Source organism: Aethalodelphis obliquidens, unplaced genomic scaffold (assembly GCF_003676395.1).
Source record: "Aethalodelphis obliquidens isolate GAN/ISIS:26980383/991018 unplaced genomic scaffold, ASM367639v1 scaffold107, whole genome shotgun sequence".
Lineage (NCBI taxonomy): Eukaryota > Metazoa > Chordata > Mammalia > Artiodactyla > Delphinidae > Aethalodelphis > Aethalodelphis obliquidens.
This window is the reverse complement of record NW_020838051.1, coordinates 2186360-2330538: the sequence shown is the minus strand read 5'-3', so window position 1 is coordinate 2330538 and position 144179 is coordinate 2186360. Positions and strand designations below refer to the sequence as shown.

At 40.5% G+C, this 144179-nt stretch overlaps 3 protein-coding genes, 1 long non-coding RNA gene and 1 pseudogene across 6 annotated transcripts in view; 2 read left to right on the top strand and 3 right to left on the bottom strand.

Annotated features, from left to right (window-relative positions):
- The window catches only part of LOC113614891 (uncharacterized), a 35438-nt gene extending 31547 nt beyond the window's left edge, over positions 1-3891 (bottom strand). Inside the window, exon 1 of the long non-coding RNA XR_003430752.1 lies at positions 3494-3891. This is a non-coding gene — a long non-coding RNA (uncharacterized LOC113614891). The remainder of the gene's footprint in view (positions 1-3493) is intronic.
- A 176-nt stretch (positions 3892-4067) lies between these two features.
- SAT1 (spermidine/spermine N1-acetyltransferase 1) lies at positions 4068-7106 on the top strand. Its single transcript, XM_027096743.1, has 6 exons — positions 4068-4353; positions 4580-4631; positions 4722-4805; positions 6221-6322; positions 6417-6457; positions 6586-7106. Exons 1-6 carry the CDS (start codon positions 4288-4290, stop codon positions 6754-6756), a joined length of 516 nt encoding a protein of 171 aa, XP_026952544.1. The 5' UTR covers positions 4068-4287; the 3' UTR covers positions 6757-7106.
- Positions 7107-39552: 32446 nt separating this feature from the next.
- APOO (apolipoprotein O) lies at positions 39553-97572 on the bottom strand. Of its 3 annotated transcripts, none has more exons than XM_027096703.1 (9): positions 97370-97569; positions 75099-75206; positions 73664-73783; positions 69898-69952; positions 66749-66844; positions 58448-58539; positions 54958-55038; positions 43211-43276; positions 39553-39807 (listed from the first exon to the last, which is right to left on the bottom strand). In XM_027096703.1, the coding sequence occupies exons 1-8, from the start codon at positions 97376-97378 to the stop codon at positions 43241-43243; spliced, it is 597 nt and encodes a 198-aa protein (XP_026952504.1). In that variant the 5' UTR covers positions 97379-97569; the 3' UTR covers positions 39553-39807; positions 43211-43240. The 3 variants fall into 3 exon arrangements, with proteins under 3 accessions (XP_026952504.1, XP_026952505.1, XP_026952506.1); XM_027096704.1 differs by lacking the exon at positions 97370-97569 and adding an exon at positions 93467-93618; XM_027096705.1 differs by lacking the exon at positions 66749-66844 and having other exon boundaries at positions 97370-97572.
- LOC113614859 (peptidyl-prolyl cis-trans isomerase A-like) lies at positions 80319-89385 on the bottom strand (annotated as a pseudogene).
- A 130-nt stretch (positions 97573-97702) lies between the features above and the next one.
- Positions 97703-124781, top strand: CUNHXorf58 (chromosome unknown CXorf58 homolog). The gene is made up of 9 exons (XM_027096702.1): positions 97703-97892; positions 101134-101269; positions 102266-102365; positions 105040-105134; positions 105548-105659; positions 115906-116037; positions 120798-121027; positions 123179-123341; positions 123895-124781. Exons 2-9 carry the CDS (start codon positions 101154-101156, stop codon positions 124069-124071), a joined length of 1125 nt encoding a protein of 374 aa, XP_026952503.1. The 5' UTR covers positions 97703-97892; positions 101134-101153; the 3' UTR covers positions 124072-124781.
- Positions 124782-144179: the final 19398 nt, after the last annotated feature.

Here is a 144179-nt window from a genome sequence, read left to right as displayed (position 1 = left end):
AATCAGAATGGAAGCCAGGTGTAAACAACCTAAATGGCCGTCTGATTTCGGTTAGCCTTTGTTGTGTAACAAAGAACCGTAAATTTTAGTGGCTTAAAACAACAATTCTACTCACTCATGATGCTGTGGGTTGATAACATGGACTGGGATCAGTGAGGGGGTTCTTCTGCTGGTCTTGCCTAAGGTCACTTGTGTGGCTGCAATCATTTGACAGCTCAATTGGGACTGAATGGTCCAAGGTGGCATCGCTTACGCATCTGGCCTCACTTACGCATCTCCTCATGAGGTCTTTCATCCTCAAGGAAGCTAGCTCAAGCTTCTTCATATGGCAGCAGCAATGTTCCAAGAGGGTGTGAACAGAAGCTTTAAGATCTCTTGAGGTCTTGCTTAGGAGTTGTACATCACCACTTTTACTGTGTTCTATTGGTCAAGGCAAGTCACAAGGCCAGTCCAAATTCAAGGAGTGGGGACCTCTTATTTATTTGTGTGTTTGTTTATTCATTTATTTATTTATCTATTTATTCATTTATCTATTTGTTTTTTGGCTGCGTTGGGTCTTCCCTGCTGCGTGCGGGCTTACTCTAGTTGCAGCAAGCGGGGCCTACTCTTCATTGCAGTGCGCGGGCTTCTCATTGTGGTGGCTTCTCTTGTTGCCGAGCACAGGCTCCAGGTGCCTGAGCTTCAGTAGTTGTGGCACACGGGCTCAGTAGTTGTGGCTCAAGGGCTCTAGAGTGCAGGCTCAGTAGTTGTGGTGCACAGGCTTAGTTGCTCCATGGCATGTGGGATCTTCCCGGACCAGGGCTCGAACCCGTGTCCCCTGCACTGGCAGGCAGATTCTTAACCACTGCACCACCAGCGAAGTCCTAGATTCTACCTCTTGACGGGAGGAGCTGCAATGAATTTGTGGTTATTTTAATCCACTACACTGTATATACCAACTGAATATCAGCCCTTTATGTATATGTACATAGAAAAAAAGACTGGAAGGAAATCAACCTACTAATAGGGATTATTTTTATTAACTTTTTGTATTTCTTTTTTTATATATAAATTTATCTATTTATTTATTTTTGGCTGTGTTGGGTCTTCGTTGCTGTACATGGGCTTTCTGTAGTTGCAGTGAGTGGGGGCCACTCTTCGTTGCAGTGTGCAGGCTTCTCACTGTCGTGGCTTCTCTTGCTGCGGAGCACGGGCTCTAGGCGTGCAGGCTTCAGTAGTTGTGGCATGTGGGCTCAGTAGTTGTGGCTCGTGGGCTCTAGAGCTCAGGCTCAGTAGTTGTGGCACACGGGCTTAGTTGCTCCGCAGCATGTGGGATCTTCCCGGGCCAGGGCTCGAACCCGTGTCCCCTGCATTGGCAGGCGGATTCTTAACCACTGCGCCACCAGGGAAGCCCCCTTTTTGTATTTCTGCACTTATATTTTCTTAATCAATATGCATTATTTTTATAAACAGAAAAAAAAAAACTATGACACCTTCCATAATAGTTTAAAAGGGCAAGTTGGACAGTTTCACTTTGGCAGGGAAATCAACAGAATTCCTTCTTTCCTAGCTCTACCACTTCCTGGCTGTTGCAATTTTGTAGCCCTCTGAGCCTCTGGTTTTCTCTGTTGCAAACATTGAGCTAACATTAGCTATTTCACAAGACAGTTGATATTAAAGAAGTCAATGAATGTAAAACACCCACGATGTCCCTTGTCTGTTTCCTTTCCTCCTACTCTCCCCCTACTCAGACCTCTTCAGTTATAGGAATTATATTTCTCACAAAGATTAAATTCTGTTGTAGTAAACTACAAACATATCTGCAAAGTAAACTGTATGCCCTGAGGGCTTGTTTCAAAACTTAGTCCTCCTTTATAACCCCCAAGTACCTAGCATAAGAGTCAATAAATAGTTATTGATTTTGTTGACTCATTAGCCAAATAAAAGTTTTCCAAATGCTAGCGAGTTAACCCCTTTTTATGCAGTTTTAAATTTAAATTCCAGTATCAACAGGGGGTAATGTTGGTCCTCCATGGCATCTATCTATTCCTGACAATATAAAACCTAACTTGATTCATAAAGAAAATTCACATTTCTTAGGGTTCTAAGCTTTTACATGTGCAAAAAACGCAATCACAATGAGCTTTTTTTAGCTGCCTGTTTTTCAGAATGGGCTCTCCTTGTCATAATGACAAAGTGAAGCATAAGAGCATGAAACTTAAACTGGAAAAACAGAATAAATAGAAAAAAATTATAGTGTGTTTTAATGAAACAATCATTATTCTAAAAACCTAAGCAGCCCACATTGAAAACGACCTTGTTTTTGCTTCAAGGAGGCAGCTATTATTAGTGCTTAGTCACCTAGTTCTTACTTAACTGTTAGCGGTAACTCGGTAACAAGCTCTCCTGAGTCCTCCCACAAAACAGAACAAAGCAGAGGCAGGAAGGGCCTATGTATGGTCATCTGTGTGCAGTGGTGTCAGGAAAGACACTACCTGAAGTGGCTTTAGGCAGACAAGAATCAATGCTATTTTTAAAGATCTTTGAGAAACACATTTCATAAATTCTCCCAATGACTCACTACGTATGATATCCCCAGAGGGTGGGAAGGGTAACAGTGGAGCTACTTTTGCTTTCTTTTCTACATACAGGATATTGCGAGCAAAGCAGAGAATCACTTGTTGAATGTCGGGGGAGTCATTTGGTGATAATCCACCCTATAGACTGAAAACACGGCAGGCTCCTTTTATGCTTTCTCTTTGACTCATTCCAGAACCCAGGCAGGGCAGCCAAAGCAGGGCCCTCAGAGGACCTGTCTGGAAAGGTGGTTTGTAAAAAGCCAAAAAAAAAAAAAAAAAAAAACAGAAAAACCCTCTATCTGCAAGAGGCTTGAGTACTTGTCCCATTGGGTATAATCCAGGAAGAGCTATACTCTAATCCAACTGTTCTCAAACATTTTACTCTCAGGACATTTAAAAATAATTGAAAAATCCAAAAAGCTTGCCTTCAAAAATTCTAGAAAACATGAGAACACACAAGCACACATTCCTTTAGTCACCAGAGCAATGATGTCATCACACATCTGTAAACTTGTAATTGGTTCGAAATAAAAAGTTTTAAAGGGGATAGGAGAGAAGCACAGGGAATGAGCAAGGAGGGAATATAACAATTTTCAACAGCAATGCAAGCCAGAAGATAGTCAGATATCATCAATATGCTGAACGAAAAAGAACTTCCAACCTCAAACTCGCTAACAGTGAAATAAATCCTTCAAGAACTTTAAGATGAATTTAAAGACATATCTAGACAAGCAAAACAAAAATTTTACAAGAGCAGACCTTCACTAAATGGAAGTATGAAGGAGTGTACCTCAGGCAGAAGGAAAGTGTTTCCACAAGGAAGGTCAGAAATTTAAGAAAAAATAAGGGGAAAAGTAAGAAAGAAAATATTCTGTTAACTCTAAAAATTACCAGCAGAGGGGGGAAAAAATCATTGAGAAATCGAAGTAGCTTACCTTAGGAAATTCTAGAAAACACAATACAAGCACACATTCCTTTAGTCATGAGAGCGATGACGTCATCACACATCAGTTCTCTGGAAAATTTCAGCGAGAGTTAAGAAAGGGAAACGAAATCCTACCATTACTATGAAACTAGTTTTGAAAGGATCTTCGGACCCACAGGGCCCCTCAGACCACCCTATGAGAGCCACTGCTCTAATCCCCTTATCCCCCTATCGCCCAAAGCCAGGTCTCTCCAAGGAAGAAACAGCAAAGTCACTGGGCCAGGGCCAAAAGGGGAACCCCTCTCTTCCTTTTTGCGAAGGTTACTAGGGCACGCTTAGGCTCCGAGGTCGGGCTTTCGGGAAGGCTCCGCCAGGCGCCGCTAGAGGGCGCCGCTAGAGAGCCGCACCTGGCGCCTCACCGCCCGCGCCCCCGCCCGCGCGGGCCGGGTTCACACGGGCGGCCGGAAGAGAGGGCGGTGCCCGGAAGAGGGGGGGGCGGTCGCGGCCTCATTGGACGAGGCGCCGCGGCCTCATTGGACGAGGCGCCTCATTGGACAAGGTGCCTCCGCCTCACGTCCCGGGGCGGGGCTTCTTCGCGCTAAAAAGCGGAGCCGGGCGGCCGAAACGAGTGGTTGCTGCCTCAGTTAGCTGGTGTTCGTGTTTCGTTCGCCGAGGTTTCGTCGGGTCATGGTGCCATCCTGACTGGGAAGAGGACGCTCCCGGGAGACGAATGAGGAACCACCTCCTCTTACTGTTCAAGTACAGGGGCTTGGTCCGCAAAGGGAAGAAAAGCAAAAGAAGAAAATGGCTAAATTCGTGATCCGCCCGGCCACCGCCGCCGACTGCAGTGACATTCTGCGGCTGATCAAGGTAGCGGGAGGCATGGGCTCTCCCTGCGGCGGGCGGTGGGGTCCTGGTCCCCGGTAGGTCCCCCTCTCTCCGCCTGCCTCCCCCAGCCCCGGCCCGGCCGCGCCGCTCCGGGCGAGACTCAGGGTATGAATCCCCGCCCAGCCCACCCCATTCCCCCGAGCTGGCCGGGCCGGAGTCTCACTTAATTTTCTGCTTCTCTTCTTTTCTCTTGTGTACATCAACCCAGGAATTGGCTAAATACGAATACATGGAAGAGCAAGTAATATTAACTGAAAAAGGTAACGCATCAGTGGCGGGGCGGGGGACGAGCGTCCGGTGCCTGCCACCTTCATCGAGGCCAACACTGTCCCTGCTGCCTCTTCTTGCAGATCTGCTAGAAGATGGTTTTGGAGAGCACCCCTTCTACCACTGCCTGGTCGCAGAAGTGCCCAAGGAGCACATGACTCCAGAAGGTAATCGCCCTCTCCTTCCAGAAGCCGGAGAGACCGAGTGTTCTGGAAGACGTAGTGGCTGCTCTGTAGAAGCACTGACAACACAGGCTGAAGTTACTTACTGAGAAGTTGGCCAGAAATACTAGCCAGCCAGTGTTCAGACTACTGAGAAAAAAAAATAGATTGCTGCACTTAATAATAGGGCGGGTTAGAAGAGCTGTTTAAGTATCAGTGCTGTGGAGACCCGGAAAAGTTAGGTATAAAGTCGTTTGTTGTAATTCAGTTTCATAAATGGTTCTTGTTTGACCCTAACGTAACCGTTTTTGTATTTGTGTTAAATTACATTTTTTTCTTTAATTTGTCCCAATCTTCAGGTTACAGTCTCTAGCTTCGCCATGTACATGGCCCTTCCGTGTACATGGATGGGCGGGGAGGTAACTAAAAGATCCTTTACACAATAAAGTAGATGATCATGATAAATGAGGTAAGGCCCTATTATCACACACTTAAAACACGGTAGATCAGAAGCTCCATTGTACTCACTTCCTGTTTGCAAAGGACTATAAAATGGCTAGAAAGTTTAATTTGAAACCTTTGCCTCCAATTGGAATTACAGACACCCATAAAGAAGGAGTCAGATGCTTTTTTCCTTTTTTCTTTGTTTTTTCTTTGTCGTTGTTTTTTCCTTTCTGGTCCTTGGGCAGAAGACGGAGCTAAAGAGGGAAGTTGTTGGGCAGGGGCGGTGGGGGGTGCTTAAGGTTTTTTCTGAGGTCATTTCCTCATACTAGAAAAAATGAGCAGAAAACATAAGGGATGAGGTACTTTCCAGAGGTATATGGATGTTACATCACACCTGGGTACCTCTACTTCTTCCGGCTTAAACATTGGGGAGAGCAAATGGAAAATGTGTGAATTGGAAGGCAAGTTCTGAAATTAAACGTTGCTCTTTTGGCCTGATGTCCTGACCTTAAGGAAGCAGAGTTTCTAAACTACAAATACTTAACTATTCTGAACTGCCGTGTAAACCTGACTTATTCCCAAGTCAAGATACCAGTATATCAGTAGGATGTGAATAATGTGTGTGTTTAGTTTTAAGACCATAGCACTTTCGTTCTGGCAAGTAATGAAAGCATTCTCACTTCCTGAGTGTGAGATCCAGCAGATTGCAGAGTGGCCAGTCCACAGTTTTAGCCTGGTTTCAGCTAGCTCTAATGTGTGCTTTTTGCAAATACATGTTCTAAGAACAGTGAGATCATCCAACAGTGGCCTGGATTGCACTAGCATAAAAGTCAGGAGACAGTCTGGCCCACTGGCTACTTATTTCTGTAATACATGCATGTATGTTTTTTAAAAACTTATGATAGACTTCTGATTTTGCAGCTACAACTTTGACGGATTGTTTTTCATCCATAACTCATGTGATACTCTTATTACAGGACACAGCATTGTTGGTTTTGCCATGTACTATTTTACCTATGACCCATGGATTGGCAAACTGTTGTATCTTGAGGACTTCTTCGTGATGAGTGATTATAGAGGTATGATTGAGTTCAGGGGGGCTGCTCTAAAGAGAAATCAGGGCTTGAAGTCCTTAAAATGACCTTTTAAATGGTACTTCTCTTTCTTTTTTAGGCTTTGGCATAGGATCAGAAATTCTGAAGAATCTAAGCCAGGTATGTCTTGGTGTTTGGTTTCCAAATTTGTAAGGGTTACTGGATTATTTTAACACCTGAATCAAAATTGGGTCTTGGAAAGCAGGTGAAATGTCACTGAGTTTGTGTTTTCCTCTCCTGCGTAACAGGTTGCGATGAAGTGTCGCTGCAGCAGCATGCACTTCTTGGTAGCAGAGTGGAATGAACCATCTATCAACTTCTACAAAAGAAGAGGTGCTTCTGATCTGTCCAGCGAAGAGGGATGGAGACTCTTCAAGATCGACAAGGAGTACTTGCTAAAAATGGCAGCAGAGGAGTGAGGAGTGCTGGTGTAGACAATGACAGCTTCCATTCTATTTTAGAATAAATTCTCAACTTACCTTGCTTTCTATCTTATTTGTAGTGAAATGATAGAATGAGCACCCATTCCAAAGCTTTATTACCAGTGGCGTTGTTGCATGTTTGAAGTAAGGTCTGTTTAAGATGGCAATCCTTGTATGCACGTTGGAGTCAGACTTCTGTTGAACATCTTTAATGAACAGCAAGGTGGTATGATAATGTCTATGAAAAAAACTCCACTCTTGTGAGTCATTTCAATGTGTACAATGTACACACTGGTACTTAGAGTTTCTGTTTTGATTCTTTTTTAATAAACTACCCTTTGATTTAATTGTTTGGTGTAAGCATTTTTACTGATCCTTTATTTCTTAGACATGTTTCTTGCTGTTGAGTGCAAAGTAAAAATGCCCAAGAAACATGATAACTTGACAGTTTTTTAAAAAGTTTTTTCTTGTTTTTTTGTTTTTTGGGGGGTTTTTTTTGTTTTTTTTTTTGTTTGTTTTTTGCGGTACACGGGCCTCTCACTGTTGTGGCCTCTCCCGTTGCAGAGCACAGGCTCCGGACGCGCAGGCTCAGCAGCCATGGCTCACGGGCCTAGCCGCTCCGTGGCATGTGGGTCTTCCTGGACCAGGGCACGAACCCGTGTCCCCTGCATCGGCAGGCGGACTCTCAACCACTGCGCCACCAGGGAAGCCCCTAAAAAGAGTTTTTAACCCAGTTTAAAGTGTCTTATGGTCAGAAGCTGTGTTGTGCTGGTATTCCCAATGTCTAGAAAGAAGCCAGTTGAATCCCAAAGTTTTATATGTAGCAACATATAAAAATATGACTTTATATTGATGACACTACACTTAATCCAACAGAATTTTCAAGAGCTTAGAAACTAAGGCCCACAATGAAAAAGCCTATTTGTTACACCAGTAAAAGAGGTGGAAATGGGTTCTGAAATACTGGAAATTGGGGGAAAAAACATCTTGCCCACAACAGCCTCATCCCACACACAAATACTATTCTGAAGGGAAAGTAGATCACTTTGCTAGTTAGGCAGGAACAAAAATTCCACATTTTTAAAGAAATTTTGTAAACTAAAAGGCTGGAGTTGGACACAGGTACCAGTCAGGGTAATTAGCATCCTATTTGGAGGGCAAGTTTCTGATAACTGTGTTAACACATGGGTTTCTAAGCCGAGAAACAACAGGAGGGCTTAAAACTGCTGGGGGTTGGGGGAGAAGTAAATAGAAGCTTTCTCCAGGACTGAAAATGAAACTCACAGAGGGCTGAGGAGGAGACAGTTTTAGATAGGTGAACTCCTTTTATTACTCATGACACTGACCTAAATTCCTAAACCCACTAATTCCCACAGTAATGAAAGTGGTAGTTAATAACCACTGTACTGATTTCCAAGATTAATGTTTTCCAAAAGAAATCATCACGTAACTGAGAAGCAGTACTCTGTCTTCTTACTGTGTTCTCCAGGAAAGAAACACGGGACTCCTCACTCAAAGCGCGATTTGTCCTGCATCCCTTGGTTTCAGTGTCTATTGTGGCTTCCTAAATTAGAAGGCAGCCATATAAACAAGCAGGATCCTGTACTGTGTTTAACAGGAGCGCTTTGGGATTTATTGGTAGCTCAGAGAGCATGTCATGAAAATAGACTTAGAGTCTGTTCTCAACCAGGGTCCTGCTAGACTGGCGAGTAACTATAGGAGAGAAACGCTGGCAAGCATAAAAAGGGTTAACTAAACACAAGGAGCTTTGTGGGGAAAGAAGACATTTTGAAAATTGTGTTTTGGAAAGTGGGCCTCCTTGAGGAAAACAACTACATGCTGACTGTGGTTAAATATGTGAATAAATTAGATTAACCAAGTGAGTTACAATGTAACTCTTTGTTTTCTCATACTTAGAGCTTAGCCCTAAAGGCCCAGTGTTGTCACCATGAAAGCTTTTAGGAAGTTTTCGTATCCACTTTAAAAAAGTCCCTTGAGTTTAAAATTTAGAAGCTGAAACACCACAGCATCAGCCTACTGAATGTTCAACGCTGTTACAAAGACACCTCTTTAAAAACTGAACTATAAAAACAAATCCATAAAGCTTGAAATCACCAGGCAAGTAAGAAAACACAATCCGGGGAAATTATATGAAAGGAAATAATAAACAATGATAAACCTGGAAAAGGGGGGCAGGGGGAGTCCAGGTAAGCAACACCTCTGTAAAGATAACTTTGAAATTACTATTTTACTAAAATATTATGCCTGACATAATCATTTGGGAAGAACAGTATTTCAGGCCTAAGAACTTGCCAATTATTACATAAGAATATTTTGGGGTTTTCTCTGTGTAGTTAAAAAAAATAACTTATTTGCTAAGTTTATTAGCTCCCTTAAAGAATAATAAAATCAAAATTTTTGATAGTATTAAAACAGGAAGTAGCTGGCTTTGTCCACACATAGGCTTACAAGACATCCTGCCACCAATCTGATTACAGGGTCAACAGTAGAGGCACCTTCTGTCACGCTCCAAACCAGAGCCCAAGGTCATCAACTGCTTAGATTCCACTGGGCAGCCTTTCTAGGGAAAGAAAGTAGAGTCTTTTTCACAGAAATGCACAAGCAACAATTCAGAAGAAATCTAATGATTTATTAATGTCTTAACACCCACTCTACCGAGTCCCGCTCTACCCAGCAGGGCCTAGAATGATGGCACTTATCTGTGCTCCTTGAGGCGAGTGGCTGCTCAGAGTCTGCAGGTGGCCACGTCCGCTCCCAGGATTCTGTTTGCGAGACCGGCCTCATCTTCGTCTCCTTGCTTCATCATTTCTTCATGTGGATTGTCATCTCAGGGTGACTCTGTGCTTTATTCTCATCCCTTTTCTTTGTGCTGCCGGTCTGGGCTTCAAGCTAGTCAGCTGTCACCCACAGCCCAGACTGACAGGCCCACACCCTTCAATTGAGTCCATCCCACCCCCACCCCTACCATCATTGCCTTTTATGCCTCATCTATCAAAGGCCGCCAAATACCCTTCCTTGCAAAGTTCTCCCAGCACCCTCTTCCCCCAACACCTTTCTTTCTTGTGGCTTGCATCTGCCCAGCAAATGTTTTAGTAGCTTCCAGGTGGTTGTCAACATAATAGTTAATGAGAGCTACCGTTTAGTAAGTACTCACCAGGAACCAGGCATTGTGTTTAGCACTTTGTATAGTTATTATGTCATCTAATTCTCACAAACATCGTGTGAGCTAGATGCTACTATTTGTTTCTTTTTATAATGAGAAACTAACCCTCAGAGCCGTTAAGTTGCCCAAGGCCACACAACTAGGCCTGGGAATCAAACTCCAAACAAAATTTCTCAAACCCCTGGGGGTTCACTGCCATCTTCTCAGAGGACCTCATATTCTCCATAAGAATGACTGAATTAGGTGTTTCTTTTGGATTATACTCTAAAGAAGAAAAAGTACAGTTGTCCCTCAGTATCCGAGGGGGATTCTGGAATTTTTTTTTTTCCGAATATTTTCCATCCACTGTTACTTGAATCCGCGGATATGGAACTCACAGATCAGGCAGGGCCAACTGTATAAGCATTTTCTAGATCATTGAAATCAGTAGTTCTTAGTACGGGCTGCACATTAGAACCACTTAGAAAGATTTTAAGAAATACTAACGCCCCACCCGGAGAGAATCTAATTATATCTTAATGTCCATTCCAAAGTGAAGGCTGGATTGATCGCCACTGATGTAGATAATCACCTTTTAACCGAATCCTAGTCACAACCGCGAGGACAACCATTTCAGTCTGTGTTTACGCTGCTCACCTTGGCACCACATCATTAACAAGCAAAGAACAAGTGAAATCACATCACGCTGCATGAGGGAGAACCTCCTGGAGAGTTTTTAGAGAAAAATGGTGGGAGAATTGTGTCAACCAACTGCATACAGTGCTGAAACCGGAAACAGCCATCAGTACCACGCTCCTTTGCAAGGAGCAACTTCATTTCAGCAAAACATCTTCCCTCACATTAAATCAGTGTTGCCCATTTGAACTTTATTCATTTGGTAGTTTTGTCTGTATTTGACTTGTAAATGTATATGGTTTCACAGTTGTATAGGAGCTATGAACATCAAACGTTCACATCTAGTTGTATGTCTACAGTAAGTAAATATAATAAGAATAATTTCAATCACCACTATGAGAAGTCTTTCCTTTAAAAGGAGTCTGTGTAGGGCTTCCCTAGTGGCGCAGTGGTTGAGAGTCTGCCTGCCGATGCAGGGGACACGGGTTCGTGCCCTGGTCTGGGAAGATCCCACATGCCGTGGAGCGGCTGGGCCCGTGAGCCATGGCCGCTAAGCCTGCACGTCCGGAGCCTGTGCTCCGCAACAGGAGAGGCCACAACAGTGAGAGGCCCGCGTACCGCAAAAAAAAAAAAAAAAAAAAAAAAGGAGTCTGTGTTACTAGAGTTTGAGAAACACTGCTGTGACCATAATGCAATACTGCCTGCTTCTGATTGGTTAGAAAAAGGCCAACGGCATCAGAAGTAAGACTTTACCAATTAAGCCCCAATTTGGACAGATTTAGTCTTGATATTTCAGCAAGAATATTTCATAGATATGTTTTTTTTCCACCAAGAGGCATATAATGTTTGTTTGTCTCTTTGTGATGCAGCCGATGATGTCAATACCTAGGTGCACTGATTCATTAGGAGTTTCAAACTGTGATACTCTATCATTCCTTCTTCATTTCTTAGCTAAAATACTTCTATAAAGAGAACCTTCTCCTATATTGTGTTTCGTTACCATGAAGTAGAGTTCACCCAGCAAAGGCAGGATACATGCTTGATTCTTTTAATTTACTAGGTTTCAAAAGAATGAACTGGCTTCCCCAGCATCTTCCAATTCGGTTCCCCCCCCCCCCCGCAAGTATCTTTATTAACTCGTGGACTTTAAATATTTCCTGTGTCTTAATTGCGTCATTTTTCTGATTGAAACTTGGATTGCTTTAATTGTCCAGTGAGAGCTTCTTCAAGTTGGCTTCAGAATCCTTTGGACATGACTGCAGAAGCCTTTCTTTGTTAGCTTCCTCGCTTTTAAGATGTCCCAGGTTCATCTTGTACATTTCCTACCCCAGACCTGACATCAATGCCTAGGTAACTCCGAGCTTCTGAGATTTCCAGGGAAGCAACATTTACTGGGATCAAGCAGTGTTCATGGCTCTGTTTTGACAATAACATGGGCACAGCCGACTGGTGCCATTCACCTCCAGCTTAGCTCAGGGAGCCTTCCACCAGCTGCGGCCCAGGGCTGTCTTCTTCCACCTCGGGGCTTATGCAGCTTTCTTTCATTCAGTGAATCAATAACAAAAACGACAAAAGTGGTTACAAAACAGCTAAATCCACAATGACAGCGATCCTTGTTTGCAGAGCAACACGGTCTGTCCAGGGGCAGTTTGGGTCTGGTGGAAAGAACGCTCCACTTGGAGTCAAAGAAAACTGAATTGGATCTTGGCACTTCTTCATTTACGGGACTAAAAATAAACTACCTCAGAGTTGCAAGTGAGATTATGAATATGGAAGTGCAGGATGTACATGATTAATATATTCTATATGATATACTTAGAGTAACCCTGCGTTGAGCATCTACTATGTGCTAGATACCATGATTTTATTTCATTAATCTTCATAACAACAGTGGCAGAATATGCCACCCCAAAATATGCCACTTTGGCATTAAGGATTATTTTGAGCTAAAGGCACCCGAAAAACAGCAGATGCAAGAAGAGCATTCTAATCTCCCCTTTTCCTTCTGAAAACAGGAGATAACACTCCCATCTATTTGTTACTTTTCCACAATCGCCCCTTTGTCCAATCTGTTAGAAGAGCATTTACGTTTGCCACCTCTTCGAGTGTCCATTTCCTTATGAGGGCTCCCATGTCACTGTAAAACATATTTGATCAATTTGTGTGCTTTTTCTCCTGTTGATCTGTTTTATATTAATTAAATTCTCAGGCCCAGCCAAAAACCGCAAGAGGGTAAAGGTCAAGTTTTTCCTCCCCCCACATGTTCCTGTGGTGTGCCAGTGAACCAGCTGGGGTTAGGGAGGAGCCTTGATTTGTAGAATTTGCTGATTAACAGCGTGTAAATACTTCCACCAAGGCTGATTTCAAGCTACCAAAGGCTTCAACAACTAGCTTGCAAAATTCCCGAATATTTAACAGTAGGCTCTCCCAAGCCAGTAGGAGCAGGCTTCAGCACACCACTGAATCAGGCCCATTTCAAAGATGAGGAAATGGAGGCTCAGGGAGGTTGAGCAACTTGGATTCACGGCAGGGGGTGTGGGTCCAGGCTGTCAACCCGGTCTGTGCCTCCACAAACGTGTGCTTTCTCTACCACATAGCTGGCCCTTCTCGAAGCAGCTGATCCACACTCTTTGACCTCCTTGACTGTCAACATCCCAGGAGCAGGGACATGTCCCATAATCTTTATATCCTCAGGGCCTCATTCCACGCATGGCACGCAGTAGGCATTCAACAAACATTCATTAAATAAATGGAATCAACCAGCCCCAGTTTTGGGGGGAAACAGAAAGAGAGAATCAACTTTAATTTCATGCTTTACCTGTAACAGGCATCCACTTTGAGAGTCAGAATTTAATTGGGAAAAAAAAAGCATATAATTATAGGGCACTTTCTACATTCCACATGTTATACATGGATTATGTCATTTAATCCTTAAAACAAATCCATCCTTCTGTGTATGAGGCAGGTAGGGTGTAGGGGGTGAAACAACTTGTTCTGTGTTATACAACCGGAAGGCAATGGGGTTGAGCTTTGAACTGGACAGCTGGGCCCCAGACACACCTCACAAAGCACAACTCACTGTCTAATTTAACTGTACACAGTGGCCTTGAGTCATTAATACTGGTGGTGCTTTGGGACTCAGACTTTCTTTGTCACCTGGAAAAGGTCTTGCCTGTGCTTACGTTAGGTGTGGAGGAGCCAGGGGGAAGGTGGGATTGAGACCAACTGCTTCCTGCGGCAACACTTCCCAGCCAGCTCTGCAAGAAAATGCGACTTTTCCGCAGAGGACCAGCTTCAAGGCAAGGCAAGTGGTTCAGGAACCACCCCACTTCACTTTCTCTTCCTCAAATTATATACAAGTTGTTACAAGAAACAAAAATTTGCTCTCCTAAATTTTCCACACGGGCCTCCAAGGAACTGAAAAACAAAAATCATTTTCCAGTTTCTCTGGCTTCAAGCCTGATTCCAGGACATGATCCAACACTAATCACCATCCAAATGCCTGTCAGTGAGATGGTGGCGATGCACTCTGGCATATAGTACTGAGGCAGCCTTGTGCAATGTTGTTACAGCATTATGTTATAATTACACCCCAGCCTTGTTTCCTGCACATCTCGCAGATGCTTATCCACCAGCGGGGTGATAGCTGACAATCACTCTAAACAAGCCTGGACAGAAGAAATAATAGCGGTAACCCTGAGGAACTTCTGAAAGAATATACAGCTAATATTCTAGAACGTTCGGCCAGTTCAGTAGTCTCTTACAGGCAGGTCAAACGTCAGGCAGCATTTCTACCTTTTCCTGTTCTGCTCTGAGCTCTCTCTGTGCTCTCTTGTCTTGTCCAGAATAACATCACTTAACTCCTCTGTATCCTGAAACATGTTGACTTAAAACATGAAACACCGGAGGAAATTCTTACAATCCCTCAGTCCCCACCCCCACCTCCCAGAGGAGCTAAAAGCTTAAGGAGTGGTGTAGCAGGCTGTTTGTTATAACTGCTAAGGGGGCGGGGGAGCTGCCTACCCAACCTCCTACCGCTCCTCCCCTGGGATGGGACAAACAGAATCCTATTGGTCATGGACACTGGGTCCGACCAGATGGAACTCTCTGGAAATGTTCCCACTGAAATCCAGGGAAGTGGGGAGGAGGAAGTTCCAGAGGGAAGAATCTAGGTGGTGGTGTGTGTAGTTTGCATTCCTGTCTGTGTTTTAAGAGGTTTCCAGGCAGGTTTTAATTAACCTCCAGCTGAAACTTGCTAAACAAGTTTTGCAACCCAGGTTGTTGTGTTAGTATTTTTCTGGGTGTATTGTCCTAGGTTTGAATTTCATGAAGTTTATTATTCTTTCTAATTAAAACTCAATGGGAAAAAGCAAAGTGTATGTTTTAAAACCTAGGTATTTCCTGGTAATGGCTTGTAGGAAAGAATGAGATTTGGATTGAGAAACGAAATGAGAATTTATTTACAAGTGATAAGACAAAACTAAAAATATTATTTTTTCCAATGAAAAATACACCATCTTTTGGGTCAAATGCTAATTGTTTAAGACTTCATTTTTAAAACAAACCCTTAGGTTTCATATGCTCCAACACCTAGGGGTGAAACAGAATACTTTCTTTCTAGTTTCCTTCATCAAGGCCTGCATTTCAGAAACTAAAGCACAGCATGATCTTTCTGCAACAATAACCACTGAATAATAATCACTCTGTCCTCAAAGGAGCCACTGAGAAGAGTGGGCTTTGAGGATACTCGACAAGATGCAGGCTGCTGCCGCAGGGGCCTCTGTCCCCAAACCCTAAGAATAATCTTTTGACATGATCTCTGATAAATCACTCTCTACAGTCATTTATATAACCCTCTGCCCCTAGCACAGAGGAGTCTGCTAGTTCAAGTCCTTCAAACTGGGAAATATTTGCCATTTGAAGTATATGAGAACTTTCCAGGTGACTGAGATTTAGGAACTTGCTTTCCAAACCTCAAATTCCATATGTAGGGCTTCCCTGGTGGCGCAGTGGTTGGGGGTCCGCCTGTCGATGCGGGGGGCGCGGGTTCGTGCCTCGGGGCGGCTGGGCCCGTGGGCCATGGCCGCTGGGCTTGCGCGTCCGGAGGCTGTGCTCCGCGCCGCCGTGGTGGGAGGCCCGCGTACCGCAAAAAAAAATAAAAATAAATTAAATAAATAAATAAATAAATATTCCATATGTACTCTTTCTGGAAATAATCTGCCTGACAGTGCCCCTGAGGTAACAAGGTCACGCTCGGTTCCTCTTGACCATCTCCCCTTCCATAATAGTCCTTGCACTTGAATACAAAAAGATGTATCCCTCATCTACCCTGAATCTTAGCAGAGTGTGTTACCTCAAAGTGTAAAAACCTCTGGGCACCAAACCAAGGAATAATTCAGCAATGTACAGCTCCTGAGGAAAGTTCCCTGAGAGTTAAGCCAGAGTCAGGGAGAAAAAATAATTTTTTCTCTACCCTTCTAGGTTCTTGGCTGAGATCTCCCTATAATGAAAGACAGATTAACAGGAGATAAACAAACAGAAGTTTAACAACATGTATGCCTCCTGTATACCCAGGAAAACTAATTCTCCAAAATGGCCCAAGGCACCACCTTCAATACCATCTCTAGCTAAAGACAAAAGAAAGATGTTAGGGGAGAGGAGAGCCAGCTACGGATGGTTACCAGGAAAAGCACAGTAAACAGTAAAGGGTATGGCAGATTTAAGTTGTTGTCTTCACTGATAAGAGCTTCTAGAGACTTAGACATTTTCTTTGTCCTAGTACACAGAGGGAGACACCCTTACAAACGGATATTTCTCTTATAAGTGTAAATGTCTCTTATAAAAGTGTAATTTCTACTCGATTTTCAGAGCTTCTCCTGTGTCTGCTAGTTCTTAAAAATAATCAGCCTAAATTAATCGTCGTGCCAAAGAGGCATGTTTGGGGGGAGGGATATTCTGCTCCCCTTCACCAGCTTCTCAGGTTGCTTAGGAGCACAAACCAAGGTTTACATTTCAAACTCCACAACGAAAGAGGCTCCTGAGCAAGCCAATTCAGACTGTCTCTCTTGGTAGAAATCTAAGTGGTACAATAAAGGAACTACTGGTTAAAGAGTGTCAGCAGTCAGTTGGCTCCGGGCGGGGGGCGGGGGTGGGGGAAACGACATGACCATACATTTCCACGAGATTGCTGGCTCAAGCATTTTATCATGATTGTTTATTACGTCCCAGAAGAGACTGTAAATTCCATTAGACATTTGGGACAGTTTTCTCTCTCAAGATCTGAGAAAGAGATCATTTGGTTAAAAAACAAATTGAGAGGAACCGTAACTTATTTTACCCAGGTGACAAACTGCTTTATCTAAGCATTAGAAGTGGAAGGGAGATAATATTTAACATTTATTTGAATTGAAAAATAAAGTCAGATTTTCTTTAAGGATTTCCATTCCCTTTCACCTAATTAACTCTTACTCTTCCTCAACTCTCCACTTAAATGTCACTTCCTCAGGGAAGCCCTCCCAGACCACCTCCTAGTATACATTCCACTAACACCTCCTTCATTGCAGTCTTCCCATTTGTGACTTGCTGTTTATCTGTGAAATTCTTTAAGATCTGTCTCTCTCATTAGAACAGAAGCTCATAACGGCAAGAATCATGTCAGTTTTAGGTCCACCATTGGTTGGTGAGCAGGGAGACGGTTAATATTTTGCACATTTCTTTAAAAGTTAGTTTGCTTTGGCTGATTGGTTTGACAATGAGGACTGGCTGTGCCATTAGGTGTACAGCAGGCACTTTCCATTAACTGAATGAGCTAAATGAGCTGTGCCGAGATTTCAAAGCAATAAAAATAGATTTAAAGTACGTGCATAATGTACAGTACATCAGAAATCATGTTCTCTGCAACTATTTAACCTATGATTTTACAAATATAAAATGTCAATTCAAAATGTACAAGAGAAAATTTGAAAATTAAATTTTTAAAAGATGAAATATATGGAGAGGTACATAGCTGTTCAAAATTCTTTTGAACAGAAATGCTTGAACGAAACTGAAATAGTACAATCACTGCATGAACACAGGACTCCCACTTCTACTCTTCCTGGGTGGGCGTCAGTCAGCATCTGCTTGAACACATTCCGTGCTGGGGAAGTTACTACCCTACATGCTAGCTCAAAGCACTATTGGAAAGCTCCATTTGTGAAAAAGTTCACCTAGCTTGAAGTCGAAAACTGTCTCTTTGTTGTTTCTATTCACCCAACTGTGGCCTTAACTCTGCCACTGGAGCTGGAATAGCCCCTCACCCACTGAGCAGGCTTTTAACGATTCCAAGATAGACACATCCAATATCCAACCCTTTAAAAATTCTGTATTATATTATTTCTTGGCAGGGCACCATCCTTCTTTGAAGATCTCCATTCCCCTTCACCTAATTTATAGACTCCTACTCTTCCTCAGCAATCAGCTTATTTATTTATTTATTTATTTTTGCGGTACACGGGCCTCTCACTGTTGAGGCCTCTCCCGTTGCGGAGCATAGGCTCCGAACACGCAGGCTCAGCGGCCTTGGCTCACGGGCCAAGCCGCTCCGTGGCATGTGGGATCCTCCCGGACCGGGGCACGAACCCGTGTCCCCTGCATCCGCAGGCGGACTCTCAACCACTGCGCCACCAGGGAAGCCCTCAGCAATCAGCTTAAATGTCACTTCCGGCACCTCCAAGCAATGTGTCCATTTTCTACGCAGGGAAAGGGGGAAGGCAGAGGGTGAAATACACAGCCTGTCCTTAAACAGCTTGTCCTTTTAAAAAAAATTCTGTAGAAAGCCATCTCAAAAAAAAAAAAAAAAGAAAAAAGAAAGCCTTCTCTAATCACTTCCATCTACATTTCATTGGCTGGGACGTGTCACAAGGAAACTCTTAGTGGTAAAGGAGGCTGGGAATTCTAGTATGTTGCTTTCCGGTTACTCTTATAGAAAGCCATGGGTATAAGGTGAGCAAAGTGATAAATCACATATTGGCAAAATTACAAGCTATGGTTTTAGAAGTTATTTGGAAGACTGTAAAGTAAACTAAATAATCAGCTAACAAAGTAGTTATTAAGACAAAACAAACCTTTGACAATGTGTAAAGCTACGCAATTTTCTAGCTGGGTCAAAGCAAAACTATAAACAGTTCACCAAAAAATGTAGATTCGCAAAAAAATAAAAGGTAGTATATATGGCCTGACATTGCTTTGCTCTTAAAATTTTCCAGTGACTTCTCTTTCCACTCCCAACTCCAACCACCCTACCCCAAAGTGTTAAATGGTTGTGACGTTCACGTTTCCTAATCAGCATGTAAGTCAGAAATTCCTAAAATGCATTTTAAATTGTGAATCACACCAGGACATGACTTTGTCTATAAAGCAATTTGATTTTTAAGGCAACTTAATTTTAAAAAGACTTGCACACAAATGTTCAGTTGATTACGATTAAGACCATTTTCTTCTGGTGAATCAGCATGATTTCTTCATCAAATTATGCATTTTGTCTGCTTTGTGGAACATTGGCAGTTTCATTTCCTGTTAAGGAAACAGTATCTTCAAAACTCAGATAAACCTTTGCCTTTACTATTTGAGTACTGGAAATAAACCAGGAAAAATCTCAAATAAGTCTTCATGATTATTTAAAGGTTTAGAAGGGGATTATTTGTTCTGATTGAAAAAAATTATCTTTTCATGTGAGTACTTTATATGGAAGGTCATTTCTGAAGCTTCTGTGGCTGATGCGGTTGGATTCGTACCTAACTTCTTTCTTCTTGTAAAATAGAATCCTGTCATCATCACAATCTATACTCTCCCACCTGGACTCTCAGCAGGAACCCTGGGGTGGCTCCAGGGGTAAGAGCCCCAGTTCTCTCAGTATACATTGCATACAAACATCCTAACAACTTTTTTCAAAGTGTTTCATTATTAGTGTTTTGTTTGAGAAAAAGTCCAAAAGAGGATCTGGTGAAAAGTCTACAGGATAAGGAACATGAGGAGAAAGAGACAGCATTTTAAAATAGAATCACATGATTTGCAAGCAGGGAAAAAGCAAGAAGAAAAAAAAAAAGAGGGGTGGTGAGAAATCATAGAGAAATTGTGCTGAGTGGCAGCGAAGAGAGGCTAGTACCATACTGAACATTTTTTGAAGTGTCTGTATAGGCGTTGGTATGACAGTGACCTTAATGTACCAATAGCATCCTGTAGACAATACAGGGGGGCTACATATAAGGTTGTTTGGTTTCTGTTTTTTTATGGAACGGTCCAGATTTTTAGTTTTCTGTCTAGAAAGCAAAAAAATCAAAAGTGCAAATACCATGGCCTAAAGAGGCTCTAGTTTTCGCCCAGCCCACTCCCCATCTCCCTCCTTCTGTTCATTAGCAGAACCCCCTTTCCACCTACATGGTCCCGGTGTCCTGGTAAGATTATCAGTCAGGATGCCCTGCTCCTTTCGAAGCTCCCATCACCCCAGGACTTGGCTCAGGGCTGGGTGTACCCGGGCTCCACAGCTCCCACTAGTTCACAGGCTAGAGGCTGTAGCCAGGGGCTGTTGGCTGCCACCTTCCTCGCCTTGAGGGAGCACCTGCTGTGAGAGGCCTGTGGGAACCAGAGCCAAGCACTGGGTTTGACATGTTTCTCCTCCCCTTGAACTCTTAGCTCACGCTCCACCGTGAACCACAGCCTCCCCATTTATAGGTTGCCTCATATTCTTGAATCTACCCCGTGAGGGTAGCTCTTCTCCCCACCTAGGTCCTAAATGGCTTGGCAGCAGGCCATGTTGTGTTGGGTTTTTTTCCCCAAGAAACAAGGAAATGTAGTTAAGATCTGTTCAATTATTTTCTTGTGACAGAAAGTATACTAAAACCAGAATGTTTTTCTAATAAGCGAGCACACTAGATGGTTGCTTAAAAAACAGCATTTATGGTACAGAACTTACATTATCTCGTTTAATCTGCACACCTAACCTGTGAGGTGGATGTTCAAGTTTATGACCTTGGAATTTTGAGCTGAATTATAAATTGCAATGAATGCAAGTACCTCTGACTCCAAATTCTGTATAAGAAAACAAACGGCCCATAACGCCTCCTCTTCACGCCCCCCCCACCCCCGGCAACCAACAAGCAAACTTGCACCACCTTGTTATTCCTGGTTATCTCAGGGATAAAGGATGTTCAAAGACAAGGCCTTACAAGCTGAATAAACTGGACAAATTATCCACTTGAATTTCATCAAATACATTTCCCAAGCAACAAAGTAGGTGATTCAGCATAGAAAAAACTAACTGCTCAAGAAGATAACACATTTTCTGAGAGTGCCTTTGGCCAACCTTAATAACTGTCTCCGCAGGAGAGGCCTACATTTGGGGAATGGAGGGAGGGAGGACAAGCCAGTTGTTGGACTGGGACCTTCCAGAACCACAGATGTGACCCTTAACAAGATAGCTGACCTGGGCCTTTCATTTCTTTGACTTTATTTATGCTTTTAATTCCAAAGTTGCAAATAACAGGAAATGAACCACAGTGTTAGCCAGTTAACATCAAAGGTAGAAGGAGACCAGGAGGCCGACTGTGAAAAAGAATTAAAAGGGTAAACATTCCAGTGAGTCACAAGCATTCAAAACTCACTAGAACCACAAGAAGCAAATAGTGTGGGAACGCAGAAGTGGACACCCCAAGGAAGAGCAGACCTGGAGCTCTTTGAAAAGTATAAAGTTCTATACAAATGTGAGAAATAAGACATAAGTCACAGGGAAAATATTCATAAGACAGAAAAATGATTTTTAATGGAAATTAATTTGGAGATATACTGACCTGCACTACGTACACGCTAGCCATTTGTTCTTTCTTGTAGAGAGAATAATCCTTGAAGGATACTTGCTCTTATATTTTTCAGACCATAAATATCACAGATTATATGGTACTTCAACTTTGAAATGAAAGTTTGTGTGCTGTGTTTTAATAAAAATGGTAAATTTACAAATCATGGTGCTGAGAGGAAAGCAGTAGCAATCTGCTTTTTCTCTTTGGCACAGTGGTTCCCAGCCTTGGGGAGTCTTACAAAATACTGATAACTGGGTTCCCCCCCGCTTGCCTGCCAGAGAGAACCTGATGTCATTGGTCTGAGTACAGCCTGGACATCGGACATTTAAAAATCACCCCAGGTGATTCAAATGTGTGGTTAAGGGCAAGAACCACTGTCCTCAAAATTGCTTAGAAAGCAAGGCAGCTGCCCAGAGAAAGAAGGGAATTTCTTTTGAAAAACAAAATTATTTATTTGGCTGCTCTGGGTCTTAGTTGCAGCACGTGGGATCTTAATTGCCGCATGGGCATGCGGGATCTTTAGTTGGGGCACGCGGGATCTAGTTCCCTAACCAGGGATCGACCCGGGGCCCCTGCATTGGGAGCACTGAGTCTTAACCACTGGACCACCAGGGAAGTCTCGGGGAATTTGAGGTAGATGGAATCCATAGTTCTGATTCCATCCCCCTTAGCTTAGCACCCTCCACCACAGGTGTATCCTCAGAGAGTTTCTACTCCAAGAAATCTGGGCATCAAAAAAAACTTTTAGGGAATTCCCTGGGGGTCCAATGGTTAGGACTCCACACTTTCACTGCCGAGGGCGCAGGTTCAAACCCCGGTCAGGGAACTAAGATCCTGCAAGCCGCTCGGTGTGGCCAAATTAAAAAACAAAACAAAAAAACCCCTTTTAATTTTCCCATTCTTTCAGATGTTTGGGAGAAAAGGGTATAAAGGAAAAGTTCCACAGCTGGCATCTGTCATGCTGGGTTTGCTCACCACCACTTAGGCTGAGTTTGAACGCCAAAAATGTTCGAAGTTAGACTGTTTAAGAGATGTGACCTGCATGTGTGTGTGTGTTTTAACGACAATCAGAGAAATCTGGTGTAAAGGTGCATGACATCACACTTATTGCTACCTCCATCTGACCAAAAGCTCAGGTAACTTTAGTCATAAAAATATTTATGTAATGATGCACAAGCGGGAGCTTTAGTTTCTGTCTAGGTTTATTTCACCTAACAATTAAACAGCGCTAGATGAGGGAAAAAGTGATCTGTAACTTCCCTTTGTCTCTGAGAACTCATTCTAGTAAAGTAAAATGAGGTTTAATGAGAGGAGGTAAAAAAATAGTATAAAGAAGTGAAAATCAGATTGAAAATGAAGATACATTTTCAAGTCTGATCTCGAAATGAAACGTTCACTGCTGTGACTTCATTACAATTTCATTTTGATCATTTCAATTTGATATAAATTCTGCTCCACCTTTTTTTCTGTGTCTGCCAAAAACATTGGTATTTCCTTGATGTACACTTCTGAATCTGCAAAGAGATTAAGATTTACATATCTCTGGGTTAAAACTGCAAGAGAAAAACACCATGGAAGTTCCTCAAAAAGTTAAAAATAGAACTACCACATGATCCAGCAATCCCACTTCTGAGTATTTATCTAAAATGGCTGAAAGCAGGTTCAAAGAGATATCTGTACACTCAGGTTCATAGCAACATTATTCACAATAGCCCAGAGGCAGAAGCAACCCAAATGTCCACAGATGTATGAACAGATGAACAAAATGTGGTATATACATACAGTGGAATATTATTTAGCACTAAAAAGGAATCCTGTCACATGCTACAATGTGGATGAACCTCGAGGATATTATGCTAAGTGAAATAAGGGCAGTCACTAAGGACAAATACTATATTATTTCATTTATATGAGGTATCTATCTAGTCAAATTCATAGAAACAGAAAGCAGAATGGTGGTTCTCAGGGGTTGTGGGGAGAAACGGAGTTGTCATTTAATCGGTATTATAGGGGAGCAAAACTTGCCATCCCAAAATGTGTCTCTTCGGCATGTGGATTATTTCGAGCTGAAAACAACCAAGGCCCAAGACTCAGAAAGAACCTCTGACCTGCTGCCTAACTGCCTAAAAGAATTTAGGTAAAAGGCCTGCTCCCCAAATAGAGCTATCACCAGAGAGCTCTGTAAAGAACATGGGCGAGGCGTGATGAAGGAGACTCAGCAGGGCCTACAGAGATCAGAGTCTACTATGTACCCCACTGTCTCTGCCTGGCCCAGCAAACATTGTTTACGAAACATTTGCTTATGGTTCCATCTTCACAATGAATTGCCTTCCTCTCCTTTGAAGTCCCAAACCACTACCCCCAACATGCTCTTTTGTCTTTAGCTGAAGATGGTATTCAAGGTGAGGGCTTAGGCCGTTTTGGGGAATGACTTAGTTTCCCTGGGTCTCTCCCATGTATACATGTTATTAAACTTTTGTTTGATTTTCTCCTATTAATTTTTTCATGTCAATTTAATTCTTAGACCAGCCAGAAAAACCTAGGAGGGCAAAGGAAAATTTCTTCCTCCCCAACAGTACAGAGTTTTAGTTTTGCAAGATGAAAAAGTTCTGGAGATTTTTTCACATCAATGGGACTATATTTACTACTACTAAACTGTACACTTTAAAATGGTAAATTTTATGTTATGTGGTTTTTATGACAAGTTTTTAAAAATCTTGGTTTCAAACGTCAGAAACAGAATCTGGGTAACTTAAAGGAAGAAAATTTGGAAGATGACGTGATCACTCATGGATCAAATCTGAGAAGGCTGAAGAGCCAAACTTTAAGAACAAGAAAGACTGGGAATCAGGAAATTGGGTGGTCCCTTGAAGTTGGTGAGTTTTGCATGTTCCTTTGACTGGGAAGCATCCAGTAATAAATCTCGGGTTCATAAATATCATGGAGGAAAAAAAACTAAAAAAGGAAGGCTGAGCTAAAGGAAGTCAAAGGGTTTAGGCAGCAGGTGCCCTCCGTTCTAAATTGGGACAGGAACAGTCGTGCAATTGCAGACTCTGAAAAAATAAAAGGCAGAGGACTCAACAGTACTCTGAAAAGGTATTCCATTGTGATGTATTTTGATCTGAGTCTGTTCTCATTCTATTAAAAGAAAAGTCTCTCTTTGGTGGGAACTAAAAACAAAATCTGATTCATATTGAATTTTTTCCCAAAAGTTACACAAAGGGAAATAATAATGCCAACTGTGAGAATTGAAGTGGAAATCAGATCTCAGCCCGACTAGAACAACCAATGGGGACAATAGACAATAACTGTGACTCTAATGAAATTCATTTCTCAGCTGAAGGCACTGGGCCTATGTTTCTCTTGTTCTATTCTTAGTACTAAATTTAACTTTTTCCCTTTCAGGGAAACAGCTCTCTTCAGTTTGAAACAATAGATATTCACACTGCATTCCATATTTTCTGGGTTCTCAGTGTTGCCTAAAATGTCATGACCTCCTCTCTTCCCCCACAATATTTCCCTTTCTGGGGGGGGTGTCACAGCTGTTTTCAGCACATGAGAGTGGAGAGCTGGGGTAGGCGGTGCAAATCTACGCATCAGGAGCAGTAGTGATGAAGTGAGGGAAGGCACAAAAGCTGTATCTTACTCATCTCTTCCTCTCCAGTGCTATGCTGCCATTTGCTGGCATTCAGGAAATTTTGTTGAATGAATAGGACAGACAAATTTAGTATCTTTCTACACATGAAAATGAGCTAAAAATTTTAAAGTAAAAGTGGTTGTTGCATTACAACACCTCAATAAATGCTAAAGTAATGTGTGGCTGAATGAACTAGATTTCCTAGTAACCATGCCCGCTGTTGCCTTTTAGGTGGTTGTGGTGCAGGGCCCAGCTGCCTACTAAATACACTCTCCAATTCTCTCTCACATTAAGAGAATCCCAGTTTTTCACTTGGCATATTGTTTCTCAGCTAAAAGACATTTGTCAGACTCCATTGTAGCTAGGTTAAGTTATAGTCAACAAGTAAGCTGAAGTAATGGGTGGAAGTTCTGGGAAGTCTTGGAAGGGAGGTGGCATATGCACCATCCTCTCTTCTTCTATTCTGCTGCTTGGAACTCTGGTGTGATGGCTGGAGCTCCAGCAGCCATTTTAGACCATAAGGATGAAGAGTCTATCCTAGAGATGGCAGAGCAGAAAGCTGAAGGGAGCCTTAGTTCCTATGACCATGAAGCTGTCACACCAGCCCTTGGACTGCTTACTCCTAAGGTTATTTTATTGGGGAAATAAACTTCTGTATTTTCAGCCACTAGTTTTAGGCTGAACCCAATCCTAAGAGATACAGCTGTGATCTCAGAAAATAAAGAACTAGGAGAGAGGTCTCAGACCCTCCCCTTTCTCTCCTTAACACATCACACTCAGTTTAGGGAGGGTACCAGTCCTCTACCTTACAAAGGTACCCCTTTGTTTTCATGATATATTCCTGTATTACTGCAAAGGTAGTTTAATTTGACTGGCAGTCTCCTGGCTCCTGACTCCTCTTCCGTATTGCTAGAAGACAGTTCAGTGCCACGGTGCTTACCAAAGACTCCCCTTGGCCTCTCTGCCGCCTTCCCTTGTGACCTCTTCTAGGCCTGCCTTCTCCCTACGGCAAAACTGTCCAACACCCTCTTGCAATCTGATTAAACTGATTCACAGTGAGAATGAATAATAGTCTTCATCTAGGGAGAAGGGTAGGCGAGCACACATTCTATGGGTGTATAATTCAGAATGCATTTGTCACTTGGGGAGAGTGAGAGTGGAACATGGTTGTAAAATGATTTGTGAGGTCACAAAGGCGGTGAGGCACAGGTCTGGGACACGAATCCAGGCCTTCTACCTCCTGGTTCAGTGTTCTTTCCTTCAAGCCAAGGAGTCAGGCACATTAGGCACTCCACTTCAAAACTGGTGTTGCCATGTCCAGGAGGAGCATGTGGAGGGTGAGACGAGTGCCTTATGAGCTCTGCCAAGTTATAATCTGTTGGCAGAGCTGAAGCCACAGGAGTGGGAAGCACATGGGGAGGATCACAGGCTGAACTTTTAACCTCAAGGCTCTGAGCGGCACATGATGGGAAAGGGAAGAGGCTCCCACTGTGTGCACGTGACTTCTCTCGTGTGGCTCTTTCATGGAAGGCTTGCGAGGAATAGATGAAACTGCCCAGAAGGCATCTCTATTGCTTCTTCCAGGGCTAAATTTGTGGTATGGGTCTCGTATCTTCTTGGTGATATTCAGAAAACAGGCTATAGAGAAATCTTTTTTTTAAGTTGTAAAATTAACATAATGTAAAATTTACCATCTTAACCATTTTTAAGCATACAGCTCGGTGTCATTAAATACATTCACATTGTTGTGCTACCATCACAACCATCCATCCACAGGACTCTTTTCATCTTCCCCAACTGAAACTCTCTCCTCATTAAACACTAAGCCCCTGTTCCTTTCTCTGCAGCCCTCAACAATCACCATCCAACTTTCCGTCTCTATGAATTTGACTACTCTAGGTGCCTCATATAAGTAAAATCATACAGCATTTGTCCTTTTGTGTTAGGCTTATTTCACTTACCTTAACGTCTTCAAGGCTCATCCACGTGGTAGCATGTGTCAGAATTTTATTCCTTCCAGGGCTGAATTATGTTTCATTGTATGGAGAGATACAGGAATTATTTTTAAAGAAAAGATACATACATGTGTACATAAACAAAGACACTGAAGTTATCTGATACTGTACAAAGGGGTTGAATTTTGAGTCTATGCTTCGTGCGGTGAGTATAGAAGGAGCTGGTAGCCTTGCCACATATTAGGTGCCAGTGAAGAGAGACAATACAATGTGGGCCCGTCCTTCAAGACAGCTCACAGTCAACCTGGGAGGCAGACACAAGTAGCTTTAATACAATATGACAAACGTTACATCAAAATAGAGGTGAAACATATGAATTCTCCCTAGGAGGCGTCAGAATGATTACAGGGTGACCTTTTTTTTCAGCGTGACCTTTGACTAGGCCTTTGAGAACAACGAAGACGGGAGTATCTGGACTGGCGATCTCAATGTCAGGACTGAAACTCTCACAGGTGTTATGTGGGGTTCCTGTTGCGATGGTGGTGAAACAAATTATACCCAAACTTGGAAGCGGAAAAACAGCCCTTTATTTATGCTCATGGATTCTGTGAGTTGTCAATTCCATCGCGGCTCAGCAGACACAGAAGGTTGCTGCTCCACTGCATCTCGGCTGGAAGACCTGAAGCCTGGCTCAGTCGCATGTCTGACAGTCTGCCGAGATCATAGCTGGAACCATCAGTGGAACACCTACACTTGGCCTCTCCGTGCGACCCGGGCTTCCTCACAGCATGGCGCCTGGGTTCTGAGGGCAAGCTTAGTGAGGCGACCAGGTGGAAGTCACATTGCCTTTTCTGACCTAACCTCAAAAGTCATGCAGCTCACTTCTGCTGCATCCAATTTGATATGAGGAAATCACTAAGGTCGGCCCGCACTCAAAGGGAGGAGAATTAGATTCCTCCTTTTGGTGGGAGGTATGGCCAGGTTCTACAAGAACATGTGGAACCAGAAATACTGCTATGGCCATATTTGATCATAGCAGGTTTGGTGGTACATGCCAGAGGCTGGAACTATCTTGGCATGGGGACTCCCTGTGCGACAAAGGCCGAGTCCACGAGTACAAATCAGCTACAGGAATATAAAGAGTGGTAATCTTAGGCCACCATTCCAGCCCTTGCAATGACTAATTTCAGTAGTGAGCAGGTAGTAATGGCCATGTGTCTATCTTTCATTTAGGACTGACCGATTCAGACCTACTAAGCCCCTAGGGTTCTTGAATACAATGGGGGGGGCTTGAGAGAGAGAGTGCAATATTGGATTGGCTACTAATTTGGGTATGTGGGTGTTTGAGCAATTAACTTGGTTACAGGGAAGTGACATTTGTACCTCCAAGCTGGTGAAAAGGTCATACCTACTACAACTTTCATATGCTAATTTGTAGGCCTACCTGCCCCTCCCACCAGATTAGAAGCTCTTTTAAGGACAGGACCCATCTTACATGGTCTCCCCAAAGGATTTAACAACAAGCTTGGCCTTTGGAATTACACAATTCTTTCTTTTTTAACATTTTTATTGGAGTATAATTGCTTTACAATGGTGTGTTAGTTTCTGCTATATAACAAAGTGATCAGCTATACATATACATATATCCCCATATCCCCTCCCTCTTGCATCTCCCTCCCACCCCTCTAGGTGGTCACAGAGCACCAAGCTGATCTCCCTGTGTTATGCAGCTGTTTCCCACTAGCTAGCTATTTCACATTTGGTAGTGTATATATCTCCATGCCACTCTCTCACTTCGTCCCAGCTTACCCTTCCCCCTCCCCGTATCGTCAAGTCCATTCTCTATGTCTTCGTCTTTATTCCTGTCCTGCCCCTAGGTTCTTCAGAACCATTTTTTTTAGATTCCATATGCATGTGTTAGCATACAGTATTTGTTTTTCTCTTTCTGACTTACTTCACTCTGTATGACAGACTCTAGGTCCATCCACCTCACTACAAATAACTCAATTTCATTTCTTTTTATGGCTGAGTAATATTCCATTGTATATATGTGCCACATCTTCTTTATCCATTCATCTGTCGATGGACACTTAGGGTGCTTCCATGTCCTGGCTATTGTAAATAGAGCTGCAATGAACATTTTGGTACATGACTCTTTTTGAATTATGGTTTTCTCAGGGTATATGCCCAGTAGTGGGATTGCTGGGTCGTATGGTAGTTCTATTTTTAGTTTTTTAGGGAACCTCCATACTGTTCTCCATAGTGGCTGCACCAATTTACATTCCCACCAACAGTGCAAGAGGGTTCCCTTTTCTCCAGACCCTCTCCAGCATTTATTGTTTGTAGATTTTTTGATGATGGCCATTCTGACGGGTGTGAGGTGATACCTCATTGTAGTGCTGACTTGCATTTCTCTAATGATTAGTGATGTTCAGCATCCTTTCATGTGTTTGTTGGCAATCTGTAAATCTTTGGAGAAATGTCTATTTAGGTCTTCTGCCCATTTTTGGATTGGGTTGTTTGTTTTTTTGATATTGAGCTGCAAGAGCTGCTTGTAAATTTTGGAGATGAATCCTTTGTCAGTTGCTTCATTTACAAATATTTTCTCCCATTCTGAGGGTTGTCTTTTCGTCCTGTTTATGGTTTCCTTTGCTGTGCAAAAGCTTTTAAGTTTCATTAGGTCCCATTTGTTTTTGTTTTTATTTCCATTTCTCTAGGAGGTGGGTCAAAAAGGATCTTGCTGTGATGTCATAGAGTGTTCTGCCTATGTTTTCCTCTAAGAGTTTTATAGTGTCTGGCCTTATGTTTAGGTCTTTAATCCATTTTGAGTTTATTTTTGTGTATGGTGGAATCACACAATTCTTGATTTAAATCTCAACTCTGCCACGTGCTAGCTGTGTGGACTTGATTATGCCAGACTTAAGGGTCCTCATCTCAGAATTATTAAAATGATTCAATGACATTATTTTGCCCTGCACCAAGAAGGCAGCCAATAAATATTAGTTTCTTTCTTTCCCACTCAAAAATGTATGGTCAGGGGCTTCCCTGGTGGCGCAGTGGTTGAGAGTCCGCCTGCCGATGCAGGGGACACGGGTTCGTGCCCCGGTCCGGGAAGATCCCACGTGCCGTGGAGCGGCTGGGCCCGTGAGCCAAGGCCGCTGAGCCTGCGCGTCTGGAGCCTGTGCTCTGCAACGGGAGAGGCCACAACAATGAGAGGCCCGCGTACCGCCAAAAAAAAAAAAAAAAAAAGGTTCCCCAATTCCCACAATGATAGGAGGAGTTGGGAGGCAGGAAGGGACCAGGGGCTTTAGGAATAAGAAAGAGGAGCTGGCATGCCTTGGGGAGCAGGGAGGAAGCCCAGTTGCTAGAGCAAGTTAAATCCATTTCATTCATTGATGAAATAAATATTGATTCCATCTCACTAGGTCCTAAAGACTATGCAAGAAGCTGGGGATACAGCAATGAGGAAGAACAAGGTCTCTATCTAATCTTTGCAGACTTTTGGAATTTATACTAGTCATTAGTATATTCTATGTGGGGAAAAGATGGTGTAGACAAAAGATAGACAAACAAAACATAGTGATAGTGCAAGAAGGAAAATAAAACTACCTTACACTGGTTGATTGGAACCCACCCAACTGAAGATCGATTTAGGTCAAGACCTGGATGTCAAGGAGCTAGGCTTGCAAAGATCCAGGGCAGGGCTGCTAACCCCCAGCACTACTGACATTTGCGGATGGATCATTCTTTGTTGTGAGACTGTCCTGTGCATTGCCAGAAGTTCAGTAGCATCCCTGGCCTCTGCCCACAAGATGCCAATGGCACCCACTCTCCTAAGTTGAGACAGCCAGAAATGTCTCCAGACATTGTCCAAGTGTCACCTGGGGGGCAGAATTGCCTGATTGAGAACCACTGGGCCCAGCCTGCTTGGCCTCACCAGTTCCAGCTGCCCCTCCCTCTCAGTGAATCTGTCAACTGTGACAACTGGCAATAGATCTTGAAGATGAAAGAGGTAAACCATGAAGTGAGAATACTTCCTGGTTCAACCCTTCTTCATGGGCTGCTCTTCTTCCCCACTTGCAGCCTGAAACTGGGGTGAAATAGTATCAGAATACCACAGAGTACACAGTCAGGCGGGTACCATGGGACTGGGTTCTGCATCACTCCCCTGAAGAGGACCCCCCAGCAGTCCATCAAACTTAGAGGAGGGCCAGGCAGCCACATTTCTATCATTTAAGACCGGATTTTTAGTTGCTTTTAGCAGTTGTCTTAGTTAACTGGAAAAAATAAATGTAAACAACTCTACCTCAAATTTTATCATGTAAACTCACCATCTCTAAATATCATCAGCTTCCTAGAAATAAGCCACAAATAGAAGTAACTGAGCTAATATCACTTGAACTTCCTAAGTATACTTTTATTACATTTTGAGAAATTCCCTCATTTTCATTTCAGAGACTATGTATAACACGATACGGGACAGAACAGGGTGTTGGGGCAGAGTTCAGGTAATAGGGGTGTTGCTTGGGCAATGCAGGACACAAGGTCTTTTTTTTTCATTTTTAAAATTGTGATTTAAAAAAACAACATAAAACCTACCATCTTAACCATTTTTAAGTATGCTATTTTTAAGTTCAGTACTGTTAAGTATATTTACATTGCTATGCAAAAGAACTTTTCCATCTTGAACTTTTTCATTTTGCAAATCTGAAACTCCAGAACTCCAGAACCCTTTCATTTTGCAAATCTGAAACTGTACCCATTAAACAAGAACTCACCCTAGTTCCTGGCAACTACCATTCTTTCTGTTTCTATGAATTTGACTATAGTAATACCCCCTTAACCATGGGGGATACATTGTTCCAAGACCCCCAGTGGATGCCTGAAACCACAGATAATACCGAACCCTATATACATACAGGCATACCTCACTTTATTGCATTTCACTTTATTGTACCTTGTAGACACCGCATTTTTTACAAATTGAAGGTTTGTGGCAACTCTGTGTCAAGCAAGTCTTTTGGTACGATTTTTCCAAACATTTGCTCATTTCAGGTCTCTGTGTCACATTTTGGTAATTCTTGCAGTATTTTAAACTTCTTCATTATTATTATACTTGTTATGGTGATCTGTGATCTTTGATGTTACTATTACAAAAAGATTATGACTTGCTAAAGGCTGATGATGGTCAGCATTTTTTTAGTAATAAAGTTTTTTTTTTTTTTTTTTTGCGGTACGCGGGCCTCTCACTGTTGTGGCCTCTCCCATTGCGGAGCACAGGCTCCGGACGCGCAGGCCCAGCGGCCACGGCTCACGGGCCCAGCCGCTCCGCAGCATGTGGCATCTTCCTGGACCAGGGCACGAACCCGCGTCCCCTGCATCGGCAGGCAGACTATCAACCACTGCGCCACCAGGGAAGCCCAGTAATAAAGTATTTTTACTTAAGGTACATACATTGCTTTTTTAGACAAAATGCTATTGCACACAATAAACTACAATACAATATAAACATAACTTTTATATGTCCCAGGTGGGATGGTACAAGATTTCATCACACTACTCATAATGGTAATTTAAAACTTACAAATTGTTTATTTCTGGAATTTTCCATTTAATATATTGGGAACTTGGTTGACTATGGGTAACTGAAACTGGGTAACTGAAACTGCAGAAAGCAAAACCATGGATAAGGGGGGACCACTGTACTTTAGATACCATATCAGTGGAATCACACAGTATTTGTCCTTTTGTGACTTATTTCAATTAGAATAATGTCCTCAAGTTTCATCTACATTGTAGCATGTTGACAGGATTTCTTTCCTTTTTAAAAAAATTTTTTGGGTTTTAGATTTCCTTCATTTTTAAGGCTGAGTAATATTCCATTTATGGATATATTACATTTTATTTATCTGTCGATGGGCATTTGGGTTGCTTCCACCCCCCAGCTATTGTGAATAGTGTTGCTATAAACACAGGTATGCAAATACATACACAGTCTTTTAAAAAACATCTTTATTGAGATATAATTCACAAACCATACAATTCACCCATTTAAAGTGTACAATTCAATAGTTTTCCATATATTCAGAGTTGTGCAACCATCACCTCAATTTTAGAACATACTCATTACCTCAAAAAGAAAACCATTAGCAGTCACTTTCCCTCCATGCCCCTGCCCATGATGGTCAGTTTTATGTATCAACTTGGCTAGACTACAGTCCCTAGGTGTCCAATCAAACACTAATCTAGGTACTGCTGTGAAAGTTATTTTCTAGATGTGATTAAGTCCATAATCAGTTGACTTAAATCTAAGTGGGCCTGATTCAATCAGCTGAAAGGCCTAAAAGCAGAACTGAGGTTTCCCTGAAGAAGAAATTCCACTTATGGACTATAGCTTCAGCTCACACCTGAGAGCCTGCCCTTCCTGATGTCCTATGGATTCTGGACTTGCCTAGCTAACCCCCACAATCACCTAAGCAAATTCCTTGCAATAAACCTCTCAGTATATATCTCCTACTTGTTCTGTTTCTCTAGTTGAACCCTGACTGATAACACTCCCACCCTACACAGCCCTAAGCAACCACTAATCTACTTTCTGTCTCTATGGATTTGCCTATTCTAGACATCTCAAGTAAATGGAATCATACCATATGTGATCTTACAATACAATATGTGACTGGTTTCTTTCACTTAGCATAAGGTTTTAAAGTGTCATCGATGTAGCATTTATCAGTACGTCATTCCTTCCATGGCTGAATAATATTCCATTGTGTGAAAATACATTTTGTTTACCTATTCATCTGTTGATGGACATTCAGTTGTTTCCACTGTTTGGCTGTTATGAATAATGATGCTATGGACATGTGTGTACAAGTTTTCATGAGGACCATGTTTTCATTTCTCTTGGGTATATACCTAGGAATGGAATTTCTGGGTCATATGAATACTCTAGGCTCAATATTTTGAGGAACTGCTGGACTGTTTTCTTCACATTCTCATCAATGCTTGTTATTGTCTGCCTTTTCTATTATAGCCATCCTGGTAGATGTGATGTGGTATCTCACTGTGGTCTTCACTTGTATTGCCCTAATGACTAAGGATGTTGAACATCTTTTTCATGTATTTATTGGCCATTTGTATACCTTCTTTGGAAAAATGTCTGTTCAAGTCCTTTGCCCAGTTTTAACTGGGTTATTTGTCTTTCTATTGTTGAGTTGTAAAAGTTCTTCATATATCTGGACACCGACTCTTATCAGATATACGTCTTATTATACAAATATTTTCTGCACTCAATGGGTTGTCTTTTAATTTTCTTGATAGTATTGTTTATAGCACTAAAGCTTTTAAATTTTGAGATAGCCCAATTTATCTATCCTGTCGCTTGTACTTTTGGTGTTGTATCAGAGGAACCATTGCCCAACCCAAGGTCATGATTTACTCCTTTACCAAGAGTTACTCCTATGTCATCTTCTGAGAGTTCTGGTTTTAGCTCTTACATTTAGGTCTATGATCCCACACAGTCTAAAATCTTACCTATTTGGTAGTGCTTTCCCAGGGAAGTATTTATGGCACCATCAAAAAACAAACAAACTATTGTGTTTAAAACAAAATGTGCAATGTGTGCTCTTTAGCATTCTGATCTGAGCTGAGAACAATATTTGAAATGAGCTAGTGCTCTCTCTGTAGGACAAATAAATGCTTTCATAAGTACGTCACTTTTGAATGGAGTGCAGTTTACGACCTATTTACTTATGAACTAGCCCAAACAGCTTGCCTCCATAGCAGTGAGGGAAGGAAGAAAGACTCTATTGTAAGAATCAGAAAAAAAAATCCAATCACTAATTTGGTCTAAATAAGGGAGCTTAGTTTTTGGTGGCTTTCAAAAACTACTTTCTTGTTGCTTGAGGAAGACGAATAAAAACTGTTTTTTAATGTCTTGTGACCTGGAAATATTTACTGTAAATATAATAGTCCTTTTATATTTATGTTTTTCCTCTAAAGCAGAGGGGAAGATGGCACAACATAAATGAGACAAATAGCATCTCAACATGCTGTTTTGCGTGTCCCCAAGATTACCCACACATTCGGCAATTCGCTGAGATGACTCACAGGACAGCATACGGTTGTCCTCGTGGCTTAGGTTTATCACGGCAAAGGGTACACAACAAGACCAGCGAGAGAAAAAGACAAGGGCAGAATCTGGAGAAATGCACGCATAAGCTTCAGAGGCTCTCTCCCGCCCAGCCTAACAGGGATACATGAGTGTCTTCCCTTCTCCAGCAGAAAAACTGCCGCCACACACGTGCAATGCTTCTGCCGCAGGGAAGCCCATTAAAGAGACTCAGCACCCAAGGTTTTTACTAGGGGCTGGTCGCAGAAGCAGCCCCTGCCTAGCAACTACCAAAATTCACGAGCCCCAGAAGGAAATCAGGTGTTTGCCATAAATCACATCATTTGCACAAACAATCTACGTGACCTGACAGAGCAAAGTCTGGTGCCTCAGCCTTTATCAGCTTGGGGAACTTCTGAGAAGCTGAGTTTCCTAAGGGCCAACCCTGCAAGAAAGTCTTTCTAAAGATGGCAGTCTCAGGCCTGCTATGTTAACTCTCTTCTGCACAGAGGCCATCGCATTCACTTAAGCTCTAATTTGAAATTTACTTAAGGAAACATTCAAATTTGGTGTCTAATGATATTCTGATTTTGTCATCATTTTAGTGAGATGAAGTTTATACTATCAATGAATTTTAAAAAGTATATTACAACAGTAGATATTGTATGGTGCATGTTTAAGCTAAGAGATTTTTAAAGGACAGTGGCATACCTTACTATGCAAACAGATATTAATTTTAAATGAAACATATCTATCCATTAAAGCACGACTTGCAGGATCTCAGCTGGTACTACTCTTAGCCAGACATTAAAATTCCTATTCATACTGAAAGTAATAAGACATTAAATCTTGTCTAGGACTTCCCTGGTGGTGCAGTGGTTAAGTATCCGCCTGCCAATGCAGGGGACATGGGTTCGATCCCTGGTCCGGGAAGATGCCACATGCCTTGGAATAACTAAGACCGTGCGCCATAACTACTTAGCCCGCACTCTAGAGCCCGCGCACCACAACTACTAAGCCCGCATGCTGCAACTACTGAAGCCCACGTGCCTAGAGCCCGTGCTCCGCAACAAGAGAGGCCACCATGATGAGAAGCCCGTGCACCGCAATGAAGAGTAGCCCCCGCTCACCGCAACTAGAGAAAGCAGCAAATACCCAGTGCAGCCAAAAATAAAATAAATAAAATAAATAAATTTATTTTAAAAAAATCATTCCTCCAACCACACTCAAATTTGGGGTCACTAACAAAATCCCAGTATTGTGTCAAATAAGCATTTAAAGGACTCACTAATGACTTCACTTTTGAGTGTGGGGAGCAGTCTTCGCATCCTGGATTTTCCTCCATCTTTGCATTTGTTTTTTGTTCCACCTGTCCTGTACACTCCCAAAACAGGCCAGCACTGAAGTGAGTCTTCAGTGTGTACCTTCAGGGTGTACCTGAGAGGAGAGAGAATTTACGGAGTGACTTTGCCAATGCTGAGCCTGAAGACTACGTCACAGGTGGGAGGGTGGGCAGGGAGAAGAGTCACTTCCTTCGCTTTTCTTTTGCCTTCAAGAGTCACAGCTAAAGTTGAACAACTAAGTTCTAGAGCTGATTAAGATGATAAAGGCCCTTAAATGTGAAATATAGGTGACTCAGCACTGAACAAAATGTGAAATAGTGAAACGCTTGTTTATGAAAACAAACTTTTCTCCCACTGAGAAATGTGCTTGGCTATCATTTCATAAACTTAAATAAGCCTGAACTTCGGTTATATCTGGAGTTTGACCTAATTGTACCTTTAGAACTATGTGCTGGCTAATTATTGACTTGAAATCTGAACCTCTCAGAAGGGAAACAAAACATCAGACAGGAGGTAGACAGGGTGAAAACCAAAACCTCAAGCAAGTTTCTTTCAACCAGTGGTGAACAAAACCATTATTGCAAATATTTACTTTTAATTAAAATTAAGCCTCGGATGAGGGTGTAGTCCCACAAATATACTGCTGGTCCCTCTGACAGTGGTTTTTGCATTAACTTGGGTGGGTGCAATGAATTAAATAAAAAGTGAAAACGTACGCTCACAGTAAATTCCTCAGCTCCTATAAATAATCATGAATAGTGCTGGTCACAGACGAAAATGTTCCTCTAAATACCTAGCCTTTTCCAAAAGATTGTGCCAAGTGTGTTCATCAAGATAGGAGAATGAGGAAAACATAATCTCTTTTTTTTGCTGAGCTCAAGCGTTCTGAATTTTATCTTTAAACTAATGAAAATCATCATTACTCATTACTTGGCCTAATTTTAACTGTCACAGATTTGCTATTTAACCACAAGCTAGTTGCATTTTTCTATCTCTATATGTGAACACAGGCATTTTACATATATTTTGAATTTTCTTTGAGCCATTTAGATATAATGTCATTGATCCATTTAGGGAAGTGCTTTGCATCACACAGGCCTCTACTGGGCTGGGATCCAGCACTGCACTTAGCACAAAAGCTGCTGACCCAGCAGCCCAGGCACCTGCTAGTCCACTGCCTGGGTGGGTGGTCCCTCAGCGGGCCTCGATTCTTCTACCTACTCCTATTATTGTGACTCTGTCCCAAGGCGTGACATAGGTGATAAGATTGATGAAGGCATTCTTTAGCGCCACTAGTCTCTTTCTTTCCCACTGAAACAATTGCTTTTAAATCTTGATTTTTGACAAAGCAATCTTTCTTAGGACACATTATTACAGAATAAAACATGCCACATCTGTCTCTTCAGAGAAGCTTAAATCACTCTGTATGGTAGAGAACGTTGTCTCCAAAGCCCTAAAGTTATTCAAATAGAACCATCCTGATTAAGTTAGAGATAAATTGGATTGAGAGTCAGTCTTATTATAAGAAAAAATGGTCATAAGAAACAGAGTAAAGAGTGTAAATGTAAGTAGAGAGTATTACCTCAGGACAGAGAAAAACAGAGTACAAATGCACTGAGGTCAGGAAATAAGCCAAAAAGGAAAGATAGAAAATAGCATTAGAAAAGTATAAACAGCTAGGGAAATGTAAGATACTATAATATGAAAAATTTATATTCCCTGCAGTTCAAAGTTCATGGAAGGCATGCAAAAAGTATTAAATACAAAAAAAGGCAGCACTGGATACAAACAGCCATGAAAGGAAAAGATCATAGCATAAAAGCAACTGAGTTGCCCTGGGTGGGAGGTGATTCACTTGTTATCCTAAATATGGGCCAGATACTACTGGGTGCCAGCTCTGTGAGACCCACCGTCCTTGGAGGAGTTAAGAGATTTTAAGGCAGTGTTTCAACACGACTGAAGTGTTAAAAATGGAAGTAATACCTTCCAGTTAGGAGACTCTGAAACACCTTTTGATTGATGATCTCCAGAGCACACTGCGGTGGGGGCCATTCCTTCATCTTCTCTAGATCAAGAGTGAGGAAACCTGTGGATTCTCTACTTTCTGGAGGTGACAGAGGAAGCCAAGGCAACGGGAAAAGCCTGAAACAATAATAGTATATTTATAGTGAGATATTATAATTTAGGCACAGCTTTAATGTATTTGGTTGACTGGTATAGTAACACGAAAGTATTTCAGTATAGCAGGAAATAAAAGATTTCTGGGTCACTAGGGGGATTATTCTGGAGACAAATGTGCTTCGGCTCATTAATCCAGTAACAATGCTGGCACCGTTCCTGTCATCTTGGCTCTGTCAAATGTATTTAACATTAACATGTGCATGTTCCATTTGTGTATTGCTATCCTACCAACTGCTATCAGTTCTGGAAGGTCAACAATTTAGGAATTAAATTGACACTATAAGAATACAAAGATGACTTATAATTTCTAAGCTTGACTGAAATTTGGAAATTCTCAATCCTCTTTCATATAGTTTCCCCACCCATCCTTCCTGGCTGGCTGACAAGTCAAAAGAAACTCCTGCTGTTCCCACCAGCACCGGGAAGACGGAGTTCAATGAGCTGTGCACTTAGAGGCCACAAAGGCAAATACAAGGCCTACATACAGAGAACCAACACACACAACCACATACCATTCCTCCGCTGGCAGAGGACAGAGACTACGTCATTATGCATCTCCCGCTGGCAGTCAAGAACCGGAAGATCTGTACAAGCTGGGAGGCAATGGCACACAATAAGGGGTCACGGTCATTGTTCTTTTGTATGTCTTCTCATCAGGGTCACGCAAACTTTTACTTACAAGTTTTGCTCCTTGTGCTGGCAACAGAAGCATCGTCTCTCTGCTCCAGAGCCACTTTTCTCAACTTGACCTTTGGAGACTGCCTGACAGCTGATGCTAAGAAGCAGAGTGAATGGTTTTAACATACACACACACCATGCACACACGCATACCCCCCCACACACATACAGGTACACTCAGAGACACACACAGGGACATCAGATACACTTAAACTGTCACTCAATAAATAATAAGAGAAAAAAAAGCAGGACAACTTTTTTTTTAACTTAGAATTTTAATTATGTACATAAATAGCAACATGAGAATGAGGAGTTCTAAGACTTATACATTATCTCTAGGTGAAAGAATTTCAGATTAGTCCACTTGGAGTATGGCATCACCCAAGATAACAAAGAGGCCTAGTATAGTTTTTCCTGAAGAAGAATGCCAACTTACTACATTCAGTACTGACTTCTCTGCCATTTTTCTGTAGAAATACTGGTTTATCATATGGAGTTTCCAATGTTTACCTATAAATAAAAGAAAAAGAAAACCATAAATAAACAGTTCCCCCCAAAATAAAAACAGCTCTAAGGTTTTGCAGTTTGAAAATTCTTTAGGTTTAAGTGATCACATCAAATACTTATAATACCATTATATGACCATGAGGATGACAATGAGCCAGAGAAATCTGTAATTATTCCCATTTTATAAATGGGTACACTAAAAACCAGAAAGGTTTTGTGTTACATCAATACTACATGCAGATTCTCAGCTAGCTGGGTATCTGAGATAAACAGATGGATGGGTGAATAAATTAAAAATAAACGCTTAAATGGCACAGGACACACTACATCGCTCCCCTTCTGAAAACCAAACAACTACATTTCCATCCATCTGCTGGAGGAGAGCATGATTACATCATTGCTAGTCTGACGCATACCTTTCCTCACATCACCCCATCATTCTTTTCTGGAATGAAACACACATCAAATCCAAAGACACCAAAGACAAACCAGCTCTTCTCCAGATTGCCTTTTTCCTAATACATAATGAATCTACTTAGCAATTAGAGGTTTATAAATATTTCAGTTTTAATATAAAACTAAAAATTCTTAAACATCTAAACCACTAACTTACCTTTTCTATCTCTGTTTATTAATCTGTTTTGAACTTCTCTAAGAATTCAATAGATTTACTGCATTGTTAAAAAAAAAACTACAAACTGCCAGTAATCTATATTAATAAGGATTCAATAGATCATGGTAGTCCATACTAGGAAATTATGAAGCAGCTAAAGGAGGAATGAGATAGATCTATAAGTACCAACAGGGAAAGATGTACACAACATATTAAGTGAAAAAAAAAAGCAAGTTCATTCAATATAACTAAACATGACACTGTCTACAAAGTACTCTTACCAAAAAATTGAACCTAAATCTGATTTAGCCTTCAGATCCAACTATCAGTTTATGGGAAATGCAGAGAGGAGAGGAACCAAGAGATAAACAGAATGACACTAAATGGATGCACTCAGCCACAGCCAGAGCATGGGAAATTTAAAGGAAAAATAAGCCCAGTTTTTCAACAAATAAATGATAAGAGAAAAATGAGGGAGAAGGAACTATTACAGTTTAAAAGGGACTTAAGACATCTGAAAATAAAGACAGTTTATATCTTTGTAAAAAAATTAAAAAACAAAAAAATAAAAGGGACTTAAGAGACTCATCAGTCAAATGCAGTGGCAGATCTTGTTTGGATCCTGACTCAAACAAAATAACTGTAAAAAGTTATTAACGAGACAATCAGGGAAATCTGCAAACTACCTGAATATTAGATGATATTACGGAATTAGTGTTAATTTCTTCAGGTGTGATAATAAAACTGCACTATGTACCTGCATGGAGCTTTCAGTATACTTGCAAAACAGTACAAGGAATATGATCTCATTCTATCAAAAACCCAAAAGCATGTATGGATGCGTGTGCATGTGCATGTGCACGTGTGTGTGTGTGTGTGTGTGTGTGTGTGTGTGTATTACACATAAAGAAAAAAGTCTGGAATGATGTACCAAACTATCAACAGAAATTACCTCTGGGAAAGGAATGGAGGACAAGACAAGCTTTAAAAATATTTATCTAAAAAAACTCTTTACAACAAATATGCATCACTTTTATAATTAAAAATTACATCTCCAATAAAGAGCTAACAAAAATTAAAAATGAAATCAAGGCTGTGTATATAGTAAGCTGAACTCTGGCCCAGAATATTTTTGAAAGAATGAAGTGGATATGTACATGGTTTTCCTTTATTCTGTGGCTCGTTGCCCCTGTAAAGAAATATAACCATATTCAGTGTAAAGTCTCTGAAGGACATGTGTGACTTCCTGGCTTTCTAACAGCATATCTGATGCACACCGGGCTCCACTTTCCAGAGATGCCAGTTCTGCGGTGGGGTCTACGCCTCTGCTTTTTAACAAGCTTCCCAGGTAATTTGTATAACAAAATTTGAGAAATGCTGATTTGGGGTTACTATATGAAAGGCTGTGATGTGAAAGAGGATCTGGATTTATTTTCTGTGACTGCTAAGGCAAGATCAGACCATTGTGTAGGAGTTACAAGGAGACGTATTTTTGCTTAGTATAAGAAACAGCTCCCTAAAAATTAGGACTGCCCAAAGATGGCTGTCCTGTGGGGTGCTTTTCCTATCAGTGGAGGTGAAAAGTGGGAACACACAGGGCTACAGAGAATTTACGCTTGAGGCTGGGGGTTGGGCCAGATGATCCTTTTCAAGATTCTTAGAATTCAAATTCTAAGATTATATGACTCTCTAGGTCTCTGAAAACACAGAGACAACTTGAGAAAGAAAACCTCAAACCCAGAGCTTTCATGAGTTTTAAATAGTAGCCATGCCTTATGATAAATGTGACACTGATTTTTTTAAACAAATTTCTATTATAAAGAAAATGCATATTCATTGCAAAAAATTTAAAAATACATAAAGTTATACAGAAGAAAAAATATAAAAATCATCCATAATCCTACTATCTGAAGATACATACTTAAATTTTTGTTGTATTTCCTGGTCATTATCCTCTCTAAAAATGTATCACACTAGCCTTTTTTTTTTTAAATTTAATAATTGTGCATATGTTCCCATGCAATTAAATATTATTGAAACATAATAACATTCCTCTTTATGGACATACCATAATTAAACCATTTTCCTGTAGCTGAATATTTAGATTGTTTCCAAATTCAATATAATCTAATTACCATGAAATCATAAGTGCTATTATATAATTTTTAATATATACACAAAATAATATTAACATAACTAGTGTTTTCTACTTAGCAAGTACTCAATGGGTAAATATTGAACATATGAATGAAAACAAATGGTGAATTGAGTATACGACCAGAAGAAATCACACTGATTGACTTTATCAGATACTATCCTAAATTTCTCTAGACTCAAGTTACTCAAATCCACAAAGAAAGACAACGACACCTATGAATTCCCTCTGTCACTTACTCTATATAATTTTGAGCTTCTCTACAATAGTCATGCATTCAGCAAATGTTTATTGAATGATTATTAGATGCATACAACTGTGCTTACTATAGTGAAATGCTGTCTGAAAAAAAAATAAGCCTAGGAAATAATTGTTTGAAATAGGTTTATAGACAAATCCCAAATGTCGAGTTCTAGCTTGTATAAAAAACCCAGGTACTTCTCAGGAACAAACACAATTAAAAAGTCACAGCACTTAAGCCCAGAAATTAAAGATGGAATGAAATATCATCCTGACCCTTATGTGTCCACACGAAGTTGAAATGGCTATAATTAATCAAATTAAATTAATTAAAGACAAGTCATTTCAATTGGTGCTAATAATGCTAAAAATAACCACAGAGTTTTCTCGTTCTTTACCTGATTAAAATGGGCAGAGCATGGAGTATTCTACTTATTTCCTGGTGAATTCTTCACATTTTCCGACTTGTAAAACAGAAAGTAAGAATATTAATGCAGTTTGAAAAGAAATAGTAAAACTTCTAAAGAAATAGTAGACTGTTTCAAAGTGCACATCTTCACCTTGTGACTGAATATTATCTGATGCAAAGTGACCCATGTATCGGTAAACTGAAGGAATTACTAGGGCTCCCTGAGGGCCCTGCTGTAGAAAGTGACTCAGGCACAGAGGAGAGCAGGAAATAAAGCTCCATTAATCTTCACTACACAGATTCGGCCAACAGCTGATTTGATAAAAAATCCAATCAATAGTGAAAAGATTTCTTTACTACTTCATGCCACTGTAATTGTTAAAGAAGGTTACTGAATCACTTTGCTGTACACCTGAAACTAACACGACACTGTAAATCAATTATACTCCAATAAAAAAAAAAGAATAGTCATCATGATCTGAAACTAAAAAAAAAAGGTTTCACACCTATGGGACGGTTTCCTGTGGGTACTCTGCTCCGTATATCATCCAACATAGGGGCTAAATCACAAAACATGTTTACTCTGGAAGAGGTTATAACCAGACGGCACCCATTCCACCTGGCCACCATCTGGGAACATATAATTAGGTCACGTCATCAATGAAAAGTAAGGTAGGAAAGGTTCTAGTGGGAAAAGTTCACGTGTTAAATGTTTAAGGCCTTACTTGCTTTCCCAGATGTTTTTAAGACTTTAATTCTGAAAACACATTAATAAGACCTGATGTACGTCAAGGATCTGAGCTCTCATGAGATGGCAATCTGAAAAACACTAGGCTGTAGTTGGGTGGGCAATAGGGCTGTGACTCTGTGGTCTGGACTTGGTGCAGGTTCTGCCGGTGACCTTCTCTCGGAGTTATCCATGGGTGAAGGAGGGGGGAATGTGAGAAAGCAGGAACACACGCCTAACCCTGTAATTTCAGAGCATGGCTCCTAGGCAACTTCAGGCTTACTGAAGTGGTTGAGAACCTGTCTCTAAGCATAGTGATCATACATCTTGGCTTGCCCAAGTTATACATACTGGTTTATACTTATTGTCCCAGCATAATTAATAGTGCCCCGTTTCACTCTCAAGAGTATCCTGGTTTGGATGATAAATTATATGGTCACCCTATCTACAGACCACATTCCCTTGATGATGGAGTTCTGGGGAAAGAGGCCATACGTATTGCTTGGTGGATCATCACACAATATCCAGGTCTACTTGTTGCTCTGAACAGAGCTCTACAGGACTCAGCGCCTATGCCTCACACTATTCCTTGAGAGCCACTTTCACACACACACACCCCAGAGGCATTCTTGCTGTTGCTCTTCCAACTTGCCAAGCTCTTTCCTGGGATAGGACCTTTGCAAAATAAATCCCTTGACCTAGACAGGTCAATCCCAATTTTGGTCTGGCTAAATGCTATTCATCCTTTAGATCAAGGCTTTCCCCTGTCCTCTGCCCTTCGATTCAGATAAGAACCTTTTATTCACATTGATAGCATCCATGTACTTCCTGATTTGTGTAATTCTTTCATTCATGTTTGAATCCTTCACAAATATATTTAAGTTTCATGAGGGCACAATACTCCTAGGACCTCCTAGCATACAGTATTCAAACAGTTGCTGAATAAACAAATGAAATGAGCTAGAACCTAGAGACCTGATGAGTGTTTAAAAAAAAGTTTGGGTATGTAATTAATGAAGAAGAGATAAAAAGAGGCTTATGAAGGCAAGTGAGATAACTATGTCCAACAATTGGGTCTGTCATAAAAACCATGTGGTTCCCTACTTAGTTAATCAAAAATATAAGATAAGATATACTATCTTAGAATAAGATAAGAATATAAGATGCTAAATTCATAAACTTTTTTATCCTTTGGACATTAAGAAAATGAGTACATAAAGACATTCTTCTGGTTGAAGAAAACAACTGTTGCTAGGAAATTTTTCTTGTTTGACTACATATCACTTATAGTATAACAAAACATGACAGTCAAATATCTCACTAATGAAGTATTGAACCCATCCACCCTATTACAAATCAGATCTCTCTTGGCAGAAACCATCATCATCTCAGCAAAAACAACATTCTGACTTCAAAAGACAGTTTGTGACTTAGCACAAGCCAGAAATCAAATTTTTTTGCATTTTCGGACAGTTTTATTTAAAATATTTTACAATGCAACCATTCTCCTTATATCTAATTTCAATACATACTGGGTTTCATTGTTTTTTTATAGTGATTGATACATTTTATTTAACCCAACACATCTAAAATACTATTATTTCAACATGTAATCAATATAACATCAATCAACATTAAAATTATGAGATAGTTTACAATCTTTTTATTTGTACCATGTCTTCTAAATTTGGTGTGAATTTGCGCTTACAGCATACCTCAGTTCAGATTAGCTACACTTCATGTAGTCAACATCTGGTGCCTGCCATATTGGATTGCAAAGGGCTAGAGGAATAAGCTAAACAGCACTGCACTGTGATGGTTAATTTTATGTGTCAACTTGGCTAAGCTACAGTAGAAATTTTATTTTCTTACCATGTCCATGAACATGAATAATAATTTCTATTAGCAAAATTGAAACATTTGTTTTAATCAAAATATTTATTTCTAATTAGTATGCACTGCCATATGAAGGGGGATTTCTAGCCAAACCTCTGAGGTACAGCAATCCACTTGAAATGTCTGATCCCCTCACCAGCTGAATTATTTTGATCAATTACTTAACTCCTCCAAAATGCAGTTTCCTCGTTTATAACATGGAGATAATAATAGAACCTGCCTCACAGACTCTTCCTGAGCATACAGTTAGCACACAGGGCCAAGCTCACAGCAAGTGCTCAATAAAAATGACCTATCCCAAAAGAAACGAAACTGAGTTATCTGTAGTGACGTGGATGGACCTAGAGACGGTCATACAGAGTGAAGTAAGTCAGAAAGAGAAAAAATAAATACCGTATGCTAACACACATATATGGAATCTAAAAAAAAAAAAAGGTTCTGATGAACCTAGGGGCAGGACAGGAATAAAGACACAGACGTAGAGAATGGACTTGACACAGGGAGGGGGACGGGTAAGCTGGGGCGAAGTGAGAGAGTGGCATGGACATATATACACTACCAAACGTAAAACAGATAGCTAGTGGGAAGCAGCCGCATAGCACAGGGAGATCAGCTCGGTGCTTGGTGACCACCTAGAGGGGTGGGATAGGGAGGGTGGGAGGGAGACGCAAGAGGGAGGAGATATGGGGATATCTGTATATGTATAGCTGATTCACTTTGTTATAAAGCAGAAACTAACACACCATTGTAAAGCAATTATACTCCAATAAAGATGTTAAAAAAAAACTACCTATCCTATGTGGTAGGTCACTTAACTTTTTTGATGAGGAAATAAAAGGTAAACATAAATGACCTGTTACAGACCCCAGTGAAATTCCAGTTCACTGGATGTGGTAGGCAGAATAACGGCCCCTTCAAAGATGTTTGCACCCTAATCCTGGAACCTGTGACTGTGCTACCATACATGGCAAAGGAGAATTACGGTGGCACTGGAGTTAAGGTTGCTAACCAGCTGACCTTACAATAGGGAGATTATCTTGGATTATCTGGGTGGGCCCAATCGAATCACATGGGTTCCTATAGTCTAAGAGGATGGAAGACAGGGTCAAAGAAATGGGACATGAAAAGGACTCATCTGCAGCAGCTGGCTCTGAAGACGAAGGAAGAGGGCTGGGAGTCAAGGAATGCTGCAGCCTCTAGAAGCTGGGAACTACCCTCAGCTGACAGCTAGCAAAGCAGACCTTGGTCCTATAACTGCCAAGAAACTAAATTCTGTCAACAACCTCAAGGAGCAGGAAGCGGATTCTCCCCTGGAACCTCCAGAAAGGAATGCAGCCCTGCTGACACCTTGATTTAGCACCGGACTCCTGACCTACAGAGTCTAAGATAATAAATTTGTACTACTTTCAGCCAGTAAATTTGTGGTCATTAGTTATGGCTGCAATGGGAAACTAAAACAGATAGGAGGACTTTTGACTAAGGAGTATAATAAGCCCTAGGGCTCCATTTTCCATGAGGAAATGTTACCTTCTCCTAAGCAGATGTCACATGACATCTATCATGGTTACCATTTCTAAAGTCTGTCCATTTTCTCAGCTTCTCACATGGATAAACTCAATCCTTGAAACAGCCCCATGAGGTACTACCCCCATTTCCCAACAGCACCAGAGCGACTTCCCAAGGTTTCAAGGCTTGTAAGAGGTGGGGGTGGGGTGGGAGTGGGGGAAGAGCCCGGTGCACCCACTCTGGAGTCCACTCTCTTGGCCACCAGGCCATGCTGCATCCTGCCTTGTCTACCTTTCCTCATACCAAAAGTGTATGCCTTTCGAAAAAGCAGACTTTTTTTTTCAGGATTTCTTACTTTTTATTTTGTTAAGTAATGATGTTTTAAAAAAAAGAAAGGGACTTCCCTGGTGGCACAGTGGTTAGGAATCTGCCTGCCAATGCAGGAGACACGGGTTCAATCCTGGTCCGGGATGATCTCACATGCCGCGGAGCAACTAAGCCCGTGCGTCACAACTACTGAGCCTGCGCTCCAGAGCCCACGAGCCACAAATACTGAGCCTGTGTGTCACAACTACTGAAGCCTGTGCGCCTAGAGCCTGTGCTCCGCAACAAGAGAAGCCACCGCAATGAGAAGCCCATGCACCGCGACGCAGAGTAGCCCCTGCTCCCCACAACTAGAGAAAGCCCGCGCACAGCAATGAAGACCCAACGCAGCCAAGAAAAAAAAAAAGAAAAATCATTGCCTAGTACCTTTATTTCTTAGAATTTTAAACAGCAAAAACTAGAAAGGGCACAAATTCAGAACAAATTTAGCTTTATGGAAAACCCACCGCATTGTCCTTATTTTTATTTTATTGTGGTAAGAACGCTTAATATGAGATCTGCCCTCCTGACAAATTTTTAAGTGTACAATACAGTAATGTTAACTATAGGCACTATATTGTACAGCAGGTCTCTAGAATGTATTCATCTTGCATAACAAACTTTATACCCACTGATTAGCAACTCCCCATTTTCCACTCCCCCCAGCCCCTGGCAACCACCACTCTACTCTCTTCTTCTATAAATTTGACTATTTTAGATACTTCATTTAAGTGGAATCATACAGTATTTCTCCTTCTGTGACTGCCTTATTTCAAAGATGATCACTTTAAAATCACATAACTTACAGCAAAACTTGAGTGTGTTTAGAAAGCTAAGGAATTTCGAATGGAGAAAAAGAAAGCAGGACACATTTACTCAGATTGATGGCTGCTGCTTCCCTTTCAATTTCCTGCTGAGCCAGCAAAGGCTTGAATACAACTATAAAAAGCTCAGCTTTAGAAGTTCTGCTCAGTTTTCATGTTAGTAACAGGTTTACATTTCTTTTATATTTTCCTTACCTTCAAAGAATTATTAAGAATTTTCTTTTTAGTTATTGTTGGTCTTTAACAGTCATTCTACAATTCTTTGATAGTAACTTGTCACATTTTTTAAAAATCTAGTGAAAATTAAACATGACTTTTAATGAAACACACTGCTGTGTTTGGCTAATGTAGAAGACAACTCCAAAAGAGCTATCTGTGACCCTGGAGCCTGACACCTACAAACAGCCTCCATCTCTGAAACTCAGGCTTTGAGCTGGGACTATTCTGAAAGGGTTTCAGATTAGCAACGGACAATCAATAGTTTCATGCTTTTATTAAACATCTAGAGTCAAAGAGTGAAAACTGTAATGGAAAAGATCTATGAATCAACTACATTAAGTACTTCTGATCATCAAAAGGCACCAAAACTGAAGAAACAAGCCTCAAACTGGGAGAAGACATCTGCAAACATGTGACCAAAAATATTAGTATCTAGGAAAAAATAAAGAACTCTTATAAATCATTAAGAAAGGAACTAATGACCCACATGAAAAATGGCCAAAAAGGGCTTCCCTGGTGGCGCAGTGGTTGAGAGTCTGCCTGCCGATGCAGGGGACACGGGTTCGTGCCCCGGTCCGGGAAGATTCCACATGCCGCGGAGCGGCTGGGCCCGTGAGCCATGGCTGCTGAGCCTGCACGTCCGGAGCCTGTGCTCCACAACGGGAGAGGCCACAACAGTGAAAGGCCTGCGTACCAGAAAAAAAAAAAAAAAAGGCCAAAAGACATAAACAGGCATTTCAAGAAGAAACCAATAAACATGTGAAAAGATGCTCAACCTCATTAGTAATCAAAGGAACATACATTAAAACAACAATGAGAGATTCTGAGACCATTTTGACATGCCAGACAGCGAGGAAACTATTGCAGAGTCCTTGTGTCATGTCAAAAGGACGCAGAGCCAACTTCTACTGGCCAAAATGGAACAATCTGAACTCCAACAAGGATAAGAAATACAAAGCATTCAAACCCAAATATATTTAAATCTACAAATTCAAAATGATTCTCAAAAAAACCCCACTAATTGGTGACCTTCTGAGGATGAGAGGGAACCAATTTATTATTTTGAAAACCAGATAAACAAGAGCAAAAATTGAGCATTTATCCTAACTTTCCTATAACTGTGTAACTAAATAGTATATGAGGGGAAGTAGTTCCTTATTAAAGTGTTCTAGCTATTATGTGAAATGACAGAAATAGAATATCACCATTTTCCAACTCCCAGTGAGTCAGTAGGTCTAGGCATTGAGCCTCAATAGCCACTAACACCAAAATGGTAAAGTGAAGCAAAAACTTAGATGCCTACATAGACCTATAGCCTTGCCAATAGGATCAAACACGAACTTGATTAGGCAGCCTCTGGATCCAGTGGCCAATCTACAGGAAACGTAGAGAAGAAAGGAACACGTTCAACTGCACCGTAAGCGTGCAATCCGCAAAACCCAAACTGTTGGAAACTCTACAGGTCCGACACGCCAGGTTCCTTTAACAGATACAGTGTAAGGAAAATAAGAGGATGGAAGGGGAACCAGTAGATTAAGTGACTTAAAAGGGAAAAAAAAGACTTAAAAGGAATATCAAGTCAGAAATAATCATGGGCAAGACTAAAGTGACAGGGATAAAGACTTAGGTGATAAAGCCATTAAGAAAAACAGGGAAGTTACTTCCTACTATGGAAGTCAGGATAGTAGGTAGTTTTGGATGGAAAGAGAGGAATGTGATTGGGGTGAGCTACATGGAAGGGCTTCTGGGGAGGCTGGCAAAATTCTGGGTTTTTGTCCTAGATGATGGTTACAAGGGTATGTGCCTTATAATAATTCACTCAGCGATAAAAAAGTCAATTTAAAAATTGTTGAAGGAAAGCACATTATTGTGGCAACTGAGGAAATCTGACTATGGACTGTATATTAGATAATGATTATGTAAACAATGAAATGTCAACTTTCCCGAGCATGATAATGGTATTGTGATTATATCAGTAAATGACCATGTTCTTTAGAAATATATGCTGAATTAGATATGGGTAGAAAGCGCAGTATCTACAACTAACTCTCAAATGGTTCAGAAAAATAAAATACACATGTGTGTGAGCACCCAAGCATGTGTAAAAAGACAAAGCAAATGTAGCAAAACGTTAATTGGTGAATCTATGTGAAGGGTATATTCATTATACTATTCCTGCAACTGTTCTGTAGTTTTGAAATATTTTTTCAAAATAAAAACTGGGGAACAAAGTAAAGACATACACACGCACGCACACACACACACACACACACACAAACACACAAACACACCCCACAGTGAAAAACTATTTCAAAGGCACCAGACTGGCAAAAATGGAAAACTTGTCATCTAGTAAAATTGATGTGCAGACATTATGAACTAGGAATCCTGGCCTAGAAAAACTCTTTTTTTAATTTAATTTAATTTAATTTAATTTAATTTTTGGCTGTGTTGGGTCTTCGTTGCTGAGTGCGGGCTCTCTCTAGTTATGGCAAGTGGGGGCTACTCTTTGTTGCGGTGCGCGGGCTTCTCGTTGCAGTGGCTTCTCTTGTTGTGGAGCACGGGCTCTAGGCGCGCAGGCTCAAGTAGTTGCAGCATGTGGGCTCAGTAGTTGTGGTGCACAAGCTTAGTTGCTCCGCAGCGTGTGGGATCTTCCCGGACCAGGGATCGAACCCGTGTCCCCTGCATTGGCAGGCAGATTCTTAACCACTGTGCCACCAGGGAAGTCCCTGGCCTAAGAAACTCTTAATAAACCATGACACATGTACAGAAATATGCTCAAAGCTGTGTGTGCAACGACAATATACTGAAAGCCACCTAGTTAGCCATCAACATGGGTATTTTCCCACAAAGAAATATTCCATAGCAGTGTAAATTAATAAATTACGGGCATACACAACCCATTAACATAATGTTTAGGGAACAAAACAACTTGCAAAATAACACATATAGTAAGACTCCATCTAAACTATATATTTATTTATATGTATATTTGATATTTATATTATAAAGGCAAAAAACAGGCAAGCTCAACTACAGTGTTTTAGAATAAATACGTTATGTGGTTCAACTAAAAGAAAAAATTTAAAGAAAAACAATGGAATGAAAAGCACAAAATTCTGGATAGTGGTTCTCTCTGGGGAGATGGAAGGGCCCAGGAAGAACTTGGAAGACATTGGTAATTTCCTATTTTTAAAGATGGATGGTTTGTTGGTATATGTATGGTCATTATATTGTTGGATTTTAAACTGTAAATATACATATATATGCAGTTATTTTATATTATATATGTTGTATTTTATGACATATTTTATATGTTCTTTTATCTCAAAAAAAGAAAAAAAAAACCTAGACCCATTATGATGACAATATTTCTGGACACACCCATCTTTGCTTCACAGTTCAGACAAAGAATTCATTTTAGCTGAAGCAGATAAATTCCTCTTCACTGACCAATGACAGGACTGAAAGACCACCTCATCCAAACTTCATTGATAGAAGACTCAGTGCAAACATTTAGAATTAATTCCTAAAAGGGAAAAGAGATGTGGCAGAGCAAAAAATGCCACAGACTGATGGTTTCTGAGAGTAATACAGCTCCATGGGAAATAATATAATTGAGAACTGAACCATCATTCATACCACTTAAAATTTCAGGGCCCCATTATTTGATAGTGAAATGCCATTGTCTTTTATTGACTTCCCTGCCCCCCACTTGTTGGACTTTGTGGGTTGCAGTATTTTTTGTTTGTTTTTGCTTTATTAAAGAGAGCAAAGACTTTAGCTACCCTGGAACAGGAATCTTTGGGGGCCCGGGAATTCTTTGAAGGGAACTGAAGAACACCTCATGGAAGAGATATTTGTCTGTTTCTTAGCATGTCTGGAAATTGGTTTTCAAGTTAGGCTTCAATTACCAGTCTCAATTAGGTGCAATCTGATTCATAATTGTTTGTACTATAATAATGTAACAGATGTACCCACTTTTGGTTGTAAGTAGTCAAAGAAATTTGTGGAATGCGGGGATCTAGTTCCCCTGCACTGGAAGTACAGAACCTTAACCACTGGACCACCAGGGAAGTCCCTCAGGGCCCCATTTTAAACACAATGTCCACAAATTTCTTTGACTATTTACCACCAAAAGTATGTACATATCAAATAATTCCCCAAATCTAACTATATCAAATCTTGAATTAATAAGGCCTTCTGATATTTTTCATTTAAAACTTGTGCTAAATGTTTAAGTAGTCAACATCCATTTTATTATCTTCTATTCACAAAAGATAGCTGTCAGGACAACTGTGCTTTGAGAGTAAGTGAATGGAAGAACACTAAGCTCTCAGTGACGCTCAAGAGGGCAAGAGCATAGAAGGAAGACCAGAGACGACATGCAGACCAACCCCAGGCTAATTAGGCATCTGTACTATCTCGCTCCCCAAAGACTTGCATGTAAATACGAGTAGCTGTAATATCCAACGTTTTCAAATTACAATAAAATGCTGTTCTGCTTAGCTTGCATTCCAACCACAGTCCCATTGGTGTGCACGTGTCTGCCTGACACCACAGTGAGCGCTCAGAGGCTCCCAGGGGATCCCCCCCACCATAGCTTTCATGTGCATCGGTTCTGCACTGACACCACAGTGAGCACTCAGAACTGAGGAGGAGTTTCATTTTCTACATTTCTTTCTAAGGCTGTGTATAGTTTTCCTGACATTCTGTTTTCTTTCCCATATTAAACTCAGTGTGGACTTCAGGAATTTTTTAAACAGGAAAGAAAGCTTCCAAAGAAAATGTCAGAGAAATGAAAATAAAACTATGAGCATTTATTCTTTAAAAGGGATTGCCAAAGGGCACTTGATATTAATATAGAACTTCCTACTCAAGAGCTAGTTTAAACAGGCTCAACAGAGACTAATTCATTTACAAATCGCCAGTACAATAATTAGTCTTAAGATTTCACTGGAAGATTATTTATGTAACTAATGAGGAGGGCTTATAATTTATTCTGTTAATGTTACTTCCAAATTCCAGTTTGAAATCCTGGGTTTTGAGATAGGTATGTATGTATTTATCTATTTATCTATCTATTTATTTATGGGCCATGCCGCATAGCATGCAAGATCTTAGTTCCCCGACCAGGGATCGAACCCATGCCCCCTGCAGTGGAAGCTCGGAGCCTAACCACTGGACCACCAGGGAATTCCCTAGGTATTTATATTTTTTAAAAGGGTATTCTGATTTGAGATGACAGGAGTCAAAAGTATTCTATGATACAGAAGGTATGTTAATAATAAGAACCCTAATTCTTCCTTATCGAGCTGTGCCTCTGAGTGCTTGGAGGAGGCATGATGCCTTGTTCTATATTCTCTAATCCTTATCAGAGGAAAGAGAGAACGTCCCAGCAAACATAGGCAACATTTAATCAGCTAAGTGGCTGTGAGAAGAGACAAAAAAATGACCTGTCCTTATAATTCCACAACCTTTTCCCCTCTGCTGTTTGCCCACCAGTCAGCACAATGGCCTGTAACTGGTGGCTGGTCCCGTATTTGCCCTTAACAGGACAGTACTGATAAAGCGAAGAACAAAGCCTATGGTGAATGAAATATCAAGAGGAGTCTCGGTTATTTGTCTTTTGCTGGGAGCATAGCATGTTCCCTTTGAATCTAGTTTTTTTTTTTTTTTTTTTTTTTGCGGTATGCGGGCCTCTCACTGTTGTGGCCTCTCCCGTTGTGGAGCACAGGCTCCGGATGCACAGGCTCAGCGGCCATGGCTCACGGGCCCAGCCGCTCCGCGGCATGTGGGATCTTCCCAGACTGGGGCACGAACCCGTGTCCCCTGCATCGGCAGGCGGACTCTCAACCACTGCGCCACCAGGGAAGCCCTGAATCTAGTTTTGATAAAACTTTCAGATAATATGCAACACTTTGAGCAAACTGTAAATACAATACAGTGGAAATTATGGTCTAAGACTGGGGTGGAATGTATTTTATGGCCCCCACTTATTCAGCCCTGCTGAAAATAATCAAATGCACAGAGGTTCTATTGCTCCTCCAATAAAGGCCACCAGAGAATCTGAGCTAGAAGCATAAGGAAATACAAACAGAAAAAGCAAGAGCAAGCAACAGGGCATCAAGAATTTTATAAAACCTGAGAGAAACCACATATTCAAACCAAAAGGAAGATAATGAAAAAGATCTTTCTCACCTTTTGAATGTTCTCCTTCCACAAATCTTCTACGACTATGTATCCACGTAAACCCCAGTCATACAATTTCTCCCCACTGACCTTGAAACAAAATATAAAAGATACATTGCTATTCCATACATGAAGTAGTAAGGAAGAGAATTTTGTTTTCTTTTGCCCTGTTTCCAAAAGAACTGTATTTAAGCATACGACAAACAAAGGAATCTTGGAACATACACATTAAAACTGTGCAATGTAAGCAAATAAAAGATAGTAAGAATGATAGCATAAAAAGAAAAAACAGCTTCCCAGTGTATAGTTACTGTTTAAAATAATTTGCCATAAATTATAGGTGTATATTTCAAACTTTCACAATTTCAAGGAAAAAAAATGTAGATCATTGCTGATATGGGAAATGCCTGAAGATCAGACAAGAAGGAAGGCTTCTACCTATCACATCTAGCATGTAACAGACAAACAAGTCTGAAAATCAAGCTTAAAATCAATCATTCATTTTTGGGGCTAGGTAAAAAAAATAGGTGAGCCCAGTAAAGATACTCTCAGTCTTTCCAGATCCCTCAAAACATAAAGTCTTCGAGTTTCTACAGTGATTTTGCCTCCTGTTTCAAAATCCTTTCTACAACATCCTGAGAGGTAGGCCCCAGGGTCAGAGAATATTTTGGGGTCAGTGAGCTCACTACCTTAAAATGCACTTGTCCAACTTTGGCCTGTTGGCTTTAATTGCTGGAAACTTTTTTTTTAAGTATTGAGCTTTCTTAAAAAAAAATGCTTCCAATAATTTGCATTTGTTCGTCCTACTTATGACCATATTGATTATTCTTCTAAATGACAGTACTTCAATTTTCTGAAAGCAGTTATTATTCTCTTCCTAGTTTTTATAATAATTTGTCTGTGTATAGCATTTTACTTTACAAAGCACATTCACATGATTTATCTCTATTCTATATAACAACCCTATGTGGTAAGTAGGCAAAGACTGTAAGGAAATATTCAGAGGCCGAGTGACTAAGATCACAGTGCTAGTAAATCCAGGGGTTGCTGCAACATGCTGGTTTCTTAGAAGTTATATTCTTCCAGTTGCTCCAACTGTTCTTAGGACATGATATGATTCTCACACCCACTGGTAGACATATCAAGCATTTATCATGAGTATGGCACTGTTTTCAGTGCTTTAAATTTGAGAGAAAAATAATATTTGCCATCACTTTAAGGGTTTTCTTACAGTACTTTTCTCCAAACACTACTGAACAGAAAACAGAATATAAGTGATTAAGTGGCTTGTCCAAGGTCATGGCATTCATTAAAAAAAAAAGAAAAAAAAAGAAGAGGAAGTAGAAAAGAAACTGTGAAATAGGAACTAAATGACACTAAAACGGTATCAGAAATTCTCTTTCAGTCGCTGATGTTGTTTTGTTTTATTGTGGCAAATACACATAACATTTACCATTTGAACCACTTTTAGGTGTACAATTCAGTGGCATTAATTACATTCACAATGCTATGCAGCCATCGCCACCATCCATTTTCAAAACGTTTTCATCATCCCAAACAGATCACTAATGTTTTATATCTAGTGAAACTAGTTAATTGCTTTGCTCTGGCTTACCCTAGGTACAAAATAAAAGACAAAACTCCTTCCCCCTGACTTTAAAAATAAATTAGAATACAACTCAGATTTGCATGCTACTATCTTGGTTGTGAATATAAAAAATCTTTTGCAACATATGCTGTGGCATATAAGATAAAAAAAGGCCTCTACTCAGAGGGCAGCCACATATGCTTCTCAGCCAGCAGCCAATTTACTATTTAAACCATAACAGACTGAGATGATGTTTGATTATTTTTATGATCTAGGGCAGGCAGACACGATTCACTGTTCCAGAGCTGGGGCTGAAGCAGGCAGAGGATCAGTAACTGTCTGCCTCCAGGACTGCTGTAAGCAATGACAAGGCCATGCTATGAAGATCTTACTGGTATTTGCCACCAAAGGCAACAATTTCCCGCAGCTGGAGCCACTGGGCTCCCACCTGCAACTGCAGCACCGTCTAGGAATGTAGACTCGATACTGTCACAAGGACTGCAGGGGGCACAGTTTCAGGTCATTTTGGCTCAGAGCCCTCAGCGCCGAAATCTGGTGATGGCACTGCTATTCCTCCTAGGACCAAGTGTCAGTGTGAGATGGCAATTCTGGCAAATGAGTCCTTGTCTCCGTAAGTTGTCTAGGACCTCAAAACCTCGAGTCTGCCTTGCTCTTGCAGTTTTCCAAGGGACTCTACATGTAGAGTCGCACTAAGTCCACACACCACTGCCCTGAGAGAGTCTAGTCTTTATCAGTGGTTCTCAAATATTATGGGCTTGCTAAAAATCCCCCGGAGGGCTTGCTAAACCACATATTGCTGGCCCTAACCCTCAGTGTCTGAGTCAGTAGGTCCGGCTTGGGGCCTGAAAATTTGCATTTCTAACAAGTTCCCAGGTGATTCTGATGCTGCTGGTCCAGGGACTACACTCTGAGAACTGCTGGTCCAGCTGTTATGGACTGAATTGTATCCCCCAAAATTCATATACTGAAGCCCTAACCCACAGTGTTAATACAGTAGACTGTATTTGGAGACAGGGCCTTTAGAGAGGTAATTAAGGTCAAGTTCATCATAAGGGTAGACCTCTAATCTAACTAGTGTCATTATAAGACAAGGATGATACACCAGGGGAGTGCACGCACAATGACAAGGCCATGTGAGGACACAGGGAGAAGGTGGCCATCTGCAAGTCACGGAGAGAGGCCTCAGGAGAAACCAACCTTGCTGATACCTTGATCTTGGACTTCCAGCCTCCAGAACTGTGAGAAAATAAATTTCTGTTATTTAAGCCTCACAGTCTGTGGTATTTTGTTACGACAGCTCAAGCTGACTAAGGCATCAGCTTCACCCGTGTTCTTGCCACTGTGTTCTACTTGCCAGGATGCCATCAAACTGAGGCCTGAAGGGTAGGAAAGGAGCAGCCAACTGACAGCCCTGAGAAAGGCGTTCCCAGCAGAAGGGACTGCACTCCCTGTAGTCCCCAGCAAGGAAAGCGAGGCTAGCACCATGATGAGGGAGAAGGCGCAGAGGGCCAGAGCACAGGCCCGTGCCTGCAACTCCAAGGAGGGCAGGTTGTGACCAGATAAGCCCAAACTGAGAATGACCTGTAACTAGCAGCTTTGGAATTTGAGTCTCTAGATTTCCATGTAATTATGCAAAAAAAAAGGCATAGCAAATTTTCTTTGATTAATATTCAAATTAGCATGCATTCTCTGAATACTGACATTGGAAGGAGGGCCAGAACTGAGGTACATAGTGCAGAAAAACATTTAAATTTGTTGTAGTTCATTTATATTGCAAACAAATTTTAGTCTGGTGTTAGAAAGGCTGCAAAATAAAATTAAATTAAGCAGTAAACCCATACATACATAAGCAAGAACAAAGGACATGCAAGCTTACTGAATCTAACTTACCTGGACAAATACAATGGCTTGTTGTGGATAATAAAGAGAGGCAGCTAATCCCATGAAAACAGGTGGATACACCAGCTTCTTTATTTTTGAACCTATTAAAAAAAAGGTTATGGACACCATCAGAGTATTCATTATCTTTACCATTACAGTTTGTGTCATATATCTAACATTGAGTAAGACTTCTTTGGTCTTAGACTGACAGAGAATGTGCCTAATATATGAACCAAAAAGGACCACCACATTTTCATAGCTTTAGGAAGATACAATTCACACAACTCACCCACTTAAATTGTACCATTCAATGGCTTTTAGTGTATTCACAGAGGTACAAGGCCATCACCACAATCAATTTTAGAAGTCATCACCCAAAAAGAATCCCCACATCTGTGAGCAGTCACTCCCCAATTCCTCCATGACCTCCAGCCCTAGGAAACCACTAATCTACTTTCTAACTCTATGGATTTGCCTACTCTGGACATTTCGTATAAATGGAATTATATAATATGTAGTCTTTTGCACCTGGCTTTTTTCATCAATACAATGTTTTCAAGAGAACTACCATTTCTAAGCAAACAGAAAAAAAGATTGTTTTAAAAAGAAAACCACACATTATTTTGGTTTCTAAGGTTTACATTCTTTCATAGTAAACTGGCTTCCTATTTAAATACTGAATGCAAGCATTCCTCTCCTCTCCTTTCCAATACCCCATAAAAATAACAGTAAAAGAATAAAACATAGATAATAAACCCACAACGAAGAGAAAATGTAGGAGGGGCTATTGGCTATTAAGAAGGGTCAGCAAAGGTTCAGAAAACGGAGAGTGGATGGGAGCAAAAGGACAGACAGCCTTTAAATCCTGAGGAGGGGCCACAGCAGAGGAGGGAGCAGAATGTCCCTGGCAGCCCAGAGATGTCAGGTACCATGCAGGGTGGAGAGGGCAAACAGGGATCAAAATAGGGGGAGAAATACAAGTCCTGTGCGTGGACCAGGTGAGCCTCTCCTTCCTCCATGCCATGCCTGTGCAAAACTGCCTGTGGCCATGCCATCTCGCCAGACAAAATCTTAAAAGGGGGGCAGGGTATCGCTAAAGAAATGCCATGGATTTGCTGCTGAGAACCGAGACAGCTGGTGTGAGTGCATGTGCGTGTTAGTGCTGAAGAGTCCAGCCTTCACTGTCACCCCCCCACCTAAGGGCAGTCCCCTTTTGGCTCACCCTGAGGGAGAACCTGCTTGCCAGCAAGCCCCATCTACACACAAAATGTTCTTATTAGAGTTTCAATTGCCTTGTTCTTTCTTGTTTTGTTTTTTGCCTTGTTCTTAAACATGACTGTACAACTGAGGAAAGCTGAGGAAAGCCTGCAACATACAAGAGAAGATCAAGACAAGCAAGAAGGAAAAATGACCCTAAAGGAAAGAGAAGAACTTAAAAACAAAACTAAACCTGTTATTAAGTATCATCAATAAATTCAAGAAGCTACTGCATTAAAAGAAAAATGAGTTCTGTGAAAAGAGCTCTTGGAAAGGACCAAAGTAAACTAATGCAAAAAGAATAAAATAGTCAAGAAAATACAAGAGACACATGGGGTCAGTTTAAATAGCTCAATCACAAATGAATTCGAGTTCAGGAAAGAAAAAGAATGAGAGGAAATTTTCAAATAAATACAAGATATATATTTGCCTACAGCTGAGGGCTGCAAGCTACCAAAATGCCCAACCAAAGAATGAAAACATCTATATGTAGTCACAGCACCATGGAAGTTTAGAACATTGAAGACTAAGAGAAGATCCTCAAAGCTTCCAGAAAAAAAGAAAAAAATGAATCACTTCATAAGGAACAATCAACGCAGACTGGTTGCTGACTCTCACACCTGCAACGCTGGGTGCTAGAAGATGCAGCCAGAAAAGTTTTGATGGAGAACAAATTCTACAACCAACCAAACGATCACTAGGTATGAGTCCTTTCAGACTTGCAAAAACTTGGAAAGTTTACCTCCAACATAGGCTTTTTTGAAAGTGACTTAAGCATGTAGTTCAACAACATGGCAGCAAACCTAGGAGAAGACAACACGGACCCCAGGCAAAGGGGGTCAAACCCAAGAGAGCGTGGAGCCATGGCCCAAGACAACAGCTGTGTTGACTGAGTCTCAGTCTAGACTGTGAGAATACGTAGAGCCCTGGGAAAGGGGAAATGAACAGACAGAAGGATGGAGAGCTGGGAGAAATGAGAATGAGATTAAGAAAACTGGTAGAGGGTAAAACTGGAGAATACACTAGAAATGGACTTGACACAAGAAACAGTCTCCACTCAGAGGCACGGGGTTTTTGAGATGGGACGCATATAGATGCTAGTGCAATGTATGTTACTCACATTTACAAAGAAGAATGTAAGTGCTGTTTATCGGTCTTAAACTTTAAACAGACAAATCCCCCAAAATGGAACTGGGGTTACAGAAGAGAATACAAATACTATCAATCTAGACTCTTAATATTATGTTTCTCTCCCTGTCCTATTGCCTTGACTGAAAGGCTATAATTACTCCAGAAGAGAAAAGCCTTTTACACCCCTGGAAGCCCACCTGTACACTTGAAGCTTTAAGCACCTGGGCAGCTCATGAAGGTGAGGACCAGGTGGAGGACAGCAAACCCTCCAACCAGCCACTTTTCACTCCTCTAGGGAAAGCTGATAGGCAGCAGCTCTTGAGCTTCTAGCTCCTAGTGGTTCACACAATGAGCTGGGGGCCCCAGAACTTCTGGAAGAAAGTGCAATCCCCTGTCTCCCTGCATATCTCCACACCCACACCTCCCAAGAAGCCAGTGGTCTAAACTGTAACCATCAGCATTGCCAGAGGGGAACCACTGGCTGCCAGTGCTGCAGGGAGCCACCAGAAGGCAACAATGGTGGGCAACGACCACCTGCCACCCTTGGGTGTCCTGGTTGGGCCCACTTCCTCTGAATGATCATCCACTCATCTCTCTTCCAGAGAAGTACCTCTTGTCCTCACCACAGTCCTGGCCACCCTCACCACCATTATCTGCTGAATGCTCAAGAAACCTATCCATATGATCCAGCAATCCCTCTTCTGGGTATATACCCAAAGGAAATGAAATCGGTATCTTGAAGTATCCCATGTTCATTGCAGCATTATTCACAATAGCCAAGACATGAAACCAAACTAAGTGTCTTTCAATGGAAGAATGGATAAAGAAATTGTGGTATATATTTACCATGGAATATTATTCAGCCTTTAAAAGGAAGGACATTGTACCATGTGCAAAAATATGGATGAACCTGGAGGACATTATGCTAAGTGAAATAAGCCAGACAGAGAAAGAAAAAACAGTGCAAGATCTCACTGATATGTAGAATCTAAAAAAGTCAAATACATAGAAGCAGAGAGTAGAAGGGTGGTTATCAGGAGTGGGGAGGTGGGAGAAGTGGGGAGGTGTTGGTCAAAGGGTACAAAGGTGCAGCTATGTAGGATGAATAAGCCTAGAGATTGAATGAACGGCATGATGACTACAGTTAGTAATACTGAACCCTGGACATTTACTAAGACAGGAGATTTCAAGTGCTCTCATCACAAAAAAGGTAACTATATGAGAAGATATATTAATTAGCTCGACTCTAGTAATAATTTCACTATGTATACGTGTATCAAAACATCATGTTGTACACCATAAATACATATAATTTTTATCAAAAAATAAAATTAAAATAAATAAAATGTTAGACTGAAAAAAAAGAAGAAAAGAAACTCCACCAGGAGGGACCTTCTGAGCCCATCGTACTGCTGCCAGCATAGGGGACCAGGAGGGGCCTGAAAATCATTCTGACCACCCATGAACATACCTACCCTCCTACTCCCCACTCATCTTGCTTAGGGACCCCCCCACCCCAATGTTGTTTACCTCAGGCCCTTGTACCCCAGCACCCACGGGAAAAGTTCTGTTGTTTGGTACGTGCACATGAGTATGTGTGCATGTGTACTTTTCTGAAAAAGAATTAAGGTTTTAAATTATTTTAATACAACCGAGCCCTCTCAGGAAAAGGAAGAAGAGAGAGGAACAAGCAAGAAAACAAAAGCAAAGGCAAAGGACCCGCAGTAGTGGTGTCCTTCTGCTGCTGTTCTGCCCAGGAGAGCATAGTCCCCAGTCGTCCGCAGGACAGTTACCACAGTGGATGTGCAGGAGATAAACACAGTTTAAAGAGCACACATGGCACAGGGAGCTCTCTTTAGGGCTGTAAAACTGCTCCACGTGCTCTACCCATGGAGAGGGAAGAAGGAAGCTAATCTCACTTGATTCCACGTTCCTGGCTCCCTAACACCCAGTCAAATTCCAACACCCTGGCCTTGGGATCTTCATAAATTCTAAACACTATCTAAATAACATAGGAATGCTTTCCTAGACAGCTTTACAGAAGGAGGGGAAAGAAGTTTGGGAAAAAAGCTGGTTCAACTATTGCCCAAGCTGATTAGTAACAACAAACTGCATTTAATTCTTATATATTCTGCACAAGACGGGAGGAGGACACAAAAACTACAACAGGAGTTCATTCCACACACTGGAGGAGTGGCACCAGGGCAGCATTCTTCCAGATTCTAAAAGTGCGGTTAAGGCATGTATAGGAAGGGTTTTTTTGTTTGTTTGTTTTTGTTTGTTTGTTCTTTTGTGGTACGCGGGCCTCTCACTGCTGTGGCCTCTCCCGTTGCGGAGCACAGGCTCCAGATGCGCAGGCCCAGCGGCCATGGCTCATGGGCCCAGCCGCTCCGAGGCATGCGGGATCTTCCCGGACCGGGGCACGAACCCGCGTCCCCTGAATCGGCAGGCGGACTCTCAACCACTGCGCCACCAGGGAAGCCCCAGCATGTATAGGAAGGTTTTTAATATTGAGAAATGGTTATCAAACTAGTCTCTATAGTTATCTTTTATGGGGACCGATTACAGGGTTCATAATCTTTATAATTTAGGAATTTTTGTGAAGCCTGAATTTTACAATCAATGAAACTTCAAGTAGCTCATAAATTCATCTAATTATAATGAAGTATTTTATCATCCTGTATTTCCTATAAATGTTTTGTAATCCAGCAGTAAGGTGTAGTAATATCTTTAAGTTGATATTTGTTAGCTTTTAATTCTAAGTATATATATATTTTTTTGCGGTACGCAGGCCTCCCACTGTTGTGGCCTCTCCCGCTGCGGAGCACAGGCTCCGGACGCGCAGGCTCAGTGGCCATGGCTCACGGGCCCAGCCGCTCCATGGCATGTGGGATCCTCCCGGACCAGGGCACGAACCCATGTCCCCTGCATCGGCAGGCGGACTCTCAACCACTGCACCACCAGGGAAGCCCCTAATTTTAAGTATATTTTTTAAAAATATTTATTTATTTCGCTGCATTAGGTCTTAGTTGCAGCACGCGGGATCCTTGTGGCATGCAGGCTCTTTGTTGCAGTGCACGGGCTTCTCTCTAGTTATGGCACGTGGGCTCTAGAGCACAGGGGCTCAGTAGCTGTGATGCACAGGCTCTCTAGTTGTGGTGCAAAGGCTCCAGAGTGTGCGGGCTCAGTAGTTATGTCACGCAGGCTTAGTTGCCCTGTGGCATGTGGGATCCTAGTTCCCTGACCAGGAATGGAACCTGCGTCCTCTGCACTGGAAGGTGGATTCTTAACCACTGGACCCCAGGGAAGTCCCTAATTTTAAGTATTTTTACAAGTTTTTATCATCACTGACTGAAGGTACAAGACATCAAGAAATTAATAAACTCTCCATTAAATCACTGTTACTAGGAATAATAGCCTGATCTTTTATTTTAATATAAATTTATTTTATTTATTTTTGGCTGCATTGGGTCTTCAGTGTTGTGCATGGGCTTTCTCTAGTTGCAGAGAGTGGGGCCACTATTCGTTGTGGTGCGTGGACTTCTCATTGAGGTAGCTTCTCTTATTGTGGAGCATGGGCTCTAGGCGCATGGGCTTCAGTAGTTGTGGCACGTGGGCTTCAGTAGTTGTGGCACGTGGGCTTCAGTAGTTGTGGCTCGCAGGCTCTAGAGCGCAGGCTCAGTAGGTGTGGTGCACGGGCCCAGTCGCTCTGTGGCATGTGCAATCTTCCCAGGCCAGGGCTCAAACCCACATCCCCTGCATTGGCAGGCGGATTTTTAACCACTGCACCAACAGGGAAGCCCTAATAGCTTAATCTTAATAGTGAAACATTTACAGTTTCTCAGGTGTGACAGATCTTCATTAATGAAAGTTCACTCTTTCTGTATCAAAGAGCAACAGGAATTTGACCAAGTAAATGTGCCTATAAAGGATAACTAATTTCTTTTTCTTTTTTTATTCTAATTAATTTTTTTATTGGAGTATAGTTGATTTACAACGCTGTGTTAGTTTCTGCTGTACAGCAAAGTGAGTCAGTTATACATATACATATATCCACTCTTTTCTATACTCTATTCCCATATAGGTCATCACAGAGTATTGAATAGAGTTCCCTGTGATATTCAGTAGGTTCTTATTAGAGAAAATGATCTTTTTTTTTTTCCCGGTACGCGGGCCTCTCACTGCTGTGGCCTCTCCCGTTGCGGAGCACAGGCTCCGGACATGCAGGCTCAGCGGCCATGGCTCACGGGCCCAACCACTCCACGGTATGTGGGATATTCCCGGACCGGGGCACGAACCCGCTTCCCCTGCATCGGCAGGTGGACTCTCAACCACTGTGCCACCAGGGAAGCCCCTGATGTTTTTTTTTTTTTTTAACATCTTTATTGGGGTATAATTGCTTTACAATGGTGTGTTAGTTTCTGCTTTATAACAAAGTGAATCAGCTATACATATACATATGTTCCCATATTTCTTCCCTCTTGCATCTCCCTCCTTCCCACCCTCCCTATCCCACCCCTCTAGGTGGTCACAAACCACTGAGCTGATCTCCCTGTGCTATGCGACTGCTTCCCACTAGCTAGCTATTTTACATTTGGTAGTGTATATATGTCCATGCCACTCTCTCACTTTGTCACAGCTTACCCTTCCCTCCCCCCATATCCTCAAGTCCATTCTCTAGTAGGTCTGTGTCTTTATTCCCATCTTGCCCTTAGATTCTTCACGATCTTTTTTCTTTCTTCTTAGATTCCATATATATGTGTTAGCATACAGTATTTGTTTTTCTCTTTCTGACTTACTTCACTCTGTATGACAGACTCTAGGTCCATCCACCTCACTACAAATAACTCAATTTCGTTTCTTTTTATGGCTGAGTTAATATTCCATTGTATATATGTGCCACATCTTCTTTATCCATTCATCTGTCGATGGACACTTAGGTTGCTTCCATGTCCTGGCTATTGTAAATAGAGCTGCAGTGAACATCTTGGTACATGACTCTTTTTGAATTATGGTTTTCTCAGGGTATATGCCCAGTAGTGGGATTGCTGGGTCGTATGGTAGTTCTATTTTTAGTTTTTTAAGGAACCTCCATACTGCTCTCCATAGTGGCTGTATCAATTTACATTCCCACCAACAGAGCAAGAGGGTTCCCTTTTCTCCACACCCTCTCTAGCATTTATTGTTTGTAGACTTTTTGATGATGGCCATTCTGCCCAGTGTGAGGTGAGATACCTCATTGTAGTTTTGATTTGCATTTCTCTAATGATTAATGATGTTGAGCATTCTTTCATGTGTTTGTTGGCAATCTGTATATCTTCTTTGGAGAAATGTCTATTTAGGTCTTCTGCCCATTTTTGGATTGGGTTGTTTTTTTGATATTGAGCTGCATGAGCTGCTTGTAAATTTTGGAGATTAATCCTTTGTCAGTTGCTTCATTTGCAAATATTTTCTCCCATTCTGAGGGTTGTCTTTTCGTCTTGTTTATGGTTTCCTTTGCTGTGCAAAAGCTTTGAAGTTTCATTAGGTCCCAGTTGTTTATTTTTGTTTTTATTTCCATTTCTCTAGGAGGTGGGTCAAAAAGGATCTTGCTATGATTTATGTCATAGAGTGTTCTGCTTATGCTTTCCTCTAAGAGTTTGATAGTGTCTGGCCTTACATTTAGGTCTTTAATCCATTTTGAGTTTTCTTTTTGTAACCAAAAGTATATAATTTCTTTCATTTTATCTTTTTACAATTTCTATATATGTTTAAAATCAAATATACTGGAGAAGACAACCACATCAATTATACATCAAGAAGGCCATATTCAGGAACTAACTCATTATTCCAAAAACTGGTAAGTGAAAAGAAAGAATCAAATGTATATGTTATGTCTCCCTTATGAACTGTTTAAAAAAAAAACTACAAAATTGTACCTACCTCTAGCCAAAAGGAGTCCAACAACTCCAGAAAAACCAATAACACCAAGTCTTGGAAAAAATCCAGGAGGTGCATTTTGGAGATATTCATAGCTGTCTATAATAGAATCAGACCAGGAAACAGTTTTATAAATTGCTCATTAAAAAACAAAACATGTACATCAACTATACTTCAATTAAACATAAACATAAACAAAAAGAACAAAACAAAAAAGTCAAATATAAGTAGCGTATGTAGTAGCAAATGCTTCTCAAATAATGTATTCTTTGCTTTCTGTTAATATGCTTCTTTTCAACAAGTTCTTTTTATGTAAGAGATAAACATGATTTACTAGTTACATCGCAAGTATCCAATTTTCAAACACTTTTTAGCCTGATGACATTCTGACAATAAAGTAATGTTAGATTACCTTCATATTCCTGAAGGCAACAGATCTGAATCAATTATTCATAAGGGTAGAAAGACAAATACAGGAATCCCTTGCTATCCAAACACAGAAACAGAATAAATTTGGATAAATCTTTGGATAGATCTGTCGCTATCTGAAGCTTTGCTGCTTGCTCTCTAAAATTCAGGAACCAAATACATTAGACTCAGGAAAAAAAATGTATCTTTTGCCATCTGAATTCATTATTTAAACTCAAGAATAACTCTGGATAATGAAGGAAATTTGTAGTGCAAGTATATGCAGGAAATAGTCGCTGTTGATAGAGAAATACAAATAAATGCAACATGTGAGTCTACTTGCCACGCCTGACCATGCATTATGACCTCATTTGCATGAGGCCGCCTCTCCTCTCCCCTGAGCCAATGCCACCAAATAAAAGCTAGCTTAAGTCCTACCTCCTCAGAAAAGCCTTTCCTATACTCATCAGCCCACACCTCTCTTTCTCCTCTAAAGTCCCACCATATTTATTTTCTCTACTGTCATTTGGTGCCTAATTGTACGGCCCTTGTTTTTAATTATTCAGGGTGTATTTTATGTCTCCTCAAAGAGAATATCTGCTCCTTAATGGTGGACTGCTTAGACTTCTATGTCATTTTCCCCCAGTGGTAAATAGTGGATGTTCACTCAACAGATACTTATTTGAAGCCCTGCTAGGAGTTAATGGATACTGAATGAATTAACAAAGGGATTTCAGCTAGGTCACGACTTGAAAAGCCTGCAGGTCTCTCAACCTCATCTTCAGCACTCCCGATCTGCTTCCAGTTCCCGGCACATGCAACACTAAGTCAGCACTCCAAGCCTTGGTCATGCTGTGCCCTCTGTGTGGAATGCCTCCCAATTCCCACCCCCATGTTTTGGTGTGGCTAACTGTTCCTTCAAGACTCATCTCAGAACTCCTTCCCTGACTGCTCCCATCTCCCCAATCTCTGTTAAACTAGTTTCTTTCCTCTGTACCTTCAATGGTGATCTACGACTGTCTCTGTATTTGTGCTAGTATTGAACACTTTATTATATGCACCTCAGTGGCTGTGACCACTGGCTCAATCAGCCTCTCTCTTCAATGCCTGCCATGATGGTGACTTAACAGATGTACATGGAACTGAATTAACTGGAATACTCAATAATTCTCTCGTCTAGATAATACTAGGCATGTGCCAGTTATCCTTTTCTTGGCTTCTTTGGGAAATGTGGTGATCATTTTAAATACTACTATAGGGCTTGTGTTCTTTGCACCAATTCCTGTCTGGTCTTTTACTTATTTTGCCTTTAACCTGGTTTTAACTTTTCATCCTCTTGTCTGGGTCATTTGAGGCAATTTTCTGCTTCCCTTTATTTTTGCCTACCAGCATGGTATTTTCAATTCTAGACAGGCACACAGAGCAGGTGATAGAAGGATACCCAGATGCCTTGGTGAGCTGAGCCAAAGTGGGAAAATCACAAAGAAATGGGAAAGAAGATATGCTGTAAGACTACACTAAATATGAAGCCCAGCTTCTAGCAACATGTCTTGGCTATGACTCCTGGGAAATGGACTGGTTGCCTTGGCAGACAACAATGCAACTCATAATGGAACGTTTCTTCTTAAGTCTTTGCAGTAACTATGAGTCCAGGAGAAGGAAAAAAAGACTCATATTGCAAATACTGCCTACTGCTGTGAATCAATGGGGAATGATAGGCGACAATGAAGAGATACCTCAGTCACACATATAGATAAAAGATCAGGAGTTCTTTAGCTTCCTCAGGTAAAAAATGAAGGTAGCAAAGTACCTAACTGCCAAGGTTGTTATGAGGATTGTACATAAATTAATACTTTCAAAGCACTTAGACTAGTTCCTGACACCTAATAAGCACTAAATAAGTGTTTATAAAATTAAGATATTAACATACATGAATAATTTAAAGAAGTGGTAAGCTACTAATATGTCTGTCTTCAAATGAAGAATTTACTTATATAGTAGTCTCAGGGGTATCAGTGCATCAATACTATGATAATCTTCACTAAGAAATAAATTGTACTCATGCTTATTTTATCGTCACGGAAACACTTGTAAAAACAAGAGGATGACTGGCTGAGATGTCCAATAAAGGGAATGAAATATGATCAATGTCTATAAATTTATCAGTTCCTGATATTAGTTAGAACATAGACTGTGAAACCAGTTTATGAGTGTATGTGTTAAGTGAATGTGAAAAACAATCAAAGGCGATAAAGAACAAATGAAAACATGTAAGAACACTATGAATTATGCAATAAAGCCTTTCCTAGGCACACCAGCCCAGTTCCTTCCTGCCTCTAAACTTCTGTAACATGTATTAATAGCTGTGCCAATGAGCTATCCTGATTCTGAAAACCTATAGATGAGTTAGGACATTGCACCTGGAGACAGATTTAAAGAAAGAAAATCCAGTGTATCTGCATCTGCTAGGCCAACAATCCTAATGATCTTGAAGAGACTTACCTGAGTGTTTGGGGACACTAGTTCTCTGAAATCTGATGAAAAAAATAGATTCTCTTTCCAGAAAAATCCAAATAGCTCTAAAATTCTACATACAATTTTAAGGAATTCACAGATCTCCTGGAGCCCATCCATGGCCTCTCAGTTAAAGAATCCAATGTCAAAAAACAAAAAAAACAAAAAAAAACAAAAAAAAGAATCCAATGTCAAACAAACTGATTATGCCTAATTAAAAATCGACTTACCTAACCCCCACTGAACCACACTTTGCATCTTGGGCTTAGTTTGGGAGTACATTTCCTAAAAAGATGAGAAAAAAAAAAGAATCAATAGGATTTGCTGATTAGAAAGTAGCAATAAATATATTTGTCTTTACTGAATAAATTATCATGTTATTAGCACTTTTGAACAAAGGGATATACTCTCTACCTGGGTTTTTTGCGTTGTTTTTCCTTTTCTAATTTCCCCTTCACCACAAATTGCTCAGCAGAATGGCTTATTACTGCCACAGGAAGCAAACATTTCAAGTAGAGTGGTTTCAACAACCCAGCCTTTTCGTTCTTCTATTGAAATTGAGGAGGATGAAAAAAAATCAATCCCCTTGATAATTAAAGTGGATATTCTTTCCCTGTGAGATTAAATCATTCATATTAAGTCTATTTCCTGATTTGCCATGATTTTAGAGCCTATATCTGAAAACTGCCCATTTGAAGCAGGAATGACCAGCTTTAATGGGACAAAGGAGTCTATATCCAGGTTTGGAGAAACATTTACCCCAATTGAGCAAATGAAGTATTTAACATTCTCTTAACCACAACAGTAAAAAGGCTTTGTACATGAACATCAGATGATCCTAAAGAAAGCAAGGGACTACTTCAAAAAGTGTACAGTAAAGATGGGAAAAGAGATATGTGGGTATCAGAAGATATCAGAACCTGCTGTCACATGGAAAAGGATTTGTTTATTTTAATTCAGTTCAAGTCAGAGCAAGTTATCCTAATACTGTTAAATGGCCTTAAATAATAAGTGCTGAATTTGGCGGAGGACATAAAGAACATTAAAAAAACCTGAGTACTGCTTCATTAAAATCCATTATTAGTTTTTTTCTGCACATGAAAAGAGAAAAACTACAGATCAATGTCTAGACTGACTGCCCACTTCTTTTGCTAGCATAATCTGTTTACTATGAAGAAAAATTAAATCAGCTCTTGAAGAAAGGGACTAGAACTTGTAGGCCTGAAAATGGAGCCAGGAATGAGAAAAATTTTCATTCATGAAGACTTCAATCTATAGGAAAATAAAACCAGTGTAATCACACAAAAAAGCTTTTTTTACATATAACTAGTACAAATAAACATGTTGATAACTATTCTGAGGGGTTTTGTTGCACTAAGCATCATGCACAGATGAAAATGTAAAAACCAAAAAGCAACCTTGGGTTGAAAGGTAGAGATAAAGTACGTTTATAACCACAAAAAAAAAAAGAGCGAGAGAAATAACAGTAGTCATGCCTACATGATACAGAAATATTTGCAAATGTGCTGACCTTATCTTAACCACCGGCAGATGGCTTAAAAATCTTCTAGTCCATTCTCTACCTCTGCGGCTTTATTCCTGTCCTGCCCCAAGGTTCTTCAGAACCTTTTTTTTTTTATATTCCATATATATGTGTTAGCATACAGTATTTGTTTTTCTCTTTCTGACTTACTTCACTCTGTATGACAGACTCTAGGTCCATCGACTACAAATAACTCAATTTTGTTTCTTTTTATGGCTGAGTAATATTCCATTGTATATATATGCCACACCTTCTTTATCCATTCATCTGTTGATGGACACTATGTCCTGGCTATTGTAAATAGAGCTGCAATGAACATTGTGGTACATGACTCTTCTTGAATTATGGTTTTCTCAGGGTATATGGCCAGGAGTGGGATTGCTGGGATGTATGGTAGTTCTATTTTCAGTTTGGTTTTTTTTTGTTGTTTTTTTTTTTTTGCGGTACATGGGCCTCTCACTGTTGTGGCCTCTCCCGTTGTGGTGCACAGGCTCCGGATGCGCAGGCCCAGCGGCCATGGCTCACGGGCCCAGCTGCTCCGCGGCATGTGGGATCTTCCCAGACCGGGTCACGAACCTGTGTCCCCTGCATCAGCAGGCGGACTCCCAACCACTGCACCACCAGGGAAGCCCCTATTTTCAGTTTTTTAAGGAACCTCCATACTATTCTCCATAGTGGCTTGAGGACACGGGGAGAGGGAAGGGTAAGCTGGGACAAAGTGAGAGAGTGGCAATGGACATATATACACTACCAAATGTAAAATAGCTAGCTAGTGGGAAGCAGCCGCATAGCACAGGGAGATCAGCTCGGTGCTTTGTGGCCACGTAGAGGGGTGGGATAGGGAGGGTGGGAAGGAGACACAAGATGGAGGAGATATGGGGATATATATATATGTATAGCTGATTCACTTTGTTATAAAGCAGAAACTAACACACAATTGTAAAGCAAGTATACTCCAATAAAGATGTTAAAATTAAAAAATCTTCTAGAACAAGAGAATAAAGTTTAAGTGTGTTACAACACATTATGTATAAAGTCTTTAGGTATTTCATAACTCAATAATATGGTTACGGTACTTTAGTATAATGGCCTGATTTATGCTATTTTCTTTCTAAATTGGTGAACAAAAGTTCAGCATTGGCACAGACAGTGGAAATTAAAAATTCTAAAACAAGTTCTGGATGAAAATTGAGTTTATCATCTCAAGCAAAGTAAATCTAGACCACGTCACACACATCTACATTCTTTTACTTTGTCATCAGTTTTCAAAATCAAGATCAAGTGTGGCAAATATACATATCAAAGCCCACGAAAACATTCTGTAGACTGTAAATTTTGGTTTCCAATGTTAAAAATTGCACACATGCTTTCATGAACATAATGACAAATGCCTGATTTAAAACCTGAGCAGTAAAAGTCAATCTGTATATGCAGATCTTTGGTCACTAAGGGAAACAGTTAAGTACTCAAGTATGTAATTCCACCCTGTTGTAGTTATCTACCCTCCTATTATAGCATTCAAAATCCTCTGTACCCATTCCTGTTTAAAGGGAAATCCTGGGATTTCCCTGGTGGCACACTTGTTAAGAATCTGCCTGCCAATGCAGGGGACACGGGTTTGAGCCCTGGTCCAGGAGGATCCCACATGCCGCAGGGCAACTAAGGCCGTATGCCGCAACTACTGAGCCTGCGGTCTAGAGCCCGTGAGCCACAACTATTGAGCCTGCGCGCTACAACTACTGAAGCCCGTGCACCTAGAGCCCGTGCTCCGCAACAAGAGAAGCCACCTCAATGAGAAACCTGCGCACCACAACGAAGAGTAGTCCCGGCTCGCTGCAACTAGAGAAAGCCAGCATGCAGCAACAAAGACCCAACACAGCCAATAATAAATAAATAATTAATTAAAAAATAAAATAAAGTGGTACTGACTTGCAGAATCTCTGTGGGGAGAGAAACTTCCTAATTTTGATATAAATGTTTACATAGTTCCAGCCCCATATCCTCCCCTGGTGGACAATAATGTTTTCATAGCCGCAACCAACAAGATAGGCACCATGGGGGAATTCCCTGGCGGTCCAGTAGTTAGGACTCGGCGTTTTCACTGCCGTGGCCCATGTTCAAGTCCTGGTCGGGGAACTAAGATCCCACAAGCCAAATGGCCTGCCCAAAAAAAAAAGATAGGTACCATGGGCCTCTGCTCTCTAGTCAACGTGACACAGGCTACCCAGTGGGAGGGAAACTCTCTCTGCAGCTATGGCGACAGCTGCCACCAGGAAGCTAGGGCTCTCTGCTCCACTCCAGAGATGGCACTGATGAACATTTTTAAGTCAGGCACTCTTAAGTTGGGGCCCCTTATTGTGCCTTTTTCTGAAAACATGCAGCCAGTACAGACTTTTTACTACTGACTCTAAACAGAAATGCATTCATGCCATTTTCAGAACAGCTCTCTGTACCTGACACCAACTTGTATATGGTTCGCAATAATGTCGGAGATGGGAGATGCTTTCTTCAAGTTGGGTCCTTGGCTCTTCCACATATTTAGACTGACCCTCAGGAACAGAGTAGAGTGAAAGCTGCAAAGATTGAAAAACAAAATAAAAAGAAATTAAGAAGTGTATACAGTAATGAAATAACAATCAATTATTAAATTTGTAATAATTCACAAACTACAGTGAATAAGGGTTATGTGCACCCTGAACCTTGCTTCAGACGATCTTTGCACCTTAATCAATAAGGACAAGGCCAAGAGAGCAGGGCTATGAGGTGTCCTAGCCTCCCCCAACCCTACTCATAGCAGATAAAGTAGTCCCCTTTTACCCATTTTATATATTAGTATTTGTTATTTCATCTTAGATTTAGTTTGGAAAAAGGATTCTATTACTATAAATGGTGGGTCGGAGGTGGGATAGGAAAAAAAAGCTTGAGGATAACTGAATAGCATATGACTTAGCTCTAGTGATCAGTCTAGTGCTAATCAAAGCAGAATAGCAGGTTTGTTCCCCACCAGAGAGGAAACATTTCACAGCCACCACTGGCTGCCTTCTTCACCCTCAAAAATGCCACTGTCCCAAGGCCTGAGAAGAAGAGAGTAAAGGGCAAAAAAACAAGCTATTTAGCTTTAGGTAAACACCATTCAAGTAACCCTGACCATAACTGAAGGTAGATCTTTATGACACTTTACTCAAAGTCAAAAGAAACCAAATATCTAAAATAATCAGTGGGAAGTATAGACAAAAAGGAATGTAAACAATGGAGAGATGATTTCCTGTTTTTTTTTTTTTTTTCTGTATGCGGGCCTCTCACTGTTGTGGCCTCTCCCGTTGCGGAGCACAGGCTCCGGATGCGCAGGCTCAGTGGCCATGGCTCATGGGCCCATTTGCTCCGCGGCCTGTGGGATCTTCCCGGACCAGGGCACAAACCTGTGTCCCCTGCATCGGCAGGCGGACTCTTAACCACTGCGCCACCAGGGAAGCCCTGATTTCCTGTTTTATTTATTTAGTATTTATTAAGCATCTACTTATGAGCCTCTAATCCAGCCAAGAAGCAGGATGAACCCTGGTCTTTAATTTCTTAGGAGAGGGAAAAATGTGAATGTTTTCCTGGCTTGATAAGCAGTTTGGAAGCAGGCAGATCACTTAGAAGTGACTTGTGCTTGCAATCTACTGGGACAGAGCAGATTCCCCACTAAAAATCTAGGAAATATTCCTTAATTATGCCCTTAGCTAAGTACCATTAATTAAAGTTGAAAAAGCCATAGTCTAGCAGCTTCCCACAAGGAAGCACTATTTCCTCCTTTTAAATATCTTCTGAATTGTCCTATCTTCCTGATATTCAATTTGTATGCTTCCCATAGTAAGCAAATCACATATTCAAAATGTATCACGTTACCTCATTAACCTTCACAGCAGCTTTGTGAGATGAGTTCTTTTTTGCTGATGCATAGACTTTGAAGGTGAGCAGGCTCAGGCTGGCCGGCCCCACAGACCTCTGAATTACCTGAAACACAGAAACAATCTTAAGCCTTCTCTCAGTTCTACAAACTGAAGGTACATAACGTGGGCACATTTGCAACCTCAGCCACTCCTGCCCTGAGAGGCTTATTGCGCGTTATGAGAAATGTATTCCCAAAGTTTTATGGAAGTCAGAAAAAAAAGAACATGTTCTCGTGGACTTAAAATTCCAGGTCACCTTTATCTTCATTTCCAAAACAGTAGTTCCTGAGTTTTCTACTTAGCCTTTCAAGGAAAATAAAAGATACACCTCCCCTACCCTCCCCAATAACAACAGGGGAAGGAGATTTTTTTTTTTGGCTGCATTGGGTCTTCGTTGCCATGCACGGGCTTTCTCTAGTTGCAGCGAGCGGGGGCTACTCTTGGTTGTGCTGCGCGGGCTACTCATTGCAGTGGCTTCTCTTGTTGTGGAGCATGGGGTTTAGGCGCACAGGCTTCAGTAGTTGTGGCACACAGGATCAGTACTTGTGGCTCTTGGGCTCTAGAGCGCAGGCTCAGCAGTTGTGGCACACGGGCTTAGTTGCTCCGTGGCATGTGGGATCTTCCCGGACCAGGGCTTGAACCCGTGTCCCCTGCATTAGCAGGTGGATTCTTTAACCACTGCGCTACCAGGGAAGCCCGGGAAGGAGTTTTTAATGATCTCACCTAGTAATTCATTGAACAGGGTGAAGATTCTTTCGATAATTCCAATAATCAAACTTTGAGCAGCTCTCCCTTTCCATTCCCACTCAGAACCCCTCTCTCCCAGCCTCAGTTCCCAAACTCAGTCTCTTTCTGTGCCTTGCTCTCCCTGACTAGGTCACTCATGCCCATGGCTTCAACATGAAGCGTGACCCCTAGATATGCAGCTCCAGCCCAGAGCTCTCTCCTGAGTCCCCAACTCATTTATCCTATTACTTCTGGACATTTCCACTTGGATGGGACACAAGCTCCCTACACCAAGAACACCCAAAACCAACTCATCAGGATCCTGTCTGTGCCTCCAAGTCTATACTAGGCCTGATAGGTGAATGTGTGCTGTGGAATCTAGAAAGTTTTAAAAGTGACACATTTAAAAAATTAATACACAGCACTTGACCATCTTGCATCCTTACCCCAGAAATGCCTCCTCTTCCTCTACTTCTTCTCTCAGGAATGATGCCACCATCCAACTAGACAACCCAATCGGAAACTCTGAGGTCATCTCCACTGCCTCCCCCCACCATCCTATTGGTCATTAAGTCCTGTTAATTCTGCCTATTAAATACTTAATTCACTCTCTCCTCTTTATCTTCTCCTGTACAATCTTCCCTTGGGCCCTTGTTTCTTTCCTGAATTGTTTCAACAGCTTAATTCTAAACGTTCACCTGGCCCTCTGATGACTCAAACCACCACAATGCAAAAGAATGATCTTTCTGAACTGCAAACCCGAGTATCTTCTATCCTTATTTGAGATCCTTTGGTATTCATTACCTAGGACTTTTATGTGAGCCAAACAAGGCCCATTTATGATCTGACCCCAACCACCTTCTTAACTTCATCTGTCACTCTGCCTTTTCCCACAAAACTTGAACTCCCTATATTTCTCCCATGCTGCTTCCCAGCCTCATGGGTTCACACATGCTGGCTCCTCTGCCTAGAATGTTCCATATTTGCTTTGCCTTTCTGCACAATTGCCTAAGAGCATGGAGACTTATTGCTTTTCTTTTCTTATTTATCCATTTATTTATGTCTATCAAGTTTTCCCTCCCAAACTGGAAGCCCTTTCAGGATGGGGCTGTGTCTTACCCTGTATTCCTCATGTCTATAACTGTGCCTAACACATAAGAAATGCTCAAGAACTGTTTAATGCCTGCATGAATGGACAGAGAGAGGCAAAAAAATAAATGACTGGTTGACTTGTTCTAACTACTTAGGCATGATTTGGCATCACAGAAATCATATTCCTGAGATCTGCAGTGCCCGTAATGTGAAAGACTTCGCTACTCTGTAATACTCACAAAACATATAATGCTAGATAAAACCTAAAAAGGTCTGTTGAAATGTATGCCTTGGGCTTCCCTGGTGGCACAGTGGTTAAGAATCCACCTGCTAATGCAGGGCACATGGGTTCAAGCCCTGGTCCGGGAAGATCCCACGTGCCACGGAGCAACTAAGCCCGTGCGCCACAACTACTGAGCCTGAGCTCTAGAGCCCGCGATCCACAACTACTAAGCCCAGGTACCACAACTACTGAAGCCCGCACACCTAGAGCCCGTGCTCCGCGACAAGAGAAGCCACTGCAGTGAGAAGCCCGCGCACTGCAATGAGGAGTAACCCCCACTCGCCTCAACTAAAGAAAGCCCGCACGCAACAACGAAGACCCAACGCAGCCAAAAAAAATGAATAAAATAAAAAAATTTTTTTAAATGTATGCCTGAAGTCGCACACAAAAACAGAAATACCCATATTTCAGAAGCAAATAAAGAGCTAGAAGCTATTTTTAAAAGGAGTGGTTATTACTTAAACTGGTTTAAAAATAACACACCTTAAAGCATTAAGTGGAATACTTAAAAGATATTTATTTCCAGGCAATATTGCCACGAACTTTTTTTGCCTCCAGGATAAAGGTTAGTGAGCCACTGCTGACAGTCAGTGTGGTCCCTCCCTACTTCCCAGGAGAGGGCCTATGAGGCTGCTGGTATCTACAGGTGCCAACTCACTGCTCTCTGCCTTCTGGGTTTGTCCACAACCTACTGACAACACTGCTTAAACTGGGGACTTTCCACTGAGCCAGCTGGCAGGCACCGCCCCAACTTTGTTTCAGATTCCCTTTCTTACTGTCAATAGCTGGTGCCCCACCCCTTTTCCCACTTCCTCATCCAAGCATTTTGGGTTCATGTTGTCCCCTTTTTCATCCTCATTTGATATAATGCCTTGTGTTGACCTTTTAAATTCTTTTCTTTTTTTAATAAATTTACTTATTTTTGGCTGCGTTGGGTCTTTGTTGCTGCATGCAAGAGCTCTTTGGTTGTGGCGAGCGGGGGCTACTCTTCGTTGCGGTGCGCAGCTTTCTCATTGCAGTAGCTTCTCTTGTTGCGGAGCATGGGCTCTATGTGTATGAGCTTCAGCAGTTGTGGCTCGTGGGCTCCAGAGTGCAGGCTCAGTAGGTGTGATGCACAGGCTTAGCTGCTCACTGCATGTGGGATCTTCCCGGACCAGGGATTGAACCCGTGTCCCCTGCACTGGCAGGCGCATTCCTAACCACTGCGCCACCAGGGTAGTCCCCAGATACCTTTTTGAGTTAGTGTTTTTGTTTCCTTTTGATATATTCCTGGAAGTGGAATTGCTGGATCATATGGTAGGTCTATTTTTAATTTTTTTTGAAGAACCTCCATACTGTTTTCCATGGTAGCCGCACCAATTTACAATTCTATCAGCAGCGCACAAGGGTTCCCTTTTCTCCATATCCATGCCAGCATTCATCTCGTCTTTTCTTTTTTAACATATATATTTATCTACTTATTTTATTATTTATTTTTGGCTGTGTCGGGTCTCAGCTGCAGCATGCAGGATCTTCGTTGCGGTGCACAGGCTCTTTGTTGCGGGGCGTGGGCTTCTCTCTAGTTGTGGCATGCAGGTTTTCTCTCTCTAGTTGTGGCTCTCAGGCTCCAGAGTGTGTGGGCTCCGTAGTTTGCAGCATGCATGCACAGTAGTTGCGGCGCGTGGGCTCAGTTGCCCCACAGCATGAGGGATCTTAGTTCCCTGACCAGGGATCGAACCCACGTCCCCATTGGAAGGCAGATTCTTAACCACTGGACCACCAGGGAAGTCCCTCATCTCTTGTCTTTTTGATGATGGCCATTATAACAGAGGTGAGGTGGTATGTCATGGTGGTTTTTCTTTTTAAAGAAGGTGTTGCGGGTAGGAGTTTATTAATTTATTTATTTTTGCTGTGTTGCGTCTTTGTTTCTGTGAGAGGGCTTTCTCTAGTTGTGGCAAGCGGGGGCCACTCTTCATCGCAGTGCGCAGGTCTCTCTCACTATGGCGGGCTCTCTTGTTGCAGAGCACAGGCTCCAGACGCGCAGGCTCAGCTGTTGTTGCTCACGGGCCCAGTTGCTCCGCGCCATGTGGGATCCTCCCAGACCAGGGCTCGAACCCGTGTCCCCTGCATTAGCAGGCAGATTCTCAACCACTGCGCCACCAGGGAAGCCCCATGGTGGTTTTAATTTGCATTTTCCAAAAGACTTGTGATGTTGAGCATCTTTTCATGTACCTTCTGGCCTTTTGTATATCTTATTTGGAGAAATGTCTACTCAGGTCCTTTGCCCATTTTTTAATTGGGTTATTTTTTGTTTGTTTTTTGCTATTGAGTTGTATGTGTTCTTTATATACTTTAGATATTAACCCCTTATCAGATATATGGTGTGCAAATATTTTTTTCCTGTTCTGTAGGTTGTCTTTTCGCTTTGTTGATGGTTTCTTTTGCTGTGCAGAGGTTTTTCAGTTTGATGTAGTCTCACCTGTTTATTTTTTATTTTGCTGCTTGTACTTTAGGTGTCATTAATTTCTACTTTATTTTTCCCTCTTGTCCATTTTTCTAGTTTTAATATTATGCTAAGACTGCCCTTTTATTGCCCAAGTTGTTTTCTTCATCTCCCTCTTCTCCTGTTAGTCACTCCCATTCCACAGCAAGAACTGTGGCCACAAGGGTGGTAGCACTCAAGAAAGGTCCCTCTTGCAGTTGCCCTTTCCGTTTCCTGCAAGCCCTCAACAAACAAAGCAAACAAAAACCAAACATAAAACAAACCTCATCCCCAGAGACTTGGGAGATCCAGAGATTAACACTCCCCAGGGCCACAATTCTCTCTGCAGAGGTATGCTTCAGGGTTTATCAATCTCAGCACTGTTGACATTTTGAGCTGGATCATCCTTTGTTGGGAGGCTGTCCTGTGCACTGTAGGAGGCTTAGCAGCATCCCTGGCCTCTACCCACTAGATGCCACTGCCAACCACTCCCAGCCATAAGTCAAAAATGTGTCTAGACATTGTCAAAAGTCTCCTGTGGGGCATCCTCCCGCCTTGAGAAGCACCAATTTACATGAATAATTATTATTTTCTGATATCTCTCACCATCTAGATTTTTTTTTAAGACAAAACACAAGTCAAATTTATTGTTAGATTTGTCCACAGTCAGCAGTGGTGATCTTCTTGCTGGTCTTGCCATTCCTGAACCCAAAGCGCTCCATGGCTTCCACAATATTCATGCCCTCTTCCACCTTGCCAAAGACCACATGCTTGCCATCCAACCACTCAGTCTTGGCAGTGCAGATGAAAAACTGGGAACCGTTTGTGTTGGGGCCAGCATTTGCCATGGACAAGATGCCAGGACCCGTATGCTTCAGGAGGAAATTCTCATCAGCAAATTTCTCCCCATAGATGGACTTGCCACCAGTGCCATTATGGCATGTGAAGTCACCACCCTGGCACAGAAATCCCGGAATTATTCTGTGAAAGCAGGAACCTTTATAACCAAAGCCTTTCTCCCCAGTGCTCAGAGCATGAAAGTTTTCTGCTGTCTTTGAACTTTGTCTGCAAACAGCTCCAATCTGTTAACATAGCTTTATGGATTGGATGAGCAGTCACTTCTTGGTTTCCAGGCCCCTTACCTCGAAGGAGACACGGCCCAAGGGCTCACCATCGATGGCAATGTCAAAGAACACGGTAGGGGGCTTCCCTGGTGGCGCAGTGGTTGACAGTCCGCCTGCCGATGCAGGGGACACGGGTTCGTGCCCCGGTCCGGGAAGATCCCACATGCCGTGGAACGGCTGGGCCCATGAGCCATGGCCGCTGAGCCTGCGCTCCGCAACGGGAGAGGCCACAGCAGTGAGAGGCCCATGTACCGCAAAAAAAAAAAAAAAAAAAAGAACACGGTAGGGCCGACCATGGTTGGGCTGCGTGGGAGGTTCTGGGGTTACGGCGTCTGCAAATCAGCCACCATCTAGATTTTAAGATCTGTGGCCTTAAACCTAATACACAGTGATAGAAATCAGAATAGTCGATGCCTGGGAGGTGAAGTTTGCATGGGGTAGACTTACTAAGAAGGGGGCACAAGGGAACTTTCTGCAGTGACAGAAATGATCTATATCTTCATTGGGTGTGAGTTACAGAAGGTGTATACACTTGTCAAAACTCAAATTGTTGCACGATCTGTACAACGTACAATCTGTGCATCTCACTGTATGTAAATTACATGTCAAAAAAAATCCACACACACCTAAACCATGTTAAGTTTATGCCAAAATATGGGTGGGAACTGCAGGTCAAGGGTCATTCTTAGGAAGGAGTCAGCCATACACCTGACCGTGGTAAGGATCTAGGTGGTACTGACCTGTGCAATGGAAACTCACAGGAAGAGCCTGGGTAAAAGATCCACAGGCAGACAAGCCTGACACTGATGCACTACCCAGCATCTTGGGTGGTTCACTTTCTTTTTTGGCATCAAAGAGGGCTCCTCATAGTGAGAGACTACCCCATCCTGCCTTGACCAGACGTTATCACAAACGGGGATTTCTCAATGCCGAGTCCCTACTGGGTGGCTATCATAATTTGTTACAGCTCATATTGATTATACAGGGTAACCCATTCAATATCAGAATTTAAGAAGGAAAGTCTGTTAAAATGGGCAGAGATCACCCCAGGAAAGTGTGAGGGCAATAAAGGGGGCAAAGAATCTTCTTCTTCAACCTTTTGTCTACCCAAGGAAGAAAAAGAACATGAATCTGGAAGTTAGATCTCCTGAAGAAAGATTTAACCAACTGGGTCATAATCACTAAAGCTCTAGCTTTATCACCTTTTCTCCCATGGGTACTCCTGTTGGGTTGCCTTGTGAGACACGAACACAAAGGCTTTCTCTCTCCATGAGGGGTCCTGACCCATTATGGTACAACCAGAATGAAAATACCTCCTGGGAAGTGAGATCTCCCTGGACCTCTTCTGATGAGGGGCTGGAACCTCTAGACTGTGTGTACCCATGGCCTGAGCACTCACTGTCCCAAGTGACAGTCCTTGAGAATCCTTGTTTGCCAGGCTCACTCTCCACCCAGGGCAAATGGCTTGGCTCAGAAGCTGGGTACACATGCACCTTCCAAGAGCTGATTAAACATTCTCTACTATGGATTAGATGAGTTTGGCTTGCTAGATCAAAGTCAAGCCCACTCTGTTAAGAGCTGTATGTTCAATGAGTGCTAAGCTACAGCTACAGACTAACTAGATCCAAAGGCTGCATTGCTTTACATCCAGCCTATCCTCTGGAGTGTGCCCTTCAGTCACTAGATGCCCCTCCTGGAATTCAGCTAGGTGAGGGTCTTAAATTAAGGACCCAACGTATTGGCTTGTTTGAGGTTTTAAATATAGCTGTAAGAAACCCACAGTCATAGGGGAAACAGGTGAGTTGGTGACCCTGAGCTTTGCAAACCTCAGAGGGAGTGTCACCGAGTTCCCTGGCTCATGTGGTTAAAACACTCTTTCTTTCTGTCTGATTATATTCCCCAGCAAGATATCTTATATACTCTGCCTATCAAGGTACATTCTCCATCTTAGACCTTTGGACTCTCTTTGCTCTCAACTTTTGTTGAGTCCTCAGAGCGCTTAACTGTCAACGGAAACTGAGCACCAGGACTGGCAGTTGGTTGGATGGGGCCCTAACAAGAAGTGTTGTAAAGGAGTACGTCACCACTGTCTAAAAGGCTTTTGCTTCTTACTCTCTCCACTGGAGCTCATCAAGGACTGATGAGAACAAAACAAATCTGGCTAGGAAAGCAGGGTTATGTATGATATAACAATTGGAAGCAGTCAACTAGAATTTTATTTCAAAAACAAATATTTATTACATACCTATTCCACATCAGGTACCATGCTAAACATGACACAACACTTAAGCAGACATAGTCCCTACCCTTACAGAGTTTCTAGGAAGCTTATGAGTTTACTCAAAAAAAACTCAGGTTACAATTATTTATTTATTTATTTATTTATTTGCGGTACGCGGGCCTCTCACTGCTGTGGCCTCTCCCGTTGTGGAGCACAGGCTCTGGACGTGCAGGCTCAGTGGCCATGGCTCACGGGCCCAGCCGCTCCGTGGCATGTGGGATCCTCCCGGACCGGGGCACAAACCCGTGTCCCCTGCATTGGCAGGCGGACTCTCAACCACTGCGCCATCAGGGAAGCCCCAGGTTACAACTTTAAAAAAAAAAAATGTTTTTTAAGACTGAGGCATAAGATTGAGTTTAGCCTTCAGCTCTAGCAGCAAGGGCAGATTCTTGTACACAGTTAAGATATGAATCGGGTGAGGTTACACTCAGATCATCATGGGTACCCAGAAGACTAAACTATCCTTGTTTTGCAAAAGAAGTGTACTGCTCAGAACTCTAGTTCCAGGACCACTTCCTGATTGTGTCCCAGTAAAACTGCTTCAAGGACAAATAAAACTCTCAAACTGAATAAGCCACCCTCAGAATTATTCAAGGATGCTCAGGAATGGTGGGGCTCAAAGCCCTGACAATTTGCTTTCTCTATCAACTTTATGGAAAACCCAGTATATAGTCTCTCTCATTATTAAGAAGGGTATGCTTTTGGGCTTCCCTGGTGGCACAGTGGTTAAGAATCCGCCTGCCAATGCAGGGGACACGGGTTTAAGCCCTGGCCCGGGAAGATCCCACATGCCACGGAGCAACTAAGCCCGTGCGCCACAACTACTGAGCCTGCGCTCTAGAGCCCGTGAGTCACAAATACTGAAGCCCGCGTGCCTAGAGCCTGTGCTCCACAACAAGAGAAGCCACTGCAATGAGAAGCCCGCGCACTGCAAGGAAGAGTAGCCCCCGCTCGCCACAACTAGAGAAAGCCCGTGTGCAGCAACAACCCAACACAGCCAAAAATAAATAAACAAAAAAAGGGTACACTTTTATTCCCCCACAATTACAGATCTATTATTTTATTAGACCTTCCACTAAAAATATATACCAGTTTCCTAACACATTTTAAATCAACTATAATTCAGTAAAATAAATTTAAAATATATACATACATACACCAGCTTCCTTTTTGATAAAGCGTAAGCTTCACTTTCCAGGACTGTGTAACATTAAAAAGTTTCAGAATCACCTGGGGAGTTTTTTAGAATCACAGATTCCATTGCCTTCCCCCAGAGTATCTGACTCAGTAAACCTAAGAGAGTCCCAAGAATCTATTCCCATAATCAGCCAAGTTTAGAAAACCACTATTCTAAAAGCAGATGCTTGGGGAACAGTTATTCAACTTAAGTTTGTATAAACACTCAATCGTACTTACTTTTAAAAACATTTGAAAGAATGAAATGAAAACTGTCCTAAACATAAAAAGACACAGTGACTGGTCAACCAGTCTAGAGAAGTTATGGGATTTATTTACATTCAAGAAAATCTTTCCCATCTTAAACACAACACAAACAATACCCTCCACCCCTAATCCCCTTTCTAACTACCACCCTATTCTTCTATCTCCCTCCACTGACAAAATTATTTTTAAAAAAAGACTGGTTAGCAGGCAGAATAATGGATATCCTTAGCAAGCTGGGGAGTGACTGGAAGGGCCCTGAAGGCTTCTCGAGTGCAAGATATACCAGTATGGTCAGTTTGCAAAAATTCCTTGTGATCTGTGCACCTTCCTGTATGTATGTTATATGTCAACACAAAGTTAGAAAGATAGATTCTGCCTGCTTTCTCTGCTTTATTCCCTCCTCCCCTCACTACTCAAGATATCTAAAAGTGGCCTTCCCAAAGCCACCAATGGCCTCCCAGTAACTAAACTCCAATGGACATCTGGCACCTCAGTTGTACCCTGAAACTGGTGACCACTCCACCATCTTCAAAGTCTCTCTTCCTTTGGTTTCCAAGTTTCTACTCTAGCTCCATTCTATAAGCTTTGTAGGGCACTCCTTCCATCTCTCTTTGGGCCTTCTCTTCCTCTGTCTGCCCATCTCTTCAAGGCTGACGAGTCAGAGTAGTACTTAACCAACCTTCTTCTCACTTCAGAGCAATTTCACTTAAATCTAACCCTTCGGGCTTCCCTGGTGGCGCAATGGTTGAGAGTCCGCCTGCCGATGCAGGGGACACGGGATCGTGCCCTGGTCCGGGAAGATCCCACATGCCGCGGAGCGGCTGGGCCCGTGAGCCATGGCCGCTGAGCCTGCGTGTCTGGAGTCTGTGCTCCGCAACGGGAGAGACCACAACAGTAAGAGGGCCGCGTATCGCAAAAAAAAAGAAAAAATAAATAAAAAAAAAATCTAACTCTTCAACTCCCGCCCTATGCTATTGATACCCAAATCAGTATTCCCAGGCCTGGCCACTCCCTAAGGCTCAGGCTTGTGTGTCTAACTCCCCATGGACATCTTCACCAGGTTTTTCAATTGCTACCTCATAATGAATTCTCTTTCTCCAAAAACCTCTTTTTCTCTGGGTTTCCCTACCTCATTTAATAGCCTTACAAGCCACACAAAGGACATCAAAGCAACTCTTTAACGAAACAATGAAAATAGACTTCAAAGACAATAAGATGTGGTCGCTGCCTCCACAATCTAATAAAGCGGATAAACGAATAATTACACCACTTGTAATAAGTGCATTACCAGAAAAAGGACAGGAGTAACACAGAAAAAGGAATAATGCACCACGACTGGAAATTCTGGGAAACAACTGTAGACAGAAGCAGAATCAACGAAGTTTATGCGTTTCTGCCTGCCTTCCTCCCTTTCTTTTTTTTTTTTTTTCCCCATGTGGCGGAGCACAGGCTCTGGACACACAGGCTCAGTGGCCATGGCTCACAGGCCCAGCCACTCCGCGGCATGTGGGATCTTCCCAGACCGGGTCACGATCCTGCGTCCCCTGCATTGGCAGGCAGACTCTCAACCACTGCGCCACCAGGGAAGCCCCTTCCTTTCTGTTTTAAGCAAAGTCACCCAACAGATTGATGTAAAGACTCAGCGTCACTAGGAACAGCCTCTGTAAAGAGCAGTAACAAAAGAAACAAAGGTCTGGAACATGAGGATGATTTCTGACACACTACAATCTTTTCAGCTATACTCATCAGTAGCTACAATCTCTAGATGGAGCAAATATAGACAACCATAAACCATGACTGCTACATATCAACATTCTCAATCCACAAGTTCCCTTTTAATATCAAGATCAGATGAGGTGGGACTTCCCTGGTGGCACAATGGTTAAGAATCCACCTGCCAATGCAGGGGACACGGGTTCGAGCCCTGGTCTGGGAAGATCACACATGCTGTGGAGCAACTCAGTCCGCGAGCCACAACTACTGGGCCCACGTGCTACAACTACTGAAGCCCAAGCACTTAGAGCCCGTGCTCTGCAACAAGAGAAGCCACCGCAATGAGAAGCCCGCGCACCACAACGAAGAGTGGCCCCCACTCACCACAACTACAGAAAGCCCGTGCGCAGCAACAAAGACCCGATGCAGCCAAAAATAAATGAATAAAATAAATTTTTAATTATGAAAAAATAAAATAAGATATTCCTCTATTTACAGGAAATGAGACACAATTATGTATTTTTTCCCTAAATGTTACACTGCTTCTTTGATCTTCAATCAATCTTTTCTGCAAAAATTTCCATCTGAAAGCATTTTTCATTTAAAAACAAAATGCTTTTAATCTGATTCTTTTCAGTTGTTTAAGAGGTAAAAATCTGATAGGGATTGTTAAACGTCTATGAAAAGTGACAATACTTTTGAGATTATTCTTCTTCTAAAAAAAGAACATAAAACAAAAAATAAATTATGTAAAAGAATTTAGGGTAAAACAAAATGATGAAAACAATCAACAATTTTGCCCACATCAGCCTGCATTGCTGTCCTTAGTAATGTGTCACAAACTGAATTAATAAAGAGAAACTAAATGAGTCCATAATCTCCAAAGATCAAAAGAATATGCCTCCCCCCAGAGTGAGCATTCAGTACAGTTCCTACATTTTATACCGCAATCCTTTCTAATCTGTAGGGCCATACACCAAACTGGTAACAGAGGCTTTCTCTGAGAAGAGAATTAGAGGGAAGCAGATGATGGGAACCATATAATTATCATAATTGTACTGTTTGACTTTTTACAAGTTATTTCAGCATTACTTATACAATTTTTAAAATAGGTATTTTCTTACCTCATACCCCTCAGGATGGCCACTATCAAAAATACAGAAAATAACAAGTGTTGGAGAAGATACAGAGAAACTGGAACCCTTGTGCACTGTTGGTGGGATTATAAAATGGTGCAATCACTAAGGAAAACAATATGGAGGTTCTGTAAAAAATTAAAAATAGAATTACCATATGATTCAGCAACTCCCCTTTTGGGTATACATCCAAAAGAATTGAAAGCAGGGTCTCAGGGATGTATCTGCACACCCATGTTCATAGCAGCATTATTCACAACAGCCAAAAGGTGAAAAGTCACCTAAGTGTCCATGGACAGATGCATGGATAAATAAAATGTATATACATACAATGAAATATTATATAGAACCTCGAGGATATTATGTTAAGAGAAATAAGTCAGCTCACAAAAGACAAATACTGTATGATTTCATCTATATGAAGTGTCTAAAGTAGTCAAATTCATAGAAACAGAAAGCAGACTGGTGGTTACCAGAAGCTGTGGGGGAGGAGAAAATGGGGAGGAGAAAATGGGAGTTTTTGTTTAATAGGTACAGAGTTTCAGTTTGGCAACATGAAAAAGTTCTGGATATCTTTTCCACAACAATGTGAATATATGTAACACAACTGAACTGTACACTTAAAAATGGTTAAGACGGTAAATTTTATGTTATGTGGGTTTTATCAGCATAATTTAAAACTAGGGAACTTAAAAAAAAATGCAACCAGAAAAAAAAAATAAACAGTATGCCTCCTCCTCCTCAAAAATAAGTATTTTCTCTCCAAAGCAGTAACCTTGATGGATCATACCAGAACCCACTGTAACTATTTATACAACAAATTAATAAAGGAAATTTACTTTTAATATGTGATCATACAGCTTCCATTTCTAAATGCCTTCACATCAAATTTTAAGCCTGTAAGAAAATCAGTCTCAATATATTCAAAATAAAAGCAGATTAGAAAATGAAATAAATTAAATTGTTTTAAAAAGAGGGGGGAGGATTTGTGAGGTTTTTGAAAATGTTAAACTGAGGAGGTCTATTTAAGTATGCCCAGAAATGAGTCTGAAAACGATGTTAACAATGGTTATCTACAGGTGGTAGGATTAAGGGTGATTCTTCAGTATTAACTGAATTTCCTGAAGTTTTTGCAATGAATATTAATTTGCTTTGTAACATGCAAGAAACAAAAATAGCTGGCTCCTGAGGATATTCTAAAGAATCTGTCAGAGAGTATGATGATAACTCCAAATGAAAAAGGACAAAATGTTCTGATCAGGGATGATATTTCTGGAACAAATATATTGATCAGTGATGGCGTGTTTGGAAGAGATGTATTGACAAGATAATTAAATCTGTCCTCTCAATAACGACTGTTTTGACAGGCACTCATTTGGATGTATAAATCTGGGAGCACTTACACTTCAACAACAACAAGACAAACCACAATCATTTTAATCTGTTTCATAGTGAATGGATTATGAAGCCAATATTTTAAGAGTTCAGACTTCAACCAACAAAAAGAAAAACTGTCTTCCAACTATGACAAACATAGAACTATCTTATGATAAACTTTCAATTCTGTAATTCTGTACTGTGGTAACTGATATTTCCTAGTTCTTCCTCATCCACTATAAACACACTGTGGTCTAAAGAGATAAGTGAAGAAAAAAAACCAAGGCTGTTTTCAAGATTAACATTATCTTTTTTTTTTTTTTAAGAGAAAACCAGCTTCTATTTTATCTTTGGAGGGCAGAATTCACCCAAAATTAGGTCAACAAAGCAAAGCAAGTATGTTTCATTTGCAATTGTTTTACCTTTAAAAATAATCATTGGATTTTGTTAAATTCATGCAAAAAAATAATAAACTTGTCTGATAAACAGGAAGGAAATGTCAGAGCCAAAGAGTGAGATAATTGTTCGTTCAGGCAGGTTTTGAGTCATCTGGTTGGGCTGTACTGGTTTCACAGTCTTGGAACACAGATGACACATAATTTACCATGTTGCAAATTTATTTTGAACTTCCTCATTCAGACAGAAACTTAACAGTGCTTACCTAAAACTCCAAAAAATATATATATTTATTTTCTCTTTTGGAATGGCATCCCAAGATCCATTCAATCTTTAATGAGTTAAGGAAATATAGGCAGGAAAAAAAGTCACAGAGGAACATTTACTTCAAGATTTGCCTTTCAAATGCTTCTACATTTTCAAACAACTAAAAAAAATTCCATTTTCTAAGAGGAAGAGGTATTCTGTCAAAGTAAAGTCTATCTAGACCCAAGTTTCTTTTCCTAATAGACCGCTGTGTGCACAGAGAATGCCGAACTCACTGACAACAAACTGCCTTCAACCTCATCTCAGTTATTCACAGGCTTTTCCTTCTTTAAGGAAAAGGAAACTACAACATTCTTTTGGAAAAAAACTCATGGGCAAGGCTCAATTCAGCTGATGACAATCTGGATTCATAATGAAAATCTCTGTGAAAATAAGGAACAAAAACAAGAGAAGTCAATATTTGGACTAAACACAGCAATTTTTAACAGTGCTCCCGAAAGATGTGACTCCACACACAGGCTCAGTCAATATTTGCCAAGTGAGGTAAGTCATCAACAAACGATTTAGGAAACTTGTTGGAGTCCCTGTATCACTTGGTTCTTACTCACTCACCAGTTTAACCCATGTCATAATACGACACACGAAGCAGCACCTCTAATGGGAGAGGAGATTCATTTCAGCAAGCACAAAGAAAAGCAGGCTGTTATTTCACAAGGACTGACGTCTATGGAATGGGGGAAAAAACAAAAATGAACCTTTATTATTTTCATATATCCTATTTAAAAAGACTGTTCAAAGGAATGAATAGGAACATCTGAAAAAAAGAAACCACTGGGTATTGCTCCCAACTAAAGCAATGAACATGCACTTGTGAACCTATCTCTAGCTCCCACAGAGGGCTCCTCATCCTCACCCAAGCAAACAAAGACGTCCTTAAGTTGGAGCCAGTGTGGGCTTTGAACAAAACACGCTGCATTGCTTCAAAGACTTAGAAAGAAGTAGGAAGACAAAGCGTGACTGTATTTAAAGTGCCTTTAAAACAATATTCATTCAAAATACAACTTACTGTCTATAATGGCATTATCATGAAAATATAGCTTAATATTCAAAGTTATAGGCTCTCGGCATAATGAAAACTCTACAACCCTTGCTCTAAATTCTTCCTTCTACAAGTTTTAGTGTACAATGAACACAAGTTTTAAAACCCACTAAATTAAGAAACTGGCACTGTTCCAGTTTTCTAATAAAACTGGCATAAGGCCATGCAAAAATCAGGAAAAACTCAGCAAAAGTGAAAAACAAATAGCTTCCAAATTCTAAAATATACCTCTAGACTGAGTTTTTTTTTCCCCTGAAAATATCCACATAAAGTTTCATGCTGTATGCACTAACCATAAATTTCCGCTTAAGCATTACTGGGGAAAATTAACTGATACAAACTATAATTCCTCAAGGAGAATTCCCTCGGAGATGTTTTAACTGTAAGGGCAAAAAATCTTTATTATCTTTCAAAATATATGACATTTAAAATAATATTCAAGTAAAATAAACTTACAGTACTTTTCCAATTTGCAGATGATTTTCCTTTTCCAGTTATCAGTGTAATTCTCCCCTTAGTTTGTACTAGTAACATACTATTCATGATAAGAAAATTAATTTCAGGACTTCCCTGATGGCATGGTGGTTAAGAATCTGCCCGCCAATGCAGGGGACATGGGTTCGAGCCCTGGTCTGGGAAGATCCCACGTGTCGTGGAGCAACTAAGCCCGTGCACCACAACTACTGAAGCCCACACTCTGAAGCCCATGTGTCACAACTACTGAAGCCCGCGTGCTCTAGAGCCCGTGGGCCGCAACTACTGAAGCCCGTGCGCTCTAGGGCCTGCATGCCACAACTACCGAGCCCGTGTGCTGCAACTACTGAAGCCTACACGCCTAGAGTCCGTGCTCCGCCACAAGAAGCCATCAAGCCACTGCAATGAGAAGCCCGCGCACCGCAACAAAGAGCAGCCCCCGCTCAACGCAACTAGAGAAAGCCTGTGCTCACCAAGGAAGACCCAACGCAGCCAAAAAAAAAAAAAGAAAATTTAATTCAGAAAGATAGGCAATAAAGGCATTACATCAAGACCAAAGAGCCACAATAGGTAATAATGCCTTATAGCCAAGGATACGGTCACCTCAGGCTCCTATGAGCAGTGAGCTCTGAACGAAGCTCACATTTCCGTCCTTCAGGAAGGAAGTGATGCCGACCAGCTTTCACTAGGCCATCTTTTGGCCCTTGAAGCATCTGATGATTCCTCCATCTCCAGCCCACATCTCTCTCAGGAAAACTACTCACTCCTGGATTCCATGTCAACTGATTACCACCTCTTAATGTCCACAGATACTTCTCCAAGTCCAACCTATTCAAAAGCAAGTATCACCTCCCCGCAAACCGAACTCAGCCTTCTTCCACTTTCCCATCTCAATCAACAGTTCTAAGAGCCACTCAACTTTCCAAGCCAAAAGCCTGGGCAGCATCCTTAAATTCTCCTTCTCCCAACTCTGCCACATCCAATGAACTACCAAGATTTGACACTAAAAAATACTTTTGGAAAGTCCCAAGACTGTGCACCACCATAACACTACCATAGCAGCCTCCTACAAGACGCCAACTAAAAGTTATTAATAGCTCACATTTACAGAGAACTTACTTTGTACCAAACACTGTGCTAAACTTTGGGTCTGAGTTAATTTAATCCACGCAACAATTTAAGGTTGGTACTAGTCTTTTTTTTTTTTTACATCTTTATTGGAGTATAATTGCTTTACAATGGTGTGTTAGTTTCTGCTTTATAACAAAGTGAATCAGTTATACATATACATATGTTCCCATATCTCTTCCCTCTTGCATCTCCCTCCCTCCCACCCTCCCTATCCCACCCCTCCAGGCGGTGATCTCCCTGTGCTATGTGGCTGCTTCCGGTACTAGTCTTATCCTTGTTTTATAGATGAGGACACAGCTACAGAGTGGCTACAGAGACACTTTAGTGTCTCACCCTAGGTAACACAGTTTTAACTTGGCACTGAACTCTCACTTCTGTGTCCTTGCATGAGCTTTTCTGCTCTGCTTGGAAGGCCCTTTCAACCATGTCTGCTCAGCTTCAAAGGCATGTTCTCCTCTATCAAGTCTCCTGATGCCCCCTGCTGGTGCTTGTTCCTCTAAGTCAGTAGTTCTCAAGGTTGGCTACATGCCCTATATGCCCTATAAACTAGATGCCTAAATCTCAACCCCAGAGATTCTGATAGCACTGGTCTGGGTGCAGTCTGGGCACAGGGACATATAAAAGCAACCCAGGTGGGTCTAATATGCAGGCAAGGTTCAGACCTACTGCTCTACATTTCCCCAACCCTTTTACATCAGAGCACTTATCCCACTGCATCTGAATGAACTGTTCCTGTCTGTGCCACTAATTACATTGTGAGCTCCTGAAACCCAAGTTTCACAGTCATCTGGGGGGCTTTCTCAAAACTAGAGATTCCTGGACCTCACTTAAAAACTAAATCCGACCCATGGTCAGAGCCTTGGAAACTGTCTCACAAATAATTCTGATATGTGGCCAAATTGGGGGACTCTCTCCTAGGTAAAAAATGGGTCTTTTCATTTATACCTGCCAAGGTACCGCAAAGTGCCCAGCCCATAGATGAACTGTGATAAACATTTGTGCAACAAATGAAATCTAGTAACATGAATCTGAAGACTGGGTGTATGTAGTCAGTATTCAAGCTTCTTGCAGCAGCACCTGGAAAAGCTGCTTCCTGCAATAGAATGCAAACACTGGGCAGCTTTTCAAATGTGTTTTGTGATCCACCAGTGCCCCCTACTGACTTGAAGATGGACAGCTAAATCAAAACAATGGTTAAAACAAATATTTTAATTGTATATGCATATTACTAGCCACACAAACTGTACTTTTTCCACCAACACCTATACTATTAACTCTTCTGCCCTCCAGTCCTAGTTGACCCAAGCTGATCAAGCCCTACCATGTGCTCAGCCCCACTCCCGGGCTACGATCATGAAAGACGGCCAGTAGCAGTTCTCAGCAGCGCCCTCAAAGCCTCTCACTTATCTTTTTTGTTCTTTGGTCAATGCCTCTTCCAAATCCCACCACGCTCATAAAATCTCTCACCTGGAAAACACAAGAAACCATTCATCTACCAGTTTGCCTCAGTTCTTACTATTCATATTACTATGACAGGAGACGAGCAGCATCTACATCACCCAGGAGCTTGTTAGAAAATGAGGACTCTGAGGCCCCCACCCAGACCTCCTGGATCAGAATCTGCATTTTAACAAGAGTCGCATGCACATGAAAGCTTGAGAAGCACTGGTCCTCACCTACTAGACCTGACACCGCCATTTTATGACAAATAATTTTCTAAGTAACTCTTGCTATCTTGAAGTAAAATTCATCACCCACCTACATACATAAGTCCAAAAAAAAAAAGAGACCCATATATTAATTTGACGGTAATACAATGGAGAACAAAAAGGAGAGACTTATAAGCGTTATATTTCAGCATATGAATGTTCAACACAACTAAATTAAAGATGTGAAGAACGAACCAAGTTTCTAAAACACGCTCGAGGCAGGTGATACCATCCAGATGAGAACCACCAGTCTACAATTACTGCCATCCTTCGCTCCCTTCCATCTCACAGGTGGAAGGGACTATCTCTCCTCCTTTTCAAAGCTAAGGAATTCTCTTTTATAAAAGTTCCCTCCCTACATTCCTCCCGAGGCCATAAACATTGCCAAATCTTGAATACTGGAACAACCACAAAACAACTCTAGAATCTTGACCAAACATGTCCCTCTAGTTACTATATTCTCCCTCCTTCCCTTGACAGTCAAGCTTATAAATCCCATTTACTCATATTTCAGCTACCAACCCATATTAATCTAGCTTTCACTTCCATCAGTAAACCTACATGTATAAACATTGTGAAAGCCTTCCAACCAAATTGCCCAAAACAGTGAACACTTCTCCAAACCCATCTAACTCATCTTTCTGTAATAGACATTGTCGTTGCACATCTAGTCTCCATGCCCCCACTGTGTTCATGGATTCATTTCTCTCCCAGGTGATTAATGTAGTGATCCCATTCTGAGCTGATTCTGTTTAGTCTAAGCCAATCAGGGCATGGCATTCCCCTGGCACTGGCTATTGGGTCAGGGGCGCTGGTCCAATCAGACTGAAGAGTGTAATCCAAGTCTGGGAATTTTGTCCTCTCTCTTTCTCTTGCTCTAGTGGATGGGAAAGCATGTGTTACTAGCCGTCATCTTGCAACCATAAGGGGAACCAATCTTACTTCGGAAAGCCAAGAAAAGAGATGGGGACCTTGAGGACATCGTTGACCCACCAGAGTCCACCCTTCCTCTGGACTTTGTGAGATAATTTTCCTTACTATTTAAGCAATTGGGTTTCCCCAACTGGAAGCACCCTAACAAAGCCTGTCCTTGAAACTTTCCTCCCTTAATTTTCTAAACATCACTCTTGTGCTCCTACTTCTACTTATCAAAAGTTGCTTCTCGAAAATCTCTGGCCTCCCCTCTTCCTCTTCCTCATCCTTACATTTTGGTATCCACCAAGGTCTGTCGTGAGTTTTTCTACTCAAAGCACATATCTCAACAATTTCAGCTCCCTTTAGCTTTCCCTTGATACAGCACAGCTGAGCTACTGGCACTTCCTCAATGGAGTACCACTGCTGCTGTTCCCCAGCTCATCCACCTGAGGAACTCCTGTCTCTCAAAACTTGTCTCCCCTGAAGTCCCCAGGGGTTCCTTGCCTTTTTTGTGCCATAGACCTCTTTGGCAGTCTGGTGAGCCCTATGGACCCCTTCTCAAAATAATGCTTCTAATTGCATAAATGCCAATTATAGTGCAATATAATTGTTTTTAAGACCCAAAATCTGATACAGTAATATGTGCTTCTTTATTAGCTCATTAATACTAAAAAGACCTAGTAGTGAGTCATAACTACTATAACTTTGATGTAGTGATGAGCATAAATGATATTTGGAGATCTGCAACAACCGTAATGTGACATGAAAATGTCTGTGACATGCACTGGTCCTGTTAACTTCGACTGGTGACAGGTACTGCTAATACTACTGTAGTTTGTTGCTGTAGTAGCTTATTAAATGAATTGCTCCCAATCAACCACATGTCCTCACATCCATGCTCTGTGTAGTCCCCCACCACATTGATTCTAGGCTTGGTCATACGACTCATTATGACACCAACAAATGTGGTGCAAGCAGGTGTTTAGCATCAGGACTAGCCTTCTTGGAACCCAGTAACCATGTTAGGAAGCCCAAGATGGCCACACTGAGGGGCCCTAGACCCACCGATATGGTATTAAGTCCACCTCATAGTCTAGCACCAGCTGAATTCAGCCACTGGGAGATGCCAGCAGAACTGCCCAGCCAACCTATAGATGGTGAGAAATAATAAATCATTGTTGTTTTAAGGTCGTTATCTGGAAATAGATAACAAACAGTTACCTACGTTCATAACTGAAGGAAATGCTAAACTGCAGTGAAAGATTAGTGAAAAAGAGCATTTTTCCCCTCAGAGTTCAGGGACCTCCTGAATGCTATTCACAGACCCTCTGAAGGGCCAATAACCACAAACCCCTGGTAAGACAGATTCCTGCTCTTTTTACTACCACAGTACGTTGATAACCATATAAACTGATCACAGCATATCCTTTGCTGTTCCAACCTTAAAGCTGCGCCAAGCTCCTAGCACATAATAGATGTTCAACAAAAATTTATCAAATGAACCAAGTTTCTTACGGGATCTGTTGTCCTAACTAAACGATGAGCTGCCTGAAAACAAAATAAAAGCAAATACTTGGATGTCACTTCTATGTGCCAGGACCTCTTCCAAGTGCTTAACACATACTAACTTATTCCTTATAACAACCCTAAGAGGTAGATGTTATTTCCCCAACTTCACCAATGGGAAAACAGGCTCAGAGAGGTTAAGTGACTTGTCCAAGGTGACACAGCTAGAAAGTGGCAATGCCAGGATTGGATGGCCAAATCCATGTTCTGATTTTATTGTCTGTCCTAATGCACCCAAAGCACATTGCAGAAGCTCAATAAGACTTTTAAATGAGTAGGGCAATTCTGAGATTTCATTAGCAATATTTTATGGGTGCACTGCTTCTTCAAGACTCGATTTGTAGACTCCTTTCTAGTAGCCTGTGATTTGTTTTTCATGATAGAAAATATCATTTACTTTTTTTAAAACTAGGAGAATAACACCTTCATGTGTACAGATTTTCGACAGTCTTCCCTGTAAAAGTGTATTTCTTTCAAAGGACACGAGTTCATAGAATGTAAAGAAGGGAGCTGACCTATCCATACTATATACTGTTCACTGGAAATGGCAGAGAAGTTCCAACTTCTCTCTCTCACCCAGCCATTCCCATGCCAGCCTCCCCGACCTCCTGCAGCAGCTTCTCTGAAGGTGACCCTCCCCCATTCATACACCAGGTTCTGAAACCTGACCTTGTCAGAACCGAACCCCGCAGTGCCCTGAGGTGGCCTAACCCTACTCACGAACCCAAGAGGGCACCAAACGGAGGGTGGATACTTTGTACTTTAATTTTTTAAGTGTTTTATTCACGAAAGCACAACCCAAAGGGCCCCACCCACCCACCCCCGGGTCTCACGCCTCAGTCCGGCAGCGCCTCGCTCCAAGCGGACCGCTGAATGAACTGCGGGGCCGGGACGCAGCCGGCCCGGAGGCGGGAAAAACCTCGGGTCGAGCCGGGCCTGGTCCCCGGAGAGGCCCACTAGAGCGCGGGGGGGGGGGGGGGTCCGGGAGGCCGGGAAGGGGCGGTGACAGCTGTGACCCGGCTCCACTCTCTCACCTTGAACATGTCTCTGGCAGCGGCGTCTCCGGCGGGGGTCACCCGGCCTTGACCCCGCCCACTACAGAGAGGTGGCTACGGCGGCCGGCTAGGGCCCGATTCCTCCGACGCAAACGGGCCGCGGTGCGGGTGACGACCGTACAGCCAATTCGATCCGGCCAAGGCTTAGCTAGGAAGCCTCGGCTGGAAACCGCGACGTTGAGCTGCAGCGCGTCGCGCCTCGAGCGGCGAGCGAACGCAAGCCCCGCCTCTCAGAGGCTCCACCCCTGCGCCGGCGGTTGCTAGGCGGCGGGAAAGCGCCACCTCAGTGTGGGCGGCACGCGGGGGTGAAAGGAGGGAGGTCCCGGCCCCGCGCCCCGCTGGGAATCGGCCTTCGCCGTTGCGATTGGGCGCCCAGTGGTGTGGGCTGAGAATCGTGTGTGCGGAGGCCGCCGGGCGGGGGCGCTCGGCAGGCCTCGGGCGGCTTCGAAAGCCTAGCAGCCGCAGCCGCCGACCTCTGGGGCCTGGATTTACCTCACAAAAGGTTTTTAGTTTTGTGGGGATTTTGTTGTTGTTGTTGTTTTACTCTGGGCTGGACATTTCTAAGATTTTAAATTTTAACTAATTTGCCACGTCATTTAATCTCGAAAGACCTGACATTTTTTTTCCTCTTGAAAATGCTTAAGCTTCTGTCCCTCACTGGGAATCAAATGTTTGTCCCTTAATACTAGTAGAAATAAGTAGTAATGACAATAATTATCTTATTAACAAGAGTAGCAACCACCAATAGCGTTTACTATATGCCAGGCTCTGACCTAAACTCCTTGTCCATAGTCGTCTTCTCTTTCCAACAACCCAAGTAGGTGGGCACGATTATTACTTCCCATCTAATAGATGAAGAAACTGAGGCACAGACAAGTAATATGTGCAAGGCCACACAGAAGGAAAGTGGGAAGTCTGGATCCAATCTAAGTTGTCGGCCTTTAAAGCCTGTGATCTCACCTAAACAATTGTTACAGTGGCTCATAATAGGGTAGTGTTCTATATTTCATTCTGTATTTTATATTCTAACCCTATAGCAAGTGTAAGCCCATCCAGGCAGGCATCCAGAAGATTGGGGGGATTTTTGTGGTGCTGTGTCACTGCCCTCCAGCCAAAGACCACTAAGAACACATCTGTAGTTGAACAAGTTGGGTTTTTTTCTTGTTGCTGCTAGGAAAACGCACACCTTGGGAAACAGTGGGGAATCTCAGTAAGAGGGTGTTAGAAAGATTTATTCTAGGATTTGGGCTTTGGTTGGGTGATTTGGGGGCGGGTTCAAGGACGCAGGGCTTTGCTCTGGGTTCGGTGGTGTTAGGAAGCCAGGGTTAACACTAAAGCCCAGCTGTGAGTGCCAGGCCAGGTCCTGGATATTTTTATTTTAATATAGATTTATTTATTTATTTATTTATGGCTGCATTGGGTCTTCATTGCTGCACGTGGGCTTTTCTCTAGTTGTGGTGAGCAGGGGCTACTCTTCATTGCGGTGCGCAGGCTTCTCATTGTGGTGGCTTCTCTTTTTGCGGACCACGGGCTCTAGGCACACGGGCTTCAGCAGTTGTGGCTCGCGGGCTCAGTAGTTGTGGCTTGCGGGCTCTAGAGCGTAGGCTCAGTAGTTGTGGTGCATGGGCTTAGTTGCTCTGTGCCATGTGGGATCTTCCTGGACCAGGGCTTGAACCCGTGTCCCCTGCACTGGCAGGTGGATTCTTAACCACTGCGCCACCAGGGAAGCCCCAGCTCCTGGATATTAAGGAATGCTTTTCTCTTTCTCGAGAGAATAGTGTATTCCAAGCCATCCACATCCCCATCCCTAAGGAGAAATATTAAGGAGACTCTGAAGGCTCTGCATCAGTAATGAAATGTCGTATGCATATAAAAGTGTGACTTATAAGTGATAAATTAAGGCAGGAATTCTTAATTTAGGGGGTACATGAACTTGGGGAAAAATTGCAACTTTATTTTCACTAACGTCTAACTGAACTTTAGCATTTCTTTCAATTATAGTGTAGGTAACAAAACACAGTAGTATCAGCAGCACCTGTGACTTTGTCATCCATAGAAAGCACAGTATTTTCATATCATGTTACAGTCACGGCAGATTTCTTGAAATATCGTTTCTGCTCATTACCACTTCACAAGTACAGTGATTATTAGCACTCTCGTATTATTTAATGCATAAAGAAGACACATTTCTATAATTTTGTTTCTGAAAATGTTTTGACAATGATTTCAGTATAATTGGAGTCTTTTGTAATCCCATATAGTTTATGTTATGTGTCTTAAAAAACATAGTTCGTAGAAGGAGTTTGTCCATAGGGGTCCATGGCACCAAAAGAAAAGATAAAGAGGACCTGGTTTAGTACAAGATACTAAGCAGTGACTAAGAATTTGGCAGCTGCTTCCAAATTGGAGTAATGTGTCAAAGGATAGAAAATCAGAAATGAAATCAGATCACTTACTACATGTCCTCTCACTTTACCAGGGAGGGAACTGAGCTCCTGAAAGGTTAAGGGACTTGCCCAAAGTCTCACAGCTATTCCATGGTAAAACCAGGATGAAAAGTTTTTGGAAAGCATGTAAAAACCCTCCACTCTGATAGGCACTGGGGATTCCATGGTTAGCAAAATGCCTCCTGCCTTCAACAAGCTTGTGGGGTGGCAGCCAAGAAACCAAATTATGATACAATACGAGAAGTACTGTAAAAGAAAAACATATACAGTATTATGGGACCTTGGAGACAGTAGTCAGTAGTTCTGGAAAAAAGATAGTGGAAAATTTCAGGGAAGAGGCATCAATTAGCTGGGGTCTTGAAGGATGAATTGATGTTTGCTGGTGGTAGGGAAGTCATTCCAGGTAGAGGAAATGGCATGATCAGCAGCACAGAGTCGTAAAACATTGATTTTGGCAAGAAGTTCTTGTTCTCACAGAGTATAGAGAGGAATGCTAGTGGAAAGTTGATATTTTGAGATTTGAGAAAGAATGGAACTGGATTGTGAAAAGAGTTGAATGCAATTCTAAGGAGTCTGGACTTTAGCTTGGAGGAAATGAGGTGTCCCTGAAAGATTTTAAGTTGAAGAGTGATAAGGTTGGATTATTGCTCTGAAAAGTTAACTCCAGCTGCAGTGTGGAGGATGGAAGAGACTGCAGACAGGGAGACAAGTTAGAAGGCTATGGATAGATCCACTTGTCTTTCCCATATACCTCATAATATTTGTAGTACACAAAGAATGTAAGCAACATTAAGAGATCTAGGAATAAAGACGCGGACATAGAGAATGGACTTGAGGACACGGGGAGGGGGAAGGGTAAGCTGGGAGGAAGTGAGAGAGTGGTATGGACATATATACACTACCAAATGTAAAATAGCTAGCTAGTGGGAAGCAGCCGCATAGCACAGGGAGATCAGCTCGGTGCTTTGTGACCACCTAGAGGGGTGGGATAGGGAGGGTGGGAGGGAGACGCAAGAGGGAAGAGATATGGGGACATATGTATATGTATAGCTGATTCACTTTGTTGTGAAGCAGAAACTGGCACACATTGTAAAGCAATTATACTCCAATAAAGATGTTTAAAAAAAAAAGAAAAAAAAAGTGTTACTAGTGACCCAAAAAAAAAAAGAGATCTATGAAACCTTCCTTTTTCAGGGGTTCTGGAATTAGCACAACAATCATAATGGCACTTGAGTCTCATCCAAACAGTGTAATAACATAGATTGTGACCTCAAATGTTTAATTTATGTATTTCAGAGTACTTCATTGTGAGGAAAATGAGTCATTCCCCAAAGACATCAGTTACTGGTGTCCCCAAATCAGATAGTCCACGCTTGGGAAAAGGTCACAAAGTACATTTGTCAAATGCTATAAAGACAAAGGGAAAACAACAGTAAGTAGCCATTTTTCGCCTGGTATCATCTTCCACAACTGGACAGTTTCCGTATGGTATTTACCCAGCTAACATCAAACACTTCTTGTTTTGTAAATTAGAGGTTTTTTGTGTGTTTTAAAAATACTTGTGAATTGAATAATAATTATAATTATAGTATTTCATAATTGACAAAGCATGTTAACACACATCTCTTTGATCCTGACACAACCCTGCGATGCAGTCTTGTTATTACATCTTATAAGTGAGGAAGTAGCAACTGGAACAAGGTAACTGATTTGCAGAAGGCTAAACAGCTAATAAATGGCATCAGCTAGTATTCAAGGGTCTGTTTCCATACTTCAGGCCTTTTCTACTCTACATCTTGTAGTCTGCACTTCGCCAGTCAACAGTGGCATTATACAGGAGTACCTACCTCTCTTTGTAGCCCTGTGAGGGGTAATGATGGGGTGGGGGGGCAGTTCTTGGAGAGTGAGATCCCTATTATCTGCCAGGGCTGGGACATGATCAAAAGTAGAACAATGCTCTGACCTAACTGGGATGAGCCTGGTTCAAACAAAGATCAGAGAAGGGAGTTTCTTTTCCTAGGGCATGGTCATCCGGTCCCAGAAGAAAATTTGGGCCTACTGTAACTTCAACTATTCTACATTCTATTTTCTTAGCACTTGAACTAGTTGGACAGTGTTTTTAAGAACTATAATGGAATCATTTTAGGTCATGGGTGTTTTTAGAAAGCACATTTTTTTGATGATAAAGTTTTAGCCAGGATTTTTTTTAATCTCAAGGGAAATATTCCCAAGCATTTCTTATCCTCATTCTGACTAGATTCGGCAGATGACCAGTTCTAATTACCACATCCAAATGTTCCTCATTAGGTCAGTCTTAGGGTGGAGGATGGGGAGATGCAAGAGGAGGAAGCATAAATCCAGAGTTCCCCAAGATTTTAGGAAAATGAAAACTACTTCACAAATCTTAGGCTCTTTTTATTCCTTTCAGAAATAATAAAGATATTTCAGCTCACAGGATACAGAGAGTGTGGTTATCTCATCTTGACAAGTCAATGTTTCAACTCCTTAAGTGTACAATTTGTGCAGCGGTATGTATTTTGCTTTTTGTTTGCTCTGACAGATATAATTACTTATCAAGGTAAAAGGTGTGTTAAATAAAGAAAGAATATATAACCTTTTAAAATCCCGTCTATTTGAATCTAATAATATTGCATGGGGTTATGGGATTTCTTCTTTGGTTGACTCTAAATGAATATTTCTGTATTTACTTTTTTTTTTTTTTTTTTTGCGGTACACGGGCCTCTTGCTGTTGTGGCCTCTCCCGTTGCGGAGCACAGGCTCCGGACGCGCAGGCTCAGCGGCCATGGCTCACGGGCCCAGCCGCTCTGCGGCATGTGGGATCTTCCCAGACCGGGGCACGAACCCGCATCCCCTGCATCAGCAGGCGGACTCTCAACCACTGTGCCACCAGGGAAGCCCTGGATTTACTTTTAACATGGGTAACTACTGTGTCTTTTTCTGAAACCAATATGATTTTTTTAAATCTATTTCTTATTTGAAGATGTGAGAGAGTGATCTTCTAGCACTAAAAATCTCTGTATTAAAAGTGCCTTTGCCTTCCACCCAGCAATTTCACTTGTAGGAATCCATTCTACAATCTATATACAGTTTCATTGCAGTATTGTTTGTAACAGCAAAGAAAGTAAACCCTATAATGTCCATCGATAGGATACTGGTTAAATAAATGTTGGTGCTTTCCTACTGTTAAGGCTTGCAGCCTTGCATATGAATCTGCAATAGAAAAATAGCTAAAGTATCTCATTAGTGAAAAGGCAAGTGCAGAACATTATGAATAATATAGTCCTATTTGAATAAAAACAAAGAAACGAAGAAAAAGGTGCACATCCCCCCACTCCCCAAACAACTCTGGCAACGCTGGCAGAGTATTAAGTCTTCTTTCATATAGTACTAAATATTCTCCTAATAAAATCACCTGTGATTACAGTAACCTATAATTAGTAATAGTCACATTAAGCGAATTTTAGCAGCTCTGAAAAAAATGATAAACTCTGAGAAATGTGTACACTTTTTCACCGTCTGACCCACAGACCCACTGCTTTATTTATTTTTTAAATTTATTTATTAAAAAAATTTTTTTCCCTCTTGCATCTCCCTCCCTCCCACCCTCCCTATCCCACCCCTCTAGGTGGTCACAAAGCACCGAGCTGATCTCCCTGTGCTATGCGACTGCTTCCCACTAGCTAGCTATTTTACATTTGGTAGTGTATATATGTCCATATATACACTACCACTCTCACTTTGTCCCAGCTTACCCTTCCCTCTCCCCATGTCCTCAAGTCCATTCTCTAGTAGGTCTGCGTCTTTATTCCCATCTTGCCCCTAGGTTCTTCATGACCATTTTCTTTTTTTTTTTAGATTCCATATATATGTGTTAGCATATGGTATTTGTTTTTCTCTTTCTGACTTTCTTCACTCTGTATGACAGACTCTAGGTCCATCCACCTCACTACAAATAACTCAATTTTGTTCCTTTTTATGGCTGGGTAATATTCCATTGTATATATGTGCCACATCTTCTTTATCCATTCATCTGTCGATGGACATTTAGGTTGCTTCCATGTCCTGGCTATTGTAAATAGAGCTGCAATGAACATTTTGGTACATGACTCTTTTTGAATTATGGTTTTCTCAGGGTATATGCCCAGTAGTGGGATTGCTGGGTCGTATGGTAGTTCTATTTTTAGTTTTTTAAGGAACCGCCATACTGTTTTCCATAGTGGCTGTATCAATTTACCCCACCAACAGTGCAAGAGGGTTCCCTTTTCTCCACACCCTCTCCAGCATTTATTGTTTCTAGATTTTTTGATGATGGCCATTCTGACTGGTGTGAGATGATATCTCATTGTAGTTTTGATTTGCATTTCTCTAATGATTAATGATGTTGAGCATTCTTTCATGTGTTTGTTGGCAGTCTGTATATCTTCTTTGGAGAAATGTCTATTTAGGTCTTCTGCCCATTTTTGGATTGGGTTGTTTGTTTTTTTGATATTGAGCTGCATGAGCTGCTTGTAAATTTTGGAGATTAATCCTTTGTCGGTTGATTCGTTTGCAAATATTTTCTCCCATTCTGAGGGTTGTCTTTTCGTCTTGCTTATGGTTTCCTTTGCTGTGCAAAAGCTTTTAAGTTTCATTAGGTCCCATTTGTTTATTTTTGGTTTTATTTCCATCTCTCTAGGAAGTGGGGCAAAAAGGACCTTACTGTGATTTATGTCATAGAGTGTTCTGCCTATGTTTTCCTCTAAGAGTTTGATGGTGTCTGGCCTTACATTTAGGTCTTTAATCCATTTTGAGGTTATTTCTGTGTATGGTGTTAGGGAGTGTTCTAATTTCATTCTTTTACATGTAGCTGTCCAGTTTTCCCAGCACCACTTATTGAAGAGGCTGTCTTTTCTCCACTGTATATTCTTGCCTCCTTTATCAAAGATAAGGTGACCATATGTGTGTGGGTTTATCTCTGGGCTTTCTATCCTGTTCCATTGATCTATATTTCTGTTTTTGTGCCAGTACCATACTGTCTTGATTACTGTAGCTTTGTAATATAGCCTGAAATCAGGGAGCCTGATTCCTCCAGCTCCGTTTTTCTGGTGTACTGTCACTTTGCCATGCCCCCTCTGTTATTTTCAATAGATTGTGCCTGGGCAGGGTACCGCATTCCATTTATAGCACCATCATCTCTTTCAGGAACATCATGTGACACGTGAAATTTTGAAGAAAGTGAGCCCTTTTGAGGCTGAGCTTGTTAAAGATCCTTGCTTGAAGTGTAAAGTTAGATTCAGGTAATGTTTTTATGCTGATTTACTTCAAGCAGTGCTTCGTTAATGTGAAGGAATCTTAGAAATTTATTTTCTTAAGTCCTCATATGTAATTACAAAGTAAATGTGTTGTTCTTATTTACATTTATTATGTGAAGAAACTGAGGCATGACTCTTGGGCCAAATGTTGCCTTGAAAGTAGCTCTCATCTCTCATGATGTGTTCAGTCTGACACACATATGAGAATAACTGTGAGCACACATGCCAAAGTGTGGCTCTTTCATACTCTGTGATCCGTTTCATGACCAGTTCTTTTTATGCTCTGGTATAGCTTTTACCCTGCATGCAAAAAAATATGTGAATGATCTTAAGTACAAGGAGGAGAAGTGACAGCTCCAAACCTGATGCCAAATGACTAATTTTGGTCTTTATTTCAGATTTAGTGGTGAAACATTTCCACCTTTCATCGTGTTTAAAATTTTTCTTCATACTGAAGGCCTTGGTTACAAGTATTTCAGTGGAAAAAATGTATTAAAGCCGTCAAGTGAGGTGATGTTTCATGATGTAGAGTTTGTGTTAATTTAGCTTTTTAACATCTATGTGGTATCTGAATTGCATTCAAAGTATACAGACTATGTTATTTCACCATTAAACAGCCCAGCAAGCAGGTAGTATTTTTTTAAGCATCATGTTTCAAAGTGACTCTGTTTATTAGCTAAAAAAATATTTGGAATGAATTTCTTATATAAGGCCCTAAAATATACCCATCAGTTTTCTTTGTATGAAAATTTTGGTTTGCTAATAATGCATTACAGTGGCCTGTTGGTCAGGGCTTTTTAATTATGCAGAACATTTATGCAATTTTGTTTTAATGGTATTTTATCATTGTTTCTTTGATTCTGGTAGCATGTTTAGAAAAAGTGTGCTAGAGTATTGAAAAGGAACTTTTAAAACGTTTATCCTTTTTTACATGAGTTCTCATACTTTTAACTTTCGTGAATATTCATCATAATTGTGTCTACAGCATAGGACTCACCTGAGGATCTTATTAAAATGCAGTTTTTGATTCAGTAAATCTGGGACGGGTCCTGAGATTCTGCATTTCTACCAGCTCCCAGCAGCTGCCACTGCTGCTGATCCATGTACCATATTTTTAATAGTGAGGATCTACGGCATAGGTTTTATTCCTTTGACCCTTATATATGACTATAGTCAAGAAAATGTGTACATTCTCATATTTAGCCTTTTATAAACCACATATCAAAGGTTGTTTTCTTGTAGCCTTCTGGAAATATCTTACATGAAAAGTGTGACCCACCTGAAATCATCAGTAATGGCATGTATTCAGGATAGAAGACCACACAGCCTGGCAGTTTCTGACCAGATCCAGCATGTGCAGCATATATTCTCTGAAGAATGTTAGAAAAGGAAAAGAGACTGCTTTTCTATGTCTTCTCAGGCAATATCAGAGAAAATTTAGCTTGGTTTCAGAAATGTATCAAAAGGACTAGTGGTTTCATGTGGAATATGGTATTTCAGAAACATTAATATTTGTTCATTTGTATAGAATGACTTCAAATGGGAAAGTAGATGTTTATTCTCCATTCCAGAGATAAATTCATGCCACATTTATCTACAGAATAAGCTTATAGTTGTCCCTATAAAATTTCATCAACTGTTGCTTTTCTGAGGTTATATAATGTGGCTTTTTTAGGAACTGAAATTTTCCCAAGACAGCTCCTGGCAGACCCTGCTATGCCCAGGCTGGAGCAAATGAGAACCTTAGAGGCCATGACTGGAAAGCACTGTGTATATATCATAATTCATTAAAATGCTGTATAATAACTTAAATTTTATTTTAATTACAAAGTAACTGTTAAAAGAAATAGCACAGAGATTTTTTTTAAAGGAAAATATGCCTTTCTTCTTTGTGCTGCAACTTTCATTCACCTTGGCTGATCACTGTTAATAGTTTATTGTGTATGCTTCATATTTTTCCATAAAAATACACATATTATTGCACATATTTTTCCATAAAATATATTTTTATTTAAATATATTTTAAATATTTTCATTCTTATTTTTAAAATGTGATTATACTATTCAGTTTGAGTTTTTCACTAAACATTATAAGGGGTTACAAATGATCAGAACATACCCAACTTGGAGAGAACAGGTTAGGATTCCTTTTTCCTTTAGTTCAGGTTGAAAACAAATTCTGGCAATTCTTGGATTCATAGTTAATAGAAAGCCTGTAGAAATGGAAATTTTCTCACTTTAAGTTCACTCAGCTTTTTTGCTCTTTGAATGTAGACACTGTGTCTTTAGCAAACTGATACAACTTTACTAAGTTTATTTATTTCTCCATGTGAAAGAAATAAGTCAGTTGTAGTCCATTCAGATGTTTAATCTAAGTTCATTTATGAAGGAGGGGAGTTTCACCAATTCTTTTTGGTTCCATCTTTTCCCTCGTTCTTATATCCAATTCTAGTTTCATTTCCTTCTCATTTTCCAACAGCATTTCTCATGTATTTACAAACACACACACACACACACACACACACACACACACACACACACAAAAGCAGAAACAAGTGAAAGGATGTAGAATAGCCTGAATAACTTTGGAGAAGAAGAACGAAATTAGACTATTTACACTACCTGATTCCAAGACTTAAAATGCTATAGTAGAGGGCAGACAGCAGAAGCAAGAAGAACTACAATCCTGCAGCCTGTGAAACAAAAACCACATTCACAGAAAGATAGACAAGATGAAAAGGCAGAGGGCTATGCACCAGAGGAAGGAACAAGATAAAACCTCAGAAAAACAACTAAATGAAATGGAGATAGGAAATCTTCCAGAAAAAGAATTCAGAATAATGATAGTGAAGATGATTCAGGACCTACAAAAAAGAATGGAGGCAAAGATAGAGAAGATGCAAGAAACGTTTAACAAAGATCTAGAAGAATTAAAGAACAAACAACCAGAGATGAACAATACAATAAATGAAATGAAAACTACACTAGAAGGAATCAATAGCAGAATAACTGAGGCAGAAGAACAGATAAGTGACCTGGAAGACAGAATGGTGGAATTCACTGCTGCAGAACAGAATAAAGAAAAAAGAATGAAAAGAAATGAAAACAGTCTAAGAGACCTCTGGGACAACATTAAACACAACAACATTTGCATTATAGGGGTCCCAGAAGGAGAAGAGAGAGAAAGGACCCGAGGAAATATTTGAAGAGATTATAGTTGAAAACTTCCCTAACATGGGAAAAGAAATAGCCACCCAAGTCCAGGAAGTGCAGAGAGTCCCATACAGGATAAACACAAGGAGAAACACGCCGAGACACGTAGTAATCAAATGGGCAAAGTTAAAGACAAAGAAAAATTATTGAAAGCAGCAAGGGAAAAACGACAAATAACTTACAAGGGAACTGCGATAAGGTTAACAGCTGATTTCTCAGCAGAAACGCTACAAGCCAGAAGGGAGTGGCATGATATACTTAAAGTGATGAAAGGGAAGAACCTACAACCAAGATTACTCTACCCGGCAAGGATCTCATTCAGATTCGATGGAGAAATCAAAAGCTTTACAGACAATCAAAAGCTAAGAGAATTCAGCACCACCAAACCAGCTCTACAACAAATGCTAAAGGAACTTCTCTAAGTGGGAAACACAAGAGAAGAAAAGGACCTACAAAAACAAACCCATAACAATTAAGAAAATGGTCATAGGAACATACATATAAATAATTACCTTAAAGGTGAATGGATTAAATACTCCAACCAAAAGACACAGCCTTGCTGAATGGATACAAAAACAAGACCCATATATATGCTGTCTACAAGAGACCCACTTCAGACCTAGGGACACATACAGACTGAAAGTGAGGGGTTGGAAAAAGATATTCCATGCAAATGGAAATCAAAAGAAAGTTGGGGTAGCAATACTCCTATCAGGTAAAATAGACTTTAAAATAAAGACTGCTACAAGAGATAAGGAGGGACACTACATAATGATCAAGGGATCAATCCAAGAAGAAGATATAAAAATTATAAATATATATGCACCCAACATAGGAACACCTCAATACATAAGGCAACTGCTAACAGCTATAAAACAGGAAATTGACAGTAACACAATAACAGTAGGGGGCTTTAACACCTCACACCAATGGACAGATCATCCAAAATGAAAATTTATAAGGAAACACAGCTTTAAATGACACGATAGACCAGATAGATTTAATTGGTATTTATAGGACATTCCATCCAAAAAGAGCAGATTACACTTTCTTCTCAAGTGTGCATGGAACATTCCCCAGGATAGATCACATCTTGGGTCACAAATCAAGCCTCAGTAAATTTAAGAAAATTGAAATCATATCAAGCATCTTTTCTGACCACAACGCTATGAGATTAGAAATCAATTAGAGGGAAAAAAACCATAGAACACACAAACACATGGAGGCTAAATAATATGTTACTAAATAACCAAGAGATCACTGAAGAAATCAAAGAGGAAATCAAAAAGTACCTAGAGACAAATGAGAATGAAAACACAACGATCCAAAACCTATGGGATGCAGCAAACGCAGTTCTAAGAAGGAAGTTTATAGCTATACAAGCCTACCTCAAGAAACAAGAAAAATCTCAAATAAACAATCTAACCTTACACCTAAAGGAACTAGAGAAAGAAGAACAAACAAAACCCAAAGTTAGCAGAAGGAAAGAAATCATAACGATCAGAGCAGAAATAAATGAAATAGAAGCAAAGATCAATAAAACTAAAAGCTGGTTCTTTGAGAAGATAAACAAAATTGATAAACCTTTAGCCAGACTCATCAAGAAAAAGAGGGAGAGGACTCAAATCAATAAAATTAGAAATGAAAAAGGAGAAGTTACAACAGACACCGCAGAGATACAAAGCATCCTAAGAGACTACTACAAGCAACTGTATGCTTGTAGTAAAATGGACAACCTGGAAGAAATGGACAAATTCTTACACAGGTATAACCTTCCAAGACTGAACCAGGAAGAAATAGGAAATATGAACCAACCAATCACAAGCAATGAAATTGAAACTGTGATTAAAAATCTTCCAACAAACAAAAGTCCAGGACCAGTTGGCTTCACAGGTGAATTCTATCAAACATTTAGAGAAGAGGTAACACCCATCCTTCTCAAACTCTTCTAAAAAATTGCAGAGGAAGGAACACTCCCAAACTCGTTCTATGAGGCCACCATCACCCTGATACCAAAACCAGACAAAGATACTACAAAAAGGAAAATTACAGACCAATATCACTCATGAATATAGATGCAAATATCCTCAACAAAATACTAGCAAACAGAATTCAACAACACATTAAAAGGATCATACACCATGATCAAGTGGGATTTATCCCAGGGATGCAAGGATTCTTCAATATACGCAAATCAATCAATGTGATACACCATATTAACAAATTGAAGGAGAAAAACCATATGATCATCTCAATAGATGCAGAGAAAGCTTTTGACAAAATTCAACACCCATTTATGACAAAAACTCTCCAGAAAGTTGACATAGAGGGAACCTACCTCAACATAATAAAGGCCATATACAACAAACCCACAGCAAACATCATTCTCAATGGTGAAAAACTGAAGGCATTTCCTCTAAGATGAGGAACAAGACAAGGATGTCCACTCTCACCACTATTATTCAACATAGTTTTGGAAGTCCTGGCCACAGCAATCAGAGAAGAAAAAGAAATAAACGGAATACAAATTGGAAAAGAAGAAGTAAAACTGTCACTGTTTGCAGATGACATGATACTGTACATAGAGAATCCTAAAGATGCCACCAGAAAACTACTAGAGCTAATCAATGAATCTGGTAAAGTTGCAGGATACAAAATTAATGCACAGAAATCCCTTGCATTCCTATACACTAATGATGAAAAATCTGAAAGTGAAACTAAGAAAACATTCCCATTTACCATTGCAACAAAAAGAATAAAATACCTAGGTATAAACCTACCTAGAGAGACAAAAGACCTGTATGCCGAAAACTATGACACTGATGAAAGAAATTAAAGATGATACCAACAGATGGAGAGATATATACCACGTTCTTGGATTGGAAGAATCAATATTGTGAAAATAGCTATACTAACCAAAGCAATCTAGAGATTCAATGCAATCCCTATCAAATTACCAATGGCATTTTTTGCAGAACTAGATCAAAGAATCTTAAAATTTGTATGGAGACAAAAAAGACCCCAAATAGCCAAAGCAGTCTTGAGGGAAAAAAATGGAGCTGGAGGAGTCAGACTCCCTGACTTCAGACTATACTACAAAGCTACAGTAATCAAGACAATATTGTACTGGCACAGAAACAGAAATATAGATCAATGGAACAGGATAGAAAGCCCAGAGATAAACCCACGCACAGATGGTCACGTTATCTTTGATAAAGGAGGCAAGAATATACAATGGAGAAAAGGCAGCCTCTTCAATAAGTGGTGCTGGGAAAACTGGACAGCTACATGTAAAAGAATGAAATTAGAACACTCCCTAACACCATACACTAAAGTCAAAATTGATTAGAGACCTAAATGTAAGACCGGGCACTATAAAACTCTTAGAGGAAAACACAGGAAGAACACTCTTTGACATAAATCACAGCAAGATATTTTTTGATCCACCTCCTACAGTAATGGAAATAAAAACAAAAATAAACAAATGGGACCTAATGCAACTTAAAATCTTTTGCACAGCAAAGGAAACCATAAACAAGACGAAAAGACAACCCTCAGAATGGGAGAAAATATTTGCAAACGAATCAACCGACAAAGGATTAATCTCCAAAATATATAAACAGCTCATGCAGCTCAGTCTTATAAAAATAAACAACCCAATCCAAAAACGGGCAGAAGATCTAAACAGACATTTCTCCAAAGAAGACATACAGATGACCAAGAAGCACATGAAAAGCTGCTCAACATCACTAATTATTAGAGAAGTGCAAATCAAAACTACAATGAGGTATCACCTCACACCAGTTAGAATGGGCATCATCAGAAAATCTACAAACAATAAATGCTGGAGAGGGTGTGGAGAAAAGGGAACCCTCTTGCACTGTTGGTGGGAATGTACATTGATACAGCCACTATGGAGAACAGTATGGAGGTTCCTTAAAAAACTAACAACAGAATTACCATATGACCCAACAATCCCACTACTGGGCATATACCCATAGAATACCATAATTCAAAAAGACACATGCACTCCAGTGCTCATTGCAGCACTATTTACAATAGTCAGGTCATGGAAGCAACCTAAGTGCCCATCGACAGACGAATGGATAAAGATGTGGTACATATATACAATGGAATATTACTCAGCCATAAAAAGGAACTAAATTGGGTCATTTGTAGAGACGTGGATGTATCTAGAGACTGTCATACAGAGTGAGATAAGTCAGAAAGAGAAAAACAAATATTGTATATTAATGCATATATGTGGAACCTAGAAAATGGTACAGATGAACCGGTTTGCAGAGCAGAAATTGAGACACAGAAGTAGAGAAAAACATATGGACACCAAGGGGGCAAAGCAGCTGGGAGTGGAGGTGGTGGGATGAATTGGGAGATTGGGATTGACATGGATACACTAATGTGTATAAAATTGATGACTAATAAGAAAAAAAATACATAAAAGTTGAATGGAAATATAAAGAAAAAAACAACGCTATAGTGATCCCAGCGGTGTAGTGATGGCAAAAAGGCAAACATGTAGATCAATGAAATAGAATAGACAGTTCAGAAATAGACCCACATATATATGATCAGTTGCTTTTCATCAAAGGTGTGAAGGCAGTTTAAATGGTGCTAGAACAATTGGATAGCCATGTGTATAAAAAAGAGATCTCAATTCAGTTACCTACTTTGATGATCTATTTTCAGAGCTATGCTTATTTAAAGAGGGTTGTCACTATCGTAGTCCACCAACTATATTTAGAATATCCTAAAGCCTTGCTACTCAAAGTGTGGTCTGCAAAGATAAAAATAAAAAAAATTTTAAACAAAAATTTTTTTTTAATAAATAAAAAATAAAATAAACAAAGTGTGGTCTGCAGACCTGCAGCAATGGCATCCCCTGGAGCTTATTAGAAATGCAGGCTGTCAGGCCCCACCTCATACCCACTAAATTAGCCTATGCATTTTAACCAGACCCCCAGATGATCCTAGGCACAATATAGTCTGACAAGCACTGTCCTAAAGGTGCCCTCCCCCATGACCTGGACACCTCTGGGTAATTGACAATTCTTAAACATGAACATCCAGTAATTGTTATTTTAAATTGAAGATCCCTGTTCTTTTTGAGGATTGGGCATTTATGTAAAAAGGAAAAACGTTATTAATAATAGCAGCCCTTATTGAGCACTGTCAAGTATGATGTTAAACGTTTAATGTGCATTATCATTTAATTCTCATAAACTCTAGAAGGTAGATTCTGTTATTGTCTTCATTTTAAAAAGACTAAGTAACTTGCCTAAGGTCTCACACCTACAAAGTGAAGGAACTGACATGAAGACCCAGTGAGCCTGACTCCAGAGCCCATGCTCTTAACTACTTCTGTGTCAGGAACCCTGGTAAATACATTCTCTTATATGACCCCCTGATAACTCTGATGAGGTACATGTCATTCCCATTTTGCCTGTGTGGAAGCTGGAACTTGGAGAGGCTCGTCCGGGCCAGAACTGAGACTTCACTTCTACATATATCTGCTTGACAAGCCCAACTGTAGATCTTGCCCAGCAGGTAGCCGCAGAGCTGTGGGGGAGTGATGATGGCTATCAGGGGAGGAGTCAAATTTAGAGATGCCCGCCTCTGACCCTTTGAGTCGCCCACCAAGAATGGAACCTTCCTCTTGAATCCTAGTATGATTGGCTGCTCACCTGGAATCGTTGCCTAGTTTTCACCCTTCCCTTTCTCCTGGGGCTGGGCTCTTTATTCCCATCCCTTCCTATCCAGAAGGACTTTCCTGAATCTGGCCATACACAGCCAATGTCTGAGAAAGAACATCTTGACCACTGGAGGGCAAACTTTTTTCAAACCCCTGTCACAAGTGGGCAACAAGCCTGCCCTGTGCTGCCAGGCATGGGGTTTTTTTGGCTGAGAGACTGAGATGGGCTTGACAAATCTGAGCCACGCAGCTGAGGCACTGTGTGAATAAGGAAACTGGGACTTGGAGAGATTGGTGGTGGTGGCTGAGTGGAGTAGAGTAGGAACTGACAAGAAATACCTTTTCTAAGTAACTTGAGCTAGTAAAATATAGTTATATCTAAAGAAATTCGCAAGGCAGAAATTATAGGGTTTTCAGACCTGTTCTGCGTACAACTATTTGCTTTTACCTTTAGTGTCACTGTGGGGATGGTTAATTAGAACCCACAGGAAATAAATTGCAAGAAAGCATAATGGAGATATGTGCCAATACTGCCTTTTCTTTAGATGCATAGTGTTTAAAGAAACTAATGAAACGGAAAGCCAAAATGATCTGCCTAAAGATGCATAGTGTTTAAAGAAACTAATGAAACGGAAAGCCAAAATGATCTGCCATCACATTTTTAGTAAACTGTTTCTGTCCCTTCGATTTAGTGCATTAGGAATCAAACTACAACCATTTGAATATTTTCTTTCACTTTCCCTATGTGTCTGTGTTCTAAGCTTTGGAATTTAAATAAAGAAATAAATAGGAAATATTCTGGATAAGAAAAGTGAGAATTGGAATAAGAAGTACATTAAGGCTTGCTATTATTTTGCGTGTTAAGTAAAAACAGGTTCCGAGTTTTAGTCCTGTCTCAACCACTATTCTATAGTCTTATATCAGCATTAAAACACAGAGCTCCCATACTTTCACAGTATCACATTCTGAGATACAAAGGAAAAAAGAAACTGATCTGGAATCAAATGATGCTTGAATTTTCATCTACGCCAGTCTCCCTTCACATAAGCATAACCTTTGTGGCCAGAAGCACAGATATGTAATATAAATATGTATTAGAATAGTCAGCACATACTTACGGGGGGTGGGAAGGAGGGTGGGGAAGCACTTAATTCTCTATTCACAGTCTATGTATATTGCTCTTAGCACAAGGATAGGTATACGTGGAGGGGTATGGTGCAAATACAGCCAGACTGGATTCGAGCCTCCATGTTTTCTGTGATTCTTCTGTCTCTGCCCTCTTAGGTGCTTTCCTTGAGTAGAAAATGTTGACATTTGTGAGAGAAAAAAAAAAAACCTTTGTTTGCTACTCTTTTGCTACTGAGAAAAGCCTAAAGGAGAGGGAGGTCTCAGCCCTCTGAAACGTACATGTTTCCATTTGAGGGCGAGATATTAACAGCCACATAAAAGAGAGCTGGCCCCAGTACCTTTCATTGCGGTTCCTAGGGCAACCTGTTTAATAACCAGATAAGCTTTCTCTGCATTGACAGCATGAATATGTTAGCGGTTTGTTTTGTTTTTTAAAGGAAAATAATGTCCTCTGAGGATTGTGGACTCCGCTACTCCTCTAGCTACATTTTAAAACTATTTAGATATGGTTATGGAAACAAATTTTAAGTGGTTTAAAAATCTATATAATCTTTTCTTTGTAAATACAGTCTTTTTATTGAATAGCAAGCTACTAGAAGAAAGGAACAATATTTGATGCATTTGTCTCAAAAAATATGTAAAGTGTGTGCTGATAGTTATTGCTATTATACTACTATTTTAAAAGTATTTTTTTCCTCTTTATAGGCTGTGGTTGATGCTTGTAAAATAATGGGGAAAAAGAAATTTTATCATCAAATTATGGAAGATGAACGTCTTTTCCAGAAGTTCAAAATAACTGATGAAATAGATATTGTCACCCTGAAAGATTACATGCAAGTAAGGAATTTAGATTTGGATTTAGATATTGCAATTTAGATATTGAAAACAACAAAATAAGCCTCGTGACCCTATCCTCCAGGAAGAATCATGTATCAGTTTACTGTGGTGAAATACACACAATATAAAATGTATCATTTTAAAGTGTACAATTCAGTGGCATTAAGTACCTTCACAGTGTTGTGCAAACATCACTACCGTCTAGTTTAAGAACCTTTTCGTCACCCTGGAGGAAACCTCACATCCATTAAGCAGTCACTCCCCATTCCTCTGTCACTCCAGCCCCTATCAGCCACTAATCTGCTTTCTGTCTCTCTGAATTTGCCTGTTCTGGACGTTTCCTATTAATGGAATCATATAGTATGTGGCCTTTTGTGTCTGGGGAGTGATAGGTAAGGAATGTAGGGTTTTTTCCAGGGGTGATGGAAACGTTTTGGAATTAGTAGTGATAGATATTGTGAATTTACTAAAAAAAAAAAAACAAAACAAAACACTGAATTTTATACTTTAAAATGGTAAATTTTATATTATGTGAATTTTATCTCAATAAAAAAATCAAAAATAAATACATGGTGCTAAAAAGAGTACATGACGGGGATTTGACCTAGTAAGGAAGGGGTCTATTATTGTTTCGATGCTTTCTGCTACAAGGAACAGAATATCCCCAACCACAAGAGGCTTAAACAATAAAGGACATTGTCCCGTGTTAGGGAGTCCCTGGACAGGTGCGTCCTGGGATAGCTAGTGTCGCAGCTCAAGGACATCAGGGTTGTTGGTCAGCTTCACTACAGTCCTCTCAGCTTCCTTCACATAGTAACAAGATGACTATCACATTCTCAACTACATTCAAAGGCAGGAAGAAGAGGACTCAGCATCTTTTTCTCTAAATCTCAAGAAGAAAAATCTTTCCCAGAAGCCCCCAACAGACTTCCTCTCAGGTCCCATTGGTCAGAACTGGATCACATGCTCCCCCTAAACCAATCACTGTAAAGGGAAATGGGATCGTTTCCCATGATTGACTTAGAACAATCATGGTTCATGTGCTGGGGCCTTCCTTCCCAGAGCATATGTCTGTTCCATATGTGAAAAAAAATCAGGGCTCCATAAGTAAGGGAGAAGAGGGAAATGGGTGATAGGCAGGCAATCAACAATGTGTCACAGCCTCGGTCTGCGGCTGAATGGGTGGTGCACCCCAGGCAAAGGCTCTGTGGCAGGACAAACTGCAGGGCATGAAAGCAGGTTTGTGGGCCTGGAGAAGGGAGAGCACGGAAGGTGTGGTATGCAGTCAGGCTAGAGGGCTGGTAAGAGATCATGATGCAGGGCTTTTGACCATAGTAAGGTGTTTATTTTTTTCCTTGATTGTGTGTGCAATGAGAAGCTGGTGCAGTGTTTCGGGAAATGCGGTGACCTAATCTAATATGTGAAGGGACCCATCTGGCTGCAATGTATTATAGATAAAGGATTAGAAGACAGCAAGAGCCTCCTTCTAGTTTGGAGGTTCCAGCAATATTTTAGGAGAGATGGTGGTATCTTGGTTTAGGGCTGTGAGGCTGGAGATGCAAGAGATAACTAGAGAATAAAAGCAGTGGGCCTTGGGGACAGAGAGGTAAGCTAAAAGAAAGTGTCCAACATGGCTTCTAGGTTTCTGGTTTGTATAACTGGTCGGACAGCAGTGCTGAATCAGGGAACTTAAACTAGATACCTGAATAGTAATAATAGCAAATGCTGGTGTAATAACTCCTTTTATTCTCATAACAACCCTAAGAAGCAGGTACTATTATTACCCCTGTTTTATAAGTTCTAAAGAAACAAGGGATCCCAAAATTCTAGCTCATAATAATAATAATAATATATGGCCTTAACTGTTCACCCAGTTGCTTGCATGTGAAACATGAAATTAATGCGGTGCTTTAGAGACTCCCAGTTGTGTTATCTTTCTTTTAGAGCCTTAACCTAGAAGATTTGGGGACTGAACCAGGAAATAAGTAGAGCTTGGGGATGTCAGCTATCTTTGCTAAGGACATGGGTGGCATACTTCCAGATTGTCCCTATGCCAAGGATTGGTGTCATAGAAAGAAGTTCCCAGATAGACATATTGGAAGAGAGAGATCTGATGATCGCTGACATTTATTGAGCCCTTTATGGACACAGCATTGTTTTTAGCTCTTTAAATGCATATTATCTCCTTTAATCTTCAAGTTTGTAAATTATGTGACCCTTTAAGAGATGAGGAAAATGGAGCTTAATGAGATTTTTAAAAACTTACTCAAGGTCGTATAGCTAGCTAATAGGTGCAGAGCAGATCATAGACAGTTCTGAGATGTTTACCCATTTTACCATTCCACTATCGGGAAATAAAATATACAGGCAGTCCTCGCTTTGCATGGTAGTGCAGGGCCATAAAAGCTGAAACCATGCAAGCTGAAACCATGCAGAGCAAACTTAATCATCAATGGGAAAAATCGTGATTGTTCCGTGCCTTTAAAAAAATCTTATCAAAACATTAAAAACTCTCTTACTCTGTTATAAATATATAGGAAAATGGAAAAAAGCAAAACATTTATTTAGTACACTATAATTTAAAACATTAGAAACATTCAGAATTTAAAATGTTTTATTTCTTTGTAAAAAGTTTATCAACTGTGAATATACTAGAAACTATTGAATTATATACTTTAAATAAGTGAATTATATGAGACATGAATCTCAATAAATCTGTAAAAAAATCGTTTTATCAAGAGTAGTTTAATCAGTGCTTACCTTCTTGTTCTCATATAATTTACAATAAGGAGTGAGCATCTTCTCCATGCCCTGGCAAATTGTCATACTCCTTTCTAAGTTTGGATCACCCGCCAACATTTTATCCTCTGTACTTTTATTGGCTGCACCACGCAGCTTGCAGGATCTTAGTTCCCTCACCAGGGATCAAACCCAGGGCCCTGGGAGTAAGGGCACCGAGTCATAACCATCGTACCACCAAGGAATTCCCTATCCTTTGTACTTTAAATGTTATGAAATGTTTCAGAGCTCCTTTAATATGAAGCTTCTTTTTTGCCAACATTACTTCCTCTGAGAAAACTTTACCCTTTTCAGCAGTGCCATTTTCCCCATTTATGTTGATAAGTTCACCTTCACCAAATTCGTCTAGCAGCCTCGCTGCAGTGTCTTGAATGATGGCAGTGTCAGCATCCCCATGGTCACCTATTTCTTCTAGAACTCTATTTACCTTTGATTTGAATTTCACTTCCAGCTTTACCACTTTTTCTTTCTTTGTTTGACCTTTCCCTCTTTTTTTTTTTTTTTTTTTTGTGGTACGCGGGCCTCTCACTGTTGTGGCCTCTCCCGTTGCGGAGCACAGGCTCCGAACGCGCAGGCTCAGCGGCCATGGCTCACGGGCCCAGCCACTCTGCGGCATGTGGGATCTTCCCGGACCGGGGCAGGCGGACTCTAAACCACTGCGCCACCAGGGAAGCCCTGACCTTTCCCTCTTTTGATTATCTTTATTTGTAAAATGTCATATGGGTTTATCACTGGGAGACAAAGAGGTAACACAATTACACACTTTGCTGTCTGTGAGTGAACTAAAAAGCAGATCTACAGTGACCAATCACTGACACACTTCGAAAGAACTGACGTGATTTGTCATTTATCACCATGCACATCTGTTATTTATGTAGTAATCTATGGACTGAAGAGCTAGCAGCAGAGTTTGTATTTTATGCATTTAACTCAGTTTTACTGTGGTAACTGAAATTTGAACTGTGTTATTGAAGGACTGAGCTTATTTGACTAAATGGTGGTGATTGATTGAAATTCGTGCATGCCTAAATGATACAAAGGGAGCACTGCCTGTATGTGTGTGAGTGCGAGAGCACAAGAGGGAGAGAGAGAGAGTGTACGTGTGTTATACCCTAAATGCCAGGATTGTAGCTCCTCCTGCCCTATTCCTATCTCTTAAATGAACATTTATAAGGTTGAATTGATTATATATATTTATATTTTTAAATTCCTAATTTGATATTTTAAATTAAAAACAAAAAGAGGGCTTCCCTGGTGGCGCAGTGGTTGAGAGTCCGCCTGCTGACGCAGGGGACACAGGTTTGTGCCCTGGTCCGGGAGGATCCCGCATGCCACGGAGCGGCTGGGCCCCTGAGCCATGGCCGCTGAGCCTGTGCATCCCGAGCCTGTGCTCCGCAGCAGGAGAGGCCACAGCAATGAGAGGCCTGCGTACTGCAAAAAAAAAAAAAAAAAAAAAAAGGTGGGATTTCTACAAATACTCCAAATGAAAATAGTGAAATTTGCCACTTAGCACCAGAGGTGAACTAATTATTTCTAAAAAGGTTTGTGCAAATGTCCTTTCAATGCAAGCATGTCATGAATAAGTATTGCCAGGTATGTAGATCACATAGCTATTTTCAATTTTCAGGCCCATCCTGAGTTTAATTTATCTGAGTTATATTTGCCTTAAAGATTTAGTGTTTATGCATTAAATAAATATTTAATGAGCGTGGTACTATGTGCATGATACTGTGTGATAAGGATCCTGCCTTGTCACAGTAGGGGAGCTAAAACATACACAGATAGCTAGAACATCAAGTAGTCAGTAATAAGAGTCATAGAAGTGAGATACCAATACAGTTCAGAGATGGGATCAAGGAATGCTTTTGCATGAAGTAATATTTGAGTGGATCCTTGGGAAATGTGTCAAAAACATTCGAGAACACTACAGCCAATCATGCTTAGTTATTTTTTCTATATAGTATTCCAGTCTTCTGGATAAGATCCCTGCATCTTCTGGTGGCAGAAATAACTACTGGCGAAGATTAAATCTCGAAAACATTCCTAGGACAATGATAATGTATGACATAGTTTATTATGCGGAGTCTGGAATAATCTCAAACCGTCTAAAAAAAGAAATGAAGTATCTATTACAAAGACCAAAAACAGAAGAGATGCGTCAGCACCAGCTACAGATTGTTTCTCAAGTTAGGTAAAAAGTGATCCTTCACTGGGGTTACAATACTAGGGGCATTTCTGGAAATGTTCACATTCTGCCAAATAGCTCATGAAAAATAATAACAGAGCATATGGGGAAAAAGGGGTTGGGGCAGATTGCTCAAGACTTATGCAACTTTGCAAACAGAGCACTAACGAAAAGGACAATTGGTACCTGGGAAGATACCTTGTACCACCAGACAGGCCGCCACAGCAAATATAAAAAATGTACAATAGAGTGAAAATGCTGGCGGCTCTTTCATTAGAGCAGGTAGTGGGCACCGAGACAGTGCAGATGGAAGTGGAGCCCTGGGCCAATGTGGTGGCCTTTTAAGTGGACATGAGAGGCAGTGTGACCTGCCAGGAACCATGAACCGCTCAAGGCAGGGAGTAGGGAAGAGGGCAGTAAGGGTGGATCGTGTCTGTGTGCGGGGGAGTGCCTCTCTGCGGAGAGAGCCCTAGGTGCCGGTGCTCATTCTTGTTTTCATGAATGCAGCCAAAAGGGCTCCCTTTGCCCATGCTGCACAGAGGAGAACTTTTTCCTTTTCTGCTGAAGGTTATAATTCTAGTCTTGATATTCTGGCTCCCTTTGCAGAGAATAAATTGCATATAAATTACAGTGACATTATTCCCTTCTTTACCAATAACATGTGCGCCATTTCACATTATAAAAGAACATGTTGTAGCAAAATAGACTGTATTATGATTTGAAACAACATGGACAGACTATGACTGCACCAGTTATCTTCCTTTTTTCTTTCCATTACCAAGTCTCACCTAGCCCATCTTATTTACAAATTAAGCTTTTTTTCTTAAGAAAAAGAAAGAGATAATAAGACTGAAGAGGACCTGTTGGTAGTCTATTTTCACACAGTCATATTTGAAATGAAAAATACTCCTTTAGTACATGAAAAGACACTGGTGACCCACTGTCAGGCAAACACACTGGTTGTTTTTTTTTCAGGAGTAGAGATGAGTGGGTGCTGACCCAATAACATAATTTAGCCCATTTATTTTATGATCAAGGCTATACATTTGCCAGACAGATGGCCTAGTGTAGGGCGCAGTCTGTCATCATGAAATAGATTTTCTCTAACTCATCCGTCTAAGCACTGAATATGGAACTTAACTCTGTTACCACCAAGGTCAAATAAATGATGTAATTTTCTCTGCCACCATATATAACTGTAGACTCCCTGCTATTTAGACTCATGCTACTGATTATCCTAGAATGAGTCACTTAAAGAACCAAATAAGTAGCCAAATTCTAAATCAACTGAAGAGGGAAAAGTACTTTCTTAACGGCTCCTTTGAAGGCAGTTCAAAGTTTGGGATCTCTCAGAAGCAAACCCTGAGGTAAGTATTTGAGTATGAGTAGTTTATTTGGGAGGTGATCCCAGGAACCACTGATGAGAGGGGTAGAGAAGTGAAACAGGGAAGAGCAGGCAGCCAGAACAGTGTATGTTAGCAAGCAGGTTGTCACTGTGGGTAACTGGAGCTTAATCTCTCCTGGGAATGTCCTGGCCAGTGTAGAACACACAACTCAAGCTATCCCACAGAGGGGAAGGGAGTTGGGATATTTATACACCAACACCCATCAGTCACTGGTTAAGGGTAGCTTAGGAGGGGAGGTATTAATTCTGGGGCCCTTTCCCTGCACAAGGGCTCTTGTTTTCATAAGAAAGCTCTCAGGCTAAGTGAGGCCAGTGTGCGCTATGGCCCAAGGGGACTATGAGCATGGCACCAACTGTGTCTGGTCCCAACACTGATAAAAACAACCTGTTTCAGCCATTATGAAATTTAATACTTGTTGGTGTTAGTATATAGTATATCTTTTAAAAAGATTCAAATGGCTACTACACGGTATTTTCCCGGAAGACTGATTTTAAATTGATATAACATTTTATAATTTTCACTATCATTGTTGTAAACATCATCTATACACCTTCATAAGTGGCAAAGAACTATGCTATGTAACTCAAGCAGAAATGATAACTTTGGCCTAAAAACTTACGTGCAGTATTGCTCCAAGCACTGAGGTCTAGGATATATTTACCAGAGGATGCTTTAATAAAATTTGGAACTTGCTTAAATTTAAAATTTTATTTTGTACAATTTTTCTGTCTATACTACAAATATTTTCTAGGTGCCCTTCATCCTTATCAAATCTTCAACCTTTATATCGGCCCTACCAACAGCAAAGTCAAATTAAACACCTGGGACGTCGATCCGAGCAAGCTCAAATGAAAGTTGAAAAAATGAAAAAAGCTTATAAGATGGCTAAAGAAAAAATTGCTTCTGCGGGAACTGTAAGTTTAACTTGTACTGAATTCATTGTTTTGGACAATATTCAAACTGTAAGTAATTCTACTTCCTTAAGTAGAATTTTCCTAATCTACAAGTTCAAGGATGAAACACATACATTTGGTATATACCTTGGATAGTATAAAGCTACATTCCTCTTGGTAACGCATATTTTAAACATTCTTAAACAATATGAGTAGCTATTCTGATAAATACCAGCCATTTTGACTCCACATGAGCATGAGTTGGCAAAAACCCTATTGTTTCTGTATATTGGCACTGTTGATTCAGCACATCGCTAATAGTGCTTTTCTCAAAGTGGAAGTCATTTCTATTTACACTTATTAAGACCTGTAGTGTGGAAAGTCGGCTTCAGTATACTACATTGCAGGAATATTTACAATGAACATGTATTCATGTTTTACTTTGTAATTTTTAAAAAATCTGCTATATATTTTTTTGAGATGAGGCTAAGTGTGAACAGTCAAATATAAAAAACATAAAATAGTAAAAACCAAATATAAAACACTTTTCGCTTTTATTTATAATTCTACCTAGCAACTGAAAATGGACACACCGGGTACAAAGCAAAACGAGACGATGGTCTTCTCCACCCCATTCTTTGACATTGTAAAAGTTAATGAGCTCATGTCAGATGACGAATTGGAAGAAGAGGAAAAGGAATTATTTGCCTGGTGTCAAGACTTGTATATTAATAATTCTCCATCATGTTAAAGCACAGCTAATTGACAGAAAACCAGGTTATTCAACAACCTGCTTGTCTGTCTATAAATGATGAGTATATGCGTTAAAGGAAAACAAAACATAAACAAGCACTCAGTATGCTCTCCTAACCAAATGTGTGACAGATTTTAAAGCCCTTTTAGTATTACCATAGGTACAAGTATTTTTTACTAACAGAATTTTAATCTAAATAAATTAAATTAAATCAACTAGATGCCCTCAAACTAGCTGTATATGGTTTTGTTCAAGAAATGGTATTTCGTCCCTGGAACTTTTATTCAATTGTGATTTTCCTTCATTTAAAAAAAGTATCGAACAGGCCATGCTTAGCATAAATATTAGAATTCACAGAATAAAAGGCTGCTCTTGAGTCAGCCTCCAGTGTCTTTTTTTTTTTTGTAGCATGTTGTTTTTTACAGAACAGCTTGTGATTGACCTATTCTGAGTTATAATAAAAATAATAATGAATTTGTTGCTACAGTAGGCATGACATAGCATACCTAGTCATTACTGAGCATTGTAAGCACCTGGGGCAGAATGTTGCATCTGCTTCAATGTTGTACTTTTTTAAGTGTAAAGACTGTTTTGAGTAATATTTATCAATTTCCTTTTAAATTGATAAATTCTCATTCCTGATGTAGTATAAATTATTGATATTTTTTTTGATCCAGGCTATTAGATTATATCAAACCTTACTTGAGGCTGTGATAATTAAACAAAGTACATTATTTATTGAACTTTAAAAATACAATTTTTTTGAATTTTACTTTATTTTATTTTTATACAGCAGGTTCTTATTAATTATCTATTTTATGCATATTAGTGTATATATGTCGATCCCAATCTCCCAATTCATCTCACCACCACCATCTGCCCCTGCCACTTTCCCCCCTTGGTGTCCATGCATTTGTTCTCTATATCTGTGTCTCTATTTCTGCCTTGCAAACTGGTTCATCTGTACCATTTTTCTAGATTCCACATATATGTGATAATATACAATATTTGTTTTTCTCTTTCTGACTTACTACACTCTGTATGACAGTCTCTAGATCCATCCACGTCTCTACAAATGACCCAATTTCATTCCTTTTTATGGCTGAGTAATATTCCATTGTATATATGTACCACATCTTCTTTATCCATTCATCTGTTGATGGGCATTTAGGTTGCTATTTAGCCATGACCTGGCTATTGTAAACAGTGCTGCAGTGAACATTGGGGTGCATGTGTCTTTTTGAACTATGGTTTTCTCTGGGTATATGCCCAGTAGTGGGATTGCTGGGTCATATGGTAATTCTATTTTTAGTTTTTTAAGGAGCCTCCTTACTGTTCTCCATAGTGGCTGTATCAATTTACATTCCCATCAACACTGCAAGAGGGTTCCCTTTTCTCCACACCCTCTCCAGCATTTGTTGTTTGTAGATTTTTGATGATGGCCATTCTGACTGGTATGAGATGATACCTCATTGTAGTTTTGATTTGCATTTCCCTAATGATTAGAGATGTTGAGCAGCTTTTCATGTGCTTCTTGGCCATCTGTATGTCTTCTTTGGAGAAATGTCTATTTAGGTCTTCTGCCCATTTTTGGATTGGGTTGTTTGTTTTATTAATATTGAGCTGCATGAGCTGTTTATGTATTTTGGAGATTAATCCTTTGTCCGTTGATTCATTGGCAAATATTTTCTCCCATTCTGAGGGTTGTCTTTTCGTCTTGTTTGTAGTTTCCTTTGCTGTGCAAAAGCTTTTAAGTTGCATTAGGTTCCATTTGTTTATTTTTGTTTTTATTTCCATTACTCTAGGAGGTGGATCAAAAAAGATCTTGCTGTGATTTATGTCAAAGAGTGTTCTTCCTGTGTTTTCCTCTAAGAGTTTTATAGTGTCTAGCCTTACATTTAGGTCTTTAACCCATTTTGAGTTTATTTTTGAGTATGGTGTTAGGGAGTGTTCTAATTTCATTCTTTTACATGTAGCTGTCCAGTTTTCCCAGCACCACTTATTGAAGAGACATTCTTTTCTCCATTGTATATCCTTGCCTCCTTTGTCATAGATTAGTTGACCATAGGTGCGTGGATTTATCTCTGGGCTTTCTTTTTTTGATTTTGCTTGACATTTAAAATGTAGAGGTTGATTCCTGATTTAACTTAGGCAAAGCAGCCTATAAATGGATCTCATCCTCTGCTAAAACATTGTCTTAAATGATAAAGAATATTGGAGTAAATGTACATAATTCCCACTAGAATATATTTTACATAAATGTGTACTCTTCAATATTAATATATCCTCATTAGATTTCCAAAAATAGGATGGATAATCCTGTTGTTTTCAGAGCTTGTACTGGACACCGGTTGAATAGAAAATACATATTTGTCCTCATGAGTCACACATATTCTCATTCATTAAGTTGGGAAGCAGTCCCTCATCTAATCAAATGCATATCAGATCTAGTCCACCCATAGTATGTGCAATAACAAAACTAAGGAAGATTTCAGGTAACGAGATGAAGGAAAAGGTCAAAGAAAGGATAGACTCTTTACGTTTAAGGGCGCACACTTCTCATATTTTATTAGCTATGACTTTGTCCCATCATAATGCCTGACTACAGGGGAGGCTGAGAAATGTACTCCTGTTTTGGGCAGTTATGTACCCAACTAAAATTCTGCTGTTATAAAAGAAAGGGATAATGGATATTAAGGCATAACTAGGGGCTTCCCTGGTGGCGTAGTGGTTAAGAATCTGCCTGCCAATGCAGGGTACGCGGGTTCGAGCCCTGGTCTGGGAAGATCCCACATGCTGCAGAGCAACTAAGCCCGTGCACCACAACTACTGAGCCTGTGCTCTAGAGCCCGTGAGCCACAACTACTGAGCCCGCATGCTACAAATACTGAAGCCCGAGTGCCTAGAGCCTGTGCTCTGCAACAAGAGAAGCCACCGCAATGAGAAGCCCGCGCACTGCAACGAAGAGCAGCCCCTGCTCGCTGCAACTAGAGAAAGCCTGCACACAGCAACGAAGACCCAATGCAGGCAAAAATCAATCAATAAAATAAATAATTTTTTTTTTAAAAAGGCATAACTAACATCAGCTGCCAGACAGAAATGTGCCTTCTATTATTCTTTTAACTCACATTAAACAATGAAACCACATCACAAAAAAAGTACCTTTTCGGGCTTCCCTGGTGGCGCAGTGGTTGAGAGTCCGCCTGCCGATGCAGGGGACATGGGTTCGTGCCCCAGTTCGGGAAGATCCCACATGCCGCGGAGCGGCTGGGCCTGTGAGCCATGGCCGCTGAGCCTGAGCATCCGGAGCCTGTGCTCTGCAACGGGAGAGGCCACAACGGTGAGAGGCCCGCTTACCGCAAAAAAAAAAAAAAAAACCTTTTAAAAGTAGAATTACGGGGTTTCCCTGGTGGCTCAGTGGTTAAGAATCCGCCTGCCAATGCAGGGGACATGGGTTCAAGCCCTGGTCCAGGAAGATCCCACATGGTACAGAGCAACTAAGCCCATGTGCCACAACTACTGAGCCTGCACTCTAGAGCCCGCAAACCACAACTACTGAAGCCCGCGTGACTAGAGCCCGTGCTCCACAAGAAAAGCCAACACATTGAGAAGCCCGTGCGCAGCAACAAAGAGTAGCCCCCGCTCACCGCAAATAGAGAGACCATGTGCGCAAGGAAGACCGAACGCAGCCAAAAATAAATAAATAAAATTTTTTTTTAAAAGTAGAATTACATATAATCCCATCACTATAATATAGTAACTGTTTTCATTTGCTCATATTTTTCTTTCTTTCTTTCTTTCTTTTTTTTTTGGCTGTGTTGGGTCTTCATTGCTGCACATGGGCTTTCTCTAGTTGCAGCAATCGGGGGCTACTCTTCATTGCGGTGGTGGTCTTCTCATTGCAGTGGCTCCTCTTGTTTTGGAGCACGGGCTCTAGGCACGCAGGCCTCAGTAGTTGTGGCGTGCGTGCTCAGTAGTTGTGGCTCGTGGGCTCTAGAGCGCAGGCTCAGTAGTTGTGGTGCACGGACTTTGTTGCTCCACGGCATGTGGGATCTTCCTGGACCAGGGCTCGAACCCATGTCCCTTGCATTGGCAGGTGGATTCTTAACCACTGCACCACCAGGGAAGTCCCTCATATCTTTCTGATCTGTCTAAATGCACACATATTTTCACATACAGTAAGTCCTCTACATATGAACGTCCAAGTTGCGAACTTTCAAAGATGCAAATGTGCATTCAGATGTCCAATCACATGTTAGTTCACGTGTCTGGCGTACTTTGTCACGTGTGTACATCCTTTACATATGGACCAGGGAGTTATAGCGACTGTCAAGAAATATTATTTACATCACACTTTTCGTCAGGTAGTAAAGGCGAGTGACAAATCAAGAACAACCTTGCGACAATTTTGGAAGGTCTATAACATCTACAAGGCCATAAAAAATAGACTTTGCTTGGTGTGAGGTTACGGCTGTCACCATGAATAGGGTTTGGAGGAAACTTTGCCCAAAGTTTGTTCATGATTTTCATGGATTTGAGAAGGTGGATGAGGAGCCCAAAGAGGTCTTCAACAACTTAGTGACCCTCAGCGAGAAGCTGGAGCTAGATCTGCAAGAAGGCAACTTCATTGAACTCCTGGCTGTGCAACACGAGGAGCTTACTAATGAAGACCTGATGGAATTGGAGGCCCAGAGAAAGGACGAAGAGAGACAAGAGGAAGAAGAAGTAACTGAAGAACCGAAGATATTCATGACACAGGAAATAGCAAGGGGATTTTCTTTATCTGAGGAGGCACTGTTAGTTTTTGAGGCATAGGACCTGAATGTAGAACAGTACATGAAGGTCGCAGCAGCCATTCAGAATGCAATCCGGTGCTACCGTGTCATCTGTGATGAGAAAAAAAGAGCTACTACCCAGACATCACTGGATCGTTTTTTCAAGAGGGTAGATAGAATTGAGTCCAGCAAGGAACCAGAACCTGTGCCATCAACGTCAGGCATGAGTGAAACTGCAGCTTGCCCTTCATCTTCTATTACTGACGATCCTTCAGCTCTACCATCTCCCACCTCCTCTCCCTCCTCCAGTCAGTAACTCTTCTTGCCTGTTCACTCAATGCCAGCCCCTGTATGCCAGCTGTTGTACTGTACTACTGTACTTTTCAAGGTACTGTGCTGTAAGATTAAAAATGTTTTCTTTATTTTGTGTGTTTGTTTTTTATGTATTATTTGTGAGAAAAGTATTATAAACCTGTTACAGTACAGTACTATATAGCCGATTGTGTTAGTTGGGTACCTAGGCTAACTTTGTTGGACTTATAAACAAATTGAACTTATGAACGTGCTCTCGGAACAGAACTCGTTCGTATGTAGGGAACTTACTGTAGTTGTAATCATATAATATTAAGTGAAAATTTAGAATCTATCTTAAATATAGTCTATTTTAAAATAAATTAGGAGTTTGGAATTAACATATACACACTACTATATATAAAATAAACAACAAGGACCTACTGTATAGCACAGGGAACTATATTCAATATCTTGTAATAACCTATAATGGATAACTGAATCACTTTGCTGTACACCTGAAACTAACACAAAAAATAAAAAATAAAAAAATTTTGGGAATTCACTGGTGGTCCAGTGGTTAGGACTCCGTGCTTTCACTGCTGAGAGCACGGGTTCAATCCCTTCTTGGGGAACTAAGATTCTGCAAGCCACATGGAAAAAAAAATTAGAAAGTAGAATTACATATAATCTCATTACTCTAATATAACAACTGTTTTCATTTGCTCATATTGTTCTAATGTGTCTAAATACACACATTTTCACATGGTTGTAATCATAAGTAACACATAGATTCTAAATTTTCACTTAATATTACATCTTGAAGATAGTCTATTTTAAAAAAATAATTTTTAATAGCCACATGATACCCCATTGGGTTGATGAGGCATAATTTACTTAACCATATCCATATCACTGGATATTTCAGTGATTCTAATTTTTCACTATTGTAGGTAATTAACACTAGAGTGAACATCTTCATACACAGTCTTCTCCCTTTTGGTTATCTTTCTGTTATTTATTTTTAACCCAATTGCACTGTAATCAGAGAATATGATTTGTATGATACTGATCCTGGGAAACTTGTTGAGACTGACTTTATAGCCAAGTATATGGTCAGTTTTTATAAGTCTTTCTTGTACTCTTAAGAAAAATGTACATTCTCTATAGTTAGGTCCAACATTCTGTACATGTCCTTTAGATCAAGCTTGTTAATTTTATTATTTATATTTTCTATACTATGCTACTAATTTTTGGTCTGTATGCTATCAGTTACTGAGAAAGATATATGTTATATCCTATGATGGTGGTGGACTTGTTGGTTTCTCCTCATAAGTCTGTGAATTTTTGCTTTATGTTATTTGAAAATATCATTAGGTACATATATAATTTCAGAAACTGCATCTCTTCCTGGCGAATTGAATCTGTTATCATTACGTATTATAGTTACTATCTTTATTCCTAATAATACATTTTTCTTTGAAGACTTGTCCATTATGAACAGAGCTACTCTAGCATTCTTCTGGTTAGTGTCTGCCTGGCATATCCTTTTGCATCTTTTCTTATTTGCAACATTTTTATGTGCCAGAGACTGGCTAGATGTTCACTAATTCCATTTCCTCTTCCTGGGAACACAAGACTACATTTCCCAGCTCTTTTTGCAGTTATGTTGGGACCACCAGAGGAATGTGGGCAGAAGTGATGTATACCCCTTCTAGGCTTGACCCCTAAAATGTTATACATGGTCTTCGATGTACTCTTTCAGCTGCTCACATGGCTCAAGGCAAAAAAACTCCAAAATGGTAGAACTAGGATTGAAAGATCTTAGATTCCTATGTCACCGATTGAAGGCGCAACAGTCGAAGCAGCACCCTGACCTGATGAACTGTGATGTGAGCAAGAAATAAACTTTGTTGTGTTAAGCCCCAGGGATCTTAGGGGTGGTTTGTTACAGCAGCTAACATTAATTATTCTGATATACCATGTCTTTGTGTTTTAGGTTTTCTCTAGGATAACAGCAAATATCTGGATTGTTTTGTTTTGTTTTGTTTTAGTCCAGGCTGAGGATATCTTTCTTTTAACTGGTGAGTTTAGACCATTTACACTTTATTGTGATTTTAATTAATTGTTGATGTGTTCAATTATCTTTACCATTTTATTTTGTGCTATCTGTCCTGATTTTTTCTGTCTTTTCTCCCATTTCCTGTTTTCTTTCAGATTGTTCTTTTGATTCCACATTTTTCCCTCTATTATTTTGGAAGTTATAACTCTATTTTTTTCTTAGTGATTACTCTTAAAGTTTAGCATGTGTACTTGAAATCTAAATCAATAGTTCCCCCCCTCTCCAAATTTATCCAACGGTCTTAGAATGCTAATCACCATCCCCTTGTCTTAAAAGTTATTGTTATCCAATATTTTAGCACCACCTTGTTTTCAACCTCCAAATTAGACATTATTGTTGTTTTATAAATCTCAGACTTTTTTCTAAGATTATTTTTCTTTATCCTGATGAACAAGCTTGAAAACTTCTTTAATGAGCATCATTTGGTGAGAACTCTGTTTTTGGTTTTCTGAAAATGTCTTTATTTCACCCTTATTCTTAAATACATAATTTCAGTAGGTATCAAATTCTACATTGACAATGGTTTTCTCTCAGCAATCTGAAGTTATTGTTCCCCTGTTGCTGCCAGTCTATTTGTGCCTATGTTGTGCCTTTTAGATGCTCTCTCTTTTCTCTTTGTATTTTGTGCTCTTCAGTTGTACTGAAGAAGATTGTCCCACATTCTCTCTCTTCCATCTCCGTTTTGTTTCACCTCACTGTTATTTGAGAGTCTGGCTTTATGCGGAGGTCTCAGTTCCAACCTTACCTGAGCCCACGATTTTGTCTCTCACATACATGAGATCATTAAAACCTGAGACTTCAGGGACTTCCCCGGTGGTCCAGTGGTTAAGACTCCCCACTTCCACTGCAGGGGGTTTGATCCCACATGCCATGAGATGTGGCGAAAAATAAATAAGTAAACAAATAAAATTAAAACCTGAGACTTTAGGTTCCAGGGAGTGACAAATGTGCTAGTGTGTAGCTCCCTCTTTATTTTTCACTCCTGAGGATTTTCATTCTTACAAGCTCAACTATACCTTTTTTTTCTCTTTTCTTTTTTTTTTTTTTTTTTGGCCGTACCACGCGGCATGTGGGATCTTAGTTCCTCCACCAGGGGTCAAACCTGCGCCCCCCACCCCAGCAGTGGAAGCTCAGAGTCTTAACCACTGGACCACCAGGGAAGTTCCTCAACTATACCTTTTGAAAGATTTTAAATTTTATTTTATCTATGGTTTCTGTGGCTTTTGCAGTGGGATGTTTTTTCAGAATATTTAGTCTACCATTTTCTCATAAGTGAAAGTTCACATTGTCATTTAATTCTGTTGAATTACATCCTTAGGATAAAATGTTGAGAGTGGTACTACTTACTGCATCAGAGATTTTAAATATTTTTATAGCTGTTCATATTTTGAGTGGTGAGTACTATATTGATGTTTGTTTATCCACTTCATGGAGGCAGAGTAGTATCATAGAGTATTGGTTTAAATCACCCAAATCTGCTTCTCTCTCCCTACCCCATCTCTCTCTATTCTGGCACTATTCACACATATACAGATTAGAGAAACTCTTTCCCTAAAAAGTTTTGTTGTGGTTTGAGATGCAAGAGAATTAAGAAAGAATTAATTAATTCTTCCCTTTGAAAAGGAGAGAATTAAGATATGTGTAGAAGAGCTTCTGACTAAAAATGCTGGCTTGAATATCTATCGTAGTCTCTTCTCCCCCCGCCAAAACCCACTAAAATAACAGTAAAAAGATTTTTTTTTAAGCATAAACTTTCAATGATAAAGAGATTTCAGAGAAAACAGTGGCAAAATTTTGTCAGTTGGGAAACTTACAAGTTTTTGGCATAGTTGATGTAGCATGTCTGAGAAAACTGTATCTGAAACTGGCTAAGGAAAGCTAAGAAGCAAACCAATTTACACCGTGTGACCCCCCCCCACCAGAAGACTCAGGAATTGGCAACAACTAACAGGTTATTTTTGGAAGTGAGGGGTGAAGTGAACGAGAAAGAACTGGCTGAAAATCTGTTAAAGAAGCAATTAAAACACCAAATCCCTTTCCCACTGTTATGGGTTGAATTGTGTCCCATCCTCTTCCACAGAAAATATATGTTGAAGTCCTAACCCCTAGTACCTCAGAATGTGACCTTATTTGGAAACAGAGTTGTTGCAGATGTAATTATTTAAGATGAGGTCATCCTAGAATAGGGTGGGCCCCTAATCCAATAAGACGGGGTGTCTTTATAGGAAGACAGCCATGTGAAGACAGAATCAGTTAAAAGAATTGAAATGGTTGCCTGTAAGGATGAGAAAATGGAAGAAAGAGGAGCAGTCTAGTGGATTTTAGAGCAATCATTGTAGAACTCTTTGACTTTTAAAACTCTGTGCAAGTATGCATTTGACTTTAAAAACTAAAATTTTTAAAAGATACAAGAAAGCAAGAGAATTGTTGGGATGCAGACAGTAGTGTGTCAGAGCAGCTCATACTTAGCTTGCTCAAGCTGGTTGTTAAATTTCCAGGAATTTCATAAACCAGTTGTTGAATATAGCCATTATTAAAAATTAAATTAGATATGCTTACAATTAAATAGACTATTATATTAAAAGCACAGTTAGTTACTCGAAACTCATCACTTCCTATTTATCTTACTACATTTTACTATGATCTATGACCTTGCTGTTATTTATATCTACTTTGTCTGGTAGAAATGCTATATAATGTTGTGCTACTGGACATCTCTTCTGAACTCCGTGTTGTCGTATCATGTTGGACAGTAACTTGAAAATATATGTATTTCTTGTTTACTTCTTAAACTTTTTTATTGTTAAATATAACACATCTATAGAAAACTATATAAGACTAATATATAGTTTAATGAATTATTGGAAGCCAAAACACCTTTGTGACTACGATCCATGTCAGAAAAGGAACCATGGCTAACCACCCCAGAAGCTCTCCAGCTGCTCCCCTTCTAAGAGTAACCATACTTCTGACTTTTACGTTAGTCACTTTATTACTTTATAGTTTCATCACCTAAGCATGCATCCATAAACACTACGGTTTAGTTTCAACTATTATTTTTATATGGCTTTTACCTCTTTTTAACCTGTAGGTTCCCCATCCACCTCTTTTTCTCCCCCTTCCAATTTGTTGATAAAACTGGATCATTTATCTCTAGCATCTCCCATGATCTGGATTTTGCTGATTGAATTCCCATGGGGTAGCTTAACATGTTCTTCTGTTCTGTGTATTTCCTATAAATTGGTAGGTGGATCTAGAGACTCACTCTTTATTATTAACAACAATGACAACAACAAAAATAGTAATTCAGTAAATATATATTGAACATTTATTACATGCCTTAATGGGATGCTATAAAAATACGAAATAATTTTTAAGGACTTTCATTATTTTCAGGTAACTGACAGAATCTTCTTGAGGGACAAGTTGTTATACTTCACTCTATAGCATTAGCTTGGTCGTCAGCTCAGGATGCATCTCCAAAAGTGTGAGGCTTTATATGTGAAATGTTTATTAACTGACAGAGGGACTCCTGATAATAGCATAGCAGTAGTGCAACAATGCCTTCCTGAAGAAATTATTAACTGCATAACCACTTGTATAGAAACCTCTGTCTGTTTTTTCAAGGCTAGTACATTTACCAGACACCACTGACAATGACTGCAAATTTTATAGAAACAAGTTTGTAGGAACTCAGCAGTAAAGGACTTTTTAAAAGAAAAGGAGGAAATTTGTTTACATAGTTCTAAGTAATCAGAACCTGGGAATTCCCTGGCGGTCCAGTGGTTAGGACTCGGACCTTTCACTGCCAGGGCCCAGGTTCGATCCCTGGTCGGGGAACTAAGACCTTGCAAGCAGTGCGGCATGGCCAAAAAATAAAATAAAATAAAAAATCAGAACCTTAAGTTTAAAATAGGACACAGAACAGTAAGATTCTATAACTTGATGCTCTCTGTAACTTTTTCCCATGATGAACCAAAATACAGTCTCCTTAACTAATACTAATTATTTCTAGAATAATATTGAAATTTGAAGAACTGTTGATTTGCTTTAAATCAAACATCAAGGCTTCCTGTTCATAAACAGTACTAGGCTAAATTATTTAAAGTGTGGTTTAATTTAGAATAGTTTTGTGGCTTATTTTCATAGTGTACTAGTGAATGTTTTACATATGTATATTATGCTGATAAAATTAATGAAGTTTTAGTAAGAAGAATTTACTTCCCCTCTACTATTCAATCTTTGCTTGGAAGTAAGGTGAGATGCTCAGATTTGTGGACCAGAAAGATAAGAAAGAATGAAGATTGCCCAAATACCAAAAAATTTCAACCCTATTCTGTAAATTTACAGTATTATATTCAGCTATGATTCATAGGAATGACATTAAGTTTAAAATATTCATGTGTATCATTTTTTAAAGTTCTCCAAGAGTAAGTCATTCCTTCTGTATTTTTGGAAAAGTGAATATTCATTTCTCCATGGTAATATTAAATTTTGACAATCTTTGGCATTAAAATTAACCTGTCAAATTATACTCTCCAACATTTGCAGAGATATGAGAAACTTCTAAAAGTGAAAATATCCATGATGGTTATGGACCAGACTAAAAAAATAAATACCAAAAATTATACCATTCCGTCATGAAACATTAAGAAAGAATCAAACACAACCTGAGCTTATTTTGGATCAATAATTATTACAAGTTTCTATAAATAAAAATCCTCCAGTGTTAAAAGACGTTGGATCAGCATTTCTGGACATCTATGACTAATGCCATTATACTATCTGTCCCAGGGAGTTTTATTATGACATCATCTCTTGAGAAACTTTAAATATTAATCTATAGGTTATTCTCAGCATGGAATCCATTACTTTTTTTCCTCATTCAGAGTACTTTCTCATTTAGTGCACATCAGTTGATGTAATTCTTTTAACATGCTAAATAGGATCAGATGATGATATTCAGGTTTGCATTAATTTAAAGTGAATAAAAATGCTCTATGCAAAGACTATGCATTGCCAGTCCCTTATTGCCTTCACAGATTATTTCTGAAGGCATAGCATCAAAGGGCTATTATTTTTGACAAAAATTTTATAGTGTCACACCCAGGAATATGTTCCTATAGTTTGAGTAATTTTGGAATAAATTAAATCATGATATTCATATTTTCCTTCTAAAATCACACAAATCTTTCTCTGCAAGGTAATTTCACTGTCTCCAAAATGCGATTCCCCTTCCCAGCTATGGCAGATGCTGTAGATGTGTTGTGTGTATCCCTTCCCCTTTTCCACTTCCGTGCACACAGCCTAACTTCCAACTTACCAACCCCTGACCACCTTTTTTCCTCTTATTCATAAAATTCTGTATTCATATTTAATATCATCATTAGGAAGACCACTGCAATGTACTAATGGTAAACAACTTTTTAAATTTAAGCCTGGGAGAATGTATTTGAGAATTGTCAGTATAGAGAGATGAAGAACCACAAAAAGAAGAGGAGTGGATTAAGAAAGGAATGCAAAACCTGGAACAATAATAAATATTGGGACCAGCAGGTAAAACCGTTGCTTTTGTTTTTGTTTTGTGTGTGCTTGGCTTTTTGTTTGGTAAGCAGACTGATCTTTGTTTAGGGCATTCTGCTGCTGGTTTTTACATAGCAGGCCAAAAGTGCCAGGGAATTAATGCCTCTCAAGAGTGACTCTAATGCAATGCCTGAAAGAACTTGGTGTATAATTATCCCAGCTCCTTCTGTCTTTGGTGGAGTAACTGAGGTGTGTGTGTGCCTTACACTGGTTCTCAGAATTTCACCAGCACGATTAATTTCCAGTCACCCATAGTGGCAATGGACTTAATAATTCACTCTATTGGCTGCCCTGCCTTCCTTGTCTTACTTTCCCAATAACTTCCTCATTCTCCTACTGAGGTGTTTGTTTGTTTGTTTTTCTACCTTCTAAATAAGCTACCTGCGCTGGAATCCTTGCCTCAGAGTCAGCTTCTGGGGAAAACCAACGAAAGACCAGCCCTTACTGCTTTGGTTCATTCTTTCCTCAACATTTGAATTTATTTGTCATTTCCTGGTTTTATAGTGCAATGAAGAGAACAAATATCACCTTTGTTAGGAAATGACTTTTCAGCTCCTTCTGAACATACTATCTTCTTTCTATTCTGTGTCAAGAATAGTCATTTTAATTCCTTTGCTAATCCTCCAAGGTATAGAAATCTACAATTAAATTTGGCTACCTGGAGAGAAAAAATGGGGTCTCTGGTGTCCCTATAGTCAAATCAAGGTCCTAGTCAGTACTCGATTTCAAAGGTGCCTTCCAGCTTTAAAATTCTGTGAGTTTTAGCACCAACTCTACAGAAACTCTTCCACAAAGTTGAAGAGGATGGAATGCTTCCCAGCTTATTTTGAGGACAATATAATAATACCCAAACCAGATAAAAGCAGCGCAAAAAGAAAACTATTGAATAATATCACGCATGAACTTAGACACAAAAATTCTCAAAAAAAATTTTTAGCAAATCAAATCCTGCAATATATAAAAAGAAGTATATACACCATAATCAAGTGGGGTTTATTCCAGGACGTAAAGGTCAAATATTAAAAAATCATATGAACAGGCTAAAGTAGAATAATCATATGATAATATAACTGATGCAGAAAAATCATTTAACAAAATTAAACACTCATTCATAATAAACACTCAGCAAATTAGGAATATAGGGGAACTTCCTCACCTGATAAAGAGCATTGAAAAAAACCCCTAAAGGGTTTTTTTCATACATAACAGTAAAAAACTGAGTGCTTTCTCCCTAGGATCAGGAACAAGGCAAGGATGTCCACTCTCACCACTCTCATTCAACGCAGCACTGTGAGTCCCAGCCAGTGCAATAAAACGATAAAAGGAAATAAGATGCATACATATCAGAAAGAAAGACTGAAAACTATTCCTATTTGCAGATGGCTTGATTATCTACACAAAAAATCCCAAGGAATCTACCACAAAAACTTATAGAAATAATGAGTTCAACAAGGTTGCAGAGTACAAGGTAAATACCCTGAAATCAATCTATTCCTATATACTAGCAAGAAACATGTGGAAACTGAAAAAGAATACCGTCTCATATCATTACCGAAAACACCCCCACCCAGGTGCAAATCTAAACAATCATGTAAAACATATGTATGCTGAAAATTTTTAAATATGGATGAAAGAAACCAAAGATTTAAATAAATGGAGAGACATACTGTGTTCATGAATGGGCAGACAATATAGTAAAGGTGTTAATTATCTCTAAATTGATATACAGATTTAACACAATTCCTGTCAAACTCCCAGTAAGACTTTTTTGTAGATATGGAAAAGCTTATTCTAAAAGTTATATGGGACTTCCCTGGTGGCACAGTGGTTAAGAATCCGTCTGCCAACGCAGGGGACGTGGGTTCGAGCTCTGGTCCGGGAAGATCCCACATGCCTCGGAGCAACTAAGCCCGTGCGCCACAACTACTGAGGCTGTGCTCTAAAGCCTGTGCTCCGCAACAGGAGAAGCCACTGCAGTGAGAAGCCCGCGCACCCCAACGAAGAGTAGCCCCCGCTCGCCGCAACTAGAGAAAGCCTGCGCGCAGCAACGAAGACCCAATGCAGCCAAAAATAAATAAATAAATTTATTTTTAAAAAAATAAAAATAAAAGTTATATGGAAAGGCAAAGGAACTGAAATAGCTACGACATTTTGAAAAACAGGTATAAAGTGGCAATAATCACTCTACCTGATGTTAACATACTATATAGCTACAGTAATCAAGGCAGTGTGATATTGGTGAAGGAAAAGACACATAGATCAATAGAACAAAATAGAGCCCAGAAATAAACCAAACTAAATACACAAATTGATTTTTTACGAACATGCAAAAGCAATTCAATAGAGGAAGAATAGTCATCTCAACAAATGGTGCTTGAACAATTGGACATCCATAAGCAAAAATAGAAGAACGTTAACTTGAACCTCACATCAATGTTTCCCATATTTCGAGCTTGCTTTACTCTGATTAATTTTTCATATGCCAGTATTATTGCTTCCAGTTGTCTTTTCAGACAGGGACATGACTCCTTAAATGTCTGAAATGTTTGCCTTTGCACATGAAGAATAGCTGGAACAGGGGCTGAATTATAGCGTCACATTCCTTTTCTGACAGAACTCTATTTTTTTCTATCATTTGATTCTAGACTTGAAGCTCCATGCTAGTGAAATTAATAATACTTTAATAGTATTTTGGTCAGATTGAGATGAGAGATCAACAGTGATAATGGACAAAGCAGTATGGTAAAATTTTTCAAATTTAAGTTTTATCTTTCATTTATTTCCTTCCTGACTTTACTAAAATGTTTCACATTTTAGCCAAATGTTGAAGTGCATTGATTGAAGAAGTTTAATTCTGCAAATAAAAGATGAATAATTTTCAAAGAGGAGAAAAATATCTTAGCCTTTGAATCCCTGTTTTTCTGCCTCTGATAACTAATAAATGGCGAGTGCCTGGTCAAGCATGACTATGGTTATAATCCTCACATAGAAAATTGGGCCAGGGAAAAATATTCTCAATACACAGTACAGGGACTTCCCTCGTGGCGCAGTGGTTAAGAATCCGCCTGCCAGTGCAGGGGACACGGGTTCGAGCCCTGGTCCAGGAAGATCCCACATGCCACGGAGCAACTAAGCCTGTGTGCCACAACTACTGAGCCTGCGCTCTAGAGCCTGTGAGCCACAACTACTGAGCCCACGTGCCACAACTACTGAAGCCCACGCACCTAGAGCCCGTGCTCTGCAACAAGAGAAGCCACTGCAAGGAGAAGCCTGCGCACCGCAAAGATGAGTAGTCCCCGCTCACCGCATCTAGAGAAAGCCCGTGAGCAGCAACGAAGACCCAACGCAGCCAAAAATATAAACAAATTAATTAATTAATTTAAAAAAACTGCACAATACACAAATCTTAATTTTAAAAATTGCAACTGCTTTGTTGAGGTGTACTAGACATACAATAAATCATACATATTGAAAAGGACAATTTGCGAAGTTTTGACCTATGTATATACCCATAAAACCATCACCACAGTCAAAGTAGTGAACACGTCCTCCATCCGCATAAGTTTCTTCACACCACTTTAGTCCCTTCCTTATGCCCTTCCCGGCCCCCATCTCCAAGCAACCACTGATGTGCTTTCTGTCAGTATAAATTCGTTTGCATTTTCTAGCATTCTATATAAGTGGAATCAAATGACATGTGCTCTTTTTTTGCCCAGCTTCTTTCACTCAACATAATTATCTTGACATTCATCTGTGTTGTTGCACATACTCATCTGAGTAGTATTTCATTGTTTGGATAGACCACAATTTGTTTATCCATGTTGGGTAGTTCACCTGTAAATGGACATTTGAGTTGTATCCAGTTTTGGGGCTATTACCAATAAAACTACTGCTTTGAACATTTATGTACAGTCTTTGTGTGGACATAGACTTTCATTTCTCTTGACATCATCAGTCTTTTTAATTTTAGCCATTCTGATAAGTGTGAAGTGATATCTTACTGATACATAGTTTAATATGTATTTCCTCAAGGACTAATGATGTTGAACATCTTTTCATGTGCTTATTTGCCATTCATATATCTTCTTTGGTGAAGTATCTTGCCAATTCTTTTGCCCATATTTTTATTGGGTTGTTTTCTTATTGGATATTGAGAGTTTTTACATACTCTGGATACAAATCCTTTATCAGATATACTCTCTGAAGAGATTTTCTCCCAGTCTGTGGCTTGTCTTTTCATCACAAGTGTTTTTTGAAGACCAGTTCTTTTTTTTTAATATTTATTTATTTGGCTGCATGGGGTCTTAGTTGTGGCATGCGGGATCTTTTGTTGCTGTGCACGGGCTTCTCTCTAGTTGTGGCGCGCAGGCTTAGTTGCCCCGCAGGTGTGGGATCTTAGTTCCATGACCAGGAATTGAACCTATGTCCCCTGCATTGGAAGGTGGATTCTTAACCACTGGACCACCAGGGAAGTCTCCTGAAGACCAGTTCTTAATTTTGATGAAGTCTAATTTATGTTTGGTTTTTAATGGATTATGCTTTTGCTGTCCTATCTAAGAAATCTTCACCTAACTCAAGGTCACAAAGATTTTCTCATATGTTTTCTTATAGTTTTATAGTTATAGGTTTTACATTTAGGTATATGATCCATTTTGAATTAATTTTGGTATATGGTGAGTATATAGTGTGAGGCATGTATCCAAGTTCCTTTTGTTTTTTTGGGTTTTTTTGCATGTGGATAACCAACTGTTACAGTACCATTTGTTGAAAAGGCTATTCTTTCTCCACTGCATTGCCTTTGCACCATTGTAAAAAATAAGTTGTTCATATATGTGTGGATTTATTCCTGAACTCTCTATTTTATTCCATTAATCTATTTGTCAATATTTTACCCAAAAAAGATCCTGCTAGGACTTTGGGATTGCATTCAATTTTTGATCAATGTGGGAGAGAATTAACATCTTAATATTGAGTCTTCAATATTAAGAAGACACATACCATACAATTCACCCATTTATTTTTTTAATTAATTTATTTAATTAATTTATTTTTGGCTATACTGTGTCTTCGCTGTGCATGGGCTTTTTCTAGTTGCGGCGAGCGGGGGCTACTCTTCTTCGTTGCAGTGCGCGGGCTTCTCATTGCGGTGGCTTCTCTTGTTGTGGAGCATGGGCTCTAGGCACAAGGGCTTCAGTAGTTGTGGCGCACGGGCTTAGTCGCTCCGCGGCACGTGGGATCTTCTGGGACAAGGACTCAAACCCGTGTCCCCTGCATTGGCAGGCGGATTCTTAACCACTGCACCACCAGGGAAGCCCCAATTCACCCATTTAAACTAAGTATATCTTGTCATTAATTTAGTCTTTTAAAATCTCTCTCAGCAATATTTTGTAGTTTTCAGAGTGTAGGTCTTTCACATCTTTTGGCAAGTTAATACCCAAATATTTAATGTTTTATGCTATTATAAATAAAATTTTTTCAAAATTTCAATTTTCAACTGTTTATTGTGAATATATAGAAGTAAAATTGATGTTTGTGTATTGTTCTTGTATCCTACTACCTTGCTAAACTCATTAGTTCTAGTAGCTTTTTTGTAGATTCCATCAGATTTTCTACATAGATAATCTTGTGCAAGACAATTTTACTTCCTTTTTCCAATCTGGATGCCTTTTTAAAACAGCTTAATTGAAATACAATTCACATACCATACAATTCACCCATTTAAAGTGTACAATTTTATGATTATTAGTATATTCACAGAGTTGTGAAACCATCACTGCAGTCAATTCTAGAACACTTTCATACAGCAAAAGGAAATCTCATACCCGTTATCAGTCACTCTCCATTTACCGCCTACCACTGTCCCCACCCCTAGCCCTAGGCAACCACCAGTCTACTTTATGTCTCTATAGATTTGCCTATTCTGGGCATTTCATATAAATGGAATCATACAATATGTGACCTTTTTTATTATTTTTTTTTTTTTTCGGTACACGGGCCTCTCACTGTTGCGGCCTTTCCCGTTGCAGAGCACAGGCTCCGGACGCGCAGGCCCAGCAGCCATGGCTCACGGGCCCAGCCGCTCCGTGGCATGTGGGATCCTCCCGGACCGGGGTACGAACCCGTGTCCCCTGCATCGGCAGGCGGACTCCCAACCACTGCGCCACCAGGGAAGCCCCAGCGTGTAGCTTTTTGAACCTAGATTCTTTCACTTAGCATAATGCATTTGAGATTCTTCCATAATGTTGCATGCATCAGTAGTTCCTTTTTAATGCTGAATATTATTCCATTTTATTGATGTACCATATTTTGTTTATCCACTCAGCAGTAGAATGATATCTGGGTTGCATCCAGTTTTTGACAACTGAATAATGCTACCATACACAGTTGCATGCAGGGTTTTGTTTAAACATATGTTTTCATTTGTCTTAAGTAAATATCTAGGAGTGGGATTGCTGTGTGGTATGGCAAGTTGTATTAGTTTCCTATTGCTGTTGTAACAAATTACCAAAAACTTACTGGCTTAAAACAACACATATTTATTCTCCTACAGTTCTGGAGGTCAGAAATCCAAAAGGAGTCTTTTTTTTTTTAGTATTTATTTATTTGGCTGCGCCGGGTCTTAGTTGTGGCATGCAGGATCTTTAGTTGCGGCATGTGGGATCTAATTCCCTGACCAGGGATTGAACCTGGGCCCCCTGCATTGGGAACGTGGAGTTTTAGCCACTGGACCACCAGGGAAGTCCCGAAAATGAGTCTTAAGTGGCTAAAATCAAGATGTCAGTAGGGCTGATTCCTTCTGGAGGCTATGAGGAGAGATCCTTTTCCTTGCCTTTTTCAGTTTCTAGTGGCCACTTGTATTCTTTCTTCAGGTGGAATACAGAAGGATGGATGAAGGTCTCTTCTTCCATCTTCAAAGCTCATCACTCCAATTCTGTGCTTCCATCGTCACATTACATTCTCCTCTTACTGACTTCTCTTGCGTCCCTCTTACAAGTACCACTGTGATTACGTGAGGCCCACCCAGATAATCTAGGATTATTCCCTCATCCCAATAGCCTTAACTTAATCACATCTGCTTGTTCCTTTTACCATGTAAAGTAACTTTCACAAATTCCAAGGATTAGGATGTGGACACATTTGGAAGGTCATTATTCAGGCTGTGTGTGTTTAACTTTGTAAGTGTATGTTTAACTTTACAAGAAACTGCCAAACTCTTTTCCAAAGTGGCCATAACATTTTGCATTCTCACCAGCAATGTATAAGAGTTCTAATGGCGCCACAGCCTTGCTTTGTGCTTGATATTATTAGTTGTCTTAATCTTAGCCATTCTAGAG

Excerpts from the sequence above, each read along its gene's own strand:
- SAT1 (XM_027096743.1), top strand. The coding sequence starts at position 4,288 with ATGGCTAAATTCGTGATCCGCCCGGCCACCGCCGCCGACTGCAGTGAC. Across the intron at positions 4,354-4,579 it reads ACATTCTGCGGCTGATCAAG|GAATTGGCTAAATACGAATA; the intron begins GTAGCGGGAGGC and ends ACATCAACCCAG. Across the intron at positions 4,632-4,721 it reads AGTAATATTAACTGAAAAAG|ATCTGCTAGAAGATGGTTTT; the intron begins GTAACGCATCAG and ends CTCTTCTTGCAG.
- APOO (XM_027096703.1), bottom strand. Across the intron at positions 69,953-73,663 it reads CATATACAAGTTGGTGTCAG|GAAATGTACTCCCAAACTAA; the intron begins GTACAGAGAGCT and ends TCATCTTTTTAG. Across the intron at positions 58,540-66,748 it reads TGGACTCCTTTTGGCTAGAG|GTTCAAAAATAAAGAAGCTG; the intron begins GTAGGTACAATT and ends TTTTTTTAATAG.
- CUNHXorf58 (XM_027096702.1), top strand. The coding sequence starts at position 101,154 with ATGAGTCATTCCCCAAAGACATCAGTTACTGGTGTCCCCAAATCAGAT. Across the intron at positions 105,135-105,547 it reads AAGTGTAAAGTTAGATTCAG|ATTTAGTGGTGAAACATTTC; the intron begins GTAATGTTTTTA and ends TCTTTATTTCAG. Across the intron at positions 116,038-120,797 it reads CCCTGAAAGATTACATGCAA|TATTCCAGTCTTCTGGATAA; the intron begins GTAAGGAATTTA and ends TTTTCTATATAG.